This window comes from Neovison vison, chromosome X (assembly GCF_020171115.1).
Source record: "Neovison vison isolate M4711 chromosome X, ASM_NN_V1, whole genome shotgun sequence".
Lineage (NCBI taxonomy): Eukaryota > Metazoa > Chordata > Mammalia > Carnivora > Mustelidae > Neogale > Neogale vison.
Window position 1 is genome coordinate 47,812,370 of NC_058105.1, and position 144,179 is coordinate 47,956,548.

General features: G+C 39.7%; 1 protein-coding gene across 3 annotated transcripts; it reads left to right on the forward strand.

Annotated features, from left to right (window-relative positions):
* Positions 1-4,326: 4,326 nt before the first annotated feature.
* Positions 4,327-118,329, forward strand: PCDH19 (protocadherin 19). Of its 3 annotated transcripts, XM_044234560.1 has the most exons (6): positions 4,327-6,473; positions 9,229-9,369; positions 10,078-10,405; positions 65,376-65,434; positions 73,789-73,961; positions 117,378-118,329. In XM_044234560.1, exons 1-6 carry the CDS (start codon positions 4,327-4,329, stop codon positions 117,965-117,967), a joined length of 3,438 nt encoding a protein of 1,145 aa, XP_044090495.1. In that variant the 3' UTR covers positions 117,968-118,329. The 3 variants fall into 3 exon arrangements, with proteins under 3 accessions (XP_044090495.1, XP_044090493.1, XP_044090494.1); XM_044234558.1 differs by lacking the exon at positions 9,229-9,369; XM_044234559.1 differs by lacking the exon at positions 9,229-9,369 and having other exon boundaries at positions 73,792-73,961.
* The last annotated feature ends 25,850 nt before the right edge of the window (positions 118,330-144,179 follow it).

Sequence of the window (144,179 nt, forward strand, 5' to 3'; positions counted from 1 at the left end):
CAGAGCCTGGCTTCCATTAAAGTGGTTTAGTATAGCTAGAAGTACTTGGGGTGCTCTGCTTAGAAAAGAGGAGCACCTTGGGTGTGAACAGTGAGCTGGAAGCAGGGAAACCGATGTCATATCCTTAGAGAAGAGCTCTTTGTCTTTGCAAATGCAGAACATGTCTTTACAATGTGATTGCAATTACAAAGGTAATGACATTGTACGTGAATTGAATTCTCCTATTTATCTTTAAAAGACAGCAGAATATAGACATTCTATTAGCACTCCCCAAGGTAAGAGGTCCGCAGCCTTCTTATCTTATTGTGTGCATCTTTACAGATGCCACGGCAATGTTAATCATTTCACCTGAGTAATTCTTCCATTTCTCGTTACCTAGGGGATTGTTAATGGCCGAGACTACCTCTCAGACTCTTTGCTCCCGCTCAATCAAGCCGTGGAGGCGCCAGTTTACTTTTATTGATCAGCGGGTTCCTGACAGCCTTCACCACAAGGAAGCAGCATCATCCTTTTTTAACTTAAAGGGGAACAGATCGCCTTAGAGTTTACAGCTAAAAGCTTCTAAGCATAGCATGCAAACATTTTAGCATGCTGCTAATTGTTCTGTTTAAATAGTCCAAGCAATATTTTAGAAAGCTGCCAAACGCCGAACTCACATCCCGTGATCAGATAGCAAACCCATTTCAAATGCCTTTCTAGGCCTTTTTAATTAGACTAAGATGCACTTCATTCCCACTCTACTTGCTGACATCAAAGGTAAATAACTGTGATAAATCAAATGCAGCCCATCTCTTTGCAGAGCTCTGAGAGGCGCCCACGCTGCCTGCCATGTTTTCATTCTCCTCCACTACTTGCCCATTTTTACAACGGGGTCTGCAGAAAACCGGAGGGCCGCTGGGTTCCCTTGAGCCATAACTCTGCTGTCCACATCTAAATGACCAAAATTAAATGATACTTATTGAAGATGCCCCAATTTTCTCCTTTGCTGTTTTGGCTTGAATTGCATCATAATTCGAAAGAGTGAAAGGATCCCAGCGCCCTCCCCTTGGTTTCAGATGCACGTTCATGGGGTTGTAATATCACTCCTGAAATAATTCCTTTTTTAAGGAGGAAGCTGTCTTCTCCTTCACCCCCACCAAAGTAAAGGCTGCTAAACTAGCTCCTCTTGGAAGGAGAAATATGTATTTTTTAAAAGAAGCTCTGTTGCTTTCTGCAAGAAGGTGGCATTTTTTTGAGAAAACCTATTGTGTTTCCAAATGCCATTTCCCCTTTCCTTGTTTAATGTTTTTAAAAAGCAAAAGTGAGTCTCATTTTAGGCCCACAAGCTTGGACCAATGTCGCTGTGGCTAATTATGAGTTTGCTCATCCAAGACTCCCAAATATCTGAGACGACCCACTCAGAAGGTAGGTTTACTCTTCCAAGTATTGTGAATTCAGGAGCCGGTCCCTGCCACCCCCAATCTACGATGGAAAAAAAAAAAAAAAAAAAAAAAAAACTTGTTCAGCGGGGTGTTTTTGATTCTTCCTGCTGCTGACCTTAATTAAGAGCCACAGAACAGAGCAGGGAAGACTCCCCCTCTGTCCTCAGGGCGCCTTAGTCCGGAGGCAAGCTGAATTTGATGTCCGCCCCAGCCACGCCGGCCTCCCGCTTCCCAGCACTGGCACAGGCCGCAGCTGTCACCACCACCGCCTGAGAGGAGCTGGCAGTCCCCTGAGACTGAGACCCCGCGGGAAGGCTAGGGTGCCCCCACACAAGGGCGCCAGCTCCAGCTGCCGGCCACCTACGGGGACAGCGCGCCTGCCTCGAAGCTCACGCAGGGCTGGGGGCTCTCCCGGCATGGCGCGGCACAGCGGCGTCCGCTCCACCCGCTCTTCTCCAGCGAACAGTTTATTTATAGGGAGCTAAATTCTCCAACAGGGTGGGGTGAGGGGCTACGCAATTTGTCCAGCCCTCTCCGCGATTCAATCCCTGCGACACGGACCCCATCTGACCAAGAAGGAACAGATAAGAGCGAACCGAACCGGGCCAAAGGCCCTTCTCTGAGAGAATAAGTGCAGCGTTCGCCGGAGAAGGAGGGATGGAGGTGACTGTCCGGGAGGATGGCTGCCGCGGTTCTCAGCTGAGGTGAAGACTCACCGGCCAAGAGCCGGACGAATGACCACCTCGGGGGCGCTTTCTCCTTTCCTTTTTCCTTCCAGTACCCGAGAAGGAGAGGAGAGGAAGGTAGAGAAGCTGACAGACAAAACCCAGGGTGAAGAGACAAAGAGGGAGGGGGAGGAGGGGTGAAGAGAAAGAATATGAATATGAATATGTGATGAACACATCGAGAGAATCACATCCCCATCTTTTCTGCAGTCTACAAACATGAGAGGCGCGCAGTTCCCGTGGATGCTCAGCCTCATCGCCAGCACACTCCCTCTCCACTCCACCGAGTCCTCTTGCCCCCGCCTGCCCTGCCCGCCAGGCCTCCTCACGCTCCCGCCCCGACTCCACTGACCCGGGTACCACTGGCTCATGGCAGTGTGTAAGTTTCCGGCTGGCCCCGCCTCGCCCAGCCCCCGCGCCTTGGCCCCGCCCCAAGCCCGGAGCCCGCTCGCGGCGCGCTGATTGGCCAGCGCCTGGCGTAGCCCGGCTCGGCGGCTCCGGCTCTCTCCAGACTCCACCGCCAGTAGTTTGCGGCATCGGGAGGAGCAGCAGCAGCAATAGCGGCGGTGAAGGGCTCAGGGGGAGACCGACCAGCGGGCGCGGACGGCAGCAAAGCTCCAGCACACCATGCCGGAGTTGCCCAGAGGGCAGTGGCACTCGCGTCCCTAGCCTGGCGCAGGCCCTTGGCGCGTTGCGCTCAGCGGCATTCCAGCTGAGCGCATTCATCGGCGATTCGAAACCTCCCACCCCTGCACACTCACACTCCACACTCACACTCCCCGCACCACACACTCATTCTTCCTCTCTCACACATTCACACACAGCCTGACAGCAAGCGAGCAAGACAGACCTCCTGAGTGCATGAGCGTCCGGGAGGGAGGGAGCCCAAACGCAGCGCGGCCAGCGCCTTGCTGGGAGGATGAAATCAAGAGGCTCCGGCAAGTAAACTTTGGCGGCGACATAACTGTCGACCGTGGCAGCTGCTGAGGAGGACCTTAGCGACATTCGACTGAGCTAGGAGGATTTCTTCCCACAGCGGCGGCGGCGGCGGCGGCGGCACGGCAGCGGCGGCCCTCAGAGCGACATCCCAGCCTAGACCAAGGGAGGAGGTGAAGCCCCGGGTACCCGCGGCAGCGGCCCCACCTTTCCTGGCCGGTACTGTTGTCGCTTTCCTCCCCTCTTCCCCATTCCCCGCCCCCCACCCCGGGCCATTGGAATGAACTGGACTTTGATAAATCGCCATCGCCCCGTTTTCGCAAACTTGACGTGGAGGCTTGGGCTGCGTTGGTAACTTTGATTTCCAAGACACAAACACCCGCAGTCCAGCTGCTCTGAGGAGGGGACTCCGCGCCCACCTCCAATCCTGGGCAGACGCACTCCCCAAGCCTTCGGAAGCCAACCTTGGCGCGAGGGAGCGCGCTCTTGTCTCAGCAGCCTCCCTGTCTCCCCTCCCCCTTCCTCCTTGGCCACCGGCAGCCATCCGGCTCAGCTGGATACCCGGGAGCCTGCGGCGTTTGACAGCAACTCAGAGTCCCACCTTTGATCATCATTTCTCCCCAACAGACCTAGAAAAGGCCAGCGTGGCCCTCCCGGACCTCGGAGGGCGCGTTCCAGGCGGGTTCTCTCTCTGCAGTGAGCCAGGAGAGCTGGGGGGAGGTCCTTGCGCATGCCAGGTGCACAGACAAGGCGTTCGCCAGCCCCAGTACCGGCGCGTTGCGGCGGGCTGGGCAGTGCCTGAGAGGCTGCACCCCCACGGCCCTCCGGGTCTTCGCCCCAAGTGCGGTCCAGACTCAGCCTTCCGTCAACCAGGCAGCTCGGACGGCGTCCAACCCGCAGCCCTGCCCTGCTGCGGCCAGTCGCGCCTGGCTAACTTTGAAGGGGGAAAACTGAGTAGCCGGGCTGGAGGGAGGGGGCTCGGGGCCACGCGGCTCTCCCTTGGCCCCCCGGAACCCCCGGGCCCCCCGCCAACCTCCTCCGAGTCTGCTGCAACCTCAGCATTGGAGCCGGCGCGGGTGCCTTCCCCGCGCCGCCGGGCCGCCCTGGGCGGGACTCCTCCCGCGGCCTCCGGAGCCCTGGGGCGCGCGCAACAGGCGGCCCGAGTCAGCGGGAAGCTGGAGCGCCGGCGGCGTCGGCCTCGGAGGGGTGTGGAGAGGCGAGGCCAGGCAGAGCCCCGCGCAGCCATGGAGTCGCTCCTGCTGCCGGTGCTGCTGCTGTTGGCGGTACTGTGGACGCAGGCAGCTGCCCTCATTAACCTCAAATACTCGGTAGAAGAGGAGCAGCGCGCCGGGACGGTGATCGCCAACGTGGCCAAGGACGCACGCGAGGCGGGCTTTGCTCTGGATCCACGGCAGGCCTCTGCCTTCCGTGTGGTGTCCAACTCAGCTCCGCACCTGGTAGACATTAATCCCAGTTCGGGCCTGCTTGTCACCAAGCAGAAGATTGACCGCGACCTGCTGTGCCGCCAGAGCCCCAAGTGCATCATCTCACTGGAGGTCATGTCCAGCTCAATGGAGATATGCGTGATTAAGGTGGAGATCAAGGACCTGAACGACAATGCGCCCAGCTTCCCAGCGGCACAGATCGAGCTGGAGATCTCCGAGGCAGCTAGTCCCGGCACGCGCATCCCGCTGGACAGCGCCTATGACCCAGACTCAGGCAGCTTCGGCGTGCAGACTTACGAACTCACGCCTAATGAGCTGTTTGGCCTGGAGATCAAGACGCGCGGCGATGGCTCACGGTTTGCGGAACTTGTGGTGGAGAAAAGTCTGGATCGCGAGACACAGTCGCATTACAGCTTTCGTATCACCGCACTCGACGGCGGCGACCCACCGCATCTGGGCACTGTTGGCCTCAGCATCAAGGTGACCGATTCCAATGACAACAACCCAGTGTTTGGCGAGTCCACCTATGCAGTGAGCGTGCCAGAAAACTCACCTCCCAATACACCTGTCATCCGCCTCAATGCCAGCGACCCAGACGAAGGCACCAATGGCCAGGTGGTCTACTCCTTCTATGGCTATGTCAATGACCGCACACGTGAGCTCTTCCAGATTGACCCACACAGTGGCCTGGTCACAGTCACCGGTGCCCTAGACTACGAAGAGGGTCACGTGTACGAACTGGACGTGCAGGCCAAGGACCTGGGGCCCAACTCCATCCCAGCACACTGCAAGGTGACCGTCAGCGTTCTCGATACCAATGACAACCCGCCGGTCATCAACTTGCTGTCAGTTAACAGTGAGCTAGTGGAGGTAAGCGAGAGCGCCCCCCCGGGGTACGTGATTGCACTGGTGCGGGTGTCTGATCGGGACTCAGGCCTTAATGGGCGCGTGCAATGCCGTTTGCTGGGCAACGTGCCCTTTCGGCTGCAGGAGTATGAGAGCTTCTCCACTATCCTAGTGGACGGACGCTTGGACCGCGAGCAGCATGACCAGTACAACCTCACGATCCAGGCGCGCGACGGCGGTGTGCCCATGCTGCAGAGTGCCAAATCCTTTACAGTTCGCATAACAGACGAGAATGACAACCATCCGCACTTTTCCAAGCCTTACTATCAGGTCATTGTGCAGGAGAACAACACACCTGGCGCCTACCTGCTTTCCGTGTCTGCCCGAGACCCCGACCTGGGTCTCAATGGCAGTGTCTCCTACCAGATTGTGCCATCGCAGGTGCGGGACATGCCAGTCTTCACCTATGTCTCCATCAACCCCAACTCGGGCGACATCTACGCGCTTCGATCCTTCAACCACGAGCAGACCAAGGCATTCGAATTCAAGGTCCTGGCCAAGGATGGCGGCCTGCCTTCGCTGCAGAGCAACGCCACGGTTCGGGTCATCATCCTCGATGTCAATGATAATACCCCGGTCATTACTGCCCCACCCTTAATCAATGGCACTGCGGAAGTCTACATCCCCCGCAACTCTGGCATAGGGTATCTGGTGACCGTGGTCAAAGCGGACGACTACGACGAGGGTGAGAATGGCCGTGTCACCTACGACATGACCGAGGGTGACCGGGGCTTCTTTGAAATAGATCAGGTCAATGGCGAAGTCAGAACCACTCGCACCTTTGGCGAGAGCTCAAAGGCTTCTTACGAGCTTATTGTGGTGGCCCACGACCACGGCAAGACGTCTCTCTCCGCCTCTGCACTAGTCCTAATCTACCTGTCCCCTGCTCTTGACGCCCAAGAGTCAATGGGCTCGGTGAACTTGTCCCTGATTTTCATTATCGCCCTGGGCTCCATTGCCGGCATCCTCTTTGTCACTATGATCTTTGTGGCAATCAAGTGCAAGCGAGACAACAAAGAGATCCGGACCTACAACTGCAGGTAGAGCCAACTTTTTATCTTTCCTTTGTCTTGGGTGAATAAGTTGTATCTGTGTCTCTGTGTGAAAATCCCATTGCTTTTGTTTCCTATTTAAATGCATGCTGTGTACACACTGCGCTTATTTTTGAAGGGGGGAAAGTTTGTGGCAGTCCAAGTTGATCAATTCTTTTGATCTGACAATTTGCTGGAAGACAATCATTCACTGTTTTGAGTGGTGGATTCTGTCACATAATGATGATGAGCAAGAAAGCAATTATCATTTTAAAATTTGTGCAGCTGTCTCCATGAAGTTATGGCAGGAAAATAATGAGAGAGAGAGAGAGAGAGAGAGAGAGAGAGGGAGAGAAAGTCAATTTTCAGCAGAACCACCAACACCCAAGACCCACAACTTGATTTCAGGGACACAGTGCTTTGGGGACAGATACTGAAAGGAGAGGGAGTGCTGGTACTCGCCCAGTCTTGTAGGTAAACTGAAGAGAGCCTATGAGTGGGTGTCTAAGGTAGGAAACAGTTGAGGGAAGAGAAAACAGGAATGTGTGGGAATGCAGGTGATTAGTATTTTTTTTTTTTTAAGTGCGTTCTTGGCTTGTTTTCAACCATTACCCAAACATCTGGTTATATAAGGTGAAATTCTACCGGTCATTCATATTTTCACATATCTGGTTGATTGATGAGGTAGAGACCAAATATCTCAATGAGGGATAGGACTTCGCCTCCCAGATGTTGCAGTAAAAATAGCAATCTTCTGGAGCTGATGGTATTTTTCTGTAATGTGGGATTCAGCTGTGGCATTAAGATCTGGTCCCGACCAGTGGATGTCACTACGGGCTATTGTGTTACAGTTTCTCCTGGAGTATATGCAGGGTGCATGTGTATGTGGGGAGGAGTGGCGGGATGAGAATAGAAACGCAGAAACTGGAAATGACAAGTGGTATTTTTTAAAAAAAAATCCTGATAAACACATTCTTGTTGAAGCCCTTCCTTACAATCAGCCAGAACAAATAAGACTAAGTATTTCTGGAGTCCAAGTTAGGATAAATACATGTAATTATTTCCAGCAGTGTCTCATTGAAACAGTTGAAAAAAAAAAAAGAAGTTGTTTCTTTAGTTTGCTGAAATTGAATGATGCTGCGGTTTCCAACCAAGGTGTGTGTGGTGTGTGCTTTCAACACACCTACACATCCAGCGTGTCTTTTGTGCCATCTGTGCTTGCATGTTAATCAGTCAAAATATGTTCCTGTAGGTCCAGTTTGTATTTGACACCATCTGAAATGCACACTTCTGTGAATCAGAGCCCCCTGAATATGTAACAGCCATGCAATTATTGTTTCCCTTTTACTATTCTCTGCGTTACACAAGTTAGTAGACAAATGCTAACCACACATGAATATCAATCAGGTGCCATAAAAGAGCAGCTGCAATGCCTCATAAATGCTTTAATCCTGTTACTAGTGAAATGGCCGTGACTTTTCTTTCCTTCAGCTCTGAGTCAATTCAGATGGGAGAAATGGAAATTAATATTGCTCTTACCTTTGAAACCTGTGACTGCCAGTGGCGATTTTTATAGGAGAAAAATGGGGGGGTCTGTAAAATTTTATTTATATAGAGATAATGATAGGGTGGACTCTTTTTAAGCCATTTCCATAGTGTAAAGTAAATGTGTAAGACCCTTTTCTTGATGAAAAAGAAATCATCTTGAAATAAAGATAGTGAAGGCTTTGCCACTTCTTGGTGATATATGACTAGAAGTGAGAGCTCTTTCTGAGAGCTTGCCAGGGAGATCATTAAACAGGGAAGAGAGCATTTGAAATAAAAAAAAAAGAAAAGAAAAAAGAAAATTTTAGTGCTCTCCAACTTCACTCACATGTGTATTTTGTAAAGAGCTCTGTTCCCCATGATGGTTTGGGATTAATGAAGTACAGTTTAATTAAATAATTGGTCAATACAGAAAGGGCTGCTCATATTACTTGCCTCAGCCAAGTAATTGGACGGGGCATTGCCAAACTTATCCATCATGGGTAAACAAAATCATTAAAACTTCCCATTGATTCTATAAACAGATTAGAGAAGAAAATAAGCCCTAGTACTGGGGTCTTTGGGATTTTATCTGCTCTTAAGCTCCAGTAGCATCAGCTGGATGTATGCCTGAACACAGTGAAAGGGCGAGGGGAATGTAACTGCTCAGCCCTAGGAACATCCTTGGGATAGAGTAAGAATTTGCCTCGGGAAATATGCAATCTCCCTGTACGCTTAGGCCTTTTAGAAAGCCTGTCTTTCCATGTATTAGACAAGAGGTTTTCTTTTCTCAGCCCCTCCTGAGCCTCTTCCTCAAGTGCATTCATTTATGAGACTTGTGAGGTGATCTGCAATTGCTGCTGAATTCGGCTCTCTTTTTGTATTCAGACAATTAGCTTTGTTGATCAGGAAGACAGTCACAGTCTTTCCCTTGTAAAGATCAACCTGTATTATTTATTAACCCTATTGTTTTGCTGATTATTGCCCAGAAATGGAATTTTCCAACAATAAGGTGAATCATTATGTACAAAGGAATAAATGACTTTTAGAATCTAGCTACAATTCAATGTATTTCTTTTGACAAGTCTCTTAATGCTTGGTGTCTTTGGTGCACGTTGCTGGGTCTGTGTCAGTGTTAATTAAATTGAGCTCTTTATGTTCCAGTTGCAGCACAGCTGCTTGTAGGTGCACCTGAATGGAGAAGGATGCTGAATGCACTAACCTTTAAATTCCTTTGCAGTAATTGTTTAACCATCACTTGTCTCCTGGGCTATTTTATAAAAGGACAAAACAGCAAGTGTCCGCATTGCATCTCGGTTTCTCCCATTAGCAAGGAGCAAGACAAAAAGGCAGAGGAGAAAGTGAGCCTAAGGGGAAAGAGGTAAAAAAGCACTTCCCCTTATTCAAATGGGTTTGGCTCTCCACTTTCTCCAGGAGAGGAGGGGGTAGGGTAGGGAGTGGAAGGGGGGCAGGGGTAGGGCAGGGGGAAGGAGGGTGTGGAGTAGAGAAGCTGAGGTTACATCAAAGGGTGGGGTTTGATCTAACCCACTGCAAAACTGATCAGGTCAAAGAGATATCTGACTGAGGGTGTTCGCTACATGGCAAATGCCTGGAGGAACTGGAAAGGAGATTATTTTTTAATTCCTTCTCTCTCCTCTTCTTTTAAATTAATACTTGCTTCTTATTTCACCCAGAGGTTCCTTTGGGTTCCAGGGGAGCTCCAGACTTGACCATTTTCATGCTTTCTCTCCCATAGGCTCAACTTTCCCTGTCTTCCCCACTATTGCTAAGTAGCCACTGGCAATGAGAAATTGCACATCCAGAGTATAGAAACATTTTGGGGGGTGGTGGAGAAATGGGAGGTTTGTATGTTTTATATGAAAACTCTATGGCCCTTAGCTTGTTTTCACATGTACAAAGCACAGAAAACCTGATGATGTAATGCACTGGAATAAGAAGCTGGAGCAGAGAAGGGGTGCAAGCCTCTGGGGTGCTTAATATTTATTAACCAATGCATGGTTTGGGAGAGCATTAGCAATACATGTTTCCTTTTTCTTCCTTTGTTTTTTTTTTTTTTTTTGTCACGTAGAATCGCCGAGTACTCCTATGGGCATCAAAAGAAATCAAGCAAGAAGAAAAAAATCAGTAAGAATGACATCCGTCTGGTACCCCGGGATGTGGAGGAGACAGACAAGATGAACGTTGTCAGTTGCTCCTCCCTGACTTCCTCCCTCAACTATTTCGACTACCACCAGCAGACACTGCCCCTGGGCTGCCGTCGCTCAGAGAGCACTTTCCTGAATGTGGAAAACCAGAATACCCGCAATACCAGTGCCAACCACATCTACCATCACTCTTTCAACAGCCAGGGCCCCCAGCAGCCAGACTTGATCATCAACGGTGTGCCTCTGCCAGAGGTGAGTGCAGCTAAGGGGTTCTAAGAGGTCCTCCTGGCTGGCTCTCTTTCCCATGTTGCTCCCCCAGACCCGCTTAGGCCTCTAGGCTGCAGAATTCCCCTGCAGGGGTGGGGAGGACTTCTTTGCCTAAGCCCATTTCTGTAGTCAATGTTTGCCAGCAGGGTCTCTTGGGGCAAAGGATAGCCCAACATATTGGGTCTTTGTAGGGGTGGATGTTAAGGGTGGGAGCTCAAGGGCTCTGTACCTTGTATGGTGTTCTGGCATAATATGAATTTGCTCCACCTGTTGCAAATGCGGTATGCTTGCCAGCCAGCGGTACCAGTGTTCCAGTTAAAGTGGCTGAGAAAGAGTGGATCGACAAGCAGTGTTAAATATGGGTGAACCCTAGAATGCTCAGGGGCCAATTCTCCAGTGCAAGAGTGATTCAGCCTCCTGAAGCCCCCTTTTGCTTTTTCTTTGGCCATGTGCTTTCCAAGAATATGGGTGGGCTGGTTAAAGGGCTGCAAACAAAAAAATCTAAAAAACCACGTTGCCATTTCTTGGTAGTTCTTTTGGTTTGGTGATATTTGACAAACAAGGAGGTGGAAACTGTCAGTAATAACAAACTTTTCAGAAATTAACTATGATCTGAGTTGGCTCTGTTTCCCTTTACCAGGTGTGAAGGTTTTCAAATGGAAGCTTTTTTTTTTTTTAACACTGTGTGGTCTGATGTTTGCTGGCTCTTAAACAATTTCAGGGTAGTACGGTGATAACATGGATGATGGTGGGTGGGTGGGTGGGTGGAATGCTATAAGTAACAGTTCTTAAGTTGGTTTCGAGTTTCCATGAATTGCTTAAGTTCCTCTTTGGTTGGAAATTTGATGCACTGGGAGGCATATGCCCTTTTCCAGGCCACTAATGAAAGGAATACTGTAGATTTGAAAGGCACTTCCACAGGTTTTGAAGCACGTGCCCAATCATTGTCTCCTTTGAGCCTTGCAATAGTTATCTTGATAGATTACCCTTCAGTAGATGAAACAGAGTCCGGAGATGGTAAGGGAGTTGTTCAGACTCACAGAGTAGGACATGGAGAGACACACAGAGAGAGGAGTGGGGTAGGGAGGGAGAGGAAGAGGGAAGTGCAGAGGCAGAGAAAGAAAGAGAGGAGAGACTAGATCACAGGGCTCTATAACTTTCTGGCAAGTGCTGTTTCAGTGCCACCTTCCTGCCTTGGAAATAATTCAGCCTGACCTACCTAGGCTATGATGCATATAAAATGGTCTCATAGTATTTGTATCAATTTCAGAGGGCAATTGAATCAATTGCTTTCCCTAGTTTCCTGAAAAATCATTCTCACCAGAAGTAATTGGACCAAACAACAGTGCTTTTAATGAGAAACTGATGATCTTCAGCCAGCAACAAAAGCACCAGTATTTTCAATCTATTAATCTCTATATAAGGATTTATTGAAAATCCAATATCATGCCACAGAAGCACTGTTACAATTATGGATATCAGTATATACTACTAGGAACTAGATCATAGACTTTTTGGAGGACTACTTGTGGACTACTAAGAGTTTAGCCACGGAAAGGAAGAGGTAGTGCTATGTGGTGGAATCAAGTAGACCATGATTTTGAATCTGGGGGACACCTCTTGGTATGGAATCCTTCTGAGTGTCTGTTTCCTCATCTACAAAATGGGCACATCTACCATGCAAGGTCAGTTCAAGAAATAGTATGGCATTGTGTAATGTAAAGGGTATGACACATACATGTTCCCTGAATCATAGATCTCCTCACTAGACAATAATTGGAGAATCATTTATAATGGCCTGCACACCTGAGTGTGACCCCATAGACACTGTAACTAAAGAGGAATTTAAGTTGGTTTTGTATAGGTAACACCTACAAAGTGGTGTGCTTGGAGTATTCATATTGGATGTTAAACAATGGAGGTAGAAGATGGCAACGTTGTGGGTTCAGGTGCTGACGGCTCTTGTTTTTGGAGATAGACAAAGTAATCATCATCTGAGGATGTGGTGATTATTTCTGTGATCAATTCAAGGCACTAGAGAAATGTGAGCCCCAGTGCTTATGAGATACTTAAAGTGGGCAAGAGACATATGACTGTGTGTGTCTTCATGGTTTACCAAAGATCTTGGTGTTCTTTTTGATTCTCTTATAGGCAGAATGAAATAAAATATTGCTTCAATTATTTAGAAAAGCCACTGAAAGTCCGAATTCTGATCTTCTCCCCAACTCACAAAGCCACATGCTCTCCTTATTTAACAAAATCACAGAGCTATGTAGTGTCTAGGGCTAGTCAAGGGCCAAGGCAGTGTGTCCTAGACATAGTGAGACCAAGTGTGTATTTCTAATATGCAGTCCTGTAGAGTTCAACTGAGAAACCCATTCAGAAATAGGAGGCCATTTTAACCTGCAAATGTCACAAAGTTATGCATGGGGAAAACGATACTTCTTTTCTTTCCATATCAGAAGTCCCTGAATGAGGACTAGGTAGAATACTTAGGTACAGTGAAATCTATAGAAGAGCAAGAATGGTTGATTCATACCTTCAGCTATATTCATTGAAGGTCTGCTTTTTTTCTGCTCTAGGCTTTGGTGTTACAGAAATAAAAAAGATCTTCTGTCGTCTCAAGGAATGTACATTCTAACAGGGGAGACAAGCAAACAAATAGGTGATTTGCAGGAATGATTTATGCTGCTGTTGCATTCAATAGGATATTCTCCATTCCTAGGATAGTAATATCCTGATATATTTCCTACCTTCTCTTTATATTTTCCTATTAATTAATTAATCCATCCAAGAAACCACCATTTTTCCCCAAGAAACCACCATTTATTAAGAAGTTATAACAGAGTGGTAAGTGCTATGATGTGATAAAAATGAGATTCTATGGAGACTCCTGTATTAAATCTTATGTTACTTACATTTTTCTTTACATTATTTCATCAAACCATTCTTTTATCTGTTCATTAACCCCAATAGCATTTGTTGCACATTTAGAATGTGCTAGATACTGCACTACTTGCCCAGGATCCAAAAACAAAACACTTGATCCTTGACCTTAGGGAGTTTACAAGGAGGCAGACAAGTAAACAGGTCAATTCAATTCAGGATAACTTTTCTTTTCTGAGCATATGTTACATTATTACTCTCCAGATTGAGACCAAAGCACTGCACATTATGTTTCTCTGCTGGGCTACCTTGTGACAAACCCACTCCCTCCCTTATCTGCAGAGTCAGTTACAGGGCTTTACAGTGGGTCCATAAAGGAGTGGGGAACTTCTTCCCTTGGAGCACTCCATCATACCTTATCACCATGGCATTAGATATCAGTAAGCATTATTAGAGAATCCAGTGTGCTCAGCTGTGTGGCAGGTACCATGGGGATCCCAAATAAATATGAGATGCAGCAGGAGCCCATGGAGAGTTCAGTCTGGTTGGGGAGCTAAGATCACCCAATGATTTCCCTGCAAATAATATAAGAGAGTTTCTAACCACATGTTACTTTGTAGACTTCATAGTGCTCCCCTTCTGCTTCTTTCTTGGCAACCTGCTATCATTTATATGTAGCCTTAACTGTTGAGCTCCTAAGGTTTGGTGCTGCTTGCAAAGGTGTAAGTCTCTTCTGCATCAGTGTGCAAACCTAGCCACATCTGAATATTGTTGGCCCTAGAAACCAAAGGGAATGTGATGTTCAGTGCAGTTAAGTAGGTAAGGGAAAGGGAAAGGAGTCTAGGGAATTGGAACTCAGCCTTTAGTATCACAGAGACTGTCATGCCTAGAATAACATATCATTATTTGAAGATCTTCTGATGTTGGTCTGGAAATTGGCTATGTGGATTTTGTGGTTTTGTACACAGGTTTGGAGAGGAAAAGTGGAGGATGTCTTTGCTGTTTACAGAAGATTTCTGTAGAATTAGTGAAGTCAGGTATCCCTTAAATATTTTAAATTGAAGGGTGAGAGTTGCATTTCTTGGCCTCCTGGTATATTTAGTCCGTAGATTTAGTATATGCATGAGTGAATGTATGTGTGGTGGGAGGAGAGTGAAAGGAGGGGAAAAGAGATTGAAAAGGAAGGGGAATGGAGAAGAGAGAATAATAATAGGTTTTCCAGTTTGCTAAGATTTTTCTAAAAATATTTCAACATTTTTAGAGTCTCCCTATTATGGCAAATACTTTTTCTTCCAATCTTATGAAATGGAGGCATGCCTACTGGGCCCCCCGGATGCTGGAAAGTGTTATTCATTTGTACATCAGCATCTCTGCTTTACCCTTTTTGTCACCCAAGCTGTGATCATTGCTGTAGGAAGATGAAATTCATTTCTTCTACTGCTATTGGCGACGTGGGTGGGACCTCTTCCAGCTTTTACGAGAGGTCAAATGGCTTAGACACCCAGTCTCCTTGGTGAGGCATTTTAAAGTTTTAGTTTTCTAATGTTGAATGATTCTGAGCTGATACTCTGAGGGAATCATAGTGGTCAAAACTTCCCGAATTTTAGATTTAGATTTAGATTTTAGATTTAGGATTTAGATTTTGGTTTCAAACTCAGTCTTGAGTTCTCTCTATTTTTCTCTCTTTTGCTAGCAAACTGTGGCATCTTCAGTATGAGACATTCTAAGGCTGTGTGTGCTCTGCTATGGGACTGAGTGGCAGAAGAGTTTGCAGACTAGGAATGTACGTGGCAAACCAAACTGGATGCTTCCAGTTATCTTACAGGAAGTCCCTATGCATATTATCTTAGTGCAAATAGTGAAACTGAAACATCAGTTAGGCTTTGAAGAAAAATAGGAAGAAAGAAAGAGCTCAACACACTTTGGTCCCTAAAACAGAGTTTTAAAGCTAGGGATTTGCAGGGATTTGAGTGAAACCGTGGGTTAAGGAAATAGAAAAGCAGCCCCAAACCTATCAGATGTCAGTTTCAGAAATCACTAGGAAATTGATATGTATGATGAGGCTGGTTTGAATAGCAAGGAAATGACACTGCCTCCAATGAAAACAAACCAACAAACAGTTAAGTGAGTGTTTTTAATTTTATTTTTATTTCACTTTTCTTGTTATGACAGCATTTTGGAACTACCTAAGTCTTTTTCCCTAAGAGTCAAAAGTAACCCTCAGGCAGCAGAAGGAGGCAATGGGAACAGCGCAACCCGCCTCTTTTCAGGTGCATGCACTCCACTTTTCTCTAAAAATCAAAGGCTCCACTTCTACTAGGAGACATTCTAGGGCCACCCATTGCCTACGTTGTATCTTATTGGGCCATTCACATCTAGGGGAGGCAGTGTGTTTCCCAGTGGGGATCGGGTTGCAAGATGTGTTCCAGAATAAACTGTTCCTCTGTCGTCTCCATGCAACTGCCACAGAACTGAGTTAGTTTACATTAGTATTTGCTAATTTATTATTATCATTCCTTATTGGCAATTAACTGGTTACCTTAGAGATCACCTCTCTCCCCATACACCTTCACTAAAGTTGATCTCAGCCAGAGTGCTTGCTAATGATCCTGAGATTTCTCTCCCTGGGGGATTGGAGGCAGGACATTTTCCATAGAGGGCTCTGAGGCTTTGGAATTCTTCTTATTAGAGGACCACTTGTTTTGGGGTCCTGGTGGCCCTACCTGGTTTTTCTTTGATTGTCCATCAGACTTACAAGGTGGGAGGAGCTGCAGACCTCACCTTCCCTATCCTTGCCTAGTCTTGGTTGTGGTTTTGGTATTTTGCGCCCAGAGGCTGAAGCTAGGGGTGTGGGGAATTGCTTGTTAGGAATTAGAGGGCTAAGAAAAGGATGAATCCACCTCGTGGCAAAGCTGGAATCTTTGAATTATGGCGCTGCAGAGGATCTGAGGCAGCTGCTTAGAGTTTCAGATATTGACCCCTCTGCTTGTGTATCTCAGTTTTCAGGGCGTAGGGGAGACCAAGCTTGGCTGGATCGAGTGTCTCAGATGTGGGTAAATGAAGCCATTTGTACAAGAGGCCTGTGTGTGAGAGGCAGGAGGCTGGCTCAGGAGCGGCCATTTTCTCCTACTGAGAGGAGGCTTAATTTCTTGATGTGTGACTGGCTGGCCTTTAATGTGAGCCTCATTTACTTCGAACAATTGAGCGGCTTGAAGTGAAAGTCCCAGAGGATCAGTTGTTTGTAGAGGGAAATGCTCTTCAAGTTACATTTCCTTCTTGGCTGTTGTGTAGTTACGAGTGGTTTTTGTGTGGGTTGCGTGCTGAGGGTAACTCTGCTTCCAGTGGGTGTACCCAGGCTGCGAGCGCCTCCCTGTGTCACCCCAGGGAACGGTATGGAAAGTACTGCAGCTTCCTGGAGCACCACTCTGCCAGTGTCAGGAACTGGGGCTCCCATGCAGACATCTCATTTGTTATATCATTCAGCATTTTGCTTAAAAAATATTGGCTGGGACCACACAGCTCCACAGCATCCCTGGAAAAGATGTGAGAAGGAACCAGTATTTACACTCAATAATCATGAAAACGGAGTTACAGAGCGGACAGATGGCTCAACGAGGCAACTAACATTTGGGGCCAAACCAGACTCCATTTTGCTTGATAGCAGTTCCTCTGGTACAGCTTCAAAGTGCTTTCTGTTCCAGAACTGAAAATATGATTGGGTGACACAAGAGGACCTGTGGATATACCTTTGAACCGTCATTGTGTTCCTGAAAAGCCTTGCTGCAAGTGAGTGTTTTGTAAATTCGACCCTGTATTAACCGCAGTGATGGCATTCCATATTTACCAAAAACCTGTGGTGGATTTGTTCGTAAAAGAAAGAGCCCCACATAATGTGAATAAACAACTCCTGACCAATGTCCTTTGTTAAGTCTGGATTTTTCACATGTCTTGTTTTTCTTAAAGTGAGATTCCTCACATGGGCGAGATTTACAAAACCTTTGAAAGGTGGGCCAATTCATTATTCTCTTGAATTCTCATTGGTTGGCTTTCCTGGTTGAAGTTCACTTACTTAAAAAGATGTAATTATGTAATATTTAAAATACACGGAGTCCAGAGAAGGCAGGTACATGTCACCTGGATTTAACAAATGCCACATTTCATATTTGTTCTAAAAAAAAAATTAATGGTTACAGCTGCCCCCTTCCCATCCTCTTCATCTTCTCCCACTCTTTGTAAGTCTGTGGCTGGAAGCACTGAAGCCTATTGGGAATGTGTTTGGTGCTTTTTGTTTTAGCCTCCTGAGCTTACTTCTGAAAGACATGGCTCTCACTTTGCTGCTCCAGGTTCTAAATGCTCCCCAAGTCAATAAGCAGTTCCTGGATTCAGTAGAGCCTGGGAATTACTTTGCAAAATGAAAGGGCCCTCTTCTACTTCCTTTGAATTCAGCTTTTGGGGAGGTAGAGTATTACTTTTCAGAAAGAAAAAAAGAGAGTGAGAGTTAGACGGATGGACAGACAGGTGTTGGGATAGCTACCTTGTGTTTCCAGCAGACCGTTGCTGATCAAAGGAGGTGAGAATCTTGATGGGAATTCTGCATTCTCCTTGAGCTCCGTGTTCATGGACGAGCACCAGGCCTTCGTCATGTCAGATGTTTAAGCACGGCCTTGATGTGTGTAGGCTTTGGATACTCCATTAAATCTCTGAGTGCCAGGGTGACCAGTTTTCAGCTTTTCCCAGTGGGCCCCATCTGGCTGCTGTTCCGTGGCAAGCTGCTCTCTCTCACTGCCACAAGCACTGGCCTTGGTGGTCTCTGCTTTCTGGATTATTTTCATTTCTAAATCTGATTTCCGGAGCATGAAGGGCACCTCTTCTCAGATTGTGTAGTTTGCTCTTCTCAACAAAATGGATTCTCTGTGTAAGCTGGCAGGAAGATAAATTCAATCCAAAGGCCAGATTCCTCTCCCTTTAGAGGAGTGTGTATGTGCATGTGTGTGTGTGATAGAGAGAGAGAGAGAGAGGGAGGGAGAAAGAGAGAGAAAATGATATGCTTCTCTCACCTGCTTATTCTGCCTCTGTGGTGATGGAGCCTTTATGGGCTGGGCTGGCCTGATTATACACATGTCTATGAGCTTAGGCGCTCAGAGTCCTGCTCTCCACCCTTTGACACTCTGCTGGTTAACTTCCTGAGGAAAAGCTTCTAAGTCTAGTCACAATAGGGTGTTATTCCCCCACATGTGAGACCAGGGCACCCCAATTTGATATAGCCCAGGAACAGAGTTCCTGGGAAATATTTTTAATGGAGAGTTCTGAGTAGGAAGCAGCCAAATAATCATTGCTATGTGTGCAACCCAACTTAAGAAAACTTTATAGGGAATTTCAGCTCCTTGGAAATTGTTTTCTGAGGCTCAGTTCCTCTTTTTGTGCCTTTTGGACATAATTCTGTTTCAAACTCTCCTCTAACCCTTTAATTCACTTGGCTTGAGGAAATCCTATTTGGGCTGCTGATGCATCCAGGTATTTAGCTATAAAACCATATCTTTTTCTAGGTGAGATGTATGAGCAAGGATCAGTCTGCATTCAGGGGATTTGATTTAACCTTTAAGCAACTTTTTTTTTTTTACAACTAAAGATGTCTATGATCTAGCATTCATATTTGAAACTTGGCATGTTTGAGGGATGCAGGACTCTGAAAGTGCAGGTCTGAGCATAGGCATCTGGCTATAGGTAATGGTGAATGGCTTATGGGAAGACTGTTTTCTTCCTCTTTGCTGCCAGGCACCATGGCCTATGGTGAGGACACAGGCACACAGCACTCCGAAGGTTGGCATTGACTCTGACCTTGCCATACTGGTCATTTCTTTAACTAGTGCATTTCTGTTTGCTCAAGTATAGACTCTCAAGTGATGGGGTATGCTAATGGTAATGTTTGTTCCTTAATGCTTAGGGGAGAGAACATGATGGCATTAGCGTTAAATCAAAGTTTTTCCAGGGGACTTTGCCTGATTAAAATTGCAAGACAATTTATGATAGTTATGGTTCTTTAGTAACAATCTCAAATACCACATAAGAAACACTAATTTTTTGTATGATTTCTGAGCTTGCTACTGGGGTATATGTCCTTATGTCTCCAGGTCACTCTTTGAATTTTGCCTCTGCTGAGGAATTTTATTTTCAAGTTGGAAAAATACATGTGTCTTGTTGCAGTAAAAAAATACAATAAGGAAAATGTCTGAAATGGAAAAAAAGTTAAACTGTCTTTGCACAAAGTATACTTAAATTTTAACTGTCTTTGCACAAGCTATACTTTGTAGAGTGATCTGACAGGTCAAAACTTTATAAAACTAGTAAGCCATAATACCATGGCACTGGGCATTGTTGGAATGGCATCAGGGGACTTAGTCTTTGCACTTCTGATCATCTGGAAGAGATCATGGGAGGTGGAGAAAAACCCGCACCTGCCAAGGTTTGTGGCTGTGCACAGTGCCATATTTGGAGGTATTGGGAATCCAAGAATGTGTGACATTTACATTACCTTGCTCTCCTCACCCTCTGAGTCTAGCAAACTCCATCAGGGCAGTTATCTCTAATGTGTGAGCCACCCCCAAGTCACTGTATTCCCAAAGATAACAATTGAGAACTGTAATTCTGGGATCAGGGAGGAGGTCACTAGCAAAACCGATGACACAGAATTAAAGACCTCGTAAAAGAAGAGCTTTAGTTCATTGAAATCTATTGTCACTAAGGAAACCACTCCAAGACATTGAGAGTTCTGAAAAATCCAAACAAATGCCAAACTATATCAACCCTGGAACAATTACATGAGGAGATTGGGTCAGGGTATCTTCAAGTTCTTTTGCAGCTCTGACTGTAATTTTGTGAATGTTATAGGATTGGTTTGAAAGGCTTCCTGTAGCTGAGTGCATTCAGGTTTGAGCCCATGTGACCACAACAGCTGCTCCGTAGGTGGTATTGAGGTAAGGGACTGATCTATGACAGGTGATGAAATAGGTACCAGCCTTTAGCTTTTACAGGAGGGCAACATATTCTGTGTCTAATGTAGGTTGTATGTCAAAACTCAGTAGCCTCAACAACAACAACAATAACAACAACAACTCAGTAGCCTCCCCATTCAAACAGGTTTTGTTTTAAATGAGGGCAACATATTCTGGGTCTAATGTAGTTTGTAGTCAAAACTCAGTAGCCTCCCCATTCAAATAGGTTTTCTTGTCCAATGTTAAGTTCTGTCATAAAGGTAACAGTGAGTATACTAACCTTGCTTCAGTTGGTTGGTGTTTGCTGTAGGTACGTGTAGCAGATACACCCTTCTTGCCTGGTAAGCTAGACCCTTCAGAAGAACACAAATTCACTTAAATATAAATTGTGTTGATTATCTTGCTACCTAAAATTTCACAGAGCTGGAAGTCACCGAGATCTCCTTTTTAAGTTAGGCATTCTTGAGGACTGTTTCGTATATCTTGATAAATTATCTAACCTTTCATACTGTAGAAGGCCAGCATTATGGAAATAAGCAGCTTTTTATTCCATTCTAAGGTCAATCTAACCAAATTATGCAACTTTTAATGCAATTGCTTGAAGCTTCCACTTTGAAAGTTTTCTCATTTTAATACCTCACACGTAATAAATATTTTAGCTACTATTCTTGCTTAACAATATATTTCACTGATCATCATTCTCTGGCATGAGGGGCAGTTAGTTCACCACGGCTTTGCTCGTTTGCTGTTTGCTAAAGATAATCACCAACGAGCCAGAATTCAGTAAAAACATGTATTTTTGTTGTCATTATTTTTAATTTCAGGCCACGAGAGGTTCACTAAGCCCTACAGAATCTATAGATGTAGGGCACATGAGGGTTTTGCTTGTGAGCCAAAAGCGAGGTAGATTTTCTTTTAAAGTAGATTTGATTCCAGAATTATTAAACCATTAAACTCAATGCATGTTGGAACCTGGCGGATGGCATTGAGCAGGATTTGGGGCACTATCTGTAACAAAGCAATCTGTTTTTTGCAGGGAGTAAACTGCTATTTCAGGGGCAGGGGAGGTCAGCTGGGGAGCCCTTGGGAAGGTGTTTCACTTTTGAGCCCCCTAAAGAATATTTTTCAGGGGCTCCTTGAAGGCAGGGACCAATGCTATACAATTCCTTTTGGATAGTATCAGGCATTTTTAAGTTTTGTTACTTAGTAGTTTCTATAGTGCTTGTTATGCCCTGACCTTGCAGGGTGTTCATTTATTCTAGGTGAATCCTGCCCCTCTGGATATGATGATTTGCTCTCAGACTTTAGTGAATGGACTTTCTGTTTAGTAGTAAGGCTCTTTAAAAAAAAATAATTTGTCTTGAAAACATTCACCCATTCATCCATCTACCAATTATTTGTAGATCATCCTTTACTGACCAGCTCCATGCTCATCTCTGAGGGATAGAGAAAGTATAAGGTACCAACCCTCATAGCTTGTGTTATTACTGAGAAGACAAGATGAGAGGTTAAATACATTAAAAAAATGGAGAAAGTAAGGATTATTTACTAAATGGTGCTCTGTGATTATATTATTGGAAAAAATAGGTTTTTTCTTCTCACTGTATGACAACATAAATTCCACAGATTAAAGAGTTAAAATTTTAAGATGAAAATGCAAATATAAAACCAATTGTAAAGGACTTCAGACACATAGAAGCAATGAAATGAACACAAAGAAAAAGACCAGCAGCTCTCTATGGTGAGTGTTCTGAAATGTGTGAGCCTGACGATTCACAGACTTCTACCTCTGGGGCAAATAATACATTATAGGTTAATAAAAATAATTAATAAAAAATTTAGAAATGTCTGATAAGCTAAACTAAAAATAAACTCTAAACTGGGGAAATATTTTAAATGTATATAGCAAAGAACCTGTATTTATTAATTCTATAAATATTTATATAGTACTTAACTATGTGCTAGTCAGTATTCAAGGTGCTGGGAATATGAGAGTGAACAAATCAAAGTCCCTGACTTTGTTATGCACACAGACAAACAAGAAACAAATAAATATATAATATGTTAGGTGATGATATGGAGAAAAATAAAGAAGAGTAAAGTTATATGTTCTGCCAGGAATGAGAGCTCTCTAGAAAGGTCAGGGAAGACATCTTGGATAAGGGGACATTTAAGCAAGGCCTTTAATATATAAAGAGTCTTACAAATCAATAAATAAGACAAATACCACAATATAAAAATTATGCAAAAGACACAAATAAATAGTTCATAAAGAGGCTCTACAAATTACCAGTAGATACAAAGATATTTCAATCTTAGTAACTTAACAGTAACAATGGAATGCCATTATTAATTTTGAACTACAAACATTATATGTACCTATTAAAAAGTCTAACAATATAGGAACATATAAAATAGAAGCTAAAGTCTCCACAACTCTTTCCTTATTAATATGTTACCTTAGGGGAACCACCGACAGCAATTTGATATGCAAGATGTCTTATTTTTACTTATAGAATTAGGAAAAATTTTAAAATATACTAAGCATTGGCAAGGGTATGGCTCTCATATATTGCTCCATGTAGTATAATTGATAGAACTGAAATCCGACATAATCTTTCTTGGGGACCATTTGTCAATACATGTTAAAATCCCTGAGATATCTACTTTCTTCTTCTGGATGTTATCATAAGGAAATTATTTTAAATTTGCCTAGAAATTCATGTTCAGGGGTGTTAAATTCAGTATAATTTATAGAACTGAAATACTAAAAATATGCTTAATATCATCAGTAGGTGAATGTCTAAATACATTATGATATGTACATTGCTAGAATACTATGAAGACATTAAAATAACATTTTGAGGAATATTTAATGATGCAAGAAAACACTCTTTATATAACATACATTAATTGAAAGAAATCAACAAACGAAACTGTGTATAGAATGATTCCAATCATTTAAAAATACATATGCATAGAAAAAAATACTGGAAGGAAAATTACCAAAGCATTAATAGTTATCACAGGTTGCAGGAAATCAGGCAATTTTTACTTTTGGAATATACTTTTCTAATTTCCCAATTTTTCCATATCGAACTTGCAGTATTTTTGAGATCAGAAAAGCAATTACTTAAAAGAGATAACTACTATACTATACAGTAAATATTAAGGACCAAAAAGGTCGCACAAAATTATGAATTATTCTGAGGCAGGACATATCATTTATGTTCTTTATTTTAATTTTCAATCAGATCACACCTTTAAAATTTTTCCTTTTTTGGAGGTCTCTGTCAGATGAAGTTTCACATTAAAAAACAATCCTTTTCTTTACAATTCATGTTTTAAATATGAGAAATAATATTATGAAAAATGTTTGTTCCTTCTTCACTTTTCTTGCCCATATGTATACTCTTGTGAAAGTAGATTTATCTCACCAGTGTTAAACATCTGGTTCACAAATTTCATTTTTAGAATGCGAGATTTTATAATAGTAACATTAAACAGTAATCTGTACAGAGTTTTAATACTATGAAAATGATACAGGCTTTGTCTAAGAGTCGCTTTTAGCAAAATATATATTTTTCAGTGTCCTTTTTAGGACCAAGTAGCCAGTTTGAGGGAGAACATTTTTAATATTTCTCAATATTTGATTTCATATTTGGGCTTTTCGAATCTGAGGCATACAATAGCCCCCAACAATTTGGAACAAAAAAAGGAGGGAGTTAATGAGTTGGCTGTCACTGAGATGCTCAAAATTTCAAATCCAGCCTTGCCTAAATGCGCTGTTTTTTTATGCAAAATAGAATGAATTTCATCTTTTTTTATTCATTCATTCGTTCATTCTTTTTCTTTTTTTTTTTGCCTTTTAATGCTTTACTGAATTCGACCTTTTAAGAAAGCCACTTTAATTTGATTGAATCCCATTAGTAGCCTAACTTTGTACAGCATAAATAAATTTTAAAAAGGCATCCTTTGAGACACCTCTTTAATTGATGGCTGCATAAACTTCTCATATAGTAAGTACTGCACTTAAATGCAAAATGTTTTTTCAGTGGCCCATGTAGATACCAGAAATATTTAGATATTGTAAAGAAAATTCTTATTAAAAAACAAACAAACAGATGCTTCACCCCCCTGCATACCTAATAGAAGAGAATGTCATCTGTACAATGTCATCTTGATTGTAGGTGAAGTGTTTGCCTGCTATAGGAAAACATCTGCGGCCTAATTCTGTAGTCTGTCTCTTGGATAAATAAAGGAAGACCATGACCTTTGGTAGAGTTGTATTTCTTATAGGTGTAATCATTTAACTAAATGAATTTCAGTTCAAATTACATGTTTTTTTTTGTTGTTGTTTTGTTTTGTTTTTAAATTAAATTATTTATTTTCAGAAAAACAGTATTCATTATTTTTTCACTACACCCAGTGCTCCATGCAATCCGTGCCCTCTATAATGCCCACCACCTGGTACCCCAACCTCCCACCCCCCCCGCCACTTCAAACCCCTCAGATTGTTTTTCAAAGTCCATAGTCTCTCATGATTCACCTCCCCTTCCAATTTCCCCCAACTCCCTTCTCCTCTCTAACACCCCTTGTCCTCCATGCTATTTGTTATGCTCCACAAATAAGTGAAACCATATGATAATTGACTCTCTCTGCTTGACTTATTTCACTCAGCATAATCTCTTCCAGTCCCGTCCATGTTGCTACAAAAGTTGGGTATTCGTCCTTTCTGATGGAGGCATAATACTCCATAGTGTATATGGACCACATCTTCCTTATCCATTCGTCCGTTGAAGGGCAATTGCACTCCTGGGTATTTACCCCAAAGATACAGATGTCGTGGATAGAAGGGCCATCTATCCAATGTTTATAGCAGCAATGGCCACGGTCGCCAAACTATGGAAAGAACCAAGATGCCCAAATTACATGTTTTTTGTGTTATAACATGGACTATTTGATAAAAATAAATATCTGCTTCTTTTGTGTGTTTGTGGGAGCACAGGAAGAAGGGACTAAAAAGTAAGGGAAATGAAGGAAAACACTGCTACCTTCTTCCCAACTTCCCTCCTTTCTATCTTAGTTTTTTAATGTAAAGGTCCTCATATAAAGAAATATTGAGGATGCTTAAAATTTGGTTATGAAGCAACTTAAGAAAAGATTCACATTGTCCCTTTGTATATAGCTTACAGATGACATAGTTTGTATTAGGAAAGAATTTTCAGGAAATTAAAATATTTAATTGATTTTAAGCCAGAATTTGAAAGAAGTTAGTGTTATGAAGCAGAGTGTTCTGGCTGAAGAAAAGTAAAATGTAATTCTATGCAAATTCATATCACCGCTTAAGTGAGTATAAAACTCCAGAAGGTGGTAAGGAGATTGAAAACAAGGAATTTTGTTTATTGAAAATCAATATTGGCAGCTGACAGTCAGTGGGGTTTGGTACTGGCTCTGAGGAAGGCCCCACTAAACACATGCTGCTGCATGGGATGTATGTGAAGGTCTGATTCTGAACTTGCTTATGGGCCCTGCACGGGCCTAAAGACCTTGGAGTTCTCCCCACCCTCTACTCTCCATGGCTGCTGTTGCTTAGGACCAGAGAACAGAATTGATGTTGTGGCTGAGATGTTCTTGTTTACTAGTGCCATTATGAGGGAGACTGAGCCACCTAGGGAGAGGCAGATACCCAAAAGCCCCCTGCAACAAATGATAATCTCAATGGGTTGGCATGTTTGAAGACACATTTGTAAATGTCCTGACTGTGGGAATGTGGTACTCTTTTTTTTTTTCAATTTATTTATTTTCAGAAAAACATTATTCATTATTTTTTCACCACACCCAGGGCTCCATGCAAGCCGTGCCCTCTATAATACCCACCACCTGGTACCCCAACCTCCCACCCCCCCGCCACTTCAAACCCCTCAGATTGTTTTTCAGAGTCCATGTTTGAAGACAAATTTGTAAATGTCCTGACTGTGGGAATGTGGTATTCTATCTGACTTTTACTTTACAGTTATTAAGAAACCTGTTGCTCTATGGGTCAAAAGTAAGTTGGGCCCTATTATCTTTTATTATTGCTTTTATTGGTTACTTATTATAAAATAAATTTGTTTCCATTGTGAAAAAATGGAAAAGTACAGAAATATTTGAAGAAGTTGGAAAATCATCCATAATTCTACTGCTCAGGGGCATCTACCATTAACTTTCTTGTATGTGACTGGCATGAAATAAATGCCCAATAAAAGTTATTGTATTAATTTAAAAAAGTTCATAGTTTTACTCTTTTAAGGGTATTTTAGTTGGGATGATTCTGGTTTTTTCCCCATCTTAACAGCTGTATCATAAGAAAATATTTCTAAGCAAGCTGTTTTTTTGGTGGTTAAATTGTATTCTGTTCCATGGATAAAATTTATTTTATTCAATCTCTAGTGTTTACCTTTTAAATTCTAATTCTTTAGATTTTGTCCTATTGTAATATCCTGTGATATCCTTATAAATAAATCTTATTGTGATCTCTGATTGTTTCCTTAGAATAAATTCCCTAGGGGTGATATTATTTTATCTGAAGGCTTACATGTTTTAAGACTTCTGATATATATTTCCTCAAAAAAGTACCAATGTGCAGTTCTACCAACAGTATATAAGAGCCCATTTCACTGTACTCAGAAAGCATTATTATAATGCAAATATAGTCTGGTGAAGTCATAAGGAAGCAGGCACTCTCATATATTGTTCATGGGTGTATAAATTGGTACCCAGTCCCATAGAGGGAAATTAAATAATGTCCTTAAAAACTGCAAAAGCATATACCCTTTGACCCAAAATTACATTTTTAGGGTATTCATCCTATAGATATGCTTGACCATGTACAGAATGATGTAAATACAAGGTTATTCATTGATGTATTATTTGAAATGGCAAAAATAGAAACAATATATATGTTATTTTTAAAAATGAATATAATGTTTTGGAGTGCCTGGGTGGCTCAATTGGTTAAGTGTCTGCCTTGGGTTAGGTCATGATCCTGGGATCCTGGGATCAAGCCTGGTGTCAGACTCCCTGCTCAGTGGGAGCCTGCTTCTACCTCTTCCTCACTTCTGCTCTCTCTCACTATCTCTGTCTCTCAAATAAATAAAATCTTAAATAAATAAATAAAATGACTATAATATTTTTAAAAACGAATGTTTTACATATTGGTATGGAAGACTCTCTATATTGTTAACTAAACAAAGGAAGATTCAGAAAAATATGTAGGCATAGTGTCACCTGGGTGAGAAAGGGGATAAAAGAGAATATATGTTTTATTGGTTTATATATGCATGAAATTGTATGAAAAGATAAGCAGGAATGCATACCTGTTGGGAAAATAGCAAATGAGAGGATAGGGAACAGGAGTGAGAGAGAGAATTGTTAGTTCCATAGATGAAAATGGATTATCTAATTTTAGTTTAAACTTGTGTTCAAAGACTTTTTTTTCAGGGTGTTGTATGAGTTTTAATTCAGTTTATGCTTATTTTTTTACCTAGAGTGTTTTGCAAGAAATCATTATACACAAAAATTTAAGAATTGTATGTATGTATATATACATATTTACCAATCTCACATTTTTTTCCACTCTTTATGAACTTTTTTATTATGTTTTTAATTCCTTAGGAATTTATTTTGGTATATGATTAGAAATGACAATGTAAAAAATATTTTTCTACATGGTTAATTGGCTGACTTTGTACCATTTATTGTTTATTTCTCTTCTTCACTGCTTTCTGATGCTGCTTTTTATTTATTTATTTATTTATTTATTTATTTATTTATTTATAAGGAGGCAGAGAGAGAGAGCCTGCACACACATGAATGCACACATGTACATGAGTTGGGGGAGGTGCACAGGGAGAGGGGAGAGGAATCTCAAGCAGACCCCAAGCTGAGCCTGGAGCCGGACACAGGGCTTGGTCCAAAACCCCGGGGATCATGACCTGAGCCGGAGGCAGATGACTGAGCCGCCCAGGCACCCCACCTCCCATTTTTTGTTTTTGTTTTGTTTTAAAAATTTTATTTATTTATTTGACAGAAAGAAAGTACAAGCAGGGGGAGTGGCAGGGAAAGGGAGAAGCAATCTCCCGCAGAGCAGAGAGAGGAATGTGGGGCTTGATCCCAGGACCCTGGGATAATAACCTGAGCTGAAGGCAGATACTTAATTCACTGAGCCTTCCACGTGCCCCCTACTCCCAGTTTTTTTTTTTGTTTGTTTGTTTGTTTTAAAGGTTTTATTTATTTATTTGACAGAGAGAGGAAGTCACAAGTAGGCAGAGAGCCAGGCAGAGGGGGTGGGGGGAAGGAGGCTCCCCACCAAACAGAGAGCCTGATGTGGGCCTCCATCCCAGCACCTTGGGATCATGACCTGAGCTGAAAGCAGAGGCTTAACCCACTGAGCCACCCAGGCGCCCTGTTTGTTTGTTTTTTAAGTAGGCTCCATTCCAAGCATGGAGTCCAATGTGGGGCTCGAGCTCAGGACCTTGAGATCAAGACCTTAGCTGAGATCAAGAATCAGATGCTTAACAGACTGAGCCACCCAGGCTACCCCTCTGGTGCTTCTTAAAAACATAATATGTAAGTTTTTATATACACTAGGATATACTCTTTTTCTGAGCGACTCTTTAATTTTTTATTTAAATTCAATTTAATTAACATATAGTGTATTATTAATGTTAGGGGTAGACTGTCGTGATTTATCAGTTGCATATAATACTCAGTGCTCATTTCATTGAGGGTCCTCCTTAATGCCCATGACCCAGTTACCCCATCCCTGCAGCCACTTTCCCTCCAGCAACCCTCAATTTGTTCCCTAGAGTTAAGAGTCTCTATGGTTTGCTTCCCTCTCTTTTTATCTTATTTTATTTTTCCTTCCCTTCCCCTGTGCTCATCTGTTTTGCTTCTTAAATTCCACATAGGAGTTAAATCACATGGTATTTGTCTTTCTCTGACTGACTTATTTCTCTTAGCACAATACCCTCTAGTTCCACCCACATCATTGCAAATGACAAGATGTCATTCTTTTTGATGGCTGAGCTGTTTATTTTTTCCTACTGATCTGTTTGTCTACTTTTGTACCAATATCACACTGATTAATCATTGATGATATAATCGATTTTAAAGGTGGTAGGGTTAGTTTCTCCTCATTCTTTGTCTTTTCACAACAAGTTTTTCTGTATTCTTTTAGATAAATTTTGGAATCATGTGAAGTTTTAAACACATTGGGTTTTTTTTTTTTAAAGTAGGCTCCACACCCAGTGCGGAGCCCAATGCAGGGCTTGAATTCATAATCCCGAGATCAAGACCTGAGTTGTGATCAAGAGTCAGATGCTTCACTGACTGAGCAACCCAAGCTCCCCACCCCCCACAAATGTTGGGATTTTGACTGGAGATATGTCAAACTGATACATAAATTTAGGAAGGATTGACATGCATATAATATTTAGTCTTTTTATCTAGGAGCATGACATCTTTCCATTTAGTCTCATTTCATTCTAATGTCTTCAGTAAATTTCTATAGTTCTCCTTACAGTTCTTGTTAACCTTATTTCCAGCTATTTCATGGTTTTGCTGTTATTTTGATTGGGCTCTTTTTTTCTACTACATTTTCTAACTGGATAATGCTGGTGGAATATGTAGGAGAGCTCTTAGCATTTGCAGCTATATTTTGAAAGTAGCTCTTCTTGTTTTTTTAGACATAGTTTTCACTTGTGTGGCTAGGCAAAAAAAAGGCAAGATGTGGTCTTACACAACTGGTCATAGAAAGGACATCCTGGTAAGAACTTAGATTCTGGATGCAGACTGTCTTTTAGAAATCTAAGTATACTGTCTTTAGCCTAGTGAATTTAGGGCAGTTATTCTCTGTGCCCTAGCTTCCTCATTTAAAAATGAGAATAACCGTACCTACCTCATAGATGTTTGTAAAGATTTGATTTGAGTATGGTGGCTCAGTGGGTTGGGCCGCTGCCTTCGGCTCGGGTCATGATCCCAGGGTCCTGGGATCAAGCCCCGCATCGGACTCTCTGCTCAGCGGGGAGCCTGCTTCCTCCTCTCTCTCTGCCTGCCTCTCTGCCTACTTGTGATCTCTCTCTGTCAAATAAATGAATGGAATCTTTAAAAAAAATATAAAGTGCCTAACACAAAATAAGCCATCAGTAGATATTAAGTCGCTGTTATAATTATCATCCCTTTATGCCAAGGAAGACATAGAATTTGTACTCTTAATCCAAATGGAGGCAATCAGATTCTTGTCTCCCTTAACAATGTGCTATAGAGGGCAACACAATTCAACTTTGAAATTAAGGAAAATTTCCGTTTGCTTATATTTAATTATTACACATAAATTCCATGCCAGCACACTTTTTTGCTTTTAGTTATCTGAAGTCCCTTTACATGACAGTGGTTCCTTCAAGGTTTCTCATTGTTCTTTACTATGATACTCATCAGTAGTTCGGTTATGAAGTTGGAGGAGGTCCTACATGAATCAGAGTTAGTTAGATGTGCTGGCAGGGGAGCAAAAAGCCCTTCTCTGATGTTATCTCTTTGTGTTTTCTTTCTAGAGTCAGTGGATATCAATTTAGGCCTTAATCTGGCATTTTTCAACCTTTCTCCCTCGTGACTCTGTGCTGGGCATCTCCATTAGCTGGGAAGCTCTGGAGATGGCAATTTCATGGACCACTAGCTTAGGGTTGTGACCTGCACTTTAATAAATATTGCCCCAAGCCTTTCTTCTCCTGTGACCTGCTGCTTCTGCAGACCTGGGCTTTGTTTCAGGGCCACTGCTTTTTCTCCTTTCTTTCGTGCAAGTGACTTACAGATGCATTTTAAATAGCCGATTCATGGTGAGGAACTTTGGAGCTCAGGTTCCCAGGACTGTGCTCTGTCTCAGACACGCCTGCCCCCCACCCAGGAAACCAGTTCTTGGTGTCTCTTACCTAGAGGTATTTTACCCTCTTTTTTTTTTTCTTTTCAATTTTGGGATGATGTATAGTGGCCTAGGGCAAAGGCTTCAATTTCACTTTTTGCTCTTGGGGACCAAGTTATACTGTTTTAGGGCACTGCCAGGAGGCCGGTGAGAGGCGGTAAGAGAAAACAAAAACTTGATTCTCTGTTATAATATTTAAATTGAATAAAATGTGTGAACCCTGGCAAATTGGTCTCACTGTAAGCGAATCGTTACTGCCAACAAAATAATAGGTAACTGGGTGCCACTATTTCCTAATCAGGTTTGTTTTTTTAAGTGACTAGATATTGTTCCCTGTAGAGTTAGCAGTTGAGTAGCAATCACTCTGTGTTCATTTAAGTACAAGCTGATCCCCCCTCCTGCTTTTAGCTTATAAAGTTGTAATCCATGCGCATACGTACAATTAAAAATGATACCCAAATGCAGCCCAGAGTGTCCTTTGAATTTGTAGCAGCTTTTGTGCTTTTGTGTGGAGGGAAAGTTGTTGCTCTGCTAGAAGCCACAGACCCAGAGTAAACCTCAGCTGAGCTGTAGCTATTTTGGAAGACAAGTTTCTGGTTGCTTGTGTGTAATTGCCCATATTACATCATCCTAACCATTGTGAAATGTGCAAAATACGAAGCTTATTTAATGATTCATTTCAGGTGGACAGCTCCTTTGAAAGTAATTTTAGAAGGGTTCCCTGCATGAAACAGATTCCCTGCTTTGTTCTTGCTTTCTTGTTCAGGTTGAGGGTAATTCAGTGATTGATAACAATGTAGCAGAGAGAAGTATGTCATAATACATTGAGCCTCATAAGCTTGACAGTCTACCTAAAACCTTCCATGGATTGTAGTTTCTCTTGGCGCAAGTGAGGAACAAGGGGAGAAAATTTCCCTCCACATGAAATCAAATCAGCATTAACCACCAATGAAATTTAATTTCTCTGTCACTGAGCAGCAAAAAAATATATATATATATTTTCAATGACCACAAGAAGCTTGGCTGCATATCACTCACTGGTCTTAGCCAGTCCCAGTTTGCCAGATTTTGCTGTCTTTTGTGAAGGTAGCTGTATGCCATACAGAAGACTTTAAAAAAAGTCTCTGTTGTTGGATTGCATTAATCCATCTTTAATTCAAATACGTGAAATTCCACTAAGCTAAGACCCCTTTTGGCATTTACAGACTAGGTAGTAGGTCATGTTTACTCACTTATTAGTAGAAAGAGGAATTTTAAAATAACATTTATCTTTGGCCATGGACCTTATATATCGCCCACAGACTGCAGTTTGGTAAAAAGGCCTTATAGATAATATTTCAAAGTGAAAAAAAAAAAAGAGATTGTTTAGAATCTGAAAGGTCAGACATGGATCAAATAATTCTGGACCCTTTTATTGCTGAATAATGGACTTTGTAAATGCCATATGTGACTATTAGATCAAATGAAAATACATAGAGTTCAATATTAATCGGTTCAGTATCAGCTGATGGCCTGCTTGCAGAATATAATGAAATTATGTTATCAATATAATGTTTTATCAGCTCCTTGGTTTGCAAAATTAAATAAACATAGCATAAGCACTTGCTGTGTAAGTGTAGGAGAGAACAGGGCTTTGATTTGGAATTTGAAACGAGAATTAGAGGTGATTGAAGCAGAAAGCAGGCTCTGACATAAGATTTTTGCCGGCGTTTCTTTTTCTCCTTTTTTTTTTTTTTAGATTTTATTTATTTGACAGACAGAGATCACAAGTAGGCAGAGAGAGAGAGAGGAGGAAGCACGCTCCCCGCCGAGCAGAGAGCCCGATGCGGGGCTCGATCCCAGGACCCTGAGATCATGACCTGAGCCGAAGGCAGTGGCTTAACCCACTGAGTCACCCAGGCGCCCCTTGCCAGTGTTTCTTGAAGTAACCATGTATATCTGGGTGTTCGGGAGGAATAAAAACCAAAGAACAGAGACTTTGGGTACTGTGTTCCAAAATGCTTTCTTAAAGCTTCTGCCAATATTAGCAAATCCTTTTGTTGAATAGTTTAACTTGTTTTGGTATGGATATTCACTTATTTCATTATATACTTTTTCTTTTCCGTGTCTTCTTGGTGTATTACTCTAGATACAGGTTAAATAGTGGTAAGCAGAACTGACATAGTCCCTGACTTCAAGGAGTGGGGAGACAAAACCCTAATATAAAATTATAGTCTTGTGAAAGAAATGGTCATCTCATCATGCAAGGGACAAATGGGGAACTTGATCTAGTCTAGGGGATTATGGAAGTCATATCTGAGTTGACACTTGGAGGGTGAGCACGAGTTAGTGATGCAAAAAGCTGTGGGGTGGGTACTGGGTCAGAGCTGAGGAGTACCACCTGTGAAACCCTGCAGTGGGGAAGAACTTTAGTGGAGCCACAGGGAGAGGACCAGTGGAATCAGAGCAGGTGGGCAAGTGGAAAAATCTTCCATGCTGGGGATGGTGAGGCATGGATCTGAAATTAAACCATTGATCTAATCTCAGGGAGATTTTCCTCCGTCCCCCAGGGGGTTTGAATCTGAGGGCTGAAGTCCTGAACCTAGCCATTGGTTAGAAAAGTGGAAGGGGCTGGGACAGGTAGGGGTAATAGTTCACAGAGTCTGCTGTGAATCCCGTGGGAAGCAAATTCGTTTCAGAAAAGCAGCCACGGAAAGAACTGATTTCAAAGGAAAGAAAGAAGCAGCCTGCATCCAGCTTCAGACGGATGGTTTGTGGCTCAAGTCCATGCTTACATGCACACACACGATAGTGGTGGTAAGCAGAGGAGCTCTCTCAGAGGGTGTTTGTGGTGCAGGCCCAGCGTAACTAGTCACATTCACGGTGTGGAGTCAGTAGTTTCAAGGTGGTATTTATGATATTATCGTCTTTCTTGGCTGCATTTGATAGAGAGGAAGACAAGGAGTTTTTCCTCTTCCATATGCCTCTGAAGAAACAGACAGCAGGCCCCACCGAAGGAAGAAAGGGCTCGTTCCTTCCCTATTTCCTGCTTCCAATCTCTGCTGCTTTTTCCCTCTTCCCTTTCTGCTCCATTTTCTTTTTCTGTGAAGTTCTGCCTGATCGTCACCAGAGGGCGCACAGATGCACCAAAATCCAGCCTTTATTCCTCTGGCCACAGAAATTTCATTGTCTTTCTTTTCATCCTCACATTCCTCAAAGACAGGGATGCATCTTGGCCTTTGTAATATTTCTATCTTTGTAATATTTCTATCAAGGGCAGCCATTCCCCACCTATTTTTAAAAGGTGAGCAAAAGCTACTGTCCAGATGAAAAAGAGAAATAGATTGTGTTCCTGAGATCTGGGAGGAAAGTGTGTGTATGTGTGTGTGTGTGTGTGTGTGTGTGTGAGAGAGAGAGAGAGAGAGAGAGACAGAGAGAGAGAGAGAGAGATAGAAAGAGAACTATATATAGAGAGACTGTGATAGAGCAGAGTTGCTAGTACCCGCATGACTTGTTCGGGAAGGACTCGTTTTGCCAATAGCAAGGTAGGCAGTCTGGGCTCCTCTTTTTTGCTTTCCCTGGGCTGTTGTTCTCATAGCAGCTGCCCTGCTTCTTGACATGTCCTAATAATGAGAATGATGTGGCCAGGGGGAGATTCATCTTCTTCCCCAATCTGACTTCTTTATTGAATTTGCTCCTTGCTGAAGTCCAAAGAGGGTTGTTTCCTCTTAACTGTGCGCTCTCTTCACTCTGCCCAAAGTCAGAGAATCCAGCTGTGGCCTGTCTACCTCCCACATCATTGGCCATACAGAGCAATCCGCATGTCTGTGACAGTTCTATGCCTGATGTGTGAGGGGCAGATGAGGTCTAGTTTAGGCTCTTCCAAAGATGTCTTGGCATGGCAGTGCCGATGAAAGTGGAGACTTGTTTGTGTCAGTGACAACCAGGACCCAGCTGCAGGGAGTGAGGAGGTGTGCTGTTTGGTGTATGGTCTTCTGATGAAGGCCCACATACTTCACATTTGTCTGCCCCTAGTGCCAATCTCCTTCTGATGTCTTAACCTGACTTTTGTTCTGGTTTGTGCAAAGAATTCTGGTGCCACAAAGAACTGCTTGGCTGGTGGTAGTTATCCTGCTAGCATGTTAATACAGATACAAGGCGCTTTCTAACTAACTGGCCTCATAATAACTACACAGGAAGACCAGGCCGGGTTTGGCATATTCTGCCTGTTGTAAAGCATCAGGCACTGTTAAAGCTCCTCATAAATACTAGTGATGGTTTTAAAAAGCCATTTTTCATGTAAAATTCCTTACTGTTAGCAAGTTTGGAAAAGAGCTGTATTGAAGAACAGGTTTTGTAGAAAGCAGAATGATTTCCCAGTAAAATGCTTTCTAGCTTTCCCCTGGGGCTCTGGGGAGCCCCAGAGCCCCAGAGATCCACGTGGGTAGATTGCATGTTAACTGGCAAACCCAGTAGCCATGTTCTTACTTTCCATGCCAGCAAAGTGCTAATACTCAGCACAAAGGACATTTAACACAGTAATTGTTTCTGATGGAGCAAGTGGAGCTGCCGGCGTGCTGTCTCTTGGATGGCTTCTTTATGATGGGAACAAGCTTGGGAGTCAGGCCCAGGCCACTCCTTGGTCTGTGTGGTACAAATGAACAACTTAAAAAAAAGTGTTTGTATAGCCGAGGTCATTCCTGCCCTTTCTCAATAGACTTGCAGTCCTGGGCTGAATGCTTATCTGGCTTGGTTTTGTGTCTTTAGAACAAAGGAAGCTTCCAGTGACCAGTCTGGTTAATCACCACTGCTTATTCCCTCTTCCCTACTATTTTGTATCAGGTTTCCCTCTACTCCAGTACATTGGATTTCCAATCACATCAAACCCTATTAGGCTGCTTTCCATTCTTAGCAGATTGGAGTCTCTTACACCTCACTGCCTAGCAGGATTTTCTTCTCCACAATGTGTAGAGTATTAGGTTCCCTTACATGGGTTGCTGCTTGTTAAGTTGTGTTTGGTGCTGCGTAGTATTGAATTCTGTTTCTCGTCAGCAGTCACCAGGTTGTTAATTACACACTTGCAGATTCACTTCTTCTGCACATTCTGTAATGTACAGCTCTCCACACTTCAGTGCTTTGGACAGCCATATCTGCTCACAGGTTTGGTTTCATTCTACTGTGTGTTACTGAGCACCTGCCTGTACCCCAGAGTCTGTGCTAGATACTGCAGGGCTTACAGAAGTGAGTGGGGGATAATGCTTGCTCTCAAGGAGTTTATATCGACTGGGGTGGGGATAGGGAAGGCAGTGTCTATGAGGAACCATGTGCGTGAAGGCTAAGTGTTGGTTATACTGCCTTCCTAGTAATGGTTTATTTGGCATATTTAAAACACCTTCGTAGATAGATTTTATGAAGAAAAAAAATTAAAACACCTTCGAAGGCATCTTGTTGATTATAACCATTTGTAACTTGGTTATAAGTGCTTGGTTAGAAGTATAAGTTGGTTATAAGTTGGTTACTTATAACCAGCCATTATTATCACCACTCTGTTCTGCAATGAAAAAAAAAAACCATTAGGAAGCACAATCATATGGAAAGTGGACATTTTACCTGTTCGACTAAAGGTATTGGAAGAATTCTGATAAAACTCTGGTGTCTTTTAACACACTCAGTCCTGCTTTCATATGTACCTAGCATAATATTAGAAATCATGTGATTCTAAGAGATACCCATCAAGCATGGATAAAGTAATAAAAATTCATATGTACCCTAGTCTGTAGCGTGCATGTTACAAACAGACTAGGGCCTAGCTCTATTTTTTTTTCTTGTGACACCAAAATATTGTGCAATTTTATTCCTCCTGGGAGAGAAGGAAGCCAAAAGTAATGCAAAGGAGTGTGAGTCATGACTTCCCACAAGCGACAGAAGGGCATTACCAGTTGTGATCTTAATGCTCAAGAATCTCAACTTGGTGGTAGAATCACAGTCTTGTGTCTCACACTAGTGTAAATATTGCCTAACTTCTTCTTCACAGAGCTTCTCATTCCTTGAACACTTACCATGCGGCAGGCAGTGTTCCAGGTGATTTAGTGTAGCATCTCAGTAATTGCTCACCATAAGTGAACCTTCTCTATTTGCTGTCATAAAAAAAAAATCCAAGTTTATTGGCAACAAAGGGATGTGTTTTGTATCTCTTCCTGCCAGCTCAACCAGAGTGCTTCGTTAATGCCAAATTTCTAATTGGCTGTGAACAGTACTTATAGCATAGTCTGAAGCTTGGAGTGACAAATAGTCATCTCAAAAGAAATGTAGTTTAGAAAAAGGACCTAGGTAATAAACGAAGTTATTTGATATAGGAATTAAATAAACACCAATAATTTGGTTTAAGGCCTTTTTTTCTTCAACACCAAAATATTGTGCCATTTTCCTTAAATTCCTGGAAGGGGAGAGAACCAAAATTAAGGCCAAATAGAAAGAAGGGACAGACTGGTGCTTTTGCAATTTACACAGTCTTTTCTAAGTAGTCAAAAATACACTATTTCTAGAACCCAGAGTAACAATGCCTGTATTTCCTATTCTCATTGTGTAAGGAAATTTTACTGGTATAGAACTGTGGAGCGACATTCGGAACTCATTTTTCAAAAGTGTGTTACTATTCTGACATGTGGACCATAACATTGCTGCATTAGAATAATGAAACATTGGTCTTTCACTGAGATGCCTTGCCTACTTACTTGCCCAAGGTCATCACCAGTTGCCAGGGGGCTGTTTCTCTTCTGAAGTTTGTTCTTATTGCATAGGGCTTAACATGCACATCTGGATACAGACTTATTACTCCTTAGCATTGTCCCCTGCTGTGTGTAATGCAGCATCCTCCTATCCTCACAAAGATTCTTGCCAGAGTATAGTACTCTCATAACTCAGCTATTCCATATTTCATCTTCTTTCGAATCCAAGACTTGTCATAGCTTATGGATTATAGTTTCAGAGAAATAGCCAATTACAATGAACCCTGTTATTCCTTACATGTCTTATTTCATAGTACAGTTTCCACTTTTCCCCTGTTGCTCATTTGTAGCTGTAAAGACTACAGATCAGTCACTTCCTCAAATCTAGCTACCCTCTTTCACACTAATAGCATAATGGTGAACATTTGGTACATTGTCTGTGACTCACATAATCACCATGCAAAATGCATCATTCATAAATTGTTTAGTGCGACCTTTTGCACAGTAGCACTGATTATTATTATCACAGAAGCCCAGTAAACTAGACTGGTAATTATCAGGGATTTATTTGAATGGACAGCTAAGCTATTCTTGGCAAGTTAGTCAAAGCAGTTGTCATGACAGCTATACAAATATGTCTTATGAATTGGGTTAATTAGGGTAATTAATAACTGTTATTTGGGCCCCTTTCCCCAAGGTATTGCCTAAGCAGTATCAAAAGGGGAGTGGTGAAGTTTAAAAAAAAAAAAAAGTTTGCTTCCCTCTTCTAAAAAGGCTACTTTTTAAACCAGTGCAAGCTACCCAACCTCCAAAGGTGGCTTTTATGGGGTCTTTGCCTACTTGTGAGGGTTTCAGAGTCAGTGAGCACAAGCCACACTGAAAAAAATATAGTTAAAAAGAGGAGCTAAGTAATTTCCTAAAGCTGCGATTTCTTTTTAGTCACCTGAGAGTGCTCCTGAGGGACCATCCCCCGGCTTTGTCTTTTGGCAGAGTCTTGCTTTGTTTTTGCTCATCTACAACTTTCTTGCCTTGCACTCTAGCCTGCTCATTGTATTGGTTTTCTTTTCTTATTTTTCTCTCATAAGGAATTTCTGAGTTTTCCTCACCCAGAGTTTCTGCTCCTCTGAGGTTTTCTGAGCTTTAATTCTGTTTGACGACCTTTTTTTTTTTTTTTTTTAATGCCTTGGGGACCATCTAACATTGCCTGATGGCGTAGTTTTGCTCTCTCTCTTTTTTTTTTTAAAGAAAGAAAAAAGGGGCTAGCTTTGAAGAGCTCTTTGGCTTTCTCTTTCCTAAAAAAAAAAAAAAAAAAAAAAAAAAGTAAAGGTTAAAAGTCCAAGTTACTTCACTGTACATTGCAGTGTACTAAGATGTTTTCTTTCTTTTTTTTTCTTTCTGCTGGGATAAAATTCTTTTATTAAATTAACACATAATGTATTATTTGAAGATGTTTTCTTTATTATAGTGCAGAGAAAGGAAGAGGCTAAAATGAAACTGGTTTTCTTCAATGAGATCATCTTTTAAGAGAATACCATCATTCATACAAAGAATTCCAATATTTTCATAATGGCTTTGAGTACCAAATCAATTTTTCCCTGTTTCTTCCATAAAACAGGGGAAGTGATAGAAAGAGGGTAGGGGACTGAGGATGTTAGTTGGACTCTGAATTTATGTCAGTTCTTGGGCTCAGTGCTTTTCATGTATTAGCTAACTTAATCCTCACAATAGCCCTATGAGAATGGAAACAGTATTATCCCAGTTCTATAGATGAGGAAAGTAAAGTATGTAAATGTTAAGTAATTTCCCCCAAGGTCACACAGAATCAGGACGTGAACCTAAATCTCTCTGAGCCAGAGTCTTTCTTCTGTACCATCTAGCACAGAATTTTCCAGAAGAGTGCTGGGCTTCTAGTCTTTACAAATTCCAGATACCTTGTTCACACCCCAAAGGCCCATTGACTAGAAATACCCATTCTTTCTTGCTTCTCTGCCTCTTTGGCAACTGAGAATTCTGTCAGGGGCTAGCATTCTGGCTGACCTATAATATTTAAGTTTGGGGACAATTCTGGTAAAAAGCTTTCAGTAGAGGACCGTAGGCTAATACCTTAGAAATGTCCATAGAACTTTCTTCCCTTGTCACAGTGAAGTGTCATGATCAGGAAAAAGCAGCTTTCTTCTCTGTTTTACATGAAGTTGCTTGTTAGGAAAGAAAGGCTTTGTGCTGTCTGAAGTGGCTTGGTTATATTTTGAGGCTACACAGGACACATGGGAGATGGAGGTGGTTGGGGTCTTCTGGGTATCCCTGTCCTAGTATAACGGGACCAAGTCCTGATATCTACTTGGGCTACTTTAGGCCCATTTTTTTTCTAGTATGCCCTTGTACAGTTTAGGATGAGTATTGTACTTGTGGTATTTAGTTTTTGTGTGTGTGTAGTTTACCTAGTCCATAAAAAAATTCATTCAGTCAACAAATAGGTGCTGAATACCCACTTCATTTCAGGGATTGTTTTCATGGTTCCAGGAAGAGTAGTGAACAAGACAGACAGAAATTTCTAATGTCATGGAATTAATGTTCTAGTAGGGGGAGAAAAATAATGAAAAAAATTAATGAAACATATGGTATTTTGGAAGATAAGTGTTGTAGAGAAAAATAAGGCAGCAAAGGAGTGTTGTGAGTACTGGAGAAATTTTGCAAGTTTAAGTAGGATGGTTAGGTAAGGCTTCAGTGAGATCTAATTACATTCCTTATCATTTCACACACAGACTCTTCTCCAGCCAGGCTGATAGTTCATTCATTCATTAGTGCCTACCCTACCTACCTTTGTATCATACTAGGCACAGAATATGCATTTAAGAACAAAACAGCCATTGCTCAAATCCTTATGGAGCCCAGAGTATAGTGAAAAAAATATTAACACAGACAGAAAAAAAATATTAACACAGATAATGACTTGCAATCATGATAAGTGTGGTGAAAAGCAGTACAAGGTATAATATGTACCATGCATAGAGGACAGTACACACATACTAATCCTAGCAGAAGAAAAGCCACAGAGGAAAGCCCTGAACAAAATTTATTTTACTTTTTAAATTTTTTAAAAGATTTAATTTATTTCTTTGGCAGAGAGAGATAGATATATATAGAGAAAACAAGCAGTGGGAGCAGCAGGCAGAGGGAGAGAGAGAAGCAGACTCCCTTGCAAGCAGGGAGCCTGATGGGGGGCTTGATGCCAGAACCTGGGGATCATGACCTGAGCCAAAGGCAGATGCTTTACTGACTGAGCCACCCAGGCATCCTGACCCCTGAACAAAATTGTCTCATTGGTTTATACTGAGAAGGACCATGGCAACATGATTACAAAACAAGTCTCTTTTGGTTGGGGTTGTGCCTAGGGATCCATGAATTTGTGATTTCAAATATTTGATTGCCATAATTGCATATAGATACCTTTAGCTCCAGCCCAGCTAATTACTGGCAGTTGATTTTAAACACACAGACATATATAGCTCTATTTTCTGGGAAAACAAATAAATGACTGTTTGATGTGGTAAATTGTAGGCCTGCTCGAAAACTGACTTAAAAGGAGGGAAAGCATTAATGAAGATAATGGCTGATTTTTAGAGCAGAGTGCCTATTTGTTTGTTCTCCTTTCATTGTGCCTCCAAAGCTTCAAAACCCCCTAAAATGAGAGATTGTAGGATAAAACGCATCCCTTTTATTTTTAAACCATGGAGAGCAAAGTATTTTAATGAGGAAATATATTATATTACTCTCCTATAAACCCAGGGCTAATAGCCTGGAACTGGTACTTTGGGTCCCTAAAATGTCCAACAAGACAAGCCAATTACAGATTCTGAAACATTTTTATTTTTAGTTTCTTAGAATAGCGATTCATTCTCTGCTATGGTACATTAACTGGGAAACAAGTTGAAATGAGAGTTTCCGCATCTTTAGAATAATTGACTATATTTACCAAACTCTTAATAGAGGCAGAGAGGTTGGTGAGGGGAGGGATAGAAGAGCAAAAGATTAGGTAAGGGGAAAGTGCCTCCAAGAAGGCATGACTTCCAATAAAATCATGACTTTCAAATTGACATCTGTGGAATACAGTTTAGCTTCACCTTTTTTTTTCCTTTCAGTTTATTCTTCAAGTAGACAATAGTTTGGCTATTTATGCTGATTTCTGCCTTTATGTATGCTATGGTGTTACTTTGGAGGGCAGGAATAATTGTTTACAAAGAGTGCCATAGGTCCTGCTGTGGTATTCTCCATATCAGGATCTCTAACAGTCCCCAGTTGTCCTCTGTATCTGGGTACACTGGTAATGCTGTTGGCGGGCCTGTTGGCCTGTTCGCTTTCCTTTTAGGTGGAGTTTCTTTTGTTTTGGGCTCTGCTTGCCTATCTGGTGGTCTTTCTGGAACTTCCAACCCAGTGCCAATCTGAAGCGGAGCTGGTAATGCCAAAAGGAAGGAAACTTCGGGAAGGATAGAAATGTAATGAGGGAAGAAAGTTGAAGTTAAATGAACTGCTAAAGCAAATAAAGTCTTAAGCCTCCTTAATGAAGTATAGTTCCCTGATTACAGGATGCATTAACCCCTCTGAACTCTCTGCTGCTTGGATACATCTGGAGTATTAAATTCATTTCTGCCTTATTTCAAGTAGGACACTGACAGACTAGAGTAAGCTTCAAAGAAGGTTAAGAAATGGGTAAAGGACAAGGAGACCACATCACTTTCGGAACAACATTTGTATTGCTTAATTCTGATGGAGCCAAAAAGTCAATTGCAGGAAGCCAGCATTATCACTGGGCTGTGCTGGGCAAATGTGTTGAAATGAAGAGACTAAAATGAAAACATCGCAAAAGCTGAAAACATTCTTCTTCTTTTTCATGTTTGGATTGTGAGTTAGTTTGAGTAAAACTATGCAGGCATACCCCGGAGGTATGGCATCTTACGTTGCAGACCATCCCAGTAAAGCAAATAGCACAAGAAAGTGAATCAAATGAATTTTTCTGTTTTCCTAGTGCATATAAAAGTTATGTTTTCCATTATACTGTAATCTGTGAAGTGTGTAATCATATTAGGTATAAAAATGTATATACCTCAATTAAAAACACTTCATTGCTAAAAAATGCTAATCATCATCTGACCTTTCAGTGAGTCATACATTTTTTTGCTGGTCAAAGGTCTTGCCTCCATATTGATGGCTGTGGACTGATCAGGGTGGTGATTCCTCAAGGTTAGGGTGGCTGTGGCAATTTCTTAAAACAAGAAAACAAGGGAGTTTGCCACATTAATTGACTTGTCCTTTCACAAATGAGTTCTCTGTAGCATGTGATGCTGTTTGATGCATTTTACCCACAGTAGAACCTCTTTCAAAATTGCATCACTTCTCTCAAACTCTGCTGCTGCTTTACCTACTAAGTTTATGTTGTATTCTAAGTCTTTTGTTGTCCTTTCAACAATCTTTATAGCGTCTTTACCAGGAGTAGATTCCATCTCAAGAAACCACTTTCGTTGCTTATTCATAAACGGCAACTCTCCTAATCCATAAAAAAGCAAGTTTTGTCATGAGATTGCAGCAGTTCAGTCCCATCTTCAGGTACTACCTCTAATTCTCGTTCTCTTGCTATTTCTACCGCATCTGAAGTTACTTCCTTCACTGAAGTCTTGACCCTCCCCAAAGCCATCCATGAGGGCTGGAATGAACTTCTTCAAATCGTCTGTTAATGTTGATATTTTGATCTATTCCCATGAGTCATGAATGTTCTTAATGACATTAAGAATGGTGAATCCTTTCCAGAACATTTTCAGTTTACATCACCTGGATCTATCAGAGGAATCACTCACTATCTGTGGCAGCTATAACCTTACAAAATATATTTCTTAAATAATAGGATTTGAAAGTTGAAATGAATCCTTGATCCATGCGCTGCAGAATGGATATTGTGTTAACAGGCATGAAAACCTCATGAATCTCATTATACATCTCCATTAGAGCTCTTGGCTGACTAGACGCATTGTCAATGAGCAGTAATATTTTGGAAGGAATCTCTTTTTCTGAGCAGTAGGTCTCAACAATAGGCTTCAGATATTCAGTAAACCATATTCTAATCAGGTGTGCTGCCATCCAGGCTTTGTTGTCCCATTGACAGAGCACAGACAGAGTAGATCTGGCGTATTTCATAAGGACCTTAGGATTTTCAGAATGGTAAATGAGCACTGGCTTAACCTTAAAGTCATCAACTGTATTGGTCCCTAACAAGTGCGTCAGCCTAAGCTTGAAGCTTTGAAGCCAGGCACTGACTTGTCTCTAGCTATGAAAGTCTTGGGTGGCATCTTCTTCTAATAGAAGGCTATTTTGTCTACATTGAAAATCTGTTGTTTAGTGGAGCCATCTTCATGAATTATCTTAGCTAGATCTTCTGGAGAACTTACTGCAGCATCTACATCAGCACTCACTGCTTCACTTTGCATTTTTATGTTATGGAAAAAACTTCTTCCCTTCAACCTCAAGAACCAACCTCTGCTAGCTTATTGGAAGGGGAAGTGAACCATGAGAGACTATGGACTCTGAAAAACAATCTGAGGGGTTTGAAGTGGCGGGGGGGGTGGGTATTATAGAGGGCACGGCTTGCATGGAGCACTGGGTGTGGTGAAAAAATAATGAATAATGTTTTTCTGAAAATAAATAAATTGAAAAAAAATAAAAAAATAAAACTCTCTTCTGTAGCTTCCTCACCTCTCCTAGCCTTCACAGAAGTGAAGAGACTTAGGGCCTTGCACTGGTTTAGGCTTTGGCTTAAGGGAATGTTGTGGCTGGGTTGAGCTATCCAGACCACTAAAATTTTCTCTGTTTCAGTGATAAGGGTCTTCTACTTTCTTATTATTTGTGTGTTCACTAGAATAGCACTTTCAGTTTCCTTGGCTAAAAGACATAAGAGGCTAAGCTTTCAGCCTATCTCAGATTTTTATGTGTCTTCCTTACTAAACGTAATCATTTCTTGGTTTTGATTTGAAGCAAGAGACATGTGACTCTTCCTTTCACTTGAACACTTAAAGACCATTGTAGGGTTATTAATTGGTCTAATTTCAGTTTTGTTGTGTCTCAGGAAATAGGGAGGCCTGAGGAGAGGGAGAGAGATGGGGAAACAGCAGGTTGGTGGAGCAGTCAGAACACACACATGTATCAGTTAAGTTTGCTATCTTATATGGGTGCAGTTCATGGTGTTCTAGAACAATTACAATAGTAATATCTGAGATCACTGAACAACCATAACAAATACAATAATAATGAAAAAAGTTTGAAGTACTGTGAGAATTAATCAAAATGTAACACAGAGACATTGTTACCGAATGCTGTTGTAAAAATGGCACTGATAGACTAGCTTGATACAGGTTTGCCACAAACTTTCAATTCATAGAAACTGTAGTGTTTGTGAAGGGTAATAAAGTGAAGAATAATGAAAAGAGGTATGCCTATATACTGTTTGAACCCAGGACCAGCTAATTATTTGACCAGTACAAGAGCTTTCATATACACAGCATGGAAATTCAGTTCTCAGGTGTAAGGCCAAAACATGATAGATCATTAGGTGGTCAGGGACATTTCCTTTCCCCTTCTAGAATGCTCTGTATTTAATCTTCTCATCATTATTGAACAGATAATCACCACTGCCAAAGGCAGGGTTGTAGAAAGGATGGATGGATAACTACTGTGCTGTCTTCCATCTCCTTGACTTCCTTTGCAGCTTTGCAGTGGTGTGCTTTTATTGGAGTCGGAAGGAGTTGATATCTTCAAAAAACCTTGGATATGGCTTGTTTTCCTCCTAGGAATATTGAAAAGGTGAACATGTGGTAGGAAATTTTGAGATTTTCCTGGCATATAGACTCCTTTTCCAAAAAAAAAAGCACTTCTAGTAACAATAAGCCTGAATGACAGAAGAAATATTAACTTAGGAAAATAAAATTTCAGTAGGCAAATTTTATGACATGGTTGACTGCCATTGTACCCTCATTAATTTTAGAACGCAAGGAGAAGCCATTCATACCTTTATTTATTCTCTATCTTCTCTTGCCTTATTCATTTATAATTTCAAGCATAGTGAAGAAAACTTTGTGAGGCAAGAGATAAAAGTTGTCTTTGTTTACACAGAAACACGATGTGTACATTGTTGGCTCAGGTCTTGCAGTAGACAGTAAGCGTCTGGCTTCAGAGTTATCCATGCCCTGTTATGCAGGAAGAGAAGACACAGAAACATTGTTCTCAGAGCAGAGATGATGTTTCTGAGCAAGTCAAGATTTCACTTGTTTCTTCTCGTGACCTTCCCTCACCTTGAGCTCTGGATGGGATCAAGCTTCCAGGGATGGCTTGGAGTTAGTTAGAAAGTGATGGGGAGGGACTAGGCAGCTCCTGGAAGGCAGGATGGCTGCCCAAGAACTTTCAGCTGCTGGAGAAAAAGCAAGGTGTCAGGTAATCAGAAGAAGAATGGAACAAGCCTAAAATCCACATCTTCAGACTCCATAAAAAGAGAGTGCTTGCTTTGCTCCCTACCAAGCACATACATTTTATGGTGGTCTCTTTTTGTAGGGCTGAGAGTAAGTAGGTTTGATGTGCTGAGGAAAATGAAGGTCTCCACCTACAGGCTGCTGCCGGAAAGAGCTGTATCTTCCTTTTCTGCCTCTGACAAGTGGACTAGGGGAAGTTCTAAGAGGCTATACAAGCTAGGGTCAGACTTGCTCAGGATTCATCTTTATGCAAAGGCTGCAAAAGGAATTTGGAAATCATGAACATCTGACCACTGGAGAAAACCTTTACCGGCTCAAAAATCAGTCTCTGTGGTTTAATTAGCTACCCATCCGGATATTGATTTTTCTAGCACTTGTGCTGAATGTAACTTGTCTTCCAAACTTTACAGAAGAACCAACCCAAATCCAGCTGGATTTGTGGCTGTAGGGAAGTTGCTTGATTTTATTAAGCATGGCTTATGCTCTCTCTCTCTCTCCCTTGACACTCATACATAACTTGCAAAATCAAGAATTAGAGCTAGAGAGAAGCAAACTCTTCCCGGCAAAAAAATGTTTTCTTCCATTTCTTCCAGTTCCATCTCTCGCTTAGATTTTATGTGTCTGAAGGCAGTTCTGATTGTGTTATCCCAAGGGACCTTCTAGGTTGCTCTCTCACCTATGCTCCACATGTATATACATTATACACATTATGTGAATACATTATCCACATTATAATTGTGCCTTCACTTACTCGTTCCCAGCACAAAAAATGTGAGCTCCTTGAGGGCAGGACTAGAAATCTAATTCATCTCCATATCCCTAGCATCTGTCTACCCTAGGGCCTGGCATATAGTCGTAACGGTATTTGTTGAATTGAATTGAATTAGATTATTTTGGCCCTGAGCTGTGCTAGCTTCCATTTGTTCAGCAATAGTCAGCCATGGACAGCCGGGGAGCATGAGGCAAATCTTATCAATTGTGGGGAAGGCTCTGAATGATCTCTTTTTGCTTTATATTCTAACCATTCTATTGCTCCCATCTACCAGATTCCACTACTGGTTGCCTACAGTTTGTGCAAGGAAAAGTCTTAAACATAGTGCAGGGTTTTCTGTGACTTTTATGCCTTTTGACCTGGGACTGATGGCTTTGTCATTTTACTCAGCCTTTATTTTATTTTATTTTTTTAAATTTATTTTTTATTTTCAGCATAACAGTATTCATTATTTTTGCACCACACCCAGTGCTCCATGCAATCCGTGCCCTCTATAATACCCACCACCTGGTACCCCGATCTCCCACCCCCCGCCCCTTCAAAACCCTCAGATTGTTTTTCAGAGTCCATAGTCTCTCATGGTTCACCTCCCCTTCCAATTTCCCCCAACTCCCTCTCCTCTCTAACTCCCGATGTCCTCCATGCTATTTGTTATGCTCCACAAATAAGTGAAACCATATGATAATTGACTCTCTCTGCTTGACTTACTTCACTCAGCATAATCTCTTCTAGTCCCATCCATGTTGCTACAAAAGTTGGGTATTCATCCTTTCTGATGGAGGCATAATACTCCATAGTGTATATGGACCACATCTTCCTTATCCATTCGTCCGTTGAAGGGCATCTTGGTTTTTTCCACAGTTTGGCGACCGTGGCCATTGCTGCTATAAACATTGGGGTACAGATGGCCCCTCTTTTCACTACATCTGTATCTTTGGGGTAAATACCCAGGAGTGCAATGGCAGGGTTATAGGGAAGTTCTATTTTTAATTTCTTGAGGAATCTCCACACTGTTCTCCAAAGAGGCTGCACCAACTTGCATTCCCACCAAACAGTGTAAGAGGGTTCCCCTTTCTCCACATCCTCTCCAACACATGTTGTTTCCTGTCTTGCTAATTTTGGCCATTCTAACTGGTGTAAGGTGATATCTCAGTGTAGTTTTAATTTGAATCTCCCTGATGGCTAGTGATGATGAACATTTTTTCATGTGTCTGATAGCCATTTGTATGTCTTTATTGGAGAAGTGTCTGTCCATATCTTCTGCCCATTTTTTTGATATGATTATCTGTTTTGTGTGTGTTGAGTTTGAGGAGTTCATTTTAGATCCTGGATATCAATCTTTTGTCTGTACTCTCATTTGCAAATATCTTCTCCCATTCCATGGGTTGCCTCTTTGTTTTCTTGACTATTTCCTTGGCTGTGCAGAAGCTTTTGATTTTGATGAAGTCCCAAAAGTTCATCTTCGCTTTTGTTTCCTTTGCCTTTGGAGACATATCTTGAAAGAAGTTGCTGTGGCTGATATGGAAGAGATTACTGCCTATGTTCTCCTCTAGGATTCTGATGGATTCCTGTCTCACATTGAGGTCTTTTATCCATTTTGAGTTTATCTTTGTGTATGGTGTAAGAGAATGGTCGAGTTTCATTCTTCTACATACAGCTACCCAGTTTTCCCAGCACCATTTATTGAAGAGACTGTCTTTTTTCTACTGTATATTTTTTCCTGTTTTGTTGAATATTATTTGCCCATAGAGTTGAGGGTCCATATCTGGGCTCTCTACTCTGTTCCACTGGTCTATGTGTCTGTTTTTATGCCAGTACCATGCTGTCTTGGTGATCACAGCTTTGTAGTAAAGCTTGAAATCAGGTAACGTGATGCCCCCAGCTTTATTTTTGTTTTTCAACATTTCCTTAGCGATTCAGGGTCTCTTCTGATTCCATACAAATTTTAAGATTATTTGCTCCAGCTTTGAAGAATACCAGTGGAATTTTGATCGCAATAGCATTAAAAGTATAGATTGCTCTAGGCAGTATAGACATTTTAACAATGTTTATTCTTCTGATCCAAGAGCATGGAATGGTCTTCCATCTTTTTGTGTCTTCTTCAGTTTCTTTCATGAGTGTTCTGTAGGTCCTCGAGTACAGATCCTTTACCTCTTTGGTTAGGTTTATTCCCAGGTATCTTATGGTTCTTGGTGCTATAGTAAATGGAATCGATTCTCTAATTTCCCTTTCTGTGTTTTCATTGTTAGTGTATAAGAAAGCCACTGATTTCTGTACATTGACTTTGTATCCTGTCTCGTTACTGAATTGCTGTATGAGTTCTAGTAGTTTGGGGGTGGAGTCTCTTGGGTTTTCCATACAAAGATTCATGTCATCTGCGAAGAGAGAGAGTTTGACTTCTTCATTACCAATTTGGATACCTTTTATTTCTCTTTGTTGTCTGATTGCTGTTGCTAAGACTTCTGATATATGTTGAACAAGAGTGGTGAGAGTGGGCATCCTTGTCGTGTTCCTGATCTTAGCGGGAAGGCTGCAAGCTTTTTCCCATTGAGGATGATATTTGCTGTGGGTCTTTCATAGATAGATTTTATGAAGTTCATGAATGTTCCCTCTATCCCTATACTTTGAAGCGTTTTAATCAGGAACGGATGTTGGATTTTGTCAAATGCTTTTTCTGCATCAATTGAGAGGACCATGTGGTTCTTCTCTCTTCTCTTATTAATTTGTTCTATCACATTGATTGATTTCCAAATGTTGAGCCATCCTTGTTGCCCAGGGATGAATCCTACCTGGTTATGTTGGATAATCTTTTTAATGTGCTGTTGGATCCTGTTTGCCAGGATCTTGTTGAGAATCTTAGCATCCATATTCATTAATGATATTGGTCTGAAATTCTCCTTTCTGGTAGGGTCTTTGCCTGGTTTGGGGATCAGGGTAATACTGGCTTCATAGAAAGAGTCTGGAAGTTTTCCTTCCCTTCAATTTTTTGAAACAGCTTCAGGACAGTAGGTGTTATTTCTTCTTTGAAAGTTTGGTAGAATTCTCCAGGGAATCCGTCAGGTCCTGGGCTCTTGTTTTTTGATCACTGCTTCAATCTCATTACTAGATATCAGTCTATTCAGGTTGTCAATTTTTTCCTGGTTCAACTTTGGGAGTTTATAGTTTTCCAGGAATGCATCCATTTCATCTAGGTTGCTTAGCTTACTGGCATTAACTGTTGATAATAACTTCTGATTATTGTTTCTACTTCCTTGGTGTTAGTTGTGATCTCTCCCTTTTCATTCATAATTTTATGAATTTGGGCTTTCTGTCTTTTCTTTTGCAGTAGTGTGGCCAATGGTTTATTGATCTTATTGATTCTTTCAAAAAACCAGCTTCTAGTTTCATTGATACGTTCTACTGTATCTCTGGTTTCTACCTCATTGATCTCAGCTCTAATCTTGATGATTTCCCTTCTTATGTGTGGAGTTGGTTTGATTTGTTGTTGATTCTCCAGTTCTTTAAGGTGTAGAGACAGCTGGTATATTCTGGGTTTTTCAATTTTTTTTGAGGGAGGCTTGGATGGCTATATATTTTCCCCTTAGGACGGCCTTTGCTGTATCCCATAGGTTTTGGACCGAAGTGTCTTCATTTTCGTTGGTTTCCATGAATTGTTTCAGTTCTTCTTTGATCTCCTGGTTGATCCATGCATTCTTAAGCAAGGTGGTCTTTAGTTTCCAGGTGTTTGAGTTCCTTTGGAACTCTTCCTTGTGACTGAACTCCAGTTTCAAAGCATTGTGATCTGAGAATATGCAGGGAATAATCTCAGTCTTTTGGTATTGGTTGAGTCCTGATTTGTGACCCAGTATGTGGTCTCTTCTTGTGACGGTTCCATGTGCACTTGAAAAGAATGATTATTCTGTCCCGCTGTTTAAATTCTTGAGAAATGTTGGAACAAATACAAGTCTAGGAAACACAGGAGACTTTTTAAAAAGAGCTTTGCCAATCTTGCATTTCTGATTCAGTCTATCAAAGGGACAAGTGAGCTCTTCCTAACTCGTAGGCATCTCTAACATCTGCTGTTATGCAATTAACAAACAGTGGGTGAGCACCTGCTGTGTGTTAGGAACAGCGACAGGAACTGAAGACTTGGAAACTAAAGATGTGGTCCTTACCCTGAAGGAGTTCCTACCTAGTTGTTGTGATAAATAGGCAATAGGATATGTTAACATGATATGATAGAGATAAGTGTAGTCCTTATATTTGGTCACTGAGTGCCTCACATTTCAGAACTGCAGAGTCCTAAGTCACAGGCCAACAGTCTTGCTCTAAGGCAGCACTGCCCAATAGAACTTTATGTAATGATGGAAGTCTATATATCTGTGCTGTCTGATACAGTAGCCACTAGCCACATTTGCCTATTGAGCACTTGAGATGTGGCTACTGTAATCAAGGAACTACATTTTTAAAATTTTGTTTTTGCTAACTGGAATTTAAATAGCTACATGTGTTGATCCTATTGGACAGCATGGCTATAAGGAATGGTAGAGTGGGCCCACAATCAGGCTTCAAGGCAGTCCTGAGTTGAAATTTCTTTTGTTCTGGATCTTAGAAAGCCCTAGTCAAGCTGTCCCCATCTTTTAACCCTGTTTTTCTATCTATGTACTACACTAGGCTTTGGATGGCTCATTTCTAGCTGACAGCTCTGAATTATGCATGCTAAAGTGCTTTACTTAACCCTGGGATAAGTTTTTTTTCTTTCCTTTCTCTCTCTCTCTTTTTTAAAGAAAAGAGATTCTGTGACAGTTCAGTCATAACAGAGGAAGGAAATGGTGTGAAGGAAAACTAGTTTATAAAGGCTTTTAAAATGTCTAAAATTTTGATTTTTACATAATTTCAGATGGTATGAGGTCAATTCAACTCTCTTTAAGCTGAGTTTTCTCTGTCTCTCTTACACACAGACAGACACACATACACACAGACACACACACACATATTCCAGGTAAGGTGTCTGCTGCAGGACATTGGGCTTCTTCTATTCCTATTGAATCAGTAATTAAAAAGTTGGGTCCATATATTTTTTTCTCTTATGCCAAAACCAAGAATGTTCACTGCATTATTTATTTTTCTGGTAGAACAGATAGGAGAATGAGCTAAAATGTCCTAGTAGGGAACTCCAGAAAGAAAACTCTTCATAATGTTGAACAGGAGCTTAGTTGGAAATAGAAATAAATATGCAAGGTAGATCCAGTTTATGACCTGATAATCAGAAGACCTGTCATTTGTCTAGTAATACAGTCTTAGAAAGTACCTGCACATATATTATTTTACTTGATCCTAAAAATAAGTCTTTAAGATAGTTAGGACAGATGTTATTTCCATTTTATAGATTAGGAAATTGAGGCGAGGTTCAGTGATTTCTGCAAGGTTGCAGAGCTGGTAAGAACTTTTTTTTCTTTTTCTTTTTCTTTTAGTGTTCAGTGATTCTTTAGTTGCCTGTAACACCCAGCGCTCATCCCAACAAGGGCCCTCCTTAATACCCAACAACTGGTTATCCCCTTCACACTCCCCTTCTCCTCCGTAACCCTCAGTTTGGTTCCTGGAGTCCAGAATCTCTCATGGTTTGTCTCCCTCTCTGATTTCTTCCCATTCAGTTTTCCCTCCTTTCCCCTTGGTAAGGCCTTTTTCTATTTTTACTTTGAGGGCTCTGTGTTTTGAGGCTTTCTACGGATTTTCTTTGAATATTCTGTGAACTTTTCTAACCTTATAACCATCTGCAGAAACAGTTGCCAGGGTGACCTATGGTCCTAATTGAAGTAGTGTCCACCAGGAACAAGCATTTTGTAATATCAAAATGCAAAGGTACAACATTCTTTCCCTCACCAAAATTATTCATAATGTGTGTGTGCACACAAATGTGTGTGAATTAAGACATGACTACCCACACCTCTATTTACTGTAACCTCAAACAAAATGTTTCTTTGTTATCAAGTAGACACATTATTGAGCAGACTGGGAGGAAGAGTGTGCCAGTTTCTTTTGATAAAAGGGTGTAAATGGAGAAAGAGGTGTCTCAGAGTATTTGAAAGGCCAGCAGGGAGCTGGGGAGGGGGAGGAACTGAGAAAAGGGGAGAAAAAAGAAGGTAGAAATCAATTGTACAGGCTGAAGAGGTATGACTGGCTGACAGAGTACAGTGTTATGTTTCTGACAGCGCTAATTTTTTTTTTTCCTGACAGGTAAGTTTGGGATTGTTCCTGGTTCTTGCTGCTGGGAGTCTGATGGTAGAGGGAGAGAGGTGTTCCTTCTCATTTTTTTCTTTTTTTAATTTTTTAGTTTTAATGAGAAATAATTGACATCTATCACTGTGTAAGTTTAAGGCATACAGCAAGATGGTTTGATTACATATATTTTGAAATGATTACCACAGTAGGTTCAGCTAGCAACCATCTTCTCATATAGATACAATATAAAGAAAAGAAAGGAAAAAAGAAAAAAAATTTTCTACTTGTGGTGAAAACTCATAGGATTTACTCTCTGACTTTCCTGTATATCCTACAGCAGTGTTACCCATCTGTAGTTATTGTATTGCACATCACATTCCTCATACTTACTTATCTTATACCTGGAAGTTTATACCTTTTGAATACTTTCCTCCAGTTTCCCCTTCCCCACCTTCTGCCTCTGGTAACCTCATGTCTTTATTTCTGGGTATTTGGTGTTGTGTTTTTAAATTCCATATATAAGGAGATCATACAGTATTTGTTCTTCCCTGACTTATTTCACTGAACATAATGCCTTCAAGGTCCAGTCATGTTGTCACAGAGGATACGATTTCCTTGGTTTTTAATGGCTGAATAATATTCCATTGTGTGTGTGTGTGTGTGTGTGTGTGTAAAACAACTTCTTTATCTGTTTATTCATTGATGGGCACTTAGGTTTTTTCCATGTCTTGGCTTTTGTAAATAATGCTGCTGTGAACATGGGGGTGCAGGGATCTTTTCAAGCTAGTTTTCATTACCTTTGGATATATTCCCAGGAGTAGAATTGTTGGATTGTATGGTAGTTCTATTTTTAATTTTTCTGAGGATCCTCCATATTGTTTTCCATAGTGGGTATGTATTAATTTACAATACCATGAACAGTGCACAGGGATTCCCTTTTCTCTACATCCGTGCTGGCATTTGCTATCTCTTGACTTTTCCATGATGGACATTCTAACAGACATGAGGTGGTATCTTACTATGGTTTTAACTTGCATTTCCCTAAGGACTAGTGACGTTGAGTATCTTTTCATGTACCTGTTGGTCTTCCATATATTTTCTTTGGAGAATTGTCTATTCAAGTCTGTTGCTCATGTTTTATTTGTATTATTTGTAGTTTTGTTATTGAGTTGTATGAGTTCTGTATCTATTTGGGATATTAACCTCATCAGATATATGGCTTATAAACATTTCTCCCACTCCATGTTTCTTTTCACTTTTTTTTCTTTGCTGTTCAGAAGCTTTTTAGCTTGTTTTGGTCCTACTTTTCTTTCTTTCTTTCTTTTTTTTAAAGATTTACTTATTTATTTGAATTGGGGGCAGAGACAGAGAGAATCTCAAGCAGACTCCCTGCTGAGCATGGGGCTGATGTAGGGCTTGATCTCACAACCCCCAAGATCATGAACTGAGCTGAAACGAAGATTCGGAGGCCCAACCCAGTGAGCCACCCAAGTCCCCCGAGTCCCACTTGTTTTTTATTTTGTTGCTTGTGCTTTAGATGTCATATCCAAAAAATCATTACCAAGACACATATCAAGGAGATTTGTTTCTATGTTTTCTTCTAGGAGTTTCATAGTTTCAAGTCTCATATTTAAGCATGTTATTCATTTTAAGTTAATTTTTGTGAGTGGTATAAGATATAATTCCAGCTTCATTTTTCTACATGTGAATATTTAATTATCCCAACACCATTTATTGAAAATAGTGATGTTGACCTTATATACTTGACTTTGATTCTGAGCTCTCAATCCTGTTCTATTGGTTATTTCTCTGTTTTCCTGCAAGTATCATACTGTTTTGATGACTATAGCTTCATAGCATACATTGAAATCGGGACGTGTGATGCCTCCCGCTTTGTTCTTCTTTCTCAGGACTTCTTTGGCTCTTTGGGTCTTCTGTGGTTCCATAAAAATTTTAAGAGTTTTTTTTCCTGCTTCTGTAAAAAATGTCATTGGATTCCTGATAGGGATTGCATTGAATCTCCCCTCATTATTTATTAGTCTTCCTGCAAGAGGTAATTGCTGTAGTTGTGTTCGCCACCCTGGAATCTGTCATATTCAAACAGATGAGGTTATTTTTCTCCTTTCAGATAGTATACCCAGTTAGTCAGTCCTAATTACTCCCATTTCACTGCATTTTCTAGTGGCCCTAGTGCTGTGAGTGAAGAATATGGAGTGAAACGTCTTGAATTCTAGTTGTAAATGTGACATGGCTTCTTACTAGTAGAGGGCAAATATCTTCACTTGTTCTGTCCTGCTGTTAGTGGAGCTAATAATATTTATTTATCTCCTAATCATAGCAGGAGGATTAACTAGTTAATGTTGGTTAAGGGGCAAAGAAGAAAGGAAGGAAGGAAAGAAAGAAGAAAGGAAGGAAGAAGGAAGGGAAGGAAGGAAGGAAAACAAAAGAAATGACAAGTTTTGTGTATTGTGTCCTTTTCCAAACACTAATTCTTTTTTCAGGATGGTATTGATAGTGGCATTTGCTCTACTGTAGTCATTAAGCACCTCATGGATGTCTTGCTACTCAGATGAGAAGCAAAATTCTTCAGTTCTGTGTTTTTAAGGTGTGCAGAAAATGTACCTACTTTCAGCCCCAGTTTTCAACTTGGGTGTCTATTTTCTGCCCATCTGAAAATATTGGTTTCCCTTATTCATTTCCCTTACGGCTTCTCTAAGGTTTAGTAATTTTTCTCTCTCCTGAAACCCTTTTTATTTACTGCTACCTGTGCAAAACGACTACTTTGTTTCAGCTGTGGGAGAAACCGATCCCTTTTTTACAACAGCTTGTTAAACATTCTGGAATACTTTGTGATCTAAAGTTCAATATAAATGTAAGATGTTTCAGTAATTGTTCTGTTTGTGCATTGCATAACCACATTACAGATTTCTCATACTCTGACAATTTCAAGCTGCTGATAATATTAGCCACTTTGTGAGGTGTAATTATGGCTTTACTGTGCATGGGTGCCAGCACTCTTATGTCAGACAGTAGCCTTTTGATTAATCTCTGTTTTCAGATCAGGTCAAATTCTAACCTGCCCTTAGCTCACACCCTGTATAAAATGAGAAAGTATATTAAGATTTGGGAGGACAGGTAGGGGCTTTTAGAGAATGAGTAAACACTTTCATTACTTTCTTGAATCCTCTTCCTATTGATTCTCATTTATTGTTCATAAAGCGATGCTAAAGTTTGAGCACTTTCTTTCCTCCGACATTGATTTGCTGCAATGCCTGTTGAAGTTGCTAGAAAATGGAGGCTACTGTGGCTTTCCTTCAGTGGTCAGGGCCCTTTATTTAAACTACAGACATAATTAGAGGGTTGCCAATGTTAGGCAACCATGGAGTCTGGTTCTGAGAAATATTTATTGTGCCTCATTAAATTCAAAATTAGTGCTTAAAAGATCAGAAATAAATAATCTGTTTACATTTTTTTGTGACAGTAAATATAAGCAGATGCTGTGTATGCACATATCTGACCCTACACATTCCACCAAACTGAGATATGCCCCTGTTTGCTGTGGCAGTAATTGAAATAGCAGCACCAAAAGAGAACCGTGGAGAATTTCATTGACCACAAACAAGAAAATGGTCTATTGTATTGTATCTAATTAGAAAACATCAAGCTAACACATTCACTATTTCTAAGATTGTATATTACTTGACTGTTTTTGGTCAGTATGATTACATGTTACAAGCTCGTGCATCAGGCTGGTACCAGGGAAATGAGTTTAGTATATGATATGCCAAAGGCTGTTACTCCTTCAATCTTAAATAAGCAACTGGGTTTTAAGTGATGTATAATATAAACAATGAGATTGGGGTTGGAGTTGGATTTGGGGGGTGTTGTTTTGGGCCACAGGCACAGGGCCACCCATTGTTTTCTCCCCAAACATTTTAAGTCTTTTCAGCCGACAAGGCTCCTCAATAGAAATTATACTCTGCAGGAAGTTAGGGCTCCATAGCGGCTAAATAACAGAGACTTGAAGCACTGATAAACTAGAATCTAGCAGAAAGGAATAGACCAGTTCAGCTTCTGAGAGTGTGCTGGGTCTTCCCTAAGCCAGAAGGGGTCAAACATTGGCTGTATTCAGGAGAGGGCATATGTGAATCCCTGGGCCATTTCTTGTGGGAAGTCTTGTATTTGTTTCTTATTGTCAGTTGGGCCAGGTTTACCAAGTCATAGTTTCTGAAATTGGAGCTACCCCATAAAGTCATCACTACTCATGTTAGGTTACCTTGTAAAGATGGTTACCAGTGCCTCAAAAGGACAGTTGAAATAGTCACCAAGGTCTAGGGATGAAAAGTGGCTTGTTCCTGGATCCCTTGGACTCTGTGACTAGGCTCTCCAGATGGGACTGGAGAACTGCCCTCAGTTAGCATGTGCCAAATTTATCTTTGTCTAACTGCTAGACTATACTCTCCTGATTCACTCATGGAAAGGAACTGAGAAAGTCATGCTGAGGAAGACAGATGTAAAGCAGACTAATCACTTCCTTGATGTTACCACCGTGTGTTTGTTCTCTGTCTCAGTAGTTGGTAATGCCAAGAACAGTGCTCCTGGGAATTTTTCTTGCTGTCCTTGTTTTTGTGGCTTGTTCTAGCTGACTCAGTATTTAACATGGCTGTAGCACTTAACCTGTAGTGTTTGTTTTCTTGGCTCTTTAAAAGGGGAATAACAGTTAGCACCTGCTTGTAAAGTACTTTGATATTTGGGGATGAAAGGCACTCTGTGCCTACAAAATAGCTTTAATACGTTGTAGTTACATAGTTGGGGATGGTGATTGGACTCCAGGGTTTGTTCTGCTGGCAAATGTGATTGATAGCTCTTTGCTTCTCAGGGTGAATTTTGTTTATGTGGGATGAGATAGCATGGTTCACATGATTGGATTCTTCTTATTTACTCATAAGCTATTTTTACTCATACTGAGGTCTTGTTGGTTTTGCATTTGTGCATAGACTAGGCATCAACTGGTTCCTGAAAGCTTTTTACAAGCAGATACTACTTTATAGTGCACTACACCCCACAGAACACTTAGAAAAAATCCTAGAGCCTTATTTGGAAGGCTTTGCTCATCTCTTTAATGGTATGGTGCTTAGCCTGGTCCTCCAGCAGGCTTTTGCCTCTGAATTGCATGGATGCCTGCAGAAAGCTGCTGTGTTTCTCAAGAAGGTCTTTGTAGTAAAACTGGCAACTAGGTTGCTCTTCTAAAGGCACAACTTTGGCCCAGTCAACAATGAAGGCAGAGAAAAGCACTTTCCCTAGGCTGCGTTTGTCATCTCTGGGTAGTGTGACCACATTGATGGGGCTAGTGAAATTTGGGAGTGAATGATGAAAGACTACTAAGAGGGGAACTCTTTCAGCTTGACTTGTTGGATGTTAGTTAACCACATGGCCTGTGTTTCCCTGTAGATAGCCCTGTTTTGAAAGCCACTGGAATCCTAGAATTCTCTTTCACATGTAGAAAAGTAGCTGCCACACTGTCAATCTGTGACTCAGAGGGCCGCAGTCTGGCAGAGCCTTATCTCCTTACAGAAGTTTTATCTGCTTTGGTTTGGAAACACTATCTTGTGTCACTGTTGCCATTCCCAGAGACTGATGGATTTAGATGGGTAGAAAGCACCAAAGTGTGTCAGCTTATCCCTGGCAGTTATATCCAGACTATTGTATATTTATAAGGTAATGGTTGGGAGTGAGGACAGAGAACAAATTGTAACTACAGAAGGCAGCGTGGAGAATGGATGCTTTCTGAAGAAACAGGACCACTTGGCCTAATAGAATTGATCATCTGCTTTCATTGTGATAAGTAGCTTCATTATTCACCTCTTCGAGTTCTTCTTTATTCATTCACCAAGGCATTTTATGAATAGTGGCTAAGGGTCTAGCATTGTGGCAGTGAGGACTGAAAAGAGAGCGTCCAGCCCAGCTGGAGGATGAACTGACATACTACACGTGAAATAATCATAGAATGTATGGAAACACATTGCACAGTCTGTACACAGTGCTGAGAAAATGCTAAGTAATGTGGCATGACCAGTGATGTAGATATATTAAAAACGAGGTACATTAGATATGGGAGAATTAGAGGACTGATATTGGATGACCACTCAACTAAAGATTTAATTTAGATTTAAGGCTGAATCCATCAAGAAACCCCCTGTAAAGAGTTCCTGAAACCTTTGGGAAGAGAAGTGCTATAATGAAAACGGCGGGAAGAAGATTACCCACATAGCATTTTGCAGAATGGGCTGGAGTAAAAAGCAAACACAGATGAGGAAACAGTGGCACAAGGTGAGGAAGGCTGTGGAAATGGAGCTAAAGGAACAGATACATGCACTCCTTTGAAAAACCTTAAGAATTTTATAACCCATTTGATAGGAGAGAGAGGTTGCCTTTATTTATGATGCGAGTTTGTATGCGTAAGAAATATAAAGGCCAGATCGTCCTCTGTGAGTCACCTTCTCTCATCAAGCCATTATGGTGTTATTTAGCTCTATGAAGTAGCAATGTGATTCCCCAAATTGTACTCTAGCAGCCTGTGTAAGTATATGTGTGTATCTGCAAGAGAGTATGTGCCACTCTTTCTTTGTGTGTGTAGGGTGTGTGTGTTTGTATATGTGTGTGTGTGTATGTATTTTTTATTTTTTAATTTTTTTTGTCCGAATGGCTGACATTTTAACCATCCCTGGTAAGAAGTCCATTAGTTTGTGACCTTCTTGCAGGTGCAGCCTATGTCTTTTTTTTCTTTCTTTCATCTGCAGGGGTTGGTGCATGTTTATTAAATGGATGAATGAATGAATGAGAGCCTTTTGTTTTAGAGTCCTAGAATTTTTGCAGCTTAAAGGGAACACTGACATCATCTGGGTTATTCTCTTCATTTTATAGATAGCTAAATTAAGGCCTGAAGAGGGATAAGGTGATTTATTCAAGGCCGTCAGTGAGTCAGTGACAAACATGGGGAGGGAATCCAGGTTATCCCACTATACTATATTGCTCACTGTAGTCAAAATGGATGTTTTTGACTATGCATGAGCGAGAGAGAGAGAGAGAGAGAGAGAGAGAGAGAGGAAGGAAGGGATGAAAGAGGGGAAGGAGGGAGGAGAGAGAGAGAGAGAATGAATGAATGAATGAGTGAATGGATGAATGAGAATTGGGCCTGAGATGTGTGTAGGCAAAATTCCTGGGAGCTTACTTGGTTTGTTTTCCAGTTCAGGGTAAATATGGGCTATGGGCTTTCTAGTGATGGCAGCTTTAGGGATGGTGCCTTTTATTCCATCTTCACTAATTCCTGCTTCAGCTGCTGCTGTCTGAATGGATGAGTCTTTGAATATACATTCTAGCTGGAGGCATGTTGGCTTTATTTTTATATAGAATTTATGTTTTCATTTTTATGCGTTGGAGATAGGAAGTAGGAAAAAGCCATTTGTCAATTCATTTTCTAAAAATGCCTTTGTGAAGAGTTGTCATTTGAACATCTAAAACAGAAACTGGTTTTAGAAAAGATTATGGGTCTTTTCATCATTGATCCATAAGTACAATTATCATTAATAGACATCAGCAGTTAAAAAAAGGACAGGGGTTTTAAAATCACTTTACTGTGCATCTGATTTGTAATTCTAGTTTTCCTGTTTGTATTGCTAAAATGATTAAGAGTTAAAAATTAAAACAAAATAATTAGATAGCAGATTTCAATTTAGATATTTTTCATTTTTGATGGTACTTTTAAAGTATATTTTAAAAAGGCTGTTCATTTTCAAATGAAAACCTTAAGGTTTGACTATTCTCTGCTTTAATCTCAGTGTCTGCAATCTTTTGTAGCTTTGTGTAGTGACTGGGGATTTGTGCTATGGGCAAATATTCTAGTCCTGGGTATCTGCATTTATTGGTTTCTTTCTACTTAGGGTTGAAGTCTCTCCTGGTGATAAATGTGGTGCTGAGAGAGTCACAGTCACTCTTCCAGATACTAGGGTAAAATTCAGTGAACTGTAAAAGTAATGCAAAATGACAATTAAAGTAGGACATTCGGGTACCTCGGGGGCCTGACAAAATGGAAGAATTGGACTTGTGATGTGCCAGACTTATTAGCATAGAGACATAATAGCATACCACCTACCCAGAAGTCTCATATCCAGAAGGGAGCTCAGAATAGGAAGTAGTAGTCAAAGAAGGCTCCAAAGCAGGTAGAAAACCAAAAAAACAATAACCAAAACATTACACAAAAGTCTCTATATTAAAGATCACTTAATATCCCTCTTAGAACAACAACATTTCAGCTCTCTGCCCAGACCTTACCTCTTATTTTCCAGACAAACAAAGTTTCTAAGAACACAGTAGAGTAGAAGGATCAAACTTGAAATGGAAGAGGAGCTGTTTTTGATATATTGATAGCACTGGGAAGTAATAATCCTGAGTGTTTCATAGCAAGGTGGTGAAGGACCATATGTTAAAAATTAAAGGCAAGAACTCAAAAACCAGAGCTCTTTGGGGTCAGTGAGTGTACCGGCAAAGCCAGCGTGGTACAGTGATTTATGTTTAGAAGGGCGCGCCTAAGTAACCAATAAACAAGGCAGAATGGTTAGGATTTTAAATCAAAGTTTTGGTCCTTGCCGAGGAAAGCCTTAAGCTATCTAAAAAAAAATCCCAGCTATCCAGAAGTACTTATTCTTCAGGTTTTCAGAGAATCAAGGTGTTATTAAACCTAAGCCAAGTGAGAAAAGTCTGTTCTCAATGATTTCCTAGGATAAACACTTCTAATTAAAGAAAGGATTTGGGAGAAATATACTAAATGGTGGGAAAGGGACTCTTATTTTCCATTCCGTTGAGGATGGAAATAAAAGTTTGCTCTAGACCCATTTTTTAATGTCAAAATTTGTTTTTTCAGAAGCAAATGTTGTTCTCGTCTCTTTACTGTGTTCCTGCGTTAACTTGGCTGTCTCTTTAGAGATGGGGACATTTCCTAGTGAAATTAGTGTGACATTTAGAGAAAATTTTCCCTCTCAAATGTTTCATGTTATTTGCCATTTAGAATACTTAGAGAGGGGATTGGAATAATGTCAAGCAAATTTTGATTAAATAAGGCTAACCAGGAGCCAATATTTTCATGCAAAAAAAGAAAAGCTCCTTTATTACTTCTTTAAAAAGTGTATTTCTGCCCTGGTGTTTTAGCCTGTATTGAGATGACATTGACAAATAATCTGACAGAAGAGATGCTGTTCTCTAAACAGCTGGGCTTGCATTAGAAAACAACACACAGAAAACACACAGTCAAAGCCTGTGGTTGGTCCTTTGCTCAGGACAGTTCTCTCCTCTGGATGTAAGTGAGGAGTACCTGTGAAGCTTTAAGAAACACCAATGCCGGGGCTCTACACCAGGCCAATTACCTCAGTATCTCCTGAAGTGGGACCTCGGCAATAGTATTTTTTAAAACCCCCAAGTTCCCTAGTTGATCCTAATGTGCATTAGGTTTGAGAACCACTAGCTTAAGACATGCAAACTATTCATTAAGAAAAGATTATTTCTTTCTTCAGGGTGGTCTGAGTCTCATTCTTTGCTTCATTTGAAGTGTGGAAAAAATGTAACCTTTCAATGCACAAAAGTTGGGTTTGAGCACATACCTCGAATCAATATGAGCAAGAACAGTTGACATCAATATACACAGACCCATAATAGGCTCTCTATGGCCAATTAGCTCAGTTGTTTGGAATGTAGTATTAATGGGGTCAGAATAGTGTATGCTATCAATTAGAATAACTCTGTTTCATAGGTTGTTTCCATAACTACAATCAAGTGGCCTCACAAAGAGACCTGAGACCGATTACAAAAATAAAAAGACAATAGATGACTCAACAGAGCCCCATCCACTATGGGAAAATTGGTTCTAGAAATCTGCCTCACGACTAGTGCTTCATGTTCTGTAAAAAGCAGGGGATAAGGTTTCCCACCATTTCCACCAAGGGTCATGATAAATTCAGTTGAACTTCCTATTTGGATTCATGTTTTTTTTCCCCTATTTTATATGGGAAGAAAGTGAGGCATGCCAAAATTAGGTAATTTATCCAAGGCTGTCTAGTGGAACTAGTCATTGAACTCCTGAGTACTTAATCAATTTCCTGTTTTAATTGGACAGCCTGCTTTTTGGCAGGTGGAGACTTCCATTATTTAAATATATTAAATATATATTTTATCGACTATCATAAAAGAGCATACTTACCCAGCACAATTTTTGCCTATTATGTTGGTATAATAAATTAATTCCAGAAACGTTTGTTGGTTGACTGACTGATGGATTACCTCTTCCAGCAATGCTTCCAGCATTGTATTCCCAATGCAGCTTCAAGTTGGCCTCTTCTTCCTGTAATTGTATTTGCAAAAATTTCAGCATGCATTTTCTTATGAACGAATTAGAAATGAACTGACCCTTCTGATTTTTTACTCTCCCAATCCATTCCTTCCAACAGAACCAAAAATCACTTGTGGTTTACATTAAAGGGGATTTTTGTCCTCTAGATAGAAGCAGTGTGAGTGGATATTACAGAGCCCATCTTCAAATGAGGAGCATGTAGTAGGCATGAGCATGCCTAAGTAAGTACGAGACAATGGTGGGATTTAGTTTTCTTCATAACACTCTCTCCTCTTTTCTCCCACCTACCCACCACTGCCATCCCCACCTCCTCTAGATACTCAGGGTCCCTACCCTGACTGTTAGCTGTTTGGTGCCCATCTGGTGGTTGGATTTGCTATCACCTATCCCGTTTTCTTTTCTACCAAACTCTTGAGTTCCTTGAAACCAATAGCCGCATCTAAGAGCCCCTCACAGTTAATGTCTGACAGGTAGTCACCTGAAAGCAACCTGTTCTTTTGTTAGCTAGATAGCTATTGTGTTTCCTTTTTTAGGCACTTTTAGTTGAAGTGACTTCAGGAGGGCCCCAGGGAATGGTGAGCACGGTGGGGATGTCTGGTAGGCTAGCAGGAGGATGGAGATGCGTTTGGGCATTTTCCAGTATCTACAGTGGTTCAGTGAGAGTAGTACTTTAGTGTTGGGGATAAGATTAATTTTACCAGGACTTGCAATTACTTCAACATCAACGTTTACCTGCATTCCCCCCTTCTAAGGCTGCCCCCTTTGGGTGCTCCTAAACTTTTTCTCATTTCTTTCATCTGGCAGGTGTTCTGCATTTGCTTTTGTAAAGCTGTTTCTCTTGCAGTCCTGCTGTAATCAGATTAGGCAGTAGTGTTTTAATGTTAGGAGCTGAGACAGGGTTTGCTTGCAGACTTCATGTTTCACATGAAAGGCTTTGGTACCCCCCGTGGACTGCCCTTCACCCGGTTTCAGGCATAATACTTGTTTGCCTTTATATCTGTGATAAAACTAAGGCTTTCCTGCATAACCAGTGCTGAGCAAAATGTCTTAAAACAAAGGGAAGTGCAGAGTTTAAATCCACAGGAGGGGATTACCTTGCCTGCATTTCCATAGCTATGGAATAAATATTTTAACATGTTAATTATCTGCTACTAATAAAAATACCTTTGAACTTCCAGTCAATTTGATGGGCACAGAATTATATCCACTGGGAATGGGAAGCAATTAGTATCTGTAAAGATTGTGGGTCATGCTATATCTTCCTCTAAGTGCTTGCATGGTCAGTAGCCATCCATATTCTAGGGGATGTTTGTGTCAATTTCATATTGGTTTGCAGGTGAGGGTTGCCTCAGCAGAGCCCCCAGGGCTCTAAGGAGGTAGCAGGCATTCCTCAGGCTGTTACCCGACTACGGCCTTGGTTTCTGATTCATTCATTGCTTCTCACCAGGCAGAAAAATTCCCCCTAAGTAGGACAGTTTGGCTTTTTCATGAACTGTCTATGTGACATTTTTAATCTTTTTTTTTCCTATTGCAGACTGAAAACTATTCCTTTGATTCCAACTACGTGAACAGCCGAGCCCATTTAATTAAAAGGTATGTTGGTTTGCTTGCCTGTTTCTACAACCAAGCTTCATTTAATATAAAAAGCAGACCAGATTAAACCTTTTAAATGATGCCTTTTTTTAAGATTTTTAAAAATTTATTTGAGAGAGAGAAAGAGAGAGAGAGAGAGACTCTCAAGCAGACTTCCTGCTGAGCAGGGTGGCTGACTTTGGGGCTGGATCTTATGACCCCAAGACCATGAGTGGAGCCAAAACTAAGGAGTTGGGTGCTTAACTGGCTGAGCCACCCAGGTGCCCCATGATGCCTTTGTTTTGGGATTTTACAACGAATGCCTATCTGCTTATTGTAAGAGATTTGAAAAATTCAGAAAAACATTAAAAAAAATCACTGATAATTCCATTATGCCAAAATAATCACTGTTGGCATTTTACCATATTCCTTTACATCAAAAGGTAAGCATAAACACAAATTTTTAAAAACTGGGGTCGTATTAAAATACAGTTTTATATGATGATTTTGAAATCTAATATTAGAAAACAGATACTTTCAAAATCATGTTCATATAAAAATTTTTTGTTGCTCTGCACTTAAATTAAGAGAGGCCTTAAAGCAGTTTCTCATGTGGAACTTTCAATGAATTTCAAGATTGCGGTTGTTCCATCAACACTGGAATCATCTTAAAGCTATGTTAATGGCGGATTAACTAATTTCTTATATTTAAGAATTTTGTAGATGAGGGAGGAAAAGAATCTTTGCATGAATTCCATATTTCTTAAAATATTTGGAAGTGTTTCAAATACAGCATTCAAAATTAGGGTATGTGTGATTGGTTGGTCATAACTCAGTTATCCATGGAGCTGCAGAGTGCGGAGCTGAAGACTGCCAAGGAAGTTTCCATATGTGGGGCACCAAGGTTCAGGGAGCCCACTAAGGAGGGAGAACTAAACAAAATGGAGAATTTATTGTGCTGAAAAACCAGGACTGACTATTCAGTTGGTGCCTTTATTATTGCTTCATGCAGATATGCTCTTGAATGGTTCAGGGGTTATTTGCGGCTAAAATTAAACTCTGAGTGTGTTTGTTAAAATAATATAAATAAAATAGAGAGGAAAGCAGGGTACGTTAGAGCTACTGTAGAGAAGATGTGAAAATGCTATTATTTTGCCGGCTCTGATCCCATAAATTTATATCACCAGATGAATAGGATTTGAAGAATGAACTGGTTTGTTGAACAAGCCACTTTAATTAATATTTAATTTAATTCATGATGTGCAGTAACCCCTGAAAACATGCTAGGTTTATCTATATTGGTCTGGAATGCTTGTGACCTTAAGTGATGATCATTAATTATGGTTAATTAAAATGAATAGCCCAGCATTACCTGTTATAGCACAGTCTGGAATTTTTTCTGAGGATTTGGGAGGACTCCATTTTGAATATTTCCTTAGCTCACAGAATAAACTCAAAGGTAAGGAATTCAAAATTGTCTGACTGATTTGTTTTCATAGGAAAACAGCCCCTCTTTATGTGCACTGATTAGAGTAACTTCACAGCCAGGTTCTGTTTTTGGAACCTTGAGGGCTTTGAAAAACCACAAAGGCCTTGGAATTTATGGGATCCATTGAGTTTAGACAAAGCACAATACCTGGAAAGATACAGGAGGTCTTGTGTGCTATGCTTTTCTGGGGACTAAGGTTTTTAAAATGTAAAATGTTTGGAAAATGTTAAGTGAGAGTGGTAACACCAGGTGATAAAAACCCTGAAAACTGTGTTCAAATAGCTCCCAGTAATGTTTGAAAGGGGTTTCACTGTATGTAGTTTCTTGAGGATCCATTTACACACATGGAAAAATGTCCCAGCCAGGAAATTCTGAATCTTGTTATCAGTTTTAATTTTACTATCAAATCCTGTCACTTTTTTTTAAAGATTTTATTTATTTATTTGACAGACAGAGATTACAAGTAGCAGAGAGGCAGGCAGAGAGAGAGGGGAAAGCAGGCTCCCTGCCTAGCAGAGAGCCCGATGTGGGGCTCGATCCCAGGACCCTGGGATCATGACCTGAGCTGAAGGCAGAGGCTTTAACCCACTGAGCCACCCAGGCACCCCCTGTCACTTTTTTTTAAAAGATCTTATTTATTTATCTGAGAGAGAGAGAGAGAGAGAGAGAGTAGGAGCATAAGCATGGGGAATGGCAGAGGGAGAAGTAGATTCCCTGCTAAGCAGGGAGCAGGAAGGGAAGAAGTGGGGCTGGATCTCAGGACCCCAAGTTCATGACCTGAGCCAAAGGCAGATGCTTAACTGACTGAGTCACCAAGGCGCCCTTCAAGTCCTGTTTCTTTGAATCCAATTTCAGGAGAGTTTTGAGAACTTCTTTTCCTATCCATTTTTTATTTTCCTCTCTTCACTTCCAACTTATCCACGGATGCTTCTTGGACCCTTCTTTTTGGCATTCTCCAGCAGTCATTACCTGTCTTGTCCAGACAGTTTACACCCAGGCTTCTTTTTCTCTCGCTCGGGTAAGCCAACAGAAAGACAGAGAGCAAGGGGGTTTCCCCAAGCACAAATCAAAGCTGAGAAGGATAAAGTGTGGATCTTGAATGGAAAGGGAAGATAGATGGCACATCATCTTTGCACCACGGAATCTGGTGTTATATTTCCGTATTTTCGTTTGTTTTCAGAACATCACCTAAAACCTGCAGGTGTACCCAAGGTTTATGTCAGGATTCCAGATTAACAAACCGAGACAGTTCAGAATATTTTTCTGGATGTGCTTCCTTCCTGCTCTGTTTGTTTCCTTGGTATCTTCTCAGCGCAAGGAAAGCCGGCAGTTGCACTTTGCTCCTGCTGCAACACTCTCTTTCCTCATGCTTGGTTTCTGTGCTGCTGTTTGATATCTACACCTGTAGTGCTTCTGGAGCAATGACAAGCAGGGCATGAGGCTGGAGCACAAAGAAAATAAAGCAGGAAATGAACAAGATAGCATAGCAGTGTGGTGAGGAAAATGAACCTTGACTCCAAAAGCATACAGATTGCTTTCCTTTTCCACCCAGATTGTTCTGGGAGTTTTGCCGCACCTGGGATCATGCCTTGTCTATAACAAGGGCTGGTACGTGTTTCTTGAATGAATGGATGAACGAAGTTGAAGAAAATCTCAGCATTTTTTCCAACGAGAGCGAGCACTAAAGTTCCCTGTGAACAGCAATTTCTGGGGCTCCTGGGTGGCTCTGGCATTAAGCGTCTGCCTTTGGCTCAGGTCATGGCCCCAGGTTCTGGGATCCAGCCCCACACTGGGCTCCCCACTCAGCCGAGAGTCTGCTTCTCTCTCTCCCACTCCCCTTGCTTGTGTTCCCTCTCTCACTCTCTCTCTCTCTCTCTCTGTCAAATAAATAAATAAAATCTTAAAAAAAAAACCCAGCAATTTCTGACCTTTGATGTGCATAAGAATCACGTGGGAAGCTTGTTAAATGCAGTCTTTAGCTCCATCCCTAGAGAATCTCCAGTTTTCATAGGTTCCCAAGGCGATTGTGATGCAGGGAGGAGATCCGGGAACCACTGAAGAATCATCCTTATATTCTCTAAATATAGTTATAATACTCTTTACTTTTACTTCCTTCTCATTATTACTCTTAGATGGCATTCCTTGGGTATGTGGTGTCATCTACTAGGAAGATATGACCTGTTTCCTTTCAGATTATTCTAGCCTTTGGAAAGATTTCCAATATTTTAAAGGATAAATATAGGCCAGAATTTGAATAAGGTTTATTTATGAAGCATTTTGTGAGTAACTCTTATGTTCAGAGTCTTGCTCTGGGTGTTTTCAAACAAATCTATCCCTTTGTTGGCCACCAGCATGGTCATAGAAACATTTGCATTTACAATACCATTACAAATGGGTACCCCTAATTTATTGTCCCACAAAAGTTGGTTTACAAGTTTTTCATTTCCCAAGAGGTACACATGTAATAAAACAAGTGAAATCAGCATTTTTCATGCCTAGGATAAATTGTTATTTGTTTTGGGTGAGTAGCCATTTACCAGGCTGTTTCACAATTTGCAACATCTTGCTCACTGGGTCTTAAACTTTCCCCAAATCCATTGATTAAGTCACTAAATGTCCTTACAAGACTAGAGTAAGTGGTACTTAGTTCATCACATAGACAAACTGATCTTTAAGTGGGTTAACTATTCCAGGGTTTGCAGGAGGAGAGTTAGATCTCTTACTCTCTTTTTTTTTTTTTTCAGAGAATACATAGCTATCACTTTGGGAGTCTTTTAAAAATTTTTTACTAAGTTTTTAATTTCAATTCCAGTATAATTAACATACAGTGCTATATTAGCTTCAAGTGTACAATAAAGTGATTCAGCAATACTATACACTACTCAGTGCTCATCATTAAGTGTACTCTTAATCCCCATCACCTATTTCACCCATCCCCCCACCTCCCTTCTGGTAACTGTCAGATTGTTCTCTGTAGCTAAGAGTCTTTTTCTTGGGTCGCGTCTCTCTCCCTCTCTCTCTTTCTTTGTTTTATTTTTTTAAATTGCACATGTGAGTGAAATTGTATGGTGTTCATCTTTCTCTGACTGACCTGTTTCGCTTAGCATTATACTCTCTAGCTCCATCCATGTTGTTGAAGGTGGCAAGATTTCATTCTTTTCATGGCTGAATAATGTTCCCTCATATATATACCACCTCTTCTTTTTTTTTCATTTTATTTTATTTTATTTCTTTTTAGTGTTCCAAAATTCATTGTTTATGCACCACACTATACCACCTCTTTTTTATCCATTCAACTACTGATGGATTGTTAGGCTGCTTCCAGAACTTGGCTATAATAAATAATTCTGCAATAAACATAGGGGTATGTATAGCCTTTCAAATTAGTGTTTTTGTATTTTGGGGGTAAATATGCAGGATTGGGATTACTGGATGGTAGGTTTGTTGTATTTTTAATTTTTTAAGGAAACTCCATATTGTTTTCCACAGTGGCTGCACCAGTTTGCATTCCTACCAGCAGTGTATGAGGGTTCCTTTTTCTCCACATTCTAAACAACAATTGTTATTTCTTGGGTTTTTGATTTTAGCCAAGAATACCTTTTACACTCACACTACCAGTTCCAAGTAGCCAATTCTTCACTATTTTATTATGTCTCTCATTTCTACCTAAAAAACAAAATCTCTGAGATAGTTTGTAATATTCGGATGTATATAAAATGCATGATCAAACTTTTAAAAAGCAGATCTAAACCAATTGGGTGAACATAAATAGTGATCCTTGACATTCAAATCACAGCAATTAATATTATATTTATTGTGAGGCTTTTGAGAAGCCAAGACAAAATGGTAAGTACACCAGAGTACATAGTTCTCATTTTTTAATAACGGAAGGACACACATTTGACAGAATTTCTTTTCCTGTTCCTGAAATCTAGAAGCAATTAACATAGTGAACAGTGTCTGACTATAGTTTATGGAAGATAGAGAAACATTATTTAACTACAGATTTCCTGTATCAATCCTAGAAAAACACTACAGACATAATATTTAATTATAACTCAATGAAGACATTACCATATGGCGTAATGATCATATTAAACAATAACCATTTTTTGAGCTTTTGTATTTACCCAGTACTTCATGCGGGGTATCTCGCTGAGTCCTCAAAATGGCCTTGCAAAGAAGGTTTTAGCAAATGCATTTTACAGACAAGGAAACTGAGGCTCAAAGACATTAGCTATCAGGCCCAAGGTCCAATCAATGAGGTGGCACAGTATGGATTGTCACTTGTTCTAATGACAGCACTCTTTACACCATAGTCTGGAAATCCAGCATGCCGTAGGAATAGAGTTTTAAAGAACCTAAAACAGTGGTTTTCAACTGAGGATGATTTGGCAATATATGGAGACCTTTTTGGTTATAATTTCTGGGAGAAGCACTACTAGCATCTAATGAATAGAGGCCGGGGATGCTGCTGTACATTCTACAATGTGCAGGATGGTCTCTGACAACAACAAATTATGCAGCCCAAAATGTCAATAGTGCCAAGGTTGAGAAACCTTGGTCTAAGGGATGGCAAATTGCATTGTTCTCATATTCCTCTTCAACATATGTCTCAAGCCTATTTTGGCAACTGCTGAAATGCACTCAGTTCAGGGTTGACGTCTCTGGCTTAGAGCAACAATTTTGTGTTGTAGATTGAAGAAATTTTCATGTGCTCCAGGTACCAGAAATGCAGGTCAAAAAATTAATTTTGTTTTCAAAGTATACAAACCAGGTGGGTCATTTCCTTTCTTCTGAAATTCAGGAGTCCATGTGGGAAGGACAAAATACTATTTTTTCTAAAAGACAAACTTTGAATCTGTTCAAGCTCTAGCATTAGTATTTACAGGACACCACCACATCTGTGCCGTAAAGCTAGAAATGGCTACACACTCTAAAGCCTGCATTTCCAATTGGTCTTCTTGACCATAAAAGAATTTTAAGATGATTGGTTTTTTAATAGAACTACATGCTGGTGGGTCCACAGGGCTGAGGAGCTTCATGACATAATTTGGAGGAGCTGAGTGTGTTGGCTTATTGAACGATTTTAGTTTTAATACAGGTGATGCTCAGTGATCCTTTCTGAAAATAATTAGCAAACAGGTCAATGCTTTACTCGCTCCTGCTCTTCATTTTCTTATAATTATGGCTTTCCAGTTAGTGCCCTTTTGATCCTTTCTTTTTCATATTCAGAGCAGCAAGAATTCTATATCTAGGTTGGTCATATGTTAAAAATCTGCAGTGATTCTTTTTGACCAATGTGGTGAGTGACAATGTTTCTACTGTGTCCATGGCATAGCTCTTCATCATGTGTACTGAATGTTCTTACTGAGGCCTCAAAGAGCCAGGCCTGTGGATGTACAAGGTTGAGCACATCAAACGAGTTTGCACTATTCTCTCCACAGGCTCCCTTTTCACAGGTATAGTAGGTCCGTTGGGACTTGTCCTAATTCACAAGCATGACTCTCCGTTGTTGAGACAACACATTTTCTTGAGTCTGTCTTTGCTGCATCCTCACTGATTGGGGAATGGATTCATCATTCACTAGGTATTTCAGATTCATAATTTATGGATTATGTTGCACATCTGTTGCATACTGTTGCACATCTGTGGATTCTGTCAGGACATACAAAGTATTAGAAATAGCAGGTGGGGCCTCTATGGATGTACCTTAGGTATTATCCTCTATTTTTTTTCAAGGTTCTTGGATTGTATGTTTAGGGCATTGTATGGTGGATTGATTTAATAAATACAAAAAAAATTGGCCCATAAACCCCTCAGCTGCAAGTTTTCATATTCTTAGCATAACTACACCCAAAGTTTTATTAGAATTCACTCTCTGGTTCTCACTTTTGTCTTACTGTGCATGCATCGAGGCTTCTCTTCTCAGTTCCTTCCTCTCCCTGTTTTCTTTGAAACTGTCTCTCTGACTTTCTCAGTTAAAACTGACCTGAGTTCTCTGATCCCGATAATCCTTTCTATTTTAATTGCATTACCTCAATTTCTGCCACTTCAATTGCAGGGGATTAGTAGACATCTTTGGAAAAGCAATATACATAGTGGTTAAGGGTCCAGGCTCTGAAGCCAGACTGCTTGGGTTTGGTCTTAGATCTGTTGCATTTTTATCAGCTGTATGACCTTGGGTGAGTTACGTAACTTCTGTGTGCTTCTGTTTTTCTCATCTGTAAATGGGAATATTTGTGGTACCTTTCTCTTCCATATTTGTGGTGATTAAAAAAAGTTAATTCATGCCAAGCACTTAGAATAGTGCCTTATGTATAGTAATTGCTCAGTAAACATTAGCTATTATTTTACTTTAATTATATAAGAAGAGGGAAAACCTTCTGAAATGGTGATATTATTTGCAGGTGGTTTTTTCAGATTTTACCTTCTTCCACCATGCCATGTTGAAGATTATGGAATGAAAGTATTAGCTACAGCAACATCCAATAGTGGGAACCTCTCTGCAGCATTAAGTTCCATTATCTTTATTTTTTTTTAGATTTATTTACTTATTTACTTACTTGAGAGAGAGGCAGAGGGATAGGGAGAGAGAGAATCCCAAGCAAATTCCCCACTGAGCACGGAGCCTGATGTGATGCGGGGCTCGATTTCACAACCCGTAAGATCATGACCTGAGCCGAAATCACAAGTTGGACAGTCAACTGAACCACCCAGATGTCCCAAGTTCCATTATCTCTAAACAGAAATTCCTCTTCTTTCTACTCTTTTGGGCAATCTAGTCACTGTTGACCTCACCAGAAAGCTGACATCATCCTGGCTCTGAAATATTTTAAAAATTAGATGATCACAGTTGTTAATTCTCATTCTTTCTTCAACCCAGCAGCTCTACCTTCAAGGACTTAGAGGGCAACAGCCTGAAGGATAGTGGTCATGAAGAGAGCGACCAGACTGACAGTGAGCATGATGTCCAGCGGAGCCTGTATTGTGATACTGCTGTCAACGACGTGCTGAACACCAGCGTGACCTCCATGGGATCTCAGATGCCTGACCATGGTAAGGGCTGGTTGGATGTAAGTCACAGCCATAGATCACAGAGAACCCAGAATGTTCGTAGGTACACTATACTACTTTACTGTAATGAGTGTGTGGTCAAGGCAGGCACTGTGCTTATGCCCGAAGAGCATCTAGAGTTGTGAGATGTCCTGACACCAGACCAGATTTTTCTTTATCCTCCCTGAGTGGATCCCCTAGGTTTGTATAATGTTCAGGCATTTTAAAAGCTGACTACATATACATATTGCATACATTCTCTCCAATAATAACTGCACTGAGCACATAGAAAATGAGCAGATGCCTTCTCACCAGGAGTAAATGCCTTTTTCTGCTTTAGTACGTGAAATTTAACTGATCAGTTGAGTTGCACAGAACATAGCACTAATGAGACCAAAGGGGTGGGTTTTATTTCCATATTAAGCTAGTTAACTTTACTCAGAGAGAGACTCTGTTCTCTGACCACAGATTGTATGCCCTTTACTGAAGAGAGAAAGTACCAAACTTCCAATTTTGTCTGTGGGGCTGCTATGCCAAATCCCTCTAGCCTCCATACACATGCCTGCCATTGATCATAGGAGAGACTGGTGTAAGAAAACATGGCTGACTCCAAGCAACATTCTGGGCATATGAAAAACACCTCAAAACAAAGCTCAGGACTGGCTTTCTCATATATGAAGATGAGTCTCTTTTTGTGAATGCAGCCACACATGCTTTAGCAAGAGGAGCTATTTAAAACCATGCTGGGCATAAACCAGGGTATAAAAACATTAGCAGAGTTCTGCTAAGGCAGAGTGTTCAGATGGACTTGGGTACAAATGTCATTTTCAATGTTTTATTGATGCAAACATGCTGGGAAAACAGCCTGTCTTTTTCAATTAAGAACTATGAATTCAGCTTGGTGTTTAGGCTCAGTGAAGCTTCAGAATGCGTGGCTATGTCTTGAGAGAAGCTAGACGCAAGCTCAGCTGGAAGCCCCACTGCTAAAAGACTTAAAGAGGAGAAAACAAAATACGGTGATTATGTGCTGGTCTTCAGCTGTTTCATTTCACTGTAAACATCATTAAATGCTTTTGTTTTGGTCTTATAAATGAATCCGAAGGGGGAAAAATTGCACAGTTCAAAAAAGGAAAGTTTTTTCATGGAAAAAAAGTTTGTCGCTGTAGATTCTGTTAAAAGGCCTAAAATCCATCCCTTCCCCAGACGGCTCAAGTGTCAAAGTCTATAATATATAGAGGTCATTACTAATTGTGCATTGCTTTCTTCCCTAACTGGCAAGTGGTGAAATCCATGGAGATAATATACTTTCTGGGCAACCTTACTAAGACTAAAGATGAGAAAACTGGACATTTATATAACTGAAACAGAGACTGTTTAATTCTCAGAGGATTAGTAGTGGGTCACAGGGTACAGAACGGTATGTATCACTTACTAGCCTTGTATCTCAAAAATGTGCTTTTTCATTTATATCAGAAAGGGTTTTAATTAGATGCTTTTTAAAATGAAGTGAATCCAGGAAAGGAAATGGTCATAATTGATTCTCACTTTATGCCTGGCTAGAATAGCTCTGTTTTAATTTTTGTCGCATTTTTCTAGAAAACAGTATCAGTGGACTATGCTTAATTTTTCTGAGGGAGTGTTTCTTACAAATGGGATGTGTTGTGTGTGTGTATATATATATATATATATATATACACATACATATACATATACATATATGCATATATCATGTAGATTGTATAATAATGAGGGTTTTCTAAAGCAAACATGTGGCATTATTCCAAGACTCTCCTACATAGAAGGTGATGATTACACACATGCATGTACACACAGACACTTTTTGCTGTTCCATTTTGGCAACAGTTTCATATTTTTTTCTCAGTATTCAGTTTGCACATATATATCTTAATTTTTTTTTCCATCATTCCATCAGTGGCTAAATCTTAAGCCAACCCTTGAGTTTGCTTTCTTTCACTTTCGTTTGGTTGAGTCATTAACCTTTGGGTACAGATGGAATTCAAGTCGTGCTTACATCTCAGGCTCTACCTTATGAGTTCCCAGTACTTGTGAGGTTTCCGTAATAGTATTTAACTGTTATATCCCAAATAAGCTCTAGGCTGGGCACGTAAATTGTGTCACCTCAGTTATTGCTACCTCAAACAACAGCAACAATTTCAACAATTAACATTTTATAGCATTTTACTATCTCAAACTAGGATTCACATAGTACTTCTCATTTTAACCTGAGGCAGAGTAGTTGAAAGACAATCACTGAGCCAATTAACCACATAGACCTGATCTCGTAACCATTCTAACAAGAATAGTTCTAGGTATATTAATTCCAGGGCAATATGGTACTGTTTCTTCTGGGGACTACCAATTTGGAAAGGTCACGAGGGAAAATGGAATCTTCTCTGGACTCAGACCTGCACTGAAAGTCTCAAAGATTCTTTGAGGGGGGGAAAGATAGTCCCTGGCATCTTTGGTTCATTGATGCTGTGATGGGCATCTCAAACCCAAGTGCCCTTGTTTTGGCTTACCTTGGATTTCATGTCTGTAGATTCTGTGTTTTCTAACTTGGATATTAGCACAGAATTTTTCTTTGCATGTATAGAGACCCATGATTGATAAAGAATATTAGGATTTTCAAAATAGAGATAGTTTTATGCATCTGTTAATTTTTTCCTTGAGCAGGAATGGGTTGTTCAGTGAGCTATTACTGTGTTGCCAGCATTGAGGAAAAGGTATAAATTATATTTGCTCCCCACTTTCCCAGACACCTGGGTCCTGTGCTTCTAAACACTGCCGAAGTTTCTTTGGGTTTTGTTCTCCTAACTGCTACAGCAGAAGAATGCTTAGTGTGAATGTTAAAGGTACTTCATGACTTTCAGAGTAAAGTCTCAAATCCCTTAATTTTCAGCAGCCCATCTTTGAGAACAGTCCTCTAGGGATGGAACCCAGAATCAGTATATTCCACCAAAGAAGAACAATGTCTGGAAGGCTTTTGCTCCCAAAGGGCAAAGCCAGGGGTTTAGCCACTTGTGTCTGGATTGTGTTTTGACTGCCCCAACCTAATACAGCAATGAGCTGGGTCAGGGTGGAGGTAAGAAGGAACGACAGGAATCTGCTTTCCAGATTATTATCAATCCTAGTATCACTCAACTTGCCTAAGACTAGGTCACTTGGTTAATGAACTGGCTGAGCTGAATTTCCTTGTTGCCAGGTGATTGAATTACACATTCATTTATCATTTGAGTGCCCTTGAATTAATATGTCTCAGCTTGTCCCCAGTAATTCAGCTCTTATTGTCATGGCTTCTCAGAAAAGAAGTGATGGAGAATTCTTTATCCTGCACTTTCTACTTACATATAGCACTTTTTGGAATGTTATCTCTCTGTAGCTCTCAGAGTGCCTTGAGAACAAGGAAGTGTTGTCATTCAGCATATTTTACTGCCTGATTTGTTCTTGAGGTGATTTGGTGCTGAGCTTAAATCCTTTAACCAATGCCTTCTCTTCTCGAATTTGCCTTATTTGGTAAAATTACCAACTTCTGGCAAGGCCAAGAATTTTGCCTTATGCAACTGCAGCAGACAGTCTCCAAGAAGAGTAACTGACCATTAGAGAGGTAGAGGTGCCAGAGATTCATGGTTTTTTTGCATAGTTAGGGGTATCACTGGGTTTGAATCTCTTCCTCTCATTATTTCTGGGTTGAGTAGTGCTGGGGTTAATAGCTTCCTTCTCTTCCATGCTTCTTTGCATGACCGTTTGTCATGACTTGGATATACCATTATGTTTACTTAAATATGTAGTCCTTTTGGGAATCATGTCCTAGAACTATACATTCTAGTCCCAAGCTCAACTAATTTGTTTCAAATCATACTCATTGTCTCTTACTTTATGATTTTAATTATTGATTATAAATTCAACTGAAAAGATGACTCTAATTGCACTAATGTGGATCTAGTTTGGAGTTCACGACAACACTGAATTGGTTTGCCTCCCATGCTAATTGATACCACATGGAAACAACATACAGAAACTCAAAATAACAGCTATTTGCTTTTGTATACAAATACATCCAAACACGATGTAATGATTGCTTTATTTCTGGAAATACAAATCCTTTTGGATTTTACTAAACTTGTTTATTTGGTAGTTTATCACCTGAATATCATTCAACACGTTTGTTGTGTAAAACATGGATCGAAAGAACTTGATCTGTGCCTAATACAACTGCTATTACAAATTAACCATGAAAATATTCTGTAGGTTTCACACTATGCATATTCTAGTTTCAATCACAGGTATATTAAGATGTTTACACTTCCAACAGTCTATCAGCAATGTGTAATTTTATTTCCTCTAGACTTTTAATGAAATTATGATTTAGTGACTGAACATCCTTTGCTTATCCTCTTACCTATCCCCCTGACTCACCTCTCATCTCACTAAATTTCCAAACACTCATTTCAATTAGTCTCTTGGCAAAACAGGGTGTTCTCAATGGAGAATATTTTGTGACATTGCAAAGCAGTGTGCTGCTGGTCTCCAGAAATGGTAGCATGGACCAGATGTTCATAGAGTAATCGAAAATTCCATTTTATCAGAATAGCATTTGCTGTCAAAAACTTTTATCTTTACTTCAACAAAGAGGTTGATTAGATCCCCCTGGACCTGAATTAGCATCTTTGAAGCTAGATATACTGTTTTGCAATTCATGTGGTTCGTTATCCCCTGGTTGCTCACATAGAATCTTTTAAAAATGTCTTCAGCCTCATGCATATATATACACGGTGAAATGTTTAATTACTTAAACAATGGAATGTATATGCATATAGCAAATCTATGTATGTGATGTTCAGCTGTTTTCATCTATCTCAGGTATACAGTATTCTAATGCCAGGTAGGAACAATCCATGAGTAGATATGTATCTTTCACCTGTTCATTAAAACAATAATTTTGAGTGCTCACTGTGTACCTGTCTCTGGGAATTGAATGTGTCAGTTACTGTTATTATTGACTGTGAAAGTTCTCATCTCTTTAGCTTTGCTTATATCTGGGGTTTACTGAATTGACCAAGGTCAGCTCAATGAAGAAATGAATAACTCTTTATGATTTTAGAAATCATTATAAGAATAGAGCCTGGTACTATTATAAACCTTATTAACATTGTGTCAACTAGGTGAAAGAAACAATAAAAGAAGACTTATAATCAAGATCTTATTTTTAATAAGAATATCATGAAAGACTCTTCCTTGACACCCTAATTTGAACAATGTCACAGAATTAATCATTTTGTTTTTAAACCTATCAGCTCTGAGGCCGAACTTCTTGCTTACTTTTAGTTAATTTCATTATAATACGATAGGTTTAATCTCTAACATGTCCAGTTACCTTGTTGGTTTAGAGGCACTCAGTGGTACTCAATGCTCGGTCTTCCTTTTCCTCTGATGTCCAGGAAATTTTATCCAGTCTCAGTCTCAGCAGTGGCTGGGCAGGTGGGAATAGAGGGACAGGTGGATGATTTGTTTATTTCAACTACATTGCTGCACCAGATAATTGGACTCCTTTCAAAGCATTATTTACATTTTACTGGCAAGACAGTTGCTGGAATAAAAAGTTGTCCTTAACCAATGGAAACATCCATGCTGTTAGCAGTTGTTTGCTACCATTATATTGGCATGGGCCTTTTGGTCAGAGAATTCTTTTAGGACAGTTGTCTTCATCTGCTTTGAAATAGAAACACCGTGCCCCCTACTTTTAAAAGAAAAATAAGATGTTTTCCTGATCCACTTGGAGCTTTTAGTTGTCTCATATTCAATGTCTATTTTAAAAATTGATTTTAATTACCTGTGGAAACGGATTCATTATTCATCAAAAAAATAGATGTCAGGGGCTTTCTTGACTGGTTGACACTAAGAATTTCTATACTTTTAAGCACTTAGAAAGCACTGGAGGATAGAAATTATATAAAGGGAGCACACTGGATAATTAAGAATTTTATTTTCTAGGAGTTTATGAACCAGTAGCACAAATAGTCTGGTATGGAATAGACCGCATAGGATCAGTGAAGAAATTAATCAAGATTATTTGAACTGGAAAGCAAAATACATTTCAAAGGACACTGATGTAATGGAATCCCTTTGGTGGAATAGTGGAAGGAAGGCCCTGATATAGTAAGGTAAATAAAATTAGACTGTATTTGGGTGATTTGCTAGGTGAAGGTTTGCCAATTGCTTTATGATAAAGCAAGTTCCATAGGCCATAAGGTGGGACACTGTCAATAGGATAACAGATGAGAAGCAAATCAAGTTGTTTTATAGGGCTAGATCATATGGGTTGCTTTGCATACTCAAAAAAGTCCATTGAAATGTCAAGATCCTCATCTTCTTTGGGTCTTTCTATTTAACGACATTTCTGTCCTATTATAAGGTGGTTAAAAAACTCCATCAGGATGGGAAAACATAAAACTAAATTTGTCATTTACATATTTATGAAGTTGTTTTTCTATTTGTTTTCCCTGAACCCCTTTAATATGAAATAAATATAGGGAATTGAGTCTAGTCATAATTTAAAAAGCAATTTCAAGAATACCAAAATCATTTGTCATTCCTTTACTGTATGGGCAAAATACTCGTGAGATGGTTTTCCTCTTTTATGGATACTTTTTGTCATCCAGAGTCATGTCTTAGCCTCAGGTATTTTTGGTCTCTGTCTTTACCAGATGGGTGACTGCCTGTTTACTTTGGGCCAAGGAAAGGCAATTTCACACATCTTCTTTAGAATTGGCTTTTTGACAAGCAAGTCTTTTCAATTTCTTTTCCTCCATGGCTTATCCCCAGCAAATCCCCAAACGTGGAAAAATCAATGAGATCCAGACTGGAAAATGTTTGAGCTGGCCCTTAGAGCCATCATTAAAGTTGTTTTTTTAGAGACTTACACACAGCTCAAGTTGGGCAGACAAAGCCGATTCTTTTGCAACTGGGCAGAATGCAGTCCCATGAACCAATTATTCTGCCATGCAGGGAGAATACAAACCAGTTATCTATCGCTGGGCCAAAGAGATGATCAGTGAGATACGAGTCTCTAGAATTGTTTTGGAGCAAACCCTTTGGGGTTGGACATTTGTGTGCAAGTGACAAAGCCAGGAGGGTGTTGTGGGATTTTAGGTTTTGTGGTGAACCTTGAACTTCTTCACTCAATATGCAGGTCTAAGAATTGTTATTGGAGGAATTTGTGAGGTGGTGTGTCACAGAAATAATTTGAAAGGCACGGACTCCAGAAGTGGCCAAAGGAGTTTATCAGAAAACAAGCTCTTTGTGGCTGAATTTATTAAAAGTTTTGTCTCATTGAGGTAGCCTCATGAGAGACATTTGTCTTGTGAGGAATCCTGGTAATCAGAAATAATAGTTCTACTTCATTATTCTTTGCAATAGTATAGACAACAAACTTGCAAGGTGTTAAATCTGAGATAATAGATACCATTTTATCATGTTAGTTCTTTTATTTATTTATTTATATTTATTTGAGAGAGTGTGCATGTGTGTGGGGGGAGGGGCAGAGGAAAAGAGCAGAGAGAATTTCAAGCAGGCTTCCCACTGACCAAATAGCCAGATACTGGCTTGATGCAGGGCTCCATGCAAGGCTTGATCTCACAACACTGAGATCATAACCAGAACCAAAATCAAGAGTCAGTTGCTTAACCTACTAAGCAGGCTCAGGTGCCCCCTAAGTTAGTTCTTTTAAACCTTAGTAATAGCCACTTTAACGGCAAATGAGGCACTTCAGGTTCCTGTTTTAGTTTAACAAAAAGATTTTCAGTTTGGTGTAAGTTAGAACCTTAAACATACATTCATTCATCTTCTCCTATCCCAGTTAGCTAAGGCTTAGGTTCTTTCTAATTCATGGTCTAGTGCCTAGTGATGCAGGAGTGCCAGTGTAACCTGCTTTAAATAAAAGCATAACTTGCTAACCTTGCCCTTTTAAATAGATATCTGTAAACAAACACTGCTGTAATCACCTGGAGAAATTTGGTAGCCTTAGTTGACTCCAGCAAGGCAGCTTTCCAGCCATGAGTTTGCAAATTTAAAGCCAGTGCCAGAGATATGTTTTCCAATTTGTATGAGGCAGCTTTCTTCATTTCTAAGTTCATATAGACTCTCCTTTCTATCCTTAGCTTGGAGAATAATAGATTTTTGACCACTTGCTTTCTTTCCTCCTCTTGGAGTTTCCAACCTGTGTGAACAATAGGATATTCCCCCTTTTAATACATGGATAAGTGGGAAAAGAGGAATAGTATAGGTTCCAAGATATTTAGACTGGTCACACTGTTCCAAGGCATCAACATCTGCTGTTTTTAATCATTAAAGAGGCTGTCAGTTGTTCTGAGCATCCAAAAGAACGGTTTTGATTTTAATTTAATTTAAAAATCAGCTTATTGAAGAAGAAATGCCTCCAGCATGTAAGAGTCAGCTTGCCCACTGTTGATAAACCACAGCAAGTCAGATGCAGAAGTTGACCCACCATTCATATGCAAATATATACCATTCTAAACTTGGGGAACTATTATTTTTATCACTAACTAGAAAAATCTAGTCCTTTTATTATTTTTTTTTAGTTTTTAATTCCAGTTAGTTAACATATGGTACTATGTTAAATTTCAGGTTCAGCAGTTCCATACATGACCCTGTACTCATCAGGATGGAGCACTCCTTAATTCCTGTCTCCTATTTAACCCATTCCCCCCCACTTCCCCTCTCTTAACGATTAGATTGTTCTCTGTAATTATAATTCTGGCTATTTCTTTGACTCTCCCTCTCCCATTATTTTCCTTTGTTTATTTCTTCAATTCCACATATGAGTGAAATCATACAGTATTTGTCTTTCTCTGTCTGACTTAATTCGCCTAGCCAAATACTCTCCTGATCCATCCATATGGCAAGATTTCATTCTTTTTTATGGCTGAATAATAATCCCGTGTGTGTGTATACTACCTCTTCTTTATCTATTCACCAATCAGTGGACACTTGGGCTGCTTCTGTATCTTAGCTAATGCTACTATAAACATAGGGGTGCAGGTATTCCATTGAATTAGAATTTTTGTATTCTTTGGGTAAATAACCAATAGTTCAATTGCTGGAACATAAGGTGGTTTTGTTTTTGACTTTTTGAGGAACTTCAATACTGTTTTCCAGAGTGGCTGCACCAGTTTGCATTCCCACCAATAGTAGTGCAAGAGGGTCCCATTCTCTCCGCCCTTGCCAACACTTGTTGTTTCTTGTGTTTTTTATTTTAGCCATTCTGACATGTGTGATGTGATATTGCATTTAGTTTTGATTTGCATTTCCCTAATGATAAGTGATGCTGAGCATCTTTTCATGTGTCTCTTGGCAATCTGGATGTCTTCTTTGGAGAACTGTCTGTTCATATCTTCTGCCATTTTTAATTGGGTTGTTTTGGGGCTGTTGAGATTTTATAAGTTTGAGAGACCGAGAGAGAGAGCGAGAGAGCAAGCACATGGGCAGGGGCTGAGGAAGAGGGAGAGAGGATCTTAAGCAGACTTTGGCTGAACATGGAACCCAACATGGGACTTGGTCTCACCTTGAGACCTGAGCAGAAATCAAGAGTCTGAGGCAGAACAAACTGCACCACCCAGGTGCCCCTCATATTTAGGTCTTTAATCCATTTTGAATTTATTTCTGTGTATGGTATAAGACAATGGTCCAGTTTTCCTAACACCATTTGTTGAGGAGGCTGGCATTTTCCCACTGGATATTCTTTCTTGCCTTTTTGAAGATCAATTGACCATATAATTGTGGCATTATTTCTGGATTTTCTATTTTTTTTAATTTAAATTCAATTAACTAACATATAGTATGTCCTTAGTTTCAGATGTAGAGTTCATTAAATCATCATTTGCATATAATACCCAGTGCTTATCACATCATGTGTCCTCCTTAATGCCCATCACTCAGTTACCCCATCCCTTCACCTACCTCCCCTCCAGCAGCCCTCAGTTTGTTTCCTATAGTTAAGACTCTTCTAGATTTTCTGTTCTCTTCTATTGATCTATGTGTCTGTTTTGTGCCAATAACATACTGTTTTGATTATTGCAGCTTAGTAATAAAACTTATGGTCTGAAATTATGATGTCTCCAGACTTGTTCTTCATTTTCAAGATTGCTTTTACTATGCAGGGTCTTTTGTAGTTCCACACAAATTTTGGGATTGTTTGTTCCAGTTCTATGAAAAATGCTCTTGGTGTTTTTGGCAGGGATTACAGCAACCATGTAGATTGCTTTGGGCAGTATAGACATTTTAACAATATTTATTCTTCCAGTCCATGAACATGGAATGTCTTTCCATATCTTTGTGTCTCCTTCAGTTTCTTTCATTAGTGTTTTATAATTTTCAGAGTATAGGTCTTTCATCTCTTTGGTTAGGTTTATTCCTTAGGTGTCTTATTATTTTGGTGCAATTGTAAATGGGATTGTTTTAATTTCTCTTTCTACTGCTTCATTATTGGTATATAGAAGGGAGACAAACCATAAGTGACTCTTAATCTCACGAAACAAACTGTGGGTTGCTGGGGGGAGGGGGGTTGGGAGAAGGGGGGTAGGGTTATGGACATTGGGGAGGGTATGTGCTTTTGGGTAAATAGGAAGGGGAGATGAACCATGAGAGACTATAGACTCTGAAAAACAATCTGAGGGGTTTGAAGTGGCGGGGGTTGGGAGGTTGGGGTACCAGGCGGTGGGTATTATAGAGGGCACAGCTTGCATGGAGCACTGGGTGTGGTGAAAAAATAATGAATACTGTTTTTCTGAAAATAAATAAATTGGAAAAAAAAAGAAAAAGAAATGCTATAGATTTCTGTACATTGATTTTGTATCCTGTGACTTTGCTGAATTTGTTTATCAGTTCTAGCAGTTTTTGGTGGTCTTTGGGTTTTCTATATGTAATAGCATGTCCTCTGAAAATAGTGAAAATTTTTCTTCTTCATTGCTGATATAGGTGCCTATTATTATTATTATTAGTTGTTGTTGTTGTTGTTGCCTGAGTGCTGTGGCATAGGACTTCCAGTACTTTGTTGAATAAAAGTAGTGAGAGTGGATACTTGTTTTTATTCCTAGGAGAAAAACTCTTGTTTTTTCCCCATTAAGGATGATGTTAGCTGTGAGTTTTTAAGATAAGGCCTTTAATATGTTATGGTGTGTTCCTTCTAAACCTCTTTTTGTTGAGGGTTTTTATCATGAATGGATGTTTTACTTTGTCAAATGCTTTTTCTGCATATATTGAAATGATCATATGGTTCTTATTCTTCCTCTTATTTATGTGATGTATGACTTTGATTTGTGAATATCGAGCCACCTTGCATCCCAGGAATAAATCCCATTTGATCATGGTGTATGATTTTTTTAATGTATTGTTGAATTCAGTTTGCTTGTATTTTGTTGAGGATTTTTGCATCTATGTTCATCAGTGATATTGACCTGTATTTCTCCTTTTTCAGTGGTATCTTAATCTGGTTTTGGTATCAGAGTAATGCTGGCTTCCTAGAATGAATTTGGAAGTTTTCCTTCCTTTTCTATTTTTTCAAATTTGGTTGAGAAGAATAGGTATTAACTCTTCTTTAAATGTTTGGTAGAATTCACCTGTGAAGCCATCTGGTCCTGGACTTTTGTTTGTTGGGAGATTTTTGATTACTGACTCAGTTTCTTTGCTGGTTATCTGTCTTTTCAATTTTTAAAATTTCCTTCTGTTTCAGTTTTGGTAGTTTATATCTTTCTAGGAATTTGTCCATTTCTTCTTGTTTTCCAGTCTGCTGACATATTGTTTATCATAATATTCTCTTATGATTGTGTGTCTGTGGTGTTGGTCGTTAGCTCTCTCTTACTTGTGATTTTGTTTGGGTCCTTTTGCTTTTTTTCTGGATATAGGTTTATCAATTTTATTTATGTTTTTAAAGATCCATCTCCTGGTTTCATTGATCCATTCTATTGTTTGTTTAGATTCTTTTTTAAATATTTATTTATTTATTTTTGAGAGAGAGAGAGAGTGTGGATGGAAGAGCAGAGGGAAAGGGAGAGGGGAGAGAATCTCAAGCAGACTTCCTGCTGATCACGGAGCCCAATGCTGGGCTCGAGCTTATGACCCTGAGATCGTGACCTGAGCTGAAATCAAGAGTTGGATGCTTAACCAACTGAGCCATACAGGCATCCCATGTTTTTATTTTTGTTTTGTTTTTTAGATTCTATATCATTTATTTCTGCTCTAATCTTTATTATTTCTTTCCTTCTGCTTGTTTTAGGTTTTATTTGTCCTTCTTTTCCTAGATACTTTAAGTGCAAGGTTAGGTTGTTTATTTGAAATTTTTCTTGAGTTAGGCCTGTATTGCTATAAACTTCCCCCTTAGAACTGTTTTTCTTAGAACTGCATCCCAGAGGTTTTGGACTATTGTGTTTTCATTTTTGTTTCCATGAACTTTTTAATTTCTTCTTTGATTTCCTGTTTGACCCATTCATTTTTTAGTAGCATGTTGTTTGGTTAAACAACCATGTATTTGTGGTCTTTACAGATTTTTTTTCTTGTGTTGACTTGTAGTTTCATAGCATCGTGGTCAGAAAATATGTACTACCGTGATTTCAGTTTTCTTGAACTTGTTGAGGTTTGTTTTGTGGGCTAATGTGTAATCTTTTTTAAAGACTATTCCATGTTCAGTGCACTTGAAAAGATTGTGTATTCTGCTGTTTTAAGATGCAGTGTTCTGAATATATAAGTTAAACACATGCATTCCAGTGTATCATTCAAAGCCATTGTTTCCTGTTGATATTCTGTTTAGATGATCTGTCCATTGATTTTGGTGGGGTGTTAAAGTCCCCTAGTATTATTGTGTTATTATCAGTTATTTTTTTTATGTTTGTTATTAACTGTTTTATGTATTTAAATGCTCCTATGTTGGGTGCATAAATATTTACAATTGTTATATCTCCCTGTTGGATTGTTCCCTTTGTTATTATGTTGTTTTCTTTGGCTCTTGTTACAGTCTTTGTTTAAAGTCTATTTTGTTAGTTATAAGTTTTGCTACTCCAGCTTTCTTTTCACCTGCATTTGCATGTTAAATGTTTCTCTATCCCATCACTTTTAATCTGCAGATGTCTTTAGATGTAAAATAGATCTCTTTCAAAACATGAGAGACTGTGAACTCTGAGAAACATACTGAGGGTTTTAGAGGGGAGAGGCATAGGGGCATAGCCTGGTGGTAGATATTATGGAGGGCCCATATTGCATGGAGCAATGGGTGTGGTACATAAACAATGAATCTTGGAACACTGAAAAAACATAAAGTAGTATTTAATGGAGTACTACTTGGGTATAAAAAAATAAAATGGGTCTCTTGTAGGCAGCATATAGAGTCTTTTTTTTAATCCATTCTGATATCCTGTGTCTTTTTTTCTTTCTCTAGATTTTTATTTAAATTTGGTTAACATAGAATGTAGTATTAGTTACAGATGTAGAATTTAGTGATTCATTAGTTACATACAATACCCTATGTGCATCACAACAAGTGTCCTGCTTAATCCCTATCACCTATTTAACCCATCCCCATGCTCCCCTCCCCTCCAGTAACCCTCAGTTCATTCTCCATAGTTAAGAGTCTATTTCTTGGTTTGCCTCTCTCCCCTGCCCCACATGTTCATTTGTTTTGTTTCTTAATTTCACATATGAGTGAAGTGATATGGTATCTATCTTTCTCTGACTGGCTTGTTTTGCTAGTGTAATACTTTCTAGCTCCTTTTATGTTGTTGCAAATGGCAAGATTTCATTCTTTTTTATGGGTGAGTAATAGTCCACTGTCTTCTGAATGGAGCATTTAGTCCATTTACATTCAAAGTAATCATTGATATGTATTCATTGCTATCTTATTATTTGTTTTGTCATTGTTTTTGAAGATTTTCTCTGATTCTTTCATGTTTTGCTGATTTTATTTAGTGATATATTTGGATTTTTTTCTCTTTATTCTTTGCATGTTTATTACTGGTTTTGATATGTGGCTACCATGAGGTATATAACCTCTTATATAGCAATCTTTATTAAGTTTATGGTCATTTAAATTTGAACCCATTCTTTTCTCCCACATTTTCTCCCACATTTTAGGTGTATGTTATTATATTTTATAACCTTTGTTGTGAGTTCCTTGACAGGTTTTTTGCAGGATTATTCATTTTCACTGTGTGTTGGTTACCTGTGTACTGTCACTTTTGGTCTCTTCTTTCCATTCAACATGGCCCTTTAAAAGGTTTCTTGCAGAGTTGGTTTAGTGGCCATGAACTCCTTTAGTTTTTGTGTCTGGGAAAGTGTTTAATTCTCCTTCTTTTCTGAATGATAGTCTTGTCAGATAGGATATTTTTGGCTGAAGATTTTTCCCATTCAGCTCTTTGAATAAATCATGACAGTCCCTTCTGGCTTATAAAATTTCTATTGAAAAATCTCCTGCTAGCTTTATGGGTTATCCTTTTTAAGTTAGTGACTTTTTTTGTCTTGCTGCTTTTAGGATTTTTTCTTTATCATTCTATTTTGGAAATTTAATTACATTATGTCCTTGTGTCACTCTTATTGACTTTGATGGTTGTCCTCTGTGTCTCTTGAATCTGTTTCCTTCCCCAGATTAGGAAAGTTTTTGGTTATTTCTTCAAATAAATTTTCTGTCCCCCTTCCTCTCTCTTCTTCCTTTGGGACTTCTATAATATGAATGTTATTATATTTGACGGAGTCATAGATTTCTCTAAGTGTGTTCCTGTTTTGCACAATTCTTTTTCCTTTCTTTTGTTCAGCTTGTTTACTTTCCATTACTCTGTCTTCTAGGTCACTAATTCATTCCTCTGCTTCTTCCATCCTGCTGGTCATTCCATCAAGTGTGTTTCTCCTTTCATTTATTATACCCTTTATCTCTACTATGTTATTTGTTATCTCTGTGTTAAGTGCCTTAATCATGTCTTCCAGTCTTCTGAAGTCCAGTGAGTATCCTTATTGTCATTGATTTAAATTCTCTATCATAGATATTACTTATATCTGTTTCACATAGATCTCTGGCTGTGGCCTTCCCCTCTTCTTTCATTTGGGATAAATATCTCTGTCTCCTCATTTTCTCTGCCTCTCTCTATTTCTCTGTGTTAAGAAAGTCAGCTGGGTCTTCTCTTAAAAATAGCGATTTTATGAAGAAGAGGTCCTGGAATGCTTGCAGTGTGGTATCCGTTTTTCACCAGAACATGGTACTTCAGGAGAGTATCTTATGTGTGTTGATTATGCCCTGCTGTTGTGTCTGAGTTACTTTTCATTTCTGTGCAGCTATCTGCACTGACTCTCTGTCTGCTGTGGTGTGGGCTTGCTCTCTGTGGTGTTAGTGGGACCCAAGCAGGCTAGCTCTGATGGGGCGTGCCTGCCAGGGAACTTGGGAGCAGGGTGGTGGTGTTAGAAAAATGTGCCCTGGGCCAGTAGTTCTATGCCAGATCCTCTGAAGTGTTCTGGTTGCTGGGGGCAACCAGCCAGGGGTATGAGGCTAGGTGCAGCATGCAACACTGGCTGGGGGCATGCTGCTGGGCTCAGTGTGGTGGTTTGTCCTGGTGCAGTGGCTGGGGGTGGGTGTGTGGAGCATGGCTGCAGCTGTATACCTGGTGACTGTGCCCAAAATGTGAAGCATGGGATGCTTGACTTGGAATGGTACAAGACAGCACCTATGGGCACCTCACTGGGAGTGGCATGAGGCGGCTGCTGGGGATATGTGACTGGGTGAGATACACAAGGGTGTCTTGGGTATAAGAGCTAAGTGTGGCACTGTGGATGTGTATGGTATTTGGTGGCAGCTGTGCACCAGGAAGCTGGTGGGGTGCATGCTCAGCTTTCACAAAATTTGCCCTGAGCCCAGGGCTGAGGCCAGCAGGATTGGAGTGGGCAAGTCCTCAGGAGAACTTGTGCATGTGGCACACTGCTGGATGGTTAGTTAGCAAGTGTCTGTGTAGTCCTGCCTCTGGCATGTGTCTCTATGCTTATGCTCTGGAGTGGGGAGGAAAATGAGTCCTGCTAGCTCCCTTGTGTCCAAAGTCCCCCAAGATATTAAGAAATCAGAATGAACAGATCTGTCTCTTGTTGCCCTGGTGTTGTGTAAACTGAAGTTTTTGTGTTGCCCCTCTATGATGCTCAGGCTGCTCTTTCTTTAAGGGTGGTGACTGGCTATCACTGGTTCTCTGGGCTCCCCAGTGTTGAGTTGGCTGAGCTTTAAAGCTCCAGTTTAGAAGCCCCACTGGTTTTACAAGCTCATGTATTCCTATTCAGCCCCTCTGGTTTTTAAAGCTGTGTATTATGGGGATTAGTCTTTGTGAACTCCCTGGTACAAGGGCCAGTTTCTAGGCTCTCTCTGAGCGTGCAGCTCTCCCCGTCCTGTATGCAGCCTCTCTCTGTCTTTCTGTCCTTACTAACCTTCCAGATGCAGCTTCTTCTCTATATTTAATTGTAGACTTTGTTCTTCTGCCAGTGTTCAGATTGTGTCCAGTTTATTGACTTGGATGTGGATGATACTTGTTGAAAACATTGGATGGGGTGAGCTCAGTGTCTTCCTACTCTACCATCTTCCCAAACTCTCAAAATTTAGTCCTAATTCAAAGGGCCATTTTATTCCAGAGACATGCTACATATAAATATCTGTTCCTTTTTTTTTTCTGGAAGAAGAACAGATGCACCAAAGGTTTAAAGATTTTATTAATGTCAAAATGCAAATCAATGACTAAGTCAAGAGTAAATACCAAAGTGCAAATTCTTTTGCTTGACTCACTGACTATCAAACTGCACATTTTAGAAGTTGAGTGATTATCTGTGAGTGACCCATGAAGTCTGGGTTTTCCTACACTGGAGAATTTTTGCTGAATGGAAAAATAAGCATTCAGAAGTACAGTGTCTATGCACAACATGGATTGTTAAGACCTGGAGCAAGAACTTTGTGCCAACGGTCAATTTAGAAGATATCATTGTGCCTCTCAGAGCTTCACCAAACCCTTTAAGATTTATAATTGATGTGAACTGAAGTTGGAGGCAAAGACAAACTTCCTCCTTTGACTACAGAAAACATTATTTTACTGTTAGACCCAGTTAGCTGTAGGATAGGTGTATTGAATCACACTAGCCTTCTGCTAACATAGCAAGTGAGTGCTTCTTGAATTCAGATGATGATCAATCTATGCAACTAAAGAGTCTGCAAACACATTTTGCTGCTGGAGTTGGCACCAAGAAACCACCATTCCAAACTAACCATCTCTTAATAATCTTTTGGTGTTTCCTTTGTGACACTAATTAGAGACCCATAAAAGTATCTGCTTTGGATCTTTGGTTTAAAATACAATTTTCAAAGAGATACAATCCACTTTAAGGCTTCCATTAGTATGGTGTTTCTCCTCATGAGGGAAAATGACTGATTTGGCATTGAAGTTTATGTGATTAATCCATAGTTTTCCAGTAATTTAAATGCCAGAAAAAGTTGCTTCAGTAGTTGGTGTAATTTATTATGCTCTCCAGATCCCAGTGGTACTGAAGTGGGTGGCAGATGTTTCTATCAGCATTGTATGTCCATAGTCTGAAGGTACCCATTCCCAGCCTGTAGCCTTGCCTTCCAGACTGCTTATCTGCCTTTTGCTTTGGATTTAATTCCTCTTGATTGCCTGAGGGGGTTAGGCGTGTGTTTTGCTTCCTTTCTGCAAGATGATGAGCCAAGAAATGAACGTTGTACTGTTGGATGAAGGAAAGGGAAGTCTTCTATATTGTATAAGAGCTGTTTAACTCAAAATGATAGCTTATCAAATGGGCCCATTCAACATTCAAACTATTACATTTGCATGGTAAAGATGAAGGGCAAGCATTTCTTGCTGCTGTAGTGCCACATTCCCATTCCATCTCTGATAGGTTTCATACCCAGAAATAAGTGCATCACTGAGCAAAGAACATTGTGATATAACTGTTGAGTGTTGAATGCCTATATTCATCCTGTGCTTTTGTTTCTCCATCTACAGAACCTTTAAGTGCCTCATTTCTCTTTCATTTGTCTTAAATAAAAATTGCCTACAGCAAATGACTTATATGATTCTTGCGGACAGAATCTCTGGATGAGGAATTGACTGTATATTAAATAAGTGAGATTTGCAACATTAGACATTGTTTTCTTTGATTCAGAATAGGATACTTCTTCCAGATGCTTAATATTAATTATCTAGGATCTTTTAGAGTTTAAGATACCAATACCAGAAATGTAGGCACAGAACCCAATATTCTACTTGTAGCATTACTTAGAGCCCCTTTGGTATCTTAAGTTTTCACTGTCTTCAATATAAAAAGTTTAAAGTGCTGAAATGTCTCCCAAATTATTGTAGTAGGAGTTCATGTTATAATGTTATAATATATTATTTATTCCTTATAGCAATTCTGAGAGGGAGACAAGCATAGAATTCCAAAAAGTTAACAGAGGAATGATAGCCATTTAAGTTGAGACTCAAAGTCAGAATCTTAACTGATTGACAAAGAAAAAGTAAATGGAAAGGAGGAGTAATGAGAGAAGTAAGATACAAATATCTGGGGTTGCAACTAAGTTTGGCAGGGACATGAAGGGCATAATCTGGACTTCCCTTAATATGTACTAGCTAGTCTTTTTATGTACTGAGTCTTCTAATTGTCACTAGAATCTTCCAGATAGATGATACACCATCAATTCAGGCTCTAAATAATATGAGCAAGTCATATTGAGTCAGCACAATTGCTTCTACTCTATTCTATTCTCAAGGTTGACTTCATTAGTCTGCCTGTAAATCCAAAGGCAAGAACAGCATCATGGTGGCTAAGAGTTGAGATTTTGGAATAAGATAAATCCAAGTTCTATTCATATCTTTGCCACTTAATAACCATTGACCTTAGTCAAGTTACTTACTATTTTTCTTGAATCTTCAATATTCTTATCTGCAAAATGGGAATAAAAATAAATTGCTGGGGCACCTAGGTGGCTCAGTGGCTTAAGCCTCTGCCTTCAGCTCGGGTCATGATCTCAGGGTCCTGGGATTGAGCCCTTCATCGGGCTCTCTGCTCAGCAGGGAGCCTGCTTCCTCCTTTTTCTCTGCCTGCCACTCTGCCTGCTTGTTCTCTCTCTCTCTCTCTCTCTGTGTGTGTGTGTGTGTGTCATATAAATAAATAAAATCTTTAAAAAAAAAAAGAAATTGCTTCTCAGGGTGGTTGAGAGATGATCCAAGTAGGGTACTTAGTATACTTCCTGGTCCATAGTAAGTGCTCAAAAAATAGAAAGGGCTGTTATTACAGAGATTCAGTTAATGAAATATCCTCCTCCTTGCATAATTTCAGGGACACCACCATCCAAATCCTCATCACTTTGCTGCTGTCTGTGATCCCTTTAATAGAGGGTTAGGCATTTCATTTTACAATAACAGTTCAAACTTCAAGCACCCCTTGGGAAGAGGGAATGAATTTGTTCAAATTTACACTAAGTTGTTAAATGACTATTGCTAGATTGTTTCTAAATTTGGAATTTGGCATACGTGGGGGGATGGTTTCTAGAATATTGAACATTTAGAGTCTCGGCGGGGGGAAGCACAGAAAAGGGGTGCTAAGAGTGACAACCTTCTGAGTTTGCTCAGAGCTATCAATGTCCAAAGTAGCATTGAGTAATTGTTACTGGATTTACTCACTATCAAATGTCTAGATGCTGAAAAGCTGCCTTCACTATCAAATCATTTTTCTGAATTAGCCCAGATTCTGGTTTGAGGAATTATAGAATGTCTATCAAAGGTTTTTATGAAACTTGGAAAAGAGGTTTGTGTTAATCGACATTACAAAATGTACACTCTTAAGCACCTGTGGTGAGGCAAGCAAAGCTATAATCCTTTCTGGTGACATTGACTCTGCTTTGCTCTCCCTGTGTAAAAATGTATATGCCCCAACCCCAGAGTCCTGATCCTTCTTCCCTGCTCTCCCTTTATTGCTTCACGGCTCTTAAATGGCTAATGGGTGCAGATAACATTTTGATTCTTTTTTTTTGGGGGGGTGCTCCTATCTCATGCCCAGACTTTCATTAAGAAATAAATGAGGACATACATTTTTCATTTCTAGTTTTCCTTTAAAAAAGTCACCCTTCAAAGGATCCTTCCTTTTCTTTTTTTTTTTCCAAATGGACTGAAAAACGCACAGCTCCTACCTGAAGTGTTATATCTCCTTGTCATATGAATGAGCTCACAGCAGATCCATGGGGACAGTGTCATCTGAGTAATGGTAGGAATTTATGTGTCTTCGGATTTCTGCTTCCTTTTGTAGTGGAAAAATGAATTTGTTAATTATAAAAAAAATCTCAACCAAGGTCCCTTATAAAATCCTTTCTATATAAATGCCAGGAGAAAGCTACTCAAATATATAGCTGATAAATGAATTTATTTTTTTTTTACTCTTGGCTTGCTTAGAGCTGGTTGTCTTATATTAATATGTCACATGACTCATCTTCACTGGTTATAGTATGATGAATTTAGGTGGCAGACTGTGGTTTTGTGGAATAAAATATTTTGGCTTGTAAAGGACCTTATGACATGTTTGTGTTTGCCAATAAATGGAAACAGAGAAAGGGAAAGGGAGAAAGACAGTGGGAGGAAAAGAGTGGAGGGAGGACGAAAGGGAGAGGGAGAAGGGGGGTTCAAATACACAGAGAACTGTGTGGAATTAGGGATAGTCAAAAAGAACTTATAACATAGGGACAGGCACTGTTGTTGAAAAAGATTCTGAAAAAGTTTCATAGCTTGAACATAACATTACATGATCAATGTAACTGGAGGTGCATAATTTTTGACTTTCTTAAAATCCAAATCTATGTGCTATATGCAAAATGCTAAAAAGATAATTATAGCCCTAATATAATGCCATGCTGCCCAGGGAAAACTAAGAATTATAGTTTTCACTCTATTATTTATTCATCACAGAGCCCCAGATAAGTCACTAAACTCTCAAAATCCCAATTCATATATTCATAGATGGACTGACGAGCAGTGTTGCAATAATGTTGCTGGGATTAAAAATCAAAGTGATATTTATATTTGTATAATACCTTTTGTTAGTACAATATTATCATGAATCAGATAGTTTTTTAAAATTGTTATTTCTGTGTCCTTCTGCTTGCTGGCCTGTTGACCTGACCACTTTCACTTTCAGCACAATCTAGTTTAGCAGAAAGAGAGCACTGACCTGAGAGTCAGGGGCTTTCAGTTCTCATCATATTACACAAATTAATAGTTGTCTGGTTGTACACATATTTCTTGTCCTGTCTAATGTCTGGGTTTCTCATCTGTAGGATGGAGGATTCTGGTAGTACCTACATTACAGAGTGGTTGTAAGGATTAAATGAGATCACACGTATAAGGCATAGAAAAGTGCCTTTTCTATAGTAGACAGTCAAAGAATGATAGTGATAGGTGAGGCTGATGAAGTCATTCCTCTTCTTGGTTTATTGTCTTTGTTCACTTGTCCATATCACTTTCTCTTTTAAAATCTTGCACAAAATTGAAGTCTTATAAGAAAAAAGTCTTTCTTGACTATCAGTTTGTCCTGATTTGTATTTTACTCGCCACCTCTTCAACACCTATATACACAGTTTATATCACATTAATTAGATTTTTGCTTATTTTTAATGTAAAATGAGGTGGTTGATAATTGTTAAGATCCTTCCATTTGTAAGCTCTTTTTTTCCTGCATTTTCGGTTCTGGGCCCAATTTTTTCAGATTCCTGAGCACATGGCCATTTGCCAGTGGATCCATAATGAGTGCCATACTCAAGTTAACAGATGGTGTGGTGTGCTTGCTTTGAGGGGTAGTTGCTCTTTCATCTTAATTTCCTCCCTTTGGCATTCCTTTCTTGGAAGCTGCTCAATGGTAATGTCATGAAGCATGGGGTGAAAATCAAAGTGAAGTCTATTTCAGAAAAAGAAGTACAGTTAAAAATAATGAATAATGTTTTTATGAAAATAAATAAAAAAATATATGTTTATAAAAAATTTTTAAAAATTCAATAAATAAATAAATAAAATCTTTAAAACAAAAACAAAAACAAAAACAAAACTAAAGACCAGTGGGGGCCCCTGGGTGGCTCAGTGGATTAAAGCCTCTGCCTTCGGCTCGGGTCATGATCTCAGGGTCCTGGGATTGAGCTCCATATCGGGCTCTCTGCTCAGCAGGGAGCCTGCTTCCTCCTCTCTCTCTCTGCCTGCCTCTCTGCCTACTTGTGATCTGTCAAATAAACAAATAATGAATACTGTTTTTCTGAAAATAAATAAATTGAAAAAAAAAGGAAAAAAAATAAACAAATAAATAAAATCTTAAAAAAAAAAACAAAAAACTAAAGACCAGTGAAGTACTACCAAGGGAGGGACTTTTCACCCTAGTATTAGGGGCCAAATAAGTCAAAGGGTACAATGGACTTATATTATTTGTTCATTCCTCTTTTTCTAAGCAAGGTAGCTATTCCTAGTTGTTAACTGTCTCCATTTTCCATAAACAAAATTTAAGACTCCTCCTTCTCCTAACATGTGATATCTTTAGATGTCTAAGTCTAACACTTTAAGCCAAATCTTGCACTCTTTCCTTTATGGGGTCAGTTGCAAACTGCTACCTTTAGTACAGACTTTTGTTTATCTTTCCTTCCCCATCCCTCTCCCTTCACACACTTTCTTCTTTGATGTTTCTTATGCAGCTCTTTCTCCAGCCCTCCTCCTTTTAAGTTCAGCCTTACTCTATCCTCTTTCCTTCTAGGGATAACTTCTCTTCCATCATTTTTATGAAAAATGGAGATTTTTCAATGACATTAAATAAGAATTTTTTTGGTTGTAGTAGCTCAGCATTCCCTTGTGGAAGATTTTTATGACTTCTTTTTATTTGGTACCATTTTCTTCTTTATCACTTTTTCCCCTCTTCCCTCATAGCTCATAACACACTACTATGAGTGGAGAAGACCTTCAGTGAACAAATATTGATCAGTTCATTGCTGTGAACACTACCAAACAACAGATGCCATCTGCCAATGTTGGGTCCTCAGGGCAGTACTCATCCACCCCATTTTACAAATTCCAAAGGTGAAATAATTTACTCTTAAGACACGGCAAGGATTAAAGAGAGTTTGTGTTTCCTGGCTTTGTTATATTAGTCCAGGGCATTGTTCTATTTTTCCATTTGAAATCTCAAAGCCTACTGGACTAGCAGGAAGTTCTGAAAGGACTACCTCCTCCAGTTCTAAAAGGACTACCTCCTCCAGTTTAGAAAGAATGTTGCTTAGGGAAACTACAGCAGAGTATAACAGTGAAGCCAGAAAGATCAGGGAGTCAGAAGCATTACTGAGATAGAAGGAAATAACTGGTGTGCCTAACTAGCCCAGGAGGCATGTTTGATAATACTCAGGAGGGTCTACAGTGGTGCTACCTGTATAGATACTGGCCTTTCACTTTGTTTCTTACATTTTACTCTTTGAGTTGGTCTGCTGTGTTTTCTGTGTCACTGGCAATTCTGTTGACCACAACACTTCAATTGAATCACAGCTTGAGTGTTCTTGAAGTTTCATTCCCTCTAACTTTGCTGGATTCTTGCTTATGTGAGAGTTTAAAACTCTTTCTTTCAAAAAGTACCTGATGAAATTCAAGTCTTTCACTTCTGTTCCCCTTGTCATTTCCTCTAATCTGGACTTTTATGGATTGAATGTTTTTATTACAATAAATGCTAAAAGTTTTGTCAGATGGCCCAGTCATTCTAGATTTCCTTGTTCTTTGTGGTACTGTATGAGCATTTTAGGGATGGTCATTTCTCAAAGATGATCTAAAAAATATCTCCATATTATTAAAACACCCTGTGATCACTCTTTACTTTCCAATAGGTATTGAAAAAATTCTTATTTTTTTTCCCTTTTAACTGGGGTTTTTGTTGCATAGGGAAGGAAAATCCTGATCCAGGTATCTGGATTCAGGTCCTGAATCGGTTACTAACTCCATTTGTGATCTTGAGCAACTTACTTTCTCTCCTTTGGCCCCAGGTTTCTTATTGTAAGTGAAGAATTTGGACTGGGTTGATTTTTTTTTAACTATATTTATTTATTTGACAGAGAGAGATCACAAGTAGGCAGAGGCAGGCAGAGAGAGAGGGAGAAGGAAGCAGGCTCCCTGCTGAGCAGAGAGCCCCATGCGGGGCGTGATCCCAGGATCCTGGGATCATGACCTGAGGGGAAGGCAGAGGCTTAACCCACTGAGTCACCCAGGTGCCCCTGGGTTGATTTTTATATAGGGGCTAATTATTGCTGATAGTTTAGGACTCTTTATTTTTCATTTAGTATGAAAAGATTATTGGGGAAGTAGAAGGGATTTTGGCTGGATTTTCCTCTGTATTTCTAAAGACCAGAATGGGAAATCTTAGTCATGGGGTTGTAAAAATCATTCCATCATAGTTAGGGAAATTAACATGAAACAGTGGTGAAGGTAGCTTGTGTAAAACATTCTGAATTTCTTTTTCTTCTTTGACTTTTGTTTGCATGTGTTTAGCTTAACTCTGCTTTTAAGTGTGTGTATTTTTGTGGAAATGGTCCTCTTTTCCTTTTACGACTGCTTCATGTTCTCATCTTCCCTCTCCCTTACTGAATCATTCATTTCTGAATAGTTTGCAATTTTCAACTTAATTAGGTCTTTCCCCTAAGTGAAGAACACAGCTGTTTCTTCTCTAATGCTTTGGCAGCTGCCTCTGCCTTTCCCAAAATGGAATCATTAGCTCTTTCCTTTAGTTTCTTAGTTGGTCATTAGTTCAGGACTACTAGCCCATCTCCTGGTGCTACAACTCTCAAATCTCATGGCCAGAGTTACTCTCATTGCCTTTGGTGCCTTTCAATCTTTTGGGGGTTTAATTCTTATGAGAAGAGATCTAGCAGTCCTTCAGAGTTCTGCTTGCCTCATTATCTCTGGTGATTCCATTGTTCAGCTTTTTGAGGTGCTGAATCATCTATGGGAAGAACCTAGCCTGATGTTGCTGATGTGGTTTTTTTAGAGAAAGAGAGGATAAGAAGATCCTAAATGTACTTTGTCCCTGAATTAGATGACCCCTATTTGTTCACTTCACAGATTTTGCATTACAATTCCTAAGAAGCATTCTTGCCCATTGGTCTTTTTGTCTTACTTTTATGTGCCCATGTTTCAGAAAGTGATTGCTGTTTTTCTCTAGATGCTCTGACTTTATCTGCCCCTCTGGCCTTTAATTTTATGATTACTCACATCAATAATTAATTGTCAGGATTTGCATGTATCATACCTTGCCCTAACATCTAAGCTATCAAGTCAGCTTCTGTGCTCTACTCCAACTCCCTTCTCACATATGCTCCCTGTTAATCAACCAAAAGCCTTCTGTATTGTCAGTTTAGCAGTGTTGTTACAAATGTGTTTGATGAAGCCTGGTTTTGCTTCCCCACCCCAAGTGCCTCATTCGATTTAATTCTTTATACTTAACCTATTAGGTATCTTGTCAGTATTTCCTTTCTGAGGTCTAGATTTTAAATTTGAGTGCGTTCTGTGTGTGGTTATTTTTCTTAAGTGGTGAGATCTGTTGCAGCAGAGTCAGAATTAGCTTTGTATCTAAGAGGAAAGCAAGCACAGAGAGAAAGAACATTGCTCACATTCTCAGAAGGAATATTCAAGGGTGAGCCCTTGGCAAAATTGTGTCAACAGTGTGACCATATCTATCTGCCTGCATCTTCCCCTCCATTTGAGAGCATAGGCACCCAGTGCTCCTCTTGGGTTTTCTTAGTTTCTGTCACCATTAGCCTTTCTACTCAGGGCCCTGCATTCTCAGGCTTTCTTTGCTTGTTTTTTTGCTTCCAACATATAAACTTATCTGTTCCATGTTCCATTTCCCCAAGGTCCTAATTATTTCAAGGGACCTGTGAAACTCACTGGTCTTCCTTTGCAAATAGCATTTAATATCTTTTTTTATTGAAGTATAGTTGACATTCACTATTACATTAGTTTCAGGTGTACAGTGTAGTGAATTGACAATTCTATACATTATGTTATGCTCACAATGGTAAGTGTAGTTACCATCCATACCACATGATGTTATTATAATGTTATTGTCTATATTCCTATGCTGTACTTTTCATCTCCATCATTTATTTTATAACTGAAAGTTTGTGCCTCTTAATCCTCTCCAGTTATTTAATGTAATGATAATACAAAGAAAAAAATCAGTGGTAGCATTTGGGTCACCAAGGCAGCCCTGATGAGGGTGATGTTCTTTAACATGGAGTCTCTCCTAGCATCCCTTCCTTGATATCCCACCATAGTTGGCTTACATGGTCTAAGAATAATGCCAGCTTGGACTGCCATCTATTCCCAAAAAGTCAGAGCTTCCTGATTAATAATAATACTTAATATGTAGTGAGTTCTTCCTTTGTGCCAGGAACTATTTAGCTTGGTTTACATGCATCCCCACCTTTATTTTTCTTATCATGTGATTGTTGGCTGAAATCTGGGTTCATTTCATGTCTTTTCCTCCTTCTGTAAATTAGAAATCATTGGAACATTACAAATAATCATTTTAAATTTTCAAAAAGGTACCCCCCAAAATAAACCATCCTAACACCCCCAGGAGGTCAGTGCTATTATTCCTATCTTACAGATGGAAAAAATAAAAATGAACAAGGCACAGAGAGTAACTTTAAGTAACTTCCATACAATAGGGCTATAAAATGGTAGAACTGGGACTTAAACCAGACAATCCTGCTCCAGATCACATAGTCTTAGACCCTATGCTACACTGCCTCTGGAAGAGAGATGGTGCATTTTCCAAATGTGCACTTTTCTGAGAAAAGCTGGATTCAGACGTGCTGCAGGGTATAATTAAGCTCTTTTGACAAGGAGCAGATTATGTCTTGAGTTGCTCCAGTAGAGGTGACTTATGTATATGGCATTTTTTCTTAAGAGAAGCTTGCCTTCAGATACAGTGCTGCAACAGAAAGGTTTGCCTTAGCGTTTCTACCCCCTGTCCTGGCAATTAGCAGTGTTAAAAGATTTTCTTCACCAGTCCCTATGGTGTTAGGGCCTCATGGTTGTCAAATGCCTAGGACTAAGCGGACGCTCTATTTTTCCCTACGTTTGGAGCTGGGGATGAGCTATGGGGAGGTCTCTTCTTGGTGTTGGTGAGCAGGAACACGGCAAACTCACAGTGGGGGCTCTATGAAGGGGAGAGAAGACTCACCCATACTCTCAAGGGTGAGAATGGTCAGAAACCCTGCCTCAGTGAGGTAGTGCCAACCTTTTCATTATAAGCAGTTTTTCCATGTAGTTGTAGAATGAATTGTTTTCTGAGGTGGATAGTTGTATTCCCTGTTATTACTGCTTTTCCTACTGGACTTAGATTTTATTGGCTGCTGCTTACTTACTAGCAGACAGAAAGCTTCACCCCGTGGGCTGCTGCAGCCATGGTAATGAATACTCTGCTCAGGAAGGGAGCTTTCTTTTTCTTTCCCAGTAGCTGTTATCCCAACACTGGGAATTTAGTACATTCATTTATTCATTTATAAACAGATTTAAATCCAGAATGAAACAGGGAGCAGTTATACCCAGTCTGTGCTTTGCATGATTTTCAAGGTCTGCACAGCTCCAGCTGTGTAAACATGATTGAAGAACTTAGGTATTGTGTAATGGAGGCTTGTAGTTTGGGATAGGCCCATCAAGGCTGGGCTGGAGCCAGACATTCTTCTACCTGCTCCAGTCCACACCCTGTGTGTGGCTTGCTCAGCTCCTAGAGTCAAAAGTGAAAATGGGCAGCTGGTGTTAATTATACTGTCTCATATCTTCTTAGCAGTAGGGGATGAGAACTAGGTTAGGGTTAGGACACTCTAAAGCCTATCCTCCAATATGCTCCAGTTACGGTGCTAGGAAACAAACAAAGGGAAGGCATTGGACAAAATAAGAAAGCCCAAAATATTAAATATGACAATAAAAAATAAAATACCTATTAAAATTAGGGCTGCATTTATATTTAGTTTGAGTCTTTCTGGAATCAAGAGCAGAAGCAAGAGCAGAGAAATACCATGTTCAGAAAGGACCAGTTTGTTCTGATATCTGGACTCAGCTTTGTCATTGAGATTTATTTATATCAGGACTAGCTCAATAATGCTAAAGACTTTTACTATATAAGTGCAACTATTGTGGAAGAAAATGTGGTTTCTCCATCACAAATACAAATATTATGGATCATACAATTCATAGAGTCTGGGTTCTGTCTAGTAATTGTTCTGTACCTCCAAAGAGGCATATGGGCATGCATATTCCTGAGCTCCAAGGTATGGACTTTCTGATGAAGTAGCAGGTTTCCATGTCTTGGATTCTCTAGGTTATTCTTGGGGAAGGTCAGTTATAATTAAAACTAAGGCAGTTAGTTGGCTTTCCACTGGGTGTGAATGCCAGGACGTGGTTCTGATCAAGGAAGAAAATAAAACATTATCTTTTAAATGCACTGGGATGCTGTTGCATTTGGGGATAAGCTAGTAGGTTAGGTTCACTCCTAATAGAGCTGACTATTGGAAAACTATTTTCCTGAGCAACTCCTTTTTAAAGCAGTGTCTCTGAGACACAATATCCTTTTGCAGAATAGAAAGCCTCTGGTTTGGGAAGAAAAGCTGGTGTGGTAGAGTACTGAGTTTGGATCATATGGGAAGTGTTCAAGAATAGGATGGGGAGGAAAGTTCAATAAATTACATTTCAATGCAATATTGGGATGTCAGGGAATCAAGACACTTGCTATAGACTTCTAGGCTGTGATGTAAACACATACATTCCTTTGTTCTGGGAATCTGAAGTTGTGGGAATCTGAAGAGACATAAAGGGGCCTCTATACTAGTAGCGGGGCATATGGGAACCCCTATGTCTTCCGTCACATCTAACCAGGGAGCAGGCAGGCCTTTCAGTACTGTGCATGTGGCATGCCTGGAACTCAAGACTAGGATGCCTATTAGGGCTATGCTGAATGCTGTAACTTTAACATGTGCAGAGCATCCTATAACACTTAGATCCTGGCTTCTTGTCCAATTCGTTAGGCATGAACCCTGTGGGTGCCATGATAGCACTGGAAACATGATAGCACTGGAATTCCTGCAACTGAAAAGGGAACACATTTGGCTTCGACTTCATCTACAATCACTTACACTTAAGCTATTGATAGTTGATTGGGATCTGTAGACTGCTGGGCTTGTGCCATGGGACTTCTAAGCATATTTGATGGATGGAACAGACAGGGAGGTTATAGATTTTGGCAAGCTCTAGTTCCCATTAGTCACTATGACTGTATCTGACACTAGAGATTCCAGTTCACCAAGATGAAGCTTATTTCTCTAGGCTTTGGCTGATGGCCCAATGATATTAACATGAAGAACAGGAGAGGAACAGTGTTACATTAGACTATGAATTTCCACTGAGCAAATCCTTCAGTAGTTTACTGAATACCCCGTTGGTTTTTTGGGGGCAGACATAAAATTCATGGCAACTTCTTTAGAATTTGAGGGAATTGCAAGTTTTTAATTTTTATTTTCTAATAAAAATTAACCATTTACCCTCCTAATAGGGAAATGTGGTCTCTTTATCATAGGGTGTGCAGACTATGTTTGTAGTTGTACAGTTAATATTCCTCTCCAAGTTTTTCTTGTAAGGGGTGCTGGTCAAATACCTTGCTGAGGACATTCCAGAAGGAGACACAGCTGTTTCTCATATTTGGAGCCACCCCCCCCCGAATTATTAGGCTTATTCTGAAGGTTCCTTGGTGGGAAGGAGGAAATGTCCCAGAGAACAGATTTTTTCCATATTGGTGGATTTTCTGTCAGACTTGGTGGCTGCTCTTGTTTCTGATTGCCTCCCTGTAGCTTCCCTGGAATTGAGAGTTTCTAGGCAGAAAGATTTGATGTGACGAGGAAAGGCTACAAAGCTGGAGGAAGAGAGTCTGAACTGAATGGTTAAGACAAGGCTATTTTGGGCATGGCAGAAACAAACTGAATCCTATGGGATGGAGAAAAGGGAAATGGGATGAGAAAAGAGGAATACGAATTAATTCATGAGAGCACTTCTTATTTATAGGTGGGAATAAAAGGTCCATTGAACTCCAGGGGAACCTTCCTTTATGCAGTGCCTGTGACTATGTTGAAATGTTGTAAAGGCAATTCCATCTTAAATGCACTGGGGGAGCTGACAACCTACAGTTCGTGGATTACACTTACACTATCTAGTGCATAATAATTTGCTCTTCCCCAACCCTGGACAGTCTTCAGGGTGTGGTCAGGATAAAGTAAATAGAACAGATGGAAGATTTCCTCTCAAGAGAGTTCAAGGGCTTCCTTAAACAAAGGCAAGATGTAAGCGACCCCTTTCACACTTTAACAACCTTTCAGAGAACTACCTAGGAAATTCTCTGGCTTCCTCACAATTCCCAAGTAATTTCTGAAACATTTAGATACTCTGATTAGTTTTGCTTTTTAAAATAAAAGTTGGTTTATGTGTGCTAAAAAAAAACCATCTGGACAATCTGTGTCTATTTGGGTGGCGCAGAAGAAAGGCGAACTTTTGTATCAATCTTTATTCCTTCTATAAACACAGATGACCAGAAGGGAAGGCTGTTATTTATGGTAATGCAGACCAGAAAAAAAGGCTATTATTTTCAGTCTGTTGAACAATACAAAAATGCTTCTCAAGCACTGTGTTCAGATGTTTCTTTTTATTAGCCGTCACACAAGGAATTAGACTCATTTCAAACAGTTCATTTTCCCACTCTTGTCCCTGTAAAATCATTACTCATGAGTGGTTTCTTTGTTGAAATACTGCTGACGTCCCATATTGGAATGGATAACAGGGCGTTGAACATATAAACTTTTCAGTTTGCATGAACTCTGGAAGAAGGGGGACAGAGATTCCCCAGGAGAATAAAATCATTTGTCAGTGTCCTTGTTTGTTAGTTACTGTCCTTTATAAGCATCTTATCCAGGAAGCTGTCAGCATTGCAACTCTGTGTTGTGTGTGTGTGTGTGTGTGTGTGCGCGCGCGCGTACGCACGCACGCACGCATGTGTGTGTGTGATTAATAACAGGAGAGAGCTCTTTGAATGCCAGCAGGAGGTTTAAAATATAATTCTGCATCTGCCCTGCTCTTTTCTCCTTTCCAATTTTTTTCTACCCCCTGCCTCCAATCCAAGACCATTAGGATAAATAAAGGAGTTATGCCATGTCTTAATACATGAGCAGATGATGATCCTTAGTTCTTGAGCTGGGCACCGTTTGCATTTTGCCAAAGCTGATTATTTTATCTGCAGTTTTAATAACAAGCCAGATTATTTTCTGTTCACTAACCGATAGAAGCAAATAAAAAGTTTGCAGAGTGGAATTGAGAGGATAAGAAAGCTCTAGGGCCAAAGAAGTCTTTTTCTTTAATTAATAAGTTCAGTTTACTCTTAGAATATTTCTATGCTAGAATCCAACTTCTTATATTAAATGAGTCTGCGCCCTTCCCCTCTGTAACTGCCAGATCGGAATCTCAGAGAACAGAAATCATGCAGGCTTGAATGAAGCTTTAAATTCTCTACTCTCAGTCCTTTCTTGTTTTCTGAACATAGAACTAGATTTCTCAGGGCTTCTCTAACCACAGCATGGCATTCCTTCATTAGGTACATGTTTTGCAGACCCAGTCATGAAAGATTGGCATATTATCCGACAAGGGGCAAATGCAATATAATGGAGTTCAGGAGATGTAACGTTTTGGAAAAACAGATTATCCCAAGGCTGTAAAGATACATGATCTGTACTAAAAGGGCAGAGCATTTAAGTTTTACCAGACTAGTTTTAATAATCTTTTGATTTGTTCCATGGATTTTTTTGCAGCTTTATTGAGAAATAATTGACATATAATCCTCCATTGTTTTAACCTGTGAATGGAAATGAGTATTCAGGATGATGAGGACTGGTGGTGGTATGTGCACATGCATGTGTATGAATGTGTGTGTGTGTGTGCATGCGTGCGCACATGTGTGTGTGATCTGTTTTTGTGCTTTAATCTAGGCTCACTATGCGTCAGTATGTGCACAGATTTTACTAGACCTGTATCAGAGTGTCTTAACCCCTGTCATCTCAACCAAAAAGCCTTCTGCTACTCTTATAATTCAGAGTTGAGCCACCTCAGAAAAAGCCCTCACAGCTGTGGCCCAAAGAGATTCCAAGAGTTCTTTGATGTTTCAGATGGAGCAACCATTTTTTCTTTCAATGGAGAGTTGGACAAGCTAAGGGCCAGGGGGTCAAACATTAACTGTCATGTGCTAAAGGTGTAAAGGACTTTTTCTTCCTAATAAGAGCAGCAGGACAAGCATAGGATGCCTTCAAATGATCCGGCTTCCTCAAAGAATACATTAACTGGTTTCACTTCTGAATTTGTCTAATTGCTTTTGTGGCAGAACCCTGAAAAATGGAACTTGCTTTCTATTAGTATGATTAAATGGACACTTGGAAAAAGAATAATTATAAGTATTTCTAAGGAAAAGAGCAAAATAATAAAACTGAGCATTGTCTATGAAAGATGGATAATGACAAGTAAACATAGAAGGTGGTGTCTGATCCCATCAATTTTGGTATTCATTATTCATAGTTATTATTCATAGATTTGAGCACAAATGTTAGGCCTGCACCTCAATGACACATTTGCATTTTATTTTAAGTTGATTTCTACCTGGTTTTGCAAACAAGGATTTAATGGTTTTTCTTGTCTTTCAGTCTCTCTCTGTTGCTATAGCTTATCTTTCTCATATACTGACTTCTTTCCATTTCACACTATCTCAATCATCTGTCTCATTCCCTTATCCAAGATTCATTCATTCCTTTCCTCCCCCACTTCCTCCTTCCCTCCCTCTAAAGTTCTAGAAGAAAAGATTTCTAGCCATAAAAGTGATATTCAAATAGATTCCCCCTAGGCAATCGATTTACTTTTAATTTGTCTGAAACTAAGCTTTTCTTTGTTGCAATGAGGAAGGATTGAAACTGCTGTAAAATTTATTAGCTTCCAGGAAGATATTTGAAATGAAATTTTTTTAATGATTGTGCTGTTTGCTGTACCCAGAAGCGGTGTCATAGCAATTACAGTATTCCAGATGGTTGCTGAAGTTACACTGAAACATCAAGATAATGCTAGACTTTTCTATGAGGCTTTTGTTGGTAACAAATAGTCCAACGTAGGTAGTTAATAGATATTAATCTTTCTGATACTTGTGTGTGCCTCCAGTGACTATTTCTGGTGACTTCTACCTAGCTGATGTCATGACGTACACTATCCTTTTTTTTTTTTAAGATTTTATTTATTTATTTGACAGACAGAGATCAGAAGTAGGCAAAGAGGCAGGCAGAGAGAGAGGATGAAGCAGGCTCCCTGATGAGCAGAGAGCCTGATGCAGGGCTCCATCCCAGGACCCTGAGACCATGACCTGAGCCGAAGGCAGAGTCTTTAACCCACTGAGCCACCCAGGCGCCCCGACTATCCTTTTGAATCATTGCAAGAGACAGTGATTGGTTTACTGAGAACTTTATTTTTCAAATGTGAAAGAAATGATTGGAGAATTACTAATGTTGCTTCTTAGCTTCCCCAGCCAGTAATAAGAACATTTTGGCAGTCAAAAATCTTCAAAGATTTTAAAAATTTCTGCTGCAACATTTTTTTGTCTTATGTATGGTATTGCCTGTTTTACAAAACTGAATGTCCTGGGACTTGACTGAAGGAAGCGTCAGTTCCTGTTAAGAGGAACACCAGCTTTTTTTCCCCCCTCCAACATTAAATTTTCATTAAAAAAGGAAAGGTTTTTTTCCCTCTCCTGGCTAACATACCCTGTTTCTCTCGCTTTCTATACTAGTCTTATTTGTGCCATCCTCACTACATATTCTATCTAATCCCCTGAAGCTCATGACCAACATAAAAGTGGCCTTTTTTCTCAAACTAAAGATGCATTAGCAATTTCCTTATTTTCCAGGAAAGAGTAAAACCAAGTTGGCAATGACTTTAATTCAGCGCTACTTGTAAGGATCATCTGAAGGTTCTGTCTTGCCAGCAGCATAAACTACCTGTAGAATGTGTGAAATGGTCTGACTATTTTTAATCTACACAAAATCAAACAACTGGCTTGAACTCTTCACAGAAGTGACTAGGTGTTATAGGTGTCTGACAGATACAGGCTAAGGGATTTAATTCTGTGGACATTGTACAATGAAACCTTAAAATATGGTTCCACTTTGCTCAGAGTTTCAGTATTTCTGTGTTCCTCCTTTGGGGGACAAGTTCATTGCCCTTCTGTGACACCTCATATTTGACTTGTAAACATGCCTTTTCATAGTTTCTAAGCACCCAGATGAAGTCCAGCACTTTGTAAGATAATTTTCTTTACCATAGAAGCCAAAATACAAACATTCCGGTTTAGTCAATTTCTGCTTGTCTCAGTCACTGTGAACACATCTTCTTTCTTAGTCTCAGTTTTCCAGGCAGCCTTCTGCTTCATTTCCTTGCTCCCCATGCATCAGTACAAATGATTTCTACTTATATACATCTTGAAATCTCTTATTTATGGGTTGAATTGAATTGAGTGCTAGTACAAAAATGAAAACTCCAGGGACTATTGTGATTGCCCAAACTGCAACTTAGATTGTATGACTGACTGTACATGTCACACTATCGTCTATCATAAATACTCAATTCTCAAGCATTCAACTTCAATATGTTTTAACTTTGTCTCTTTGACACCAGCTCAGCACTGAAGATTCCATTGAAGATAATTCAGTTGCTTTGAATTCTGAAAGGGGCATCTTTTCAATCTATTTTCATGTTGTACTGGGAGTGAGTGAATTTCAGGTGCATAGACTGTGAATGAGGAGAGAGGCTTATGTGCCATTTGGCATCACAGAGGCCAAGTGTTAGGTGGTACTTGCTAATTGATGCTCGTCTGTCAAATGGTCTAGAACAAGATTGGGGTCCATCAGTTTTTTTTAACCATCCTCTCCATCCCAAGCTAAAACTCAACTTTACAGATTCCTGCTTTTTAACGGGTTAGCTATCCTGAAAATGCCAAGCTATGCTAATCGGGGCTGCCCCTTTTCTTTGCCTATCTGCTGTTTTTTGACATCTCTTTGTCGGCCTCAGGAAACTTGTGCCTACACCCTATTCCCCACCGTGCCCTTCCTAGGTATCTCTACCTCTAGACATTTGTAGCCTTTATTATTCCACAAAAACTTTCCTAACCTGGGTCCCCTTCACACATATTTTTGCTGTATCACCAAAGAAAGTCTAATGATCTCAGTTTTGTAGTGGATTCTCTTATTTTAACAGAGACCTTTAATGCTTGTACCTGGCTGAATGAAAAATGTGGGAATTTCTCTCTCTTTTACAAGGGCTGGCTTTTGGATAGCTCTCCTTTGGCATCCATCAAATAATACTACGTAGGTGTTCTGAGTATCATCACGGTTCTGGCATCTTACTCCTTCTACCTGTTGTCTGTCAGACCATAGTGCTGTGAGAAGGGCTGCTAACAAGTCGGATGCTAGGGAACAGAAGAAGAAAAAGGAAGTATTAGGGAGGAACCAAAATGTCAGAAAATTCTGAAAGAAAGAGATGAATGGTGTGAGAAAGAGACCAGGCATTGTAGTGTAATTTGTGATTTACTTATTACACTAGAGCGACTGCTAGTTATCTTGATGTCATTGGTTCATGAATCTCTAGGAATATCTCAGCCTTCACTGATGTGCCCTTGAATATTTTATAGATGGAACTCCAACTTTTCTTGCCAAAACTTTGGGTTCTTTAGGAAGTGAGTGTAAACTCCTTTCAGAATTACAGCCTGGGAGTACTCAGGGAAGTTGTCATTTTGCAAAGTCCTAAGCTCTTATTGAACTTTTGTTAGTTTCTCTAAACACCCAAAAGAAGCCCAGTCCTTAATATGTCAATCAGAGCATAACCAATAGCATGGAGGACAAGGGGCGTTAGAGAGTAGTAGGGAATTTGGGTAAATTGGAAGGGGAGGTGAACCATGAGAGACTATGGACTCTGAAAAACAGTCTGAGGGGTTTGAAGTGGCGGGGGGGGGGGTGGGCGGTTGGGGTACCAGGTGGTGGGTATTATAGAGGGCACGGCTTGCATGGAGCACTGGGTGTGGTGAAAAAATAATGAATACTGTTTTTCTGAAAATAAATAAATTGGGAAAAAAAAAAGAACATTGAAAAAGAAAAAAAAATAAAATGACACAAATGAACTCTTTAAAAAAAAAAAAAAAAAAAAAAAAAAGATCAAAACCAAGACAAAATGTTTAAAGCCTGGATAATATTTCCAGCTCCTCTCTCTTCTTCCCTTCCTCTCTTCCCTTCCTTCTTCCTTCCTTCCTTCTTTCCTCCTTCCCTGTCTTCATTCCTTCATCCCTTCTTTCCTTCCCCTCCTTCCTCTTTCACTGAGCCCATTGCTATTCTCCTTGCCCTGTTAAGTTACAGATGTTCTTTCCCTTGACTTTGCAGGCCTTAAAATGCTTTTAAGAACTCTTTCCAGGATAATTATTTCTTTTGGTAATTCCTGGCATATTTGGGGCATTAATTTTGCCATCCATATTTTAATTAATTTTGCCAGAAAGAGTCAGCATCTGCAGTTGGTCTCAAAGGCTCACTATAAGGTCCCATTTTTGGTTTCAATTTTATAGGAATTAGCAGCAGTTGTGTTTGATGCCAAGAAAACAATGCTTGATATTTGAATAACACATTCATTTAATAAAATAGTTGCTTATGCTTATTGCATTGTTAACTTATTAGAGTACAGGCCTATTAACTGTTGTTAAAATTAAAAACTCCGAAGCACATAACAAATATATTTTCAACTGCACATCAAAGCATGGTACATTTCTTTAAGACCTGCATATAGTATTTAGGAAACCACTGAGTGGCTAAGATGACACTTGACTTTAATATTTCTTAAGTGCTACATTTACTTTATTATTTGTGACACAGCCATCCAGTTTTCTTTGTAGGTTTTCTTGGTGTTTCTACTAAATAGAATAGTAATTTCCAATTTTAGGAGTTGTATCAGTGGCACAGTATCTGGTGTGCTGACTAAAGTTTTTTTATTGCTATCACTCATATACCTTTTTTTTATCCAATCGCATTAAACTGTTACTGAGTACCTGCTCTATGCTGGACACATTGCTAGCTTCTTTGGGTATGGGAGAGAACAAAATAAATATCATCTTTGTTCATTTAGAGTTTATAAGCTAACATTGAGTATAAATATTAGATAACTATAATGAGTGTTATAAAAGGAAGTGGTGGTCTCTCTAAGGGATCAGGGATTCCCTGAGAAAGTTAAATTTAAACGGAGACTTCAGGGATAATGTATCAGTTATAAATAGTGTTCAACTGCTGGTAATAAAGACTCTTCTCTCCCACTAAAGAAAATGAATTGATGGCCTAACCAAGAGAGAGGCTTATTTTTCCTCTTATATGAAAGAAGTTCAGGTCTAGTGAGGTGGGTCTATAATATATTTGGTATCCCAGAGCTCTTCCACCTTTCTATTCTGCTATCCATAGGCATGTGGCTTCCATCCTCAGGGTTGCTTCATGGTGGTAAGATGGATACTGTAGATCCAGCCATCATGTCTCCATTCCAGGCAGGACAAAGCAGGAAGGAATAAGGACAAAAGGGTCTCTCCAGCTAAATCACCCCCCTCCTCCTATTAAGAAGTTTTCTTGACATCCTGCCTTCAAAACATTGGTCCAATCTTAGTTAAATGGCCACGCCTTTTGACAAGGGAGGCCAGGAAATCCAGTGTTTTAGCTGGCACATTGCCAATCCCAACCAATAAGTGGTTCTATTTCTAAATATTAAATATAGATATAGATAGTTGGGTGCAGTTCATTATGTGTGCTTCAGATGATTAAGAGGTAGGTATATTTAATATAAGAGTCTTACATAATATAAATATAAGAGGGGATATTTCCTAGCAGTTATGTTTTCTTGATTAGGCACACATGAGAAATTTTGACAACACTTAACCTGTTCATAATTGGTGCTACCATCCCCTCCATTATATCTTACAAAAATTGCTTTTGTTGTAGATTATTTTGCTCAGGGGGTGATGTAGATTAAGCTAAGTGGATGCATGTGAGTATAATCCAGGAAGCTTTCCTGATTTACATATCACTTGCTTATAGGTTATGTTACTGCTGCTACTTAGAAGTAACTAACTACTTGAGCTCTTAGGAACTGGCACTCACTTCAACTTTCCCTTTCTGCCTCATTGACTGCAGATCACTTTTGAGGAGGTAGCCCATAGCTCTTGTTAACTGTTACCTTGAACTTTTCTATGCTAGTTTTTTGTCTCTGATCATTGATATCTTTGAGTTAAATACATCCAAACTCTGAATCACAATAAAGACCTGCAACATTATGGAACACATCCATTGTGGCTGGACATCTATACAAACCCAACAGAGCTTCTTAGCTCTTCTATTCCACCAGGACTTAGAGAGTTTTAGCAAAGCCTGAGATGGCGTTTTCATCATTTTCTTCTTTTACTTTGGTTGGGGCCATGTGTAGGCTCCTTCTGGTGTGGAAGCACATTGTTTGCCTACATCTGAAGAGATCGTGGTTTTATGAGGAGGGTAGAAATTGCTGCAAAAAGATTTGCTAATATTTGGACAAAATAACATATTCTCTCCTTTTTCTATTTGAATTACTTACCTATCCATCATGTCTTAATCATTGTTGTATCTTATACCTTTTATTTGAGGCAAAATAAAAAAAAAATTTTTAAGATTTTCATTATATATTTGGGAGAGAACAAAAGCAAGAGAGATCACAGAGGGAGAGGCAGACTCCTGCTGAACAGAGAGCCTGATGCAGGGCTCGATCCCAGATCCCTGGGCCAAAGGCAAACGCCTAACCAACTGAGCCACACAGGCACCCCTAAGATATAATTTTTTTTTTGCCAGAGGTTCTAGGTTTCTGTTGCCAAGGTCCCTAAGGACAGATTGTGACCAACTACATATTACCACCTGGATTGAAGTGATAGTATGTATTTTTTTCTCTGTATTTTGAATTTTGGTCTAAACCTGATCAAAAGAATGGCTTTGAGATTTGTGTGTTCCTCTTCTGAACTTATGTGTTTTACCTATTTATTTTTGTAAACCTTAGGGACAAGTTCAGAATCAGGGAAGACCAATTTGCAAACTCATTATTCACCCCTAATTATTTATACATTTGAATTAAAGACATCTGCCTTCATTTATCTGTACCTGACAATGTGTTTGAAATTCCACAACTATATGTGGATTTTAGAGGTTTACATTTTGCTTTTTGTAGGCTCTGACCAAGATGTAACAAGGTATAGAGTCATAAATAGACACATAAGAGGAATCTTAGCAGGGAATTAGTGAATTATTAGCTGACCTCTGTTTCAGCTGAAGCCTACATCTTGACAGTTAATTTTTTTGACAACTAATTTTTATGATACAAAATGGTTCCTCTCTACTCTCATACCTCCATCCCTAGCCCCAGCACTACATGATGGCAGACACATAACCTCTACCAGTCCTATGCTATCCCAGAAAGTAGTTTATTTGCTTTTTCACATCTGGTCTGACTTCATTGCTATTCTTAAGGGGCTTTGTATTGTGACTTTCTCACTTTTAATATGTAATTTCCTTACTAAACTGAAGTTTTGGCTTTTGAAAAAGTAATATACCTGCAATACATTTATGAATGTAGTTTACCTTTGGCTGGAAAGACATTCTTCCTGCCTATCTATATTCAACATGTTCTCTTTCATATTTCACATTGCTATAAACACTAAAGCCAGGTTAGATTTTTGTTTTAAATTCAATTAGCAAACATAGAGTACATCATTAGTTTCAGATGTGGTGTTCAATAATTTATTAGTTGCATATAACACCCAGTACTCATCACATTGAACTGACACCAATGTCTTTGAGTGTTGTTTGATACTAAAAATGATAAACAGCAAGTCACTGCTCTTAGTAAGGATTTAAAGAAATAAAAGATATCAGATCGAAGCCAGGCATGAAACAATGTGAGGAAATGATTCTCTTAGATTCAAGTCTTTGGCTGCATTGAGGTAAGAACAGTGAACATATAAGTTCACATACTTAATCCAAAAAAATACTTATTTTTTAATCCTATATAGAGCTGGAATAGGCTTAGTGATATTGATGTGTAGGCTTATGATCACAGTCCTGGGGATGCTGAGTGAGTTTACCCTTTCCTCGTCCTGGGTTTGGGGGGTAATTTATCCATTTAGGCAGTGGGTAAGTTGAAAGTGAGTACTGTCTTTGCAGAGAAGCTTCTAAGACTGAGTTCTCTGCTCTGGTCTGCCCAGATTCATAAGATCTTACAGGTGTCTGTCTCTGGATTCTCTCCTCTCCTTCTGTGTGTGGTGGGGATCCAGGTCTTCCCATGCTGTTCATTTGAAGCAGTCTAATATGGGAAAGAGCACTGTACTTGCATTCAGTATAACACATGGATGGCATTCTCCTACTGAAATGTGTTAAAAAACAAGCAAACAAACCTGCATCTCCAAATTGGAAGGTCAGCTACTTGATACTAAAAACTCAAATGAGAGCTGTATATTGAGCTCATTAGGATGATTCTGCTAGATTATAATTCCCCACTGTTCTACTGTAGGTGTGTGACTAAGTGGCCAATAATATCATTCTGAAGGTCAGCTGGGATTCCTCTTAATAGCTGGTCAAATGTCCATGGTTCCAAGGTTCAGAGACTAAGTCCTTCATGACTTGGTGCTATAAATTAGGAACAAAAGGAGAGGGATCTCATAGTCTAATGGACATTTTTTTTTCTTTTTGTTGGCTTCCAGGACCCTCTTACTCAGATTTGTAGAAATAGAAGTTAGTTATTAAACTATTTCCCAATTTACACCTCCTTAATCTTTACCTCAGAACAAATACACTAATTCTTTAGAGCTATTTCTCGGAAAGTTATAATATGGACTTTAGAGGAGATGGAGAAGAAAGAACAAAACATCTTTTTTGGAAACCCTGAACATGTGAATTCTGTCCTACTGGAGGGATCTTGGGTGCTTCCTGGGAAAACAGTGGATTTGGATGAAACTGATTGTGGGTGGATCATCTGTACTCTCCCGCTGATGTTGGACTCTATACAAAGCAAGTGTTTCCTAAGTATGTTCCAGCATGTTTTCCTTACTTTCATATTTTCTGTCTTCGGGACATACACATTTGGAATGATGATAGGTATCAGAGGGCAGCTCTGAGAGAGTTTGCTGGGAAGAGGCAGAGAAAAGGCTTTGACAACTCTTTATTTTGTAGAGGTGGTCATGCAACCCTAATGTGGAACTATGCTGGAATTCACAGAAGCGTTGCCCTATCTATGTAGAAGGCACTTATCTTTCTGGTGAAAATGCTTATTTGTTATTTGGCTTCATATCTACAAAATTCTGGGTTTTTTATTCTCCACCACTGAAAAGGAGCATAATATGGCTATCTTAAAGATCAATTGGCAAGTTGTTTCCCAGTACACTGAAAGGGTCTTAACTTTGATTGGCTTTTCAGTAGTTTAAACTATGTCAAAGGCCGTTCCCAGAGTTGTGTTGAAATCTGGACTCAGCCAGGATTAGGCCTTGACATCTAGTGGCTTCCAATGCCTTTTCTCCAACTGGTGAGGTATACATCCAATTCAACCATTGTTTCTTGAGCCTCCCCTCATATGTGCCCCTTTACCAAAATAACTTCTGATAGATGAGGCAGAACATTGCCTCTTTGCTATGTCATTTACTATTTAAAAATAAGCAGCAAACAAAGAAATATAAGTATATAAGGAAGGTATGTTATATATAGACTATTATCAGGCAAAACCCTGAATTTCAGACTTCTTCCCCCAGCAAAAAAGCAATCACAGAATATATTTTCAACATCTTTTGGCATGCTTTTTTTTTTCCAGTCTTTTCTTGTCTCCCTACCTCCTCGGATCCTGCCCTAAGGTTTTCTGTAAATGTTAAACTGCTCATATTTTGATGCTCTATATAATGTGATGAAAATTTTGATTAGGTCATCCTCACACAAGAATGTAATATAAATAAAAATGGATTTGGAAGATGAACAATTTTCCAATGGACAAGCAGAAATTAACCCTGGGCCCATGCCTTGATGAAAACCATGTACAAAGCCTCTCCAAGAGTCAAATTAAAGCCTTAACTCTAAATGAACCTGATTTGAGAAGAGGAAAAAATGTCTCAGCAATAATTATGTATTTCAACTGCTGAATAGATATAATAGAGTTAAAGTAATCCATGAAAGATTTCTTTAAGAAATATGATCCTAATGGGGCGCCTGGGTGGCTCGGTGGGTTAAGCCTCTGTCTTCAGCTCAGGTCATGATCCCAGGGTCCTGGGATTGAGTCCCGCTTTGGGCTCTCTGCTCAGTGGCGAGCCTGCTTCCCCCTCTCTCTGCTTGCCTCTCTGCTTACTTGTGATCTCTCTCTGTCAAAATAAATAAACAAAATCTTAAAAAAAAAAGAAATATGACCCTAACAAAACTGCAGATAAGGAAAATAAGGAGGGATGGCTAGTTGAGTATAATTAAATGATGCTCAGCCTATGAGTGAGGTGTGCATAGGGTCAATCAAAGCTTATGGGTCAGATGGAAGGAAAATATCTCAGTATATGCCTTCTAATGGGAAATCAAGTCATGTAAATAACTTAGTGAGAAGATTGGCTGGTGGAACTGATGGCCAAAAAGAAGTGAAGTGATTGGGTTTTCAAAGAAAGCACAATACCAATCTAAAATTAAGCATGTCGTGTCACTGACAAGTAGGGTGGAAACACGGTTGGCAGGGCTGTTTTTCAAAAGTATGGCCAAGACTTCTCAGATACATGGACTGTTGAATTTCCTGCTCTGCCTCTACTCCCTCTTCTGCTGGAACCAGTTTCAAATGCAGCTGACTTTTAGCAGGAGTTGTTGATAAAAATGCTGACTCTCAGCACCTTGACACTCAGGATTAATCTTTTTAAAAATACATTTTTTTTCATCATAATGTGTTTCCCTTTAGGTTTTTAGTTTTGTCAGCAGTGAGAACAACAAAAATAATAATAAAAGAGAGGAGTATACAGGGCGAGATCTACGGCCTTTTAAAAATCCAATTCTTTACACCTGTCCCAAAAGGCAATAAAGGACTATCTAAAAGTGCCATTTCCCAAAAGGGCCCATGGGTACCTAAGAAACCAGAACACTGGGGAATAACAATGATTCCTGGGAAAAGCTGATGTAATCGACATTTTATTTTCTCCAAACAGATCAGAATGAAGGATTTCATTGCAGGGAAGAATGTCGGATTCTTGGCCACTCTGACAGGTGCTGGATGCCCCGAAATCCCATGCCCACCCGCTCCAAGTCCCCTGAGCACATGAGGAATGTCATTGCACTGTCCATTGAAGCTACTGCTGCTGATATTGAGGCTTATGACGACTGCGGCCCCACCAAGCGGACTTTTGCAACCTTCGGAAAAGATGTCAATGACCCCCCTGCTGAGGAGAGGCCTGCCTTGAAAGGCAGGAGAACTGTCGATGTGACCATCTGCAGCCCCAAGGTCAGCGGTGCTATCCGGGAGGCGGGCAATGGCTGTGAAGCTATTAGCCCTGTCACCTCCCCCCTGCACCTCAAGAGCCCTCTGCCCACCAAGCCCTCGGCGTCTTACACCGTTGCCCTGGCACCCCCGGCCCATGATCTGGAGCAGTATATCAACAATGGCCCATCTCGTCCCTCTGAAGCTGAACCCCATGGAGCTGACAACGAGAAAGTCATGTATGAGGTCAACCCCACTCTGAAGGAGGGTCCTGACAAAGGGTCTCCTGGTGTGAAGCGTCTGAAGGATATCGTTCTCTAAAGCAGTCTCGGGGAAGAAGAGGGAGAAACCATGCTGGTTATCAAGGAAGCAGGAGCTGATTGTTTTGATTGCTCACCAATGGTTGGTTCTTGAGTGGTTGTTATTTCAGAGCTTTCCCTAAATATATTGTTTATAAGTGACTGTCATTCTGTGACAATCCCTCTCATTTCAACAGGCAGCAGGGGTGTTCAGTTGGAGCAAATTAGCTTTGGCTTGGGTTGTTCATGGGGCCTTGATGTTGGGGAAACAGAGACAAATTCAGTTGTGAAAAGTATTATGTATTAAGTGTTTGAATTTATATATTTTTCTATGTCAAAATTATAATATAAATCACCATTATCTGTGGAGGATTACATTTAAAAACAACAACAAAAACAAAAAAAGAGAAAGCTCTGGATACCTTTAATAAGCTTGCCACTGTTTTATAGTGTAGACAAGTTAATGGTCATTTATTGTGTACTATTCATCGATTCAGTGATGTGAAATTGAGCCCCCAAAAGGTTGTTTTCGAAGCTTGAGTACTTTCCAATGCCACTACTTTGCTGTGGACACCCCTGCTTTAAGAACCCTTTTGCTAGCTGTGCTATTGTTGTATTTGATATTGCAAATTGCTATGTGTGTGGTGATAGCAAAAGGCTTTTAGAAGTTGGTTTTTTTTTCTTAAAAAATAAACTATAGACAAAAACAAAGTGCAAAAAGCTGAGATGGCCAGTGAATGAGCAACACCACACATATAGATTGAAAACTTGGAAGATACTCACTCATGGAGGATACCCATGTACTGGTTACTCACCACCTTGCAGAGTATTTCTCCTGCCTTTCAGTCTTCTGCCCAGATCAGTGATAGATCATTACAGAAAGTCATTTTTGGATATTCTGCTATCTAATTTGCAGTTGTCAGAACTACTGTGCTGAAAGTTTTATGGCATCATTCTTTAAAATTTTCAGGCCCTGAATGGGAAAGTTGCTCCTGAAGTTATCAGTTTCCAGGCTTAGAAATTCCCTGTCCCCAATCATCTAAAACTCAAAAAGACTGAATCTATTTTGAGATCTAAATTAGCATCTTTTCCGACACACACTTCCTGATTCAGTGTTTCCCAACCACAATTTGAATTAGACTGCAAAGCATGTTGGGGGCTGGAATTGAGAACTCCATGTTGCTCTGTATTGTTGGATAATAAATAGGAATAGAGTAAGCAGTACAAAGGTGTACATTTAGGAAAAGATAGGTGACCAGTAACAGCATCACTAATCCAATTATTGTGCCTTCTAAATGGAGACACTTGGACACTTGAACTCATCTTTTTATAACTAATACTTCTTTTTAAAATTAAAAATGTGAACAGGAAACTATTGAAAATCCTTTAGATTTAGCTAACTCTTTGCTGTAGGCTAAGAATACACCTTTTATTACTAACAAGTTTGTTACTCACATTCTTTTTTTGTTTAACATTGTTTAACATTTCTCCAACTCCCCCATTTAGTGTTTATTAATATTTAGTAGCCAACATAGTATTCTTGCAGCCTTAGAGTTCATTATTTAAAACTAAACAGATATGTCACATTTGCTCTGCCTTAGTCTTAAAGAAGTTATTTCTAGAGCAACAAGTGTGGTTCTGTTCTCATTTGTTTCATTTTTTGAAATTCAAGAGTACCCAGAAAAAAGGCTTAGAGGTAAGAGCATGAAAATGCAAAAAAAAAAAAAAAGGGATTTATTTTCTTAAGTTTAGTTGGATAAGTGAGCTCTTTTAAATGTTCTAGTTACTTTTGTCTGAGTTCCTGGCTTTATACATTACTAGGAATATTTTCCTTTATGGGAGGGAGGGTTTTGAGGGAGGCTGGTAGGTAAGGCAGTAGGGATGGGGTTAGGTAGGAGAGAATATTTCTGAAAAAGAACCTATAATGAAGCTATAAATTCATCCTTCTTTCTTATTCTGTGCTGAATACTACCTCATGCAAAATACTGGTGTGGCTGAAAATACCCCTTGAGACTGATATAATTAGAGATTAATTTTCATTTTGGCTCATTTTGGCTCATTTCATGAGCTCTCATTTACTTTTTTCCCTCTCTGATTCATTTCATTTTAGCAGATTTTGAATTAGGTATATATTTGTGTTTTCAAGTGACTATTTGATAAACACATTAAAATTATTTTTTTCCTATAAGTTATGATGGGTGCCTATAGAATTTAGACTGTTCTTCACCTGATCCATCCTGATACTGTGTTGTTAGCTACCACACCAAGGTCACTTTCGAGTTAGATTTGACAGTTTTTGTACAGGTGTATTTCCTACTATGCTCAGAGAGAATGAGGGAGCTGAGAAGACTGTGGCAAGCGGGAATGTTAAATATTATATAGCTGTTGAGCCAGAGAGGGCACTGGCTGCCATGTCTCTTACCAGCCAGGTTGAAAATCGTTAGAGTAGCAGTGGCATTGATTTTGATATTTTCCCCCATTTTTTTCAGAACTCAGTTTCAAGCTACAGACCAATCGCCCCCCCCTTTTTTTTAATCAAAATACTTTTTTTCCTCAGTGGGAAGTCAGAGATTTTTTGGGGGGGCTCCTAAACCCTTTATTGAGCATGTTCAGAGAATTCCCCTCTAAGGAAAGTATCTTTTTTTCCCTCTTTCTACAACTGTCTGATGTATACACACTCCCAGAAGCACAAGTGCGTCCTAGGAGGGCCTTGTAAGCTAGTTTTATAGACAAGATATGCTGCAAGCAGGAATTCTGTGCAAGGATCCTAGATTTCCTTTTGGCTCATGTTTTTCCCTTCTTTTCAAGATGAAAAGCCACATAAGGCCAGAGAACCAAATATTCTTCCTTTTCCCCCCTCTCTAAACATGTTACACATTTCAATGTAAGGGGGCAGTTTCAGTTCCTAAATTCTAGGGAGTTCTATTCCATCTATTCTGATGTCCCTTTTGGGAAGGAGTTGGTGTTGAGGCATGACTTGCTTTTCTAAACAGCTGCATTGGGCACATCCTTGGACAGGTAAACTTCTTCATGCAATATAAAGGCTTTAGTTTGCATTGATTGCTTTTTTCCAAATACGGGAATATGCTATATACAAAGAATAGGAAGAAGAAGAGAGCCATGCTGTGTGGAATCTCTTTTTTTTTTTCTGTTCTATTGACTGATCTTTGACCCTGTTCAGAATGAAACTCTCTTTGATCCTCTTAAAGCCAGTAGAGTAAATTGTGGTCCACCTCATTGTCCAAATAGGTAATAGGCCAAGGGATCCTGCAGTTCTTAAAAGGCAGTTGTTCTTGAAGTATAGTCTTTGAATCCGCAGCAACCACATCACCCGGGAACTTCTCAGAATTGATAATTCTCTGCTCTCACCCAGACCAACTGAAGCAAAAGTGCTGGCAGTGAGGCCTAGTAATTCATATGGATCAGATGGCCTCTAAAGGTTGAGGGCTTGTTAAACACAGGTTGATGGACCCCACAGTTAGAGTTTCAGTGGGCCTGGGGTAGATCCTGTGTCTTTGCCTGGTTAAAAACTCCAAGGTGATGCTCCTGCTGATGATCCAGGGACCCCACTTTGAGTATCACTGCTCCAGAGTAAACCTGCCTAATAGAGCTAATTGCATGTAAGCTGCCCATTTAAGCTCATTTGTTGACATGGTGATCTGCTGATCATGAATCAAAACTGTTAAGGGGTATACAATGTAGAACTATGAAAATTAGCAACACCCAGTGTATCATCCTGATAGTGTTCCTTCAGTATACAACTGACTGTATGATGGGAATTCAATTGAACTTTTCATATTGTTCTTTTGTATCATTAACAAGCAAGAGAAAAGTGGTCCACTTGAGGCAGCAAGGACAAAGGGCAGTTTGGGGAGAGGTAGGGGGTTTAGGGGATAGCTCAATTGGGCATCCAGGGTGGGAAAAGGATTATTATTGTACATAATAGGAGTTCTAGTTGGAATTCCAAATTTAGTCTATGGGGATCATTTTGATGTTGAATGTTCCCCAAATCATCCTGACAAGTCTGGTCCACTTGGCTCTTTACCCAGGGTAATAAGACCCTAACTGACTTTGAAAACCTGGCATACATGAGCTTAAGAAGTCCATTGTATACAGTCCTGGTGTTTGCCTTCTCAGTAAAATTACATTTAAGGATGTCATTTCATGAGTCAAATTGTATCTGCTGACGCTGAAGTGTATTGAGATGTTGTTCTTTAGTTTAAGTATGTAACCAAGTAATATTCAAAGGGGATGTGTTGGGGGTGGGGCTGGGACTGGGTGGCTTTATATTGATAATGAAATATTCCAGAGCAAAACACATTGTCCTAATGAAGTTGTTGCAGCTCTCTTTGTTTTCTTGTGAGGCTGGAATTGGCCTGTGGGTCACTTGTGCAAAAGTGAGTTAATTTCACATAGAACTCATATTGCTTTTGTAAAACAAAGAAAATCAACCACCTTGTCTGAAATGTATATTGCAAAGCGCTCTTGGTAAAGAACAACCCACGAAAACCTGATCTTGATTGGAAAGCACTGTAGGTCATTAGGGAAAACTGATGATGCTGATTGTTGCTCCAGCTGTGTTGGCAATTAAAGATGACCTTGTTACTAACTGAAAGTTGCTGTCAACCTTAGCAAACAAACCAGCTAACTCCATTACAACACTGGTTAAGTAGATTTTTACTGGCACTGGATGGCGTTCAGCTGAGAAAGGCTAGGATACAAACTTTAATGACCAAGATCCAGACTAGCTCAAGCTAGATATTCAGCAACAAATACCTCCTTGTGCTATTTGAATGCTAAGGTATTGGTTGCAAAAGGCTTATGCCTTCGCTCCTCTAGTGAGGGGAATGAGCCTGATGACACTATTACTGTTTACCTGTCAAACCAGGGTGGAAATTTAGAGGGATGCAAGTGCAGTATGTCTCATTAAGCAGTCTCTGTTGCTGATTATATGAAGATGAAATCGTTGTATATGCTGATCTGTATGTTATGTACATTTTCACAGTGATTGAATCATTGTAAAAAGAAAAAAAGACAAAAAAGAATCACCACTGTCTATTTTATGAAAATGATAAAGCAGCTTTATTAAATTATTAGTTATGTTTTAAATGGTGTTATCTGCCACATTGTTTCCTTTTATCTGGTGGTTCTCTGTTTCCCCCTTAAATGTGTTTTCTCTGCTTCAAAAATTTAATGCATTTTAGTATTAAAGGCTATTATGGAAAAATTGTTGAGTGTTGGGTGAAATGTGTCTTAGAGAGCATTGGCTGGCTCCAGGACGGAGTAACTATTAGGCCAAGGAGGTAACCAGCCCTTGGCGGGGTCACTGGTCTTCAGGCCCAGAGGGTTCCTCTTGCCTTTTCCACTTCACACTGTTGCCAACTCTCCAACTGAGGGGATTCTTCCTTTGACTAGTCTCCAGTCATTCCTGAGTGCCTCCCCTCCTTCCCACCCCAGTTAATACCGTTTTCTGAGGAGAGAGACCCATTCATATCTAGAATGATAAAGAATTTTCTGGGTGGTACTTTAAACAAGAGCACTAAAACTATTCCTTAAGAATAACCATTTCAGGCCAACTTCACAGTGGGACTTCTTTGAAGAATTAATTTAAAAAAGGTGAGAAGTAGTAGAAGCTGACAGCAGGAGAAAAGAGAGTTTGAAACAAAGATGACCTGGCTGCCCCTTTGATGCCTTCGGGTTTGAACATGAAGCAACAGGAGAGGCTCTGACTTTGCACATAACGAGGCTGCAGTATAAATCCAGATAGTCTTTCTTTATCCAAACTGTTGTTCTCTGGGACTTAGCACTTGGACTGTAAGTATTCATTCTGGCTGCAACTGGCAGGGAAAAAAATCCCAGTAGAGTAAAAAGGGGGCATGACAGAACAGTTCCAAAGAGTGCCTTTAGTGGTTAAAGACCAACTTGCTTCAGCATGACCTAGTCTCTCTGGACTATTAAAAAAATGATCTCAAGGAAATCCACTCTTGCCCTGGATCTCCAGCTTCCTATTACCTCTACCCACCTGTATTAAATTGAATGTGCATCTCATCCCCCAGAATGAGCCCTATAGCCATAGCAATAGCCAGATTCTTGACGCTGCAATTTAACAGGTTACATCAGAATGTGAGCACAGACCTGCTGGGACAAATGAAATCACATATGCAGATGTAAATACAGATGTTCACACAGACTCACAGATGTTCATAAAGGTGTATTGGAAGGAGGCTGATGGGTCACTAGCTTGGAGGCCATGAAGTCATAGGAGGCCATTATGAGTGCTTATTTGTTAGCCCACACCAAAAGTGCAAGGAAAAGAAGTATCTCTTACCCTCTTCTATTTACCTTTTTTTTTTGGCCTCAAAAAGGAATGGAAATTCCTCCTTAAAATAAGATCTTCAGGGAATGAGAAAGAAAAAGAAATCAGTTGTCACGTGATGAAGGGCATTCATACATGGAACACAAGTACATTCAAGGTCATGGACAGCTACTGCACCTCTGCCAAAAGTGGGATAGTTACCAGATTAGAGTCATAACCTCAAAGCTATTCAAGTTTATAAAGCAAAACAAGGCAAATGATTAAAATAATACACTTCTTCATTTTGGTAACGAAGTACTTGTGACTCATCTCAGATGTCATTGATTTTTGCTGTGTGTGGGGTCAAGAAACCATGGTGGGAAACTTCTAAGAGGGAAGCTTCTGATAAGCTGCTCTAAGGATAGATAGGACTACCTATTTTCATTATTTTGGTTTTGGGGTATAGATATGCCACCATTTGTAAGGGGATGGGACCCTTAACCTGTAAAACAAAATTGTCCTGGATGGGACTGGAGAGGTGTTCTCTTAGAGTTTTAAGTCCTAACCTTACTTTATGTAAGTAGGTCAGGGTTACTTGCGTGTTTCGCACATCCGTCATGTGCTTCTTTTGATGTGGAGGAGGATGACTGAGAAGTGATGTAAAATTCTCTTAATGGCATGCAATTATTGGCTTGCTGGCTATAACCCTACCTCATTCTCTCAATGATCAGTGTGTTGGGGAGTCAGTCCACAGAGCCCTGTTGGAAATCTCTGCTGTTTCTGCCCAAAGGTGAGGGGGAAACTGTGGCAATGGCCCCAGCATTTCCCTACTTTCCTTCTCTCTGTGTGTCAGTGTCTTGACTTCCCCCCAGGTGCCCAAAGCCTTAATTTTCCTTAGATGTCCAGGTTTTCCAATATGCTCCCTTTTCCCCAACCAGGGTTTTCTCTTTTCTTGTGATTTTCTCCCCCACTTCCTTTTCCACTCTAGATTACTTCTAAAATGTAGCCACATCTCATTTTTCTAGAGTTCTTTTCTCTGCTGGGTTCAAGGAAGCCAGAATTTTATGTGCTAGACACTTTACAAATATCATCTCATTTTATCCTCACCGTAACCTTACATAGTAGATGATGATTATCTCCATTTTATATACACATAAATTGAGCCTCAGAGAGTTTAGGGGACTTGCCCAAGGTTACATAGCTACTAAGCAGCAGAGTTAGGACTCAAAACCATGTCTGTCTACTTAGAAATTATTACTCTTTTCAACTACTCTTAAGAGATAAGTAACCAACCTGATATGTTCTTCCTTACTAGAATATTAATAATAGGATGCTAATGTCTTAAAACATACTGACATTTTAACTGAGATCTTTGAGAACCCAATGTCATGGTCCAAAGAAGTGATTGTAGCAGTGGAACTTTTAAGCCAGAGGGCTTTTGATCAGCCTCATAGGCACCTTGCTACTCTCTCTATACCCAGTGTCTGCCTTTCAAGTTGCATTAGTCATGCATGACAGGACTATGGCTCCTTTTAGAGTCTGTGCACTCTAGCTAGTCAACAGCCCTTGAAATGAAGGTCTGGTAACCCTATATTCATCAGTCCCTCTGGGTTTCAAGCAATCTGTCAAGGCTGGATTCATGTGTGTTACAGGTCAGCACAGCTGGAGTCAATCCCAATATATGTTCACAATAGGCTCTGGTGACTTTTTAGATCCAGGAAGTTGGTTGAGAACAAGGGAGGTTGAGGGCTATAAAGCAGGGTGATAGTGGTCGTGGGGAGGGGAGGCATATATGAAAAAGAAATTGAAACCCCAGTCTTTCACAGGAGAGATATCAAGGAGTTAAAAAATTGCTGGGAAAATTGGCTGAATCAGTTGTGAGCACTTGGCTGCCAGAGGCCTAGGAATTGGTTTGAGTGCCTGCCTCATAGCTCAGGTATAATTGAAGAAGTGTTGATAGGCTCCCAAAGGCCCTTTATCTGGTTCTTCCCAGTCAGCAAGGGCCCTAACAGAGAGCTAAGCCTGGAAGTGCGGTCAGACAAGGGAAAAAAATGGGAAGGGAGGAATGATTTCAATTACATGCATAAAGTCTTTGGTAATGAATTCATCAACTTCCTCAAAGGAGGTCTTGAGATAAAGAATTTAAAGATAAACCCATTTTGATATTCCTGTTGAAGTGTTCTTGTCCAGTTTGCCTTGGTGGCATAGCACTTTCTCAGTCTGGGATGTAGTTTTCAGGGTTTTGGATGTCAGAAGTGAGTAACATGCAATGCTAAGCACTGAGATGCTTTGCCAACACTCTTCTAGCCTTTTTTTTAGCAGAAAAAATATGGAGTTTCAGAGACTGAGACAGAAGTATTTTATATCCCCAAATTAACACACTGGAGCTTTTCAGAAAATGTCTAATAAACTCTCCTCATTCCCACTGCCACCACTGTTGTCTGGGCCATAGCATCCCTCATCTGGATGACTGAAATAGTCTCCTAATTTATCTCCTCTCATCTACCCTGCCTCTTTATTGCATTCTTCACACTGCAGCCAGAAGAATCTTACTAAAATCTGATGCTGGTGAAATTACAACTCTGCTTTAAACCTCTCAGTGATTTCTCTCAAGATGAAGTCCAAACTCATAACATGGACTAAGGTGTTTTTCAGTTTTTTGGGTGGCTCCCTATAGTAAAGAATTCATTTTCAAAAGATTTTATTTATTTATTTGAGAGAGAGAGAGAGAACATGAGCATGGGGAGAGGCAGAGGGAGAAGTAGACTCCTTGCTGAGCAGGGAGCCTGGTGTGGCATGACCTGAACTGAAAGCAGATGTTTCACCAACTGAGCCACCCAGGCACCCCTAAAGAATGCATTTTGCATCATGACTTAGTATCACACATGTATAACTGAAACAAACATTTCACAAACAATACTCATCTTTGTAACCTGCAGTGCACTTTTGAGATTTTCTGTTCACATCTGTATGCCAATGGTCAGCAAACTTTTCCTGTAAAGGGCCAGATGGTATATATTTTAGGTTTTGTAAACCATAGAGTCTCTGTCACAACTGTTAAACTTTACCAATTCAGTCGTGTACACAAATAGTTTCATTTATAATTCCTAGGACTTTGTGAATCCTCCAAAGATGACCCTGGTTTTCAGATGCAAAGCACTCCACACTCTGTTCCAGGTAGAAAGCACTCTAACTAGAGACATTTCGTTATCAACAGTGTCTTACCTACAGGTCCAGATCCTGAGCAGCTCCACACCATTGTCCCCTTTATATGTCACACTTCATGTTTTTCTTATATTTCTTCTCCCTGAAGTATTTATGAATGAGGTATTTATCTAATCTTGATTAGCAGGCAATGAGAATAATTTTCATGATCATTAGAGAGAGGGAAAAAAATCCAGTGAGTCACAAAACGAGCTCTATCCCCTTTCACTCTTTGTTCCCGATATATATATATAATGTTCACATGTATGTATGTAAATAAGTAGGTACATACATATATATGAGAAGTAAGGCACAGTTTAACATAAATTCAATCTCTATCCCAACTTCACAAAATGAATCTTTACAAAGAATGCAGCTTCAAGGGAGAAAGAGGTACCCTTGTTTCAGAGCACAATAGTTTGTGTTTTTAGATTATATGGCCTACAGACCTTATGCATTTTGAAGGAGAATGCTGAGGTTCAAATCTTACAGCTAGCTGTGTAGTTGTTTCTTTATACACTTTCTTTCCTGACTTCTCATTCTTGTGTTTACCATGGGTATTTAAGAAATTGGGCCAATTATTTTCCTCTTTAGCCTGCCTCTATCTTTCTCCTATCTTCAAGCATTAATCCATATCTGAGCTTCCTAAGAATTCTAGCTGTGTCCAACTGCCTTCTACACTGAGAAGTAGAAGGCAGTATCATTCATATATCATGTATCATAACTCTACCGCTACAACCTTGAGCCCATTGCACATGGCCTGAGCTTTGAGGGGTCTGGGGAAAGCATCACTTCTGAATGCTTGCTGAATACAAAACTTTTTGAAGAATGGATTGACAGTAGATTGGACACTGGGGAGGTTAAGTAGAAAACTCTTGTCATAATCTAGGCACAAGGTATGAGGACCTTAATTAGGATAGTGGCAGTAGTACTAGAAAGAAAACTTGACAGTTCTGATTATGTGATTAGAGGTAAAAGGGCAAGAATGAAAAGAGTTGGTAAATGGAAGAATTTATAATGGTCTGATTAGAAGAAGGTGGTCATATAATATAATTTTCTACCTAATTCCTCAACCTGCAGCCCTACCAACACACACACACACACACACACACACACACACACCCCTCTGTGGTTTCTAATGCATTTTTTCATTCAACAAGTATTAAATGAGCACTTACTACATGATAGGCAGTCTGCTTGGTACTGGGGATATAAGAGTGAAAAAAATAGACAAAATCTCTGCTCTCATAGAGTTTATACTCTGTGGGTACCATAGACAATAAATAAGATAAATGAGTACAATACATATTTTGTCAGCTTGTGATAAATGTTAAGGAAAGGAAAACAATCAGGCAGAAAAGGGGGATTGTAAGTGTCTAGGGGGGTTACTGAAACTTTACTTAGCCATGGAAGGTCTCGCTAAGAAAGTAATTTTTGAGTAAGACCTAAGGAAACTGAATTAGTATCATGTGGGTATCTAGTCCTGAGAGAGGAAGAAGGCATATCTAGGTTTTGAGCAGAGTAGTAATCTGACTAAAAATTTAACAGTATCACTCTGACCAATGTACTACAGAAGGTCAAAGGCAGAAGAAGCAGGAAGACTGATTAAGAAGCTACTACAGTAATGCAGGCTAGAGAAAATGGTGGCTTGAACTGGGGTGATGGCCATGAAGAGGGTAAGACGTGATCCAAGCTGGATACAGTCTTTACTGCCTCTTCATAGCCAAAAGTGGGAATATCATTATCAAAAGAAAATAAACACTGGAGAGTGGCAAGAACAACTATAAAATGTTAGGGAGGCATGAGGTCCTGGTGAGTAAGACAGAGTAGGGCCACACGGGAGAGAGAAGGCAGGCAATTAGAATGTTTGAAATCAGTTTTCAGTATCAGGTGCTTCTGATTATACAGGGTGGACGATACAGGCATGTTCCATGCCTTTAACAGTGTTGATCTCTTGCAACACTTTGAAATAATCAACTTGTTCTTTTTTATATGTATAAATTAGGGAGATAATTGTTCTTCTACAAGCTAAATGAGGCAAAAGGAAATTCTAATTGGTCCTGGGAAAAGTAATTAATGGGTCAGAACAGGTCTATCCATTTTTTTTTTTTGAGGAGTACTCCCTGCATGAATGGACTATAGGCAAACGCCCTCTCTTTTCAGCTCCCTGATCAAGTGTGGTATGCTAATTCTGGGGTTCAGGACCATCTAAGCAACTTAGAATTCCTTCCCATTGGCAGAAGGTTGGAAACAGAGTAAGGAATATCTGCAAATTGGGCCTTGAGGTTTTTTTATTATGAAAATTTTCAAACATACATAGTAGTTGAGAGAATAGTGTAATAAATGTAATTTCCCCATCATCCAGCTTTAAAAATTATCAGTACACTTGGACTTTGCATTTCATAGAAAATGAAGGGAAATGCGAAACCTGGGTTAAACTTTGTCTTTTGGAATTTTGACATTTTGATCTCCCTGCAATCAGAAGGCTCAGCATATGATTAGGTCCAGAAATCATATGCTATTGAAATCAAACCTATTTCTGGTCCAGAAATAGGAAGCATCTTCAGGTTTTGCAGACTGAAGAACATCTGAGGGGAGAGAGGGGAAGAAATATAACTTTGAAAATTGGAAAAATTCTACAGAGGAAAATTAGAAGACTCCGAGATTTTGGTGGAACACAACCCTCCAGAGGTTATAGTGTTGGCATATTACAGTTAACTTCTTTCTCCCTGAAGTTTTCAGCTTTGTTTATTCATTCTACTTGGGGCTTTTCCTCTTTTCCTTTTGATAAAACACTAATTCACTTTTATATTTTAGCACTGAGATCCGTGGGAAAATTAGTACATTTTGCCAATAGCTCCTTTTCAGTTACTGTTTTTTATACAGTGCATTTTGTAGTGCATTGACTTTTTGAAGTTCAAGCACTAGGTTTCTTGAAAGATGCACAGTCTTTACTGTAGTGTTTCCCCACAGAATAAATCTCAAACTTAACTTTGCACCACTTTCACTACTCTCATCCATGAACTGTGATTGTGTTAGGGGAAAAAAAATTGTGTATTTATGTGTGTGTGTGTGCATGCACGTTCATGGGGAAGGGTGCTTAGGAGGTTCTGGGATGGGGTGAGAGAGAAGAGGATGTACTTAAAAATGTTTCCACTCTTTCGGTCAGCAGTTGTTGCCAAAAAAGGATCATACTTACAAAGACTGGTATAATTTTGTGTAGAAAATAGGTATTTTGACACAAAGAACTCTCTGGTAAGGTTTTATCAGGGAAGGTCATGTTCATTTGCCATGGATTGCGGTAGTGGTGTGGAGGACTAGTCTGGACACTAGAACCTCCACCCAGGTGGAGCTTGAGTAGATCATATGGTAGGTTTGTTTTTCACTTGCTTAGTTTCAGATGGCGGGTCAAATATTTGGCCTGGATCAATTCCTCTTGAGGTCTGCAAAGGCAGATGAAGATGTTTTAAATCCCTCCCAACACTTTGTCAGGGAACTGCACCTGGCTTTGATAAACCATGGAGTAATGTGATCAAAACAGCAACCTCAGTCAGAAGGCAGTGAGAACAAGAAGGCTTTTCTTCCCAGGATAGCATAAGAGAATTGTAGGTTTGGAAGCTGCAGGTTCCTAATGATGGTAGCACTTCTGGCTTTCCCTGTCTGTCCTAACTGAAGTTTCAGTAACCCGCTAGATATTTACTATCCCCTTAGCATTTATTACAATCCGACACAATATACAGATGTTTCCCAGCAATGTGACACAAGTAAGAAAGCTTTGCTGAGACTGAGGCTTTCATTTTTTCATCTGACAGCTCAGGCCCAATCCAAAGGAGGTGAGATTCAAAGACATTTCCAAAAAATAGATCTGCTATGCAGATTGGCTCTATTTGACATTCCTAGGTACAGTTGGCCATATGGGGATCAACTTCTCACATGGGGCCTTATGAATGGCATATCATAGAGTGACAGAAGTTAAATAGTATTAGCCACAGTTTGTTGAGCATTTAGTATGTGCCAGGCCCATCAAAAATGAAATATATATATTGCTATTTAGTCCACCCCACATGACAACAAGATAGTTGCTATTATCAGTATTTGCATTTTGTTGATGAGAAAATGGAGGCTTGCAAAGCCTTTACTTGATTCAGGTTCAAACATCCAAAAAAGTACCAGAAATGGGCTTTCAAAACCAGCAGCCTTATCTGAAAACCCATGGTTTTAGCCAGCATGTTATGTTTGATTTCTGAGCTGAAAGAGACTTTAGTGGTCATTGAACTCCCTAATTTGACAAATGGGGTGGGGGGAGGAACACACATACACAAGGAAGGGAAATGACTGGGCTGTAAGATCCACAAATACATGAGGGCAGAGATCATAACTATTTTGCTTACCACTATAGACCCCAGTGCCAATTTCAGGCCCCACTACCAATTTCAGGATCAAGCCCATAATGCTGAATGGATAGACAATATATTAGCAAAATGGAAGGCCTGAATCATGGATCTATGAGATCTCTTACATGCCTGACATTCTGTTTCATTTGAGCCTCAGATACTTAATTGCTAAAGGTATGTACACAACATTCTATGTAGTGAGGGAGGCCATGGGCATGAAAAATCAAATTTCAGTAGCTTTACAGTTCCTCATGATGGAGGGCTGGTACAGACTAGAGGGACAACATTCATTTATTAATTCTACAAACAGTTTTTGAGATCCTAACCTGTGCTAAGTACTGCACTAGGTTCCAATGGCACAGATGTAAATGAGAGTTAATTTTCATGTATCTGTACAGGGTCTGTTCTAAGGCTTTATGTATAACCAGCATATTTGTAATGTGTATATATATATATTTATATATATATAATTATATTTATATGTAATTAGCATATTTGTATTGAACACTTCTTGCATGCCAGGTATGTTCTGGGATGCATAATTGAACATAATTGAACAAAACAGACAAAAATTGGGCGCCTGGGTGGCTCAGTGGGTTAAGCCGCTGCCTTCGGCTCGGGTCATGATCTCAGGGTCCTGGGATCGAGTCCCGCATCGGGCTCTCTGCTCTGCAGGGAGCCTGCTTCCTCCTCTCTCTCTCTGCCTGCCTCTCTGCCTACTTGTGATCTCTCTCCGTCAAATAAATAAATAAAATCTTTAAAAAAAAATTCATGTCCTCATGGAATTTATACTCTAATCTTCATGACACATTTATGAGGTTGAGTCTATCTTTAGGCCCATTTTATAGATGAGGAAGCTGAGACAGAGAGAGATAATTAACCTGTTCAAGATCTCACTGGCACAGCCAGGAAGTGGCACAGCCAGGCTTAGGCTAAGGGAGTATGGTTCTTTTTTTTCTTTTTTCTTTTTTTTTTTTCAAAGAGTTTATTTATTTATTTGACAGACAGAGATCACAAGTAGGCAGAGAGGCAGGCAGAGGTAGAGGGGGGAAGCAGGCTCCCTGCCGAGCAGAGAGCCTGATGCAGGGCTCCATCCCAGGACCCTGAGATCGTGACCGGAGCCCGAAGGCAGAGACTTAACCCACTGAGCCACTCAGGCACCCCGGGAGTATGGTTCTTAAGACTACTTCTAGCTATTTCTATTGTCTTTCAAAAAGGAAGAAGAGCCTTTGCACTCAAGTGGCTGATGGGCTATCTGGGGAGAGTAGGCAAGAAAATTAACTGTGTAACAAAAATAGCAGTAGCTAACTCTTATTGAGGGCTTACTCTGTTCCAGTCTTTGTGTTAAGAATTTGACATAGTTTCTTTCATTTCATTCTCCTAACGACCTAAAGGATAAATAACATTATGATCCCCATTTTACAGATGAAACGGTTGTAGACTTTCTATATCCTTAACTGCTGTAATGCAGGGTTCTCCAAATAAGTGTTTAAAATACGTTATGCAAATACAAGAGCACAGTCCAACTTACAGAGTAACAAAGTTGTAACCTCTCCACCCCAAGCCTTTGTTTTTACTTACTTTCAAACCACTAATGCGGTATTTTGGCCTTTGGTAGCTTGTCCCTACTGTAGGAGCTACATGCTTTGCCATGACAGTCTTCTCTGAAAAGTCCACTTAAGTTAGCTGCTCAGTTTCTGAGATATTTCTGGCCTGATCTCTCTAGAAGTTCTGCCAGATTTTACTGGAGCTGGAGTCTGCTGTTGTAACAGTATTTTTAGGGAATTAAAAAAATTGGACTGTGTCCCTCTAAGAAGCAGCAGCACGGTGTAGTGGCTAAACTTGTTATCTTTAGACTCTTACGGCCTAGAGTTCAAATCCCAAATCTACTATCTCTTTCTAGCTTGTCAAGTTACTTAAACTTTCTGCTTAAAACCTTAGTTTTCTAGCACTTAAAGCAAATTCTAGAAGCTTTAAGAGGAGGGCAAAGTCTATATTTAAAAAAGGACTAGGAGAACTACTTATTTTTTTCAGTGCTGTGTGTGAATATGTGTGTGTGCATGCACGCACGCATGTAGCATGAACGTGAAAGTACAGACCCAATCTCATGGTATCCAATTCCCCAGCTCAAGTGGCTACAAAATAAAGAAGTATTCTTCCCATTCATTCAGCCATCCTTTATGATTTTCCCTTTAGAAAGTACCATATAATAGAATCACACATAAAACTATATTTCATATCTATCCTCATAATGAGTTCACTTTTGACCACATTTGTTAAAATAAATATCAAATAATGATTTTCCACTTATTATCAAATGTTAGCCAACTTTATATCCACCTCTAGTTATCATGTAACAGTTGAACATTAATATTTATTACTAGATGTTAGCAATTTTATAGAGCTTTGCTTCAAATGTTTGGTGCCTCACAATCTGTTGGCACAGAAAGTGTAACAAAGCAAATGACAGGAGAGCAGATGATAATGGAGTCTGATGGTTCATTTTTAAAAGGGAAACCTATTTCCAGAGAGAACATCTGTTCTTAATGTGGAGTGCAGAGCCATAGCTGGAGCTGCTATACTTTTATCAGATGAAAGTAGTGTGGACTGGAAATCCACAGAGCATGGGAGACTGAAGTTTGTCACCTCACCAGTTTGTTTCCTAGATAGTTCCTTGTCTAGTAGTCTTGAACCTGAAAATGCCAGATGAGTGCACATTGTCTTCTGAGTAAAAAGACCTTCCCATGTCTCAATTTCAATATTACTCTTGTTGAGAGACTCATGGCTCAGATAGTTACATGTTTCCTTCTACTGTATACATGGGAAAATCACAGTCCATTTGTCTGTGGATACATTTGCGAGAATTGAATGATAAAGTCATGGCTATCACATATGGAAAGAATCTATCAAGACAATTAACTTTCCCCTAACCATAGCAGGATTGGTCCCTCAATAATCAATCTGGCCTTTGTCCAGTTTCACATTAAAGAAAAAACATTTGCAATATTCCCTTTCACATTAGACTGTTAGCCTCCTGATTGTAATATGCTTTCTTTATTCCCTCCCCCCACCGTTTCTTGGTCAATAGTTCTCTTAAGATAATGAGATCTATTCTGTGTTAAGTTACTCAAAGATCTAAAAGTAAAACCTTGTTATAATATGACAGGACTGTGCTAAAAGAATATTGTGTGTTAGTAACTTTCCATTATGTTAACTTCCTGTTGTGTCCAGAAGTGTAAAACACAGAGCCTTTGACAAAACAACTAGTTTTTTAACAGCCTCACTTAAACATAAGTAGTTGCATTCTGAGGGTTACATTTAATGGAATATATTTATATTTTGAAAATGACAGTTAAAATGTAATTTGGAAACTCTAAAACTCTGTGCCAAAGTGTCATTCCTATCTCTACCAGGAAAGGACAATATATTTAATATATTTGACTTAGTACCTATGACTGATGGGCTATTGGACACTAGAAATATATAGAGGGATAGATTGAGATAAGAGAGGCTAGTAATTCATTCTCACTTATCAAATGATATTTCATTCAGAGTTATGAATATGCCATAATAAACACAGTGCTATGATTTGTAGCTGAGCATCAATAAAAGAAGATGAATATGAGTGGTGAAAAAAATAAGCAATAACTAGAAGAGTTCCAAAAATTACTGTAAGTAAAGACTTTTCATCACATAGCCTTCTGTGTCTCTGGGAAGAAGATATTTTTAACTCTTATTTTATTACTTTATTTTATTAAGATATAATGTATTATTTGCTTTAGGGGTTCAGGTCTGTGAATCATCAGTCTTACACAATTCACAGCACTCACCATAGCACATACCGTCCACTCCCCAAGGTCCATAACCCAGCCAACCTATCCCTCCCCAACCTCTCAGCAACCCTCAGTTTGTTTCCTGAGATTAAGAGTCTCTTATGGTTTGTCTCCCTTCCCAGTCACATCTTATTTCATTTTTTTCCCTCCCTTCCCCTCATGACCCCCTATCCGGCCTCTCAAATCCCTCATATCAGAGAGATCATATGATAACTTATGACATATGATAACTTATCAAATGATAACTGATTGACTTATTTCACTTAGCATAATATCCCCAGTTCTCTCCACATCATTGCAAATGGCAAGATTTCATTTTTGATGGCTGGATAGTATTCTCTTGTATATATATACCACATCTTCTTTATCCATTCATATGTTGATGGACATCTAGGTTCTTTCCATAGTTTGGTTATTGTGGACATTGCTGCTATAAACATTTGGGTGCATGTGCCCCTTCAGATCACTTTGTATCTTTATGGTAAATACTGAGTAGTGCGATTCCTGGGTCGTAGGGTAGCACTATTTTCAACTTTTTGAGGAACCTCCATGCTGTTTTCCAGAGTGGCTGCACCAGCTTGCATTCCCACACTCCCACAGTGTAGGAGGGTTCCCCTTTCTCTGCATCCTTGCCAACATTTGTTGTTTTCCAACTTGTTGATTTTAGCTATTCTGACTGGTGTGAGGTGGTATCTTACTGTGGTTTTGATTTGTATTTCCCTGATGCTGAGTGATTTTGAGCACTTTTTCATGTGTCTGTTGGCCATCTGGATGTCTTCTTTGCACAAATGTCTGTTCATGTCTTCTGTCCATTTCTTGATTGGATTCTTTGTTCTTTGGGTGTTGAGTTTGACAAGTTCTTTCTAGATTTTGGATACTAACCCTTTATCTGATATGTCATTTGCAATTATCTTATCCCATTCTGTCAGTTGTGTTTTGGTTTTGTTGACTGCTTCCTTTGCTGTGCAAAAGCTTTTGATCTTGATGAAGTCCCAATAGTTCATTTTTACCCTTGCTTCCCTTGCCTTTGGCGATGTTCCTAGGAAGACGTTGCTGTGGCTCAGGTCGAAGAGGTTGCTGCCTGTGTTCTTCTCAAGGATTTTGATGGATTCCTTTCTCATATTGATGTCCGTCATCCATTTTGAGTCTATTTTCATGTGTGGTGTAAGAAAATGGTCCAGTTTCGTTTTTCTGTGTGTGGCTGTCCCGTTTTCCCAACACCATTTGTTGAAGAGACTGTCTTTTTTCCATTGGACATTCTTCCCTGCTTTGTCGAAGAATACTTGACCATAGAGTTGAGGGTCTATTTCTGGGCTCTCTATTCTGTACCATTGATCTATGGGTCTGTTTTTGTGCCAGTACCATACTGTCTTGATGATGACAGCTTTGTAATAGAACTTGAAGTCTGGAATTGTGATGCCACCAACTTTGGTTTTCTTTTTCAACATTCCTCTGGCTATTTGGGGTCTTTTCTGGTTCCATATAAATTTTAGGATTATTTGTTCCATTTCTTTGGGAAAAAAAATGATGGTATTTTGATAGGGATTGCATTATATGTGTAGATTGCTTTAGGTAGCATAGATATTTTCATAGTATTTGTTCTTCCAATCCATGAGCATGGAATGTTTTTCCATTTCTTTGTGTCTTCCTCAATTTCTTCCATGACTACTCTATAGTTTTATGAGTACAGATTCTTTTCTTCTTTGGTTAAGTTTATTTCTAGGTATCTTATGGTTTTGGGTGCAATTGAAATGGGATTGACTCCTTAATTTCTCTTTCTTCTGTCTTTCTGTTGGTGTATACAATGCAACTGATTTCTGTTCATTGATTTATATCCTGACACTTTATTGAATTCCTGTACAAATTCTAGCAATTTTGGAGAGGACTCTTTTGGGTTTTCCACATAAAGTATCATATAATCTGCAAAGAGTGAGAGTTCGACTTCTTTGCCAATTCAGATGCTTTTTATTTCTTTTTGTTGTCTGCTTGCTGAGGCTATGACTTCTAATATTATGTTGAATAGCAGTGGTGATAGTGGATAGTGCTGTCATGTTCCTGACCTTAGGGGAAAAGCTCTCAGTTTTTTCCAATTGAGAATGATATTCCTAGTGGGTTTTTCATAGATGGCTTTGATGATATTGAGTTATGTACCCTCTATCCCTACACTGTGAAGCGTTTTGATCAAGAAAGGATGCCGTACTTTGTCAAATGCTTTTTTAGCATCTATTGAGAGTATCAGATGGTTCTTGTTCTTTCTTTTATTAATGTATTGAATTGCATTGATTGAATTATGGATATTGTACCAATCTTGCAGACCAGGAGTAAATCCCACTTGGTGGTCCTGAATAATCCTTTTAATGTACTGTTGGATCCTATGGCTAGTACTTGGGTAAGAATTTTTGCATCCATGTTCATCAAGGATATTGCTCTGTAATTCTCTTTTTTTGATGGGGTCTTTGTCTGGTTTTGGAATCAAGGTAATGCTGGTCTCACAAAATCAGTTTGGAAATTTCCCTTCCATTTCTATGTTTTGGAATAGTTTCAGGAGAATAGGTATTAATTCTTCTTTAAATGTTTGGTAGAATTCCCCTGGGGAGCTGTCTGGCCCTGGGCCCTTGTTTCTTGAAGAATTTTGATAACTGCTTCAATCACCTTACTGGTTATGGGTCTGTTCAGATTTTCTATTTCTTCCTGGTTCAGTTTTGATGGTTTATATGTCTCTAGGAATGCATCCATTTCTTCCAGATTGTAAAATTTGCTGGTGTATACTTGCTCATAATATGTTCTTCTAATTGTTTGTATTTCTTTGGTGTTGGTTGTGATCTCTCTTCTTTCATTCATGATTTTATTAATTTGGGTCCTTTCTCTTCTTTTTGATAAGTCTTGCCAGGGATTTATAAATCTTATTAATTCTTTCAAAGAACCAGATCCTAGTTTTGTTGATTTGTCTACTCTTTTTTTGGTTTCTATTTCATTGATTCTGCTCTGATCTTTATAATTTCTCTTCTACTGCTAGATTTAGACTTTCTTTTTTCTTTCTTTCTTCCTTCCTCTCTTTTCTTTTCTCTTTCTTTCTTTCTAGTCCCCTACATTTTTTTGTGTTATTGTCTATGTGCTCCTTTGATTTCATTATTAATTGGTTTTTATAATTGGCTGATCCCATGTTAGGGGCATAGATATTTTAAATTTTTAGGTCTCCTTGTTGGACAGACCCTTTAAATATTATATAATATCCTTCCTCATCTCTTATTATAATTTGGTTTAAAATCTAATTTGTCTGATATAAAGATTGCCACCCCAGGTTTCTTTTGATGTCTATTAGCATGGTAAATGTTTTTCCACCCCCTCACTTTAAATCTGGAGTTAACTTTGGGTTTAAAATGAGTCTCTTGAAGACAGAATATTGTTGGGTCTTGTTTTTTTTTCCCATTCTGATACCCTGTGTCTTTTGATAGGGGCATTTAGTCCATTTACATTCAGGGTAACTATTGAAAGATATGAATATAGTGGCATTGTATTATCTGTAAGGTGACTGTTGCTGTATATTGTCTCTCTTCCTTCCTGGTCTGTCACTTTTACACTGTCTCTTTGCTTAGAGGACCCTTTTCAATATTTCCTGTAGGGCTGGTTTGGTGTTTACAAGTTCTTTTAGTTTTTGTTTGTCCTGGAAGCTATTTATCTCTCTGTTTTCAATAACAGACTAGCTGAATATAGTATTCTTGGCTGCGTATTTTTCTCATTTAGTGCTCTGAATATATCGTGCCAGTCATTTCTGGCCTGCCAGGTCTGTGTGGATAGGTCTGCTGCCAAACTAAGATTTCTACTATTGTATGTTGCAGTCCTCTTCTCCCAAGCTGATTTCGGGTTTTTCTCCTTGTTACTGAGACTTGTAAGATTTAGTATTAGATGACAGGGTGTTGACCCATTTTTATTGATTTTTGAGGGGAGTTCTCTGTGCCTCCTGGAATTTGATGCTTGTTCCCTTTGCCATATTAGGGAAATTCTGTGCTATAATTTGTTCCAATATACCTTCTGCCCCTCTCTCTCTTTCTTTTTCTTCTGGCATCCCAATTATTCTAATATTGTTTCATCTTATGGTATCCCTTATCTCTCAAATTCTTCCCTCATGGTCCAGTAGTTGTTTATCTCTCTTTTTCTCATCTTCTTTATTCTCCATCATTTGGTCTTTTATCACTAATTCTCTCTTCTGTCTCATTTATCCTGGAAGTAAGAATCTCCATTTTTTATTATACCTCATTTATAGTTTTTTAAATTTCAATTGGATTAGATTTTAGATATTTTATTTCTCCAAAAAGGGATTTTATTTCTCCAGAAATGGATTATCTAGTATAATCCATGCTTTTCTGGAGCCCAGCTAACACCTTGATAATCTTCATTCCGAACTCTAGTTCTGACATCTTACTAATGTCTGTATTGATTTGGTCCCTAGCCATTGGTATGGCCTCTTTTTCTTTTTTTTTTTTTTTGAGGTGAGTTTTTCTGCTTTGTCCTTTATCCAGATAAGGATAGATGAATGAGAGAACAAATACTAAAAGGGTAGCAATGACCCCAGAAATATATACACTAACCAAATTGGAAGAGACCTGAGACGAGGGGGAGAAGAAAGGAGAAAAAAAGTTACATCTATCTATCTATCTATCTATATATATATGTATTAATTTATTATTATTATTATTAGACTGGTGAATAGAACATAGCCACACAGTTGGTTTTGGATGTATTTTGGTCTGTTAGAAGAAACTGCCTCCCAAAATTTCAGAGAAAGAAAAGCTTATATATATACAAAAATAAGGGTAAACACGATAAAGTGTTGGAATATGTCTATAAATATAAAAACTGCAAGAGATTCTAAAAAAGGAATTGATAAGAAGTTGGTTGAAAAAAGGAAGAAAAAAGAATAAAGAATGTGATCAGGCTGGAGACTAGAAAAAGCAATGTGATAGATTTAGGGTATATTTTGATCTGTTAGAAAAAATTGTATTTCAAAATTTTACAGAAAGAAAAACTTATATGTTACAAAAAATGATGTTAAATACAATGAAGGGTTAGAATATGAATATAGCAATGAATATTTAAAAAGATTTTTTAAAAACATATTGATAAGATAAAGTTGTTTAAAAGGTTAAAATAGGAAAGAGGAAACATTTAAAAAATAGAATAAAAAATATATAATTAAAAAAATTAACTTTGAAAGATTGAAGAATCATGGGAAAAGAGCCATGAATTCTAGGTGTTGCTTTCCCCTAGGCCAGGAGTTCCACAGTTCTCACTGATCGGTGAACTTGGTTTGGCTGGATATTCTTGCTGATCTTCAACAGGAGGGGCCTGTTGCAGAGATTCTCAAACGTCTTTGCCCAAGGCAGAATTTCCCCACCCTTGCCAGGGGCCAGGCTAAGCAATCTGCTTCGGTTCACTCTCGGGAGCTTTTGTTCCCTGAACACTTTCTGTACAGCTTTGGAGGACAGGAATGAAAATGGCGGCCTCCCAATCTCTGGCCCCATAGGATCCAAGAGCTCAGGGCCCCACTCCTCAGTGCACCCTCTGAGAAAAGCAGTCAGTCCTTCCCATCTCCCTGGTCTTTCTATCTACACTCTGAGCTCACCTGGCCTGTGATGGAACTTTTCTATCTCTGTTTCACAGCCCCATTTGAAGTCTCCAAACATAGCAGATTCCTGCAGCATATTCCTGCATCACTCCTCCCGGAGGAGGAAGGAGGGGGTCTCTCCGGATCTGCCAACTGTGTCATCCCTGCTCGAGGATTAGTGGCCCAAATGTGCCTTGGATCGCTGTTTAAGGTAATCCTGAGTTGAGAGTCCCCTCCTTGACTCCATCTCTGTAGCTGGCTTCCCTGCTCTGATACCTGGGATCTCTGCCACACTCAGACACCCCTGGTCTTTTTGTGACCCCTTGGGTCCAGAGACCACACTGTCCCAGCGAGGGCTCTACCCCCCACTACTCCCCCCCACTCCGCTTAGCCTCTTTTTTTTTTTAAAGATTTTAAAATTTATTTGTTTGACAGATAGAGATCACAGGTAGGCAGAGAGAGAGAGAGAGAGAGAGAGAGGAGGAAGCAAGTTCCCTGCTGAGCAGAGAGCCCGATGTGGGGCTTGATCCCAGGACCCTGGGACCATGACCTGAGCAAAAGGCAGAGGCTTTAACCCGCTTAGCCTCTTGAGTGACATCTCTCAGTGGAGCAGACTTCCAATTTTGTACTCCACTGCTCTACTAGGGAGGGGGACTCCCCTCCTGTCCCCCCACCATCTACCTTCCCGAATATATCACCTCAGATTCATTTCTCTGCATGTCCTACCTTCCAGAAAGTGGTTGCTTTTCTGTTCCTAGAATTGTTGCTCTTCTTATCTTTGATCTCCTGTTGAGTTTATAGGTGTTCAGAGTGGTTTGATAACTATCTAGCTGAATTCCTGGGACCTGATAATATTTAGGTTTTCTACTCCTTCCCCTCCCCCTCTAACTCTTTAATTTTTAAACAATAAAAATCAAAACAAAGGCATTGACAATAATACTACATACACATTGCACCTTAAGTATTTGTAAACCCTCTTGGCCCTAAAAATCACTTCCTATTTAATAGCACTTTATATTATTTAACAAAATCTTGATTGTCTACCTATTCTGTGGAAAGCACTGTGCTAGGTGCTATGAAAAGAACAAAAGGGTATATCATTATCTCTTTGACATGTAAAATGACAATGTTCAGAGCCCCGTCCAATATGCTTTCTTCCTCACATCCTCTTTATATTTTGTATTTTTAACAATCAATACACAAGGGACAGTCTGTAGTATCAAGGCAGACTAAAGAGGCTGCTTTTCAGCAAGCTGATTTCAAACTAAAGAGACAAGTAATGGTGCACAATTTATGGAGCCCTAAGGGCTCTGTGAATCTAACTCATCCTATAGGACTAAGGACTAGAAGATCTCAGAAGTGCAATGTGTGTGTGAGTTTACAGATGCATAATAACCAGGTATCAGATCTGGGTTTGAGGTAAGACAGAATACCATAGTGTTTGCTGTATTTGTCAGGTGTATATAGTTACATATCCTAGTGCTCTAATCATTTGGATGTTTGACTTTCTTTACTTCGACTTGGTATATGATCTTTTAGTAATGTGTGGTTGCTCAAAAATATTTAGATATAAATTTTGGAATATTGAAGCATTTTGGCAATTTGCCTGTGTGTGCCTTAACATTTTTTAAAATAGAAAGTATCAATTTCTTTGAAGGGTTCTTTTTACTCATTTTTGGCATTTCTGATTCTAAACAAAATAACAGATTCAACCTGCCTTGTACTGGACCTACTTTAAAACTGGCCCTGGGATTTTCCCTTTCTTCTGTAGAATTGTTTTTGGTGAAGCAATGAGAAATCAATCAACAATGGCTAGGGGAAAAGCCAGTGGTAAGAGTGGGAAGACAAATCCTAGCTTTCTTATTAGAAGTTAAGAATGGTGGTACTCATCAGTAAAAGAGCTAACATTTACAGGTACGTCCTGTGAGCCAGGTTTTGCTTTAATTATTTTACATGAATTTTCTCACCATAACTCTGTGGTTTAGGTTAGTTGAGGCAACTGAAGCAAAGTGATTAAATTAATTTGCCCACCATCTCACAGTCTTAAGTGGCAAAGCTCAGTGTTACACTCAAATAGTCTGGTTTCTGAATCCAAGAGAGTAACCACTAGTGTCCCACCATTGAGACAGATGTGAGAGTGGTGTGACCTGGTAACTGGCATTAAAAAAAAATCTCCCTGGGGATTTTGATAAGCTTCCCGGGTTTAGAAGTTCTGTTTGAAAGCAATCTGGCCTTACTTCTTTGAAAAAGAGCCAGTACTCAGGTCTGAGAAGAAAAGAGAGGCAGACAGTAGAGATGCTCATGAGTCATAGGATGATAAATACCCTCCATAAGGTCAAAATGTTTCCCATCGCCTCCCAGTGAGGGAAGCAGACACTTTGCATATGAAATGCACTGTTTATTTTCTTGCAGTGATTTCAGTTACAATTAAGTGTTTCACATCAGACAAGGAATTAATAACAAATGATCTCCTCCCTCAGTGGTGCAGTAACAAATATGTAGTAATTTGAAGGCTGGGAAGAAAATTATTACTCCCAAAGATGCAATAAATATGATATGTTTAGAGAGTCCTTTGATGAAATGAACACTGAAGGTGCTGCTAGCAGTACTTCTGCTTATGAAAAAAAGTACTGTAAAAAGAAAAAAAGCAGCATTTAAAAATGCTGTCTGATCTGTCAACATTCTGTTAACATGTAATACCTTAAGGACACAACTTAGAAGTAAAATCTTCAGTGAAGCAAAAACTCATTCCTTCTTCACATCACAGGAGAGGAAACTAGAAAGCAGAACAACCAGGCATAAAATTTTGCCGTTTAAATCAACTCAGCAAGATAGGTTGCTTCTGCCTCTTTTCTTTCTTTGTTTGGTCTCTGAAAAGGGCAATGGCCAAATGTTGTGATTTT

Coding starts and splice junctions, on each gene's coding strand:
- PCDH19 (XM_044234560.1), top strand. CDS start 4,327: ATGGAGTCGCTCCTGCTGCCGGTGCTGCTGCTGTTGGCGGTACTGTGG. Junction 9,370..10,077: donor GTGAGCCTAAGGGGAAAGAG/GTAAAAAAGCAC, acceptor TTTGTCACGTAG/AATCGCCGAGTACTCCTATG. Junction 10,406..65,375: donor ACGGTGTGCCTCTGCCAGAG/GTGAGTGCAGCT, acceptor TTCCTATTGCAG/ACTGAAAACTATTCCTTTGA.